General features: G+C 39.4%; 5 protein-coding genes and 1 long non-coding RNA gene across 8 annotated transcripts in view; 1 reads left to right on the forward strand and 5 right to left on the reverse strand.

Annotated features, from left to right (window-relative positions):
* The window catches only part of LOC110957914 (neuronal acetylcholine receptor subunit alpha-7-like), a 46615-nt gene extending 45690 nt beyond the window's left edge, over nucleotides 1-925 (reverse strand). Inside the window, exon 1 of the mRNA XM_022204153.2 lies at nucleotides 1-925. This exon is cut by the window's left edge and continues 40 nt beyond it. Coding sequence (XP_022059845.1) covers nucleotides 1-30 — 30 coding nt within the window. The 5' untranslated portion in view covers nucleotides 31-925.
* Nucleotides 1-11531, forward strand: part of LOC127533083 (uncharacterized) — a 50454-nt gene extending 38923 nt beyond the window's left edge. Inside the window, exon 4 of the long non-coding RNA XR_007940720.1 lies at nucleotides 9562-11531. This is a non-coding gene — a long non-coding RNA (uncharacterized LOC127533083). The remainder of the gene's footprint in view (nucleotides 1-9561) is intronic.
* A 5087-nt stretch (nucleotides 11532-16618) lies between these two features.
* Nucleotides 16619-30255, reverse strand: LOC110963393 (neuronal acetylcholine receptor subunit non-alpha-3). Of its 2 annotated transcripts, XM_022211755.2 has the most exons (8): nucleotides 29807-30254; nucleotides 24253-24404; nucleotides 22037-22081; nucleotides 21019-21128; nucleotides 20318-20831; nucleotides 18580-18770; nucleotides 17449-17665; nucleotides 16619-17198 (listed from the first exon to the last, which is right to left on the reverse strand). In XM_022211755.2, the coding sequence occupies exons 1-8, from the start codon at nucleotides 29880-29882 to the stop codon at nucleotides 17067-17069; spliced, it is 1437 nt and encodes a 478-aa protein (XP_022067447.2). In that variant the 5' UTR covers nucleotides 29883-30254; the 3' UTR covers nucleotides 16619-17066. The 2 variants fall into 2 exon arrangements, with proteins under 2 accessions (XP_022067447.2, XP_051801204.1); XM_051945244.1 differs by lacking the exon at nucleotides 24253-24404 and having other exon boundaries at nucleotides 29807-30255.
* Nucleotides 30256-54750: 24495 nt separating this feature from the next.
* Nucleotides 54751-83851, reverse strand: LOC110963391 (neuronal acetylcholine receptor subunit alpha-3-like). Its single transcript, XM_022211753.2, is given in 9 exon segments — nucleotides 54751-57165; nucleotides 59551-59814; nucleotides 61301-61395; nucleotides 61398-61914; nucleotides 63679-63886; nucleotides 64933-65042; nucleotides 69428-69472; nucleotides 70859-70998; nucleotides 82995-83851. Coding segments are annotated over 9 exon segments (1563 nt in total). The 5' UTR covers nucleotides 83053-83851; the 3' UTR covers nucleotides 54751-57039.
* Nucleotides 83852-97264: 13413 nt separating this feature from the next.
* Nucleotides 97265-111680, reverse strand: LOC110963394 (neuronal acetylcholine receptor subunit beta-2-like). The gene is made up of 8 exons (XM_022211756.2): nucleotides 110853-111680; nucleotides 105214-105359; nucleotides 103196-103240; nucleotides 102992-103101; nucleotides 101636-102162; nucleotides 99641-100131; nucleotides 98763-98908; nucleotides 97265-98482 (listed from the first exon to the last, which is right to left on the reverse strand). The coding sequence occupies exons 1-8, from the start codon at nucleotides 110896-110898 to the stop codon at nucleotides 98467-98469; spliced, it is 1527 nt and encodes a 508-aa protein (XP_022067448.2). The 5' UTR covers nucleotides 110899-111680; the 3' UTR covers nucleotides 97265-98466.
* Nucleotides 111681-123265: 11585 nt separating this feature from the next.
* The window catches only part of rnf38 (ring finger protein 38), a 24697-nt gene continuing 3783 nt past the window's right edge, over nucleotides 123266-144179 (reverse strand). For both annotated transcript variants that reach the window (XM_051945863.1, XM_022211750.2), the window contains exons 3-13: nucleotides 133658-133719; nucleotides 128844-129046; nucleotides 128384-128756; nucleotides 128129-128293; nucleotides 127656-127826; nucleotides 126929-127108; nucleotides 126711-126814; nucleotides 126522-126606; nucleotides 126258-126379; nucleotides 126052-126151; nucleotides 123266-125854 (exon numbers count right to left, since the gene is read on the reverse strand). In XM_051945863.1, the coding sequence (XP_051801823.1) occupies nucleotides 125792-125854; nucleotides 126052-126151; nucleotides 126258-126379; nucleotides 126522-126606; nucleotides 126711-126814; nucleotides 126929-127108; nucleotides 127656-127826; nucleotides 128129-128293; nucleotides 128384-128756; nucleotides 128844-129046; nucleotides 133658-133719 (1628 nt within the window). In that variant the 3' untranslated portion in view covers nucleotides 123266-125791. The remainder of the gene's footprint in view (nucleotides 125855-126051; nucleotides 126152-126257; nucleotides 126380-126521; nucleotides 126607-126710; nucleotides 126815-126928; nucleotides 127109-127655; nucleotides 127827-128128; nucleotides 128294-128383; nucleotides 128757-128843; nucleotides 129047-133657; nucleotides 133720-144179) is intronic.

A 144179-nucleotide genomic window follows, 5' to 3' on the forward strand; every position in this document is an offset into this window, starting at 1 on the left:
TACAGATCCAGTGCGCTTCCGAGGCTCCATGGCATCGGCGGAGCAGAACTCCTTCTGTATCCCGCTGGAGATGTCAAACTTGGAAGGAGCGCAGCTTTGTCAGACTACTGGTGCTGCTCTCTCTCCTCGCTGTCTCTTTCCCTCTATTTCTTCTTGTCGGGTGCTGTAAGAGACGCACGGGCACACCCGATGTCTGTCTACTTGTGTTTGGGTCTGCAGCCACCTGAGAAGTCACTTTGAATTCACCTCTCCTCCCTCTCTCTCTTTCTGCGCTCAGCTAGATTTTTTGTCAAACATCTCGATCTCGTCCTCTGCGCGTTTCCTGATGATGACAGCCACCTGTCCGACTGCTGCTGCGTAATACCGGCACTGTCGTCAGGATTTGTCCCCTCCAGTCATTAAGGACTCATCCTCATCCGCTTTATGGATAGTGACTAAAGGAACACGCATATTTTCGACGCGCAAACATCTCCAACAGAGGGCGACATGCCCCGCCCCAGAAACTTTGGAAAACTTTTTTTTTATATTTTTATAACTCATGTAAATGTTTCATTGAAAAATACTTTCAAATCGAGCCTGCTTTCATTTATTTCATCTTTATTGGAATGAGTGAGTCACCATGATCTACCAATCAGCCTAAAATTGGATCCCCCTCCTCTCATCTCCTTCTGCAGATGGGGAGGGTGAATCTGATATAAACTGCACAGAAAAAAATCCCTTCAAAACTGCAGATAAAGAGAGTGATTCCCACTGTCTGCAGTTTTCATTTCTTAAGCTTTCCACTTTTAAACTGTTCTGTTTTGTCACTCTTTACATATTCACTTCCTGCACCTCCTACTCTTGCAACTTTGACCTCTTTTGCAATAAGAGTGAAGCACTGACAGAACACACTTTAAGAAGAAACCCTCTCTCGTTTTCCTGTCAAACTGTCACAGTTGCACGGAAAGAGGTGACCTTTGTAGAGTGAGTATGGGAATTTGAAGTTGAGACTCTTGCCAATAATAACTGCATAGCACTACTTATTACACTGTTTATTCAGTGTTAGAAAGTAATGTCCCACCTAGAAAATCTCTGAAGAGAATTTGAATGTGACGATGCAGCTTTTGATGATTAATATTAGCTGATATAATTATACATAAGATATCATTTATTTTGTAAAGCCTGCATGTTTCATGGACCCTGGTTAGTTCCTTTTAACAGCTTTGAGCTTTTGCTTTGAAAATATAGTCCACTTATCAGTCAGCCAATTAGCTGTAAGTCACTGGTTGCTGGCAGTGAGCAGAGCAGAGAGAAGAGCAGACAGGCAGACTATGGATTAGATCCTCGAACAAATGGTCACAGTACTATAGAAAAATAGAGCTACAGGGTTCCAAAGATGTCTGGGTTTTGGTAGTTGTCCGACTGACTGTCCATTCATTTCAACTAGGCTTTTTAATGCAGGTTTTTACAAATTACATCAAACCATATGACTAATTGCTAACAAAAGCCATAGCACACCATTTCCAAACGAGCTGCACATTTTCATATCTAATTTATGTGGATTTTCTTTAAGCTGCAGGGTGAGTGAGGTGCCAAAAATCATGTTGGAGGAATCTCCAAGAAAAAATCAGAGGAATAGTAAAAAGTGAGTTGCAAAGCTTGCGCATTGGCACATTAATAATAACAACGTAGGTCAAAACTGTGGATAATGTTTACTTTAAAAATCTGTATTTTTATAAATGGTTCTTTTGAATTATGTAACGAAAGCACGTTTGAGGTGAAAATGGCCAAAGGATATTTAACCAAATATCAGCATTGATGTACATATAGTTTTGACCGAGCAGATTTTGGCATATTTTAGAAAACTTATATCTATGAAAGAACGTGTGTGCGTGTGTGACAAATGTGTTTTAATGATTCCATTAAAGAAAATTCAGAGTTTAAGGAATTGATGGAAACTCACGTCAAGATACATGTGATCTTTTCAAATCTATGGAAACTTTTGTTTAGAACTGTATTTAAACCATTAAATATATGTCAAACCAAATGAAAATTTACCACCAAAAACATCGTACTGTCCCATCTGTTCTTGTCTTTGGTCATGTTTTGCTGATATTACTGGAATGATCCAATGCAGTGATAGTTTACAAATGAATTACACAAAACTGCACAACAGGTTTCCTCCAACCAAGGTTTATGTCTGCAAAATGGGGTCCGAAAATGAAAAATATACCCATATTAAAATATATATTTTTTTGTAGTTATATTTAAACATTTGGAGAACCTTCAGAACTCAGTTCTACTTGGATTGGACTATCGAGCAATATTTTTGTCTTTGTGGTACGTGTCATACCTGCTGAATCAGTGAACATTTCATGCCTTTATCATTAATAATTCCCGAGATAAGATGTCATTCAAACATAGGCTCAAACTGCAATGCAAAAAAAGTGTGCTAAAAGAGGGTGGAGGGGTAATATTGAAAAGCACACGCACACATTATCTCAGAAAGTGTCATATATCATTCTATCATTCATGGTGGCCCTATTGCAAGTAAAACTTTCCTTTGAGCTGATTCTCCCCATTTTTCTTATAATTTTAAAAGATTTTAGAATCAAATCCAGCATTTTATATTATTTCCATATGTTGCTCCACTGACTTCTCCGGCTCTCTTTGCCGCAGCGGTACAGATGAAGAGTTGAGTTAGATGAATACAGTTTCATGTTAGCATGCACCACTGAATGCATCTTTAATCAGCGTGGCAGCCGTCCAGTGAGGTGAAGTGTGGTGCATGTGGCCAACTGTTAAAGCATATTGCATCACATAATTACCTCTAACAAGACATTTGCTTGAGCTTTAGTGTGGTGCTGTCAGCAGGACGAACAATGTCTTTAGGGTACGGAGGCAGCACACCTTGAGCAGCTGTGACATGAGACGGAGTGCTATTGTGGGTTTTGCGTGTATGGGGGAGCTTGTGTGTAGCCTCATTAGCCTACATGTAGACATTTCAAGTTGTTGTTTGATGTGATGTGCTCATGATGTGCTTCCTCATTCTTTAGCCGACTCATTTATGACACCCCTTACTTCTTCTTTGGATCTCATCTCTTGTCATCCTCTCCCACATCCATTTACTCACCATCACTTTTCTGCAGTTTTCTGCTTGTTTTCATCCTTTGTCCATCTGCCACACCAACTCAGTTCCTGTTGATCTTGGCTTTTCCTCTCTTCCTCCACAGCTTTCCATCTCTCCTCTGTCTTTTTCTGCCTCCCTTCATCTGTTTTCTGTACTCTTACAGCTCTGCCTTTGAGCATAAAATACAGTGATGTCCTTAGACCATTACAAGAGCGCCTGCAGTGTTTCTCTTGCACTCACTATCTATCACTCCCCCTTCTCCAGTTTTACTCCATCCTCAGTGTATAAACTCCCTCTGGCTTCTGGACACAGTGCCACACATGAATGGAGACTGCCATCAGCTCACATTAAATAAATGTCCTTTTGGCTGAGCCTGCAGGGATAGTTGGTTCTGTGTGTATATTTGTGAGAGAGCTTGTGTGTTTTTATGTGTTTTTTTTCTATGTGTGCACCTGTTTATTCACAGTGCAGTCCTATGTGTCCAACCTTCCCTTTATCACACATAAACAGCATAGCAGCTTTGAGTGTAGACCGTAGCCCAAGTATCAAAAACCAATAAACACTTCCTACAGAATCATCAACCACAAGGCAGGAGATTTTAATTTGGGCTTGTACCACAGTATGTGGCACAAGCATAGACATGTAAGACTCGAGTGCAGTGACTGTCAATGAAAAATTCTCATTAAAAAAAAAACTCAGTAGCCCCCCTGTGATCTGATTGGCCACCCTGTGTGCTCTCCCCAAAATTTTCCTTGGAAATTTACATTACTGATACTCCGATTTCCGACGCTCATGAACGCAACTTCGTTGTCCGACTGCAATGAATGCACCAGTGACGTTAGTTTGATCTTCTGATTGTATATGTTTGGATTTGAAGAAGCTTTGAAGACGTTTCCTGATGCCTCAGGAGAAGATTAGAGCTTTGTACCTTTACGGTAAGAAGACTATGGCCGTTTCTCAGTACTGTAATTGTTCGTACTTGGTTTTCACGTTCTCGTGAAACATCATCAAGACTGCGTCGGACCAGACCAGTGTGCATAGATATGAATCAGTAGATAGATATATAACTGTGGCTGCAGCTTCCAGTGTACAGAGGATTTTATTAGAGGAAGTCAGACACAGTCACACAGAGAAACATTAGAGCTCACACTGAAACGGAGCTACAGCTCTGTGTCTTGGACAGGATTTATGCTACATGTGTGACGGTAATAATCCAAGCCAGAGCAGACCTCCTTAACACTTCCGCTAGGTCAGCTAACTTCCGGTCACTCCATGGATGCTGTTGTCAGTAATGTAGTCAGAATATGGATTAATTTTTAGTTTGGGCTTGACAAAGATGAGAATAAAAATATTCACAGCAAGTGGAGCCGCTAGCTAACGCTTATTACAGTTTGATTTACATTTTCAAAGTCCCATTTTTGAAATCATGTTATTCTTCCGTAATAGAAATCATGGCTTTTATTTTATAGAGAACCCTAGAAACGTTGTTTATCCGTAATTCTGCTAACTTGACAAAACATGGGCTGCAGTTCCCATTATTTAAACATCAATATGATGTATAAATGCAGATGGACTTCATATATTTCACTATGCAGATATTTTTATTGATGTCGAGTATATTTTATAGACATAAACATATTTGATAGAAATATTAGAAATGGATATATGTTTCCTCATAATAATTGAGTTAATGCCATTAAATGTTCATCAGTGATTCATCTTTAGTGTGAAATTTTTACTTCGCAGCTATATTTTTTTTTAAAATGTTGGTCATTTTAAGGTAAGACATTCAAGGATGGTTTTCTTAAGTAAATGAATGTAAGGTTTAATTGACTGAAATCTTTCAGTCAATGTTGTGTTTCTTTCAATTTGAAATATCTGGATTTAATTAATACAGCTTCCCCTCAGAAGAAGTGCCACCAGATGAAGGAGCCTTTTGAGAGGCATCTGGCATCGTGATTGGACTGTACTTTGGTCTGATCAAATCCAGCTTCAGCTCCAGAGACGGCAGGCGGGACGAGTCAACGGAGGCCGGGTGGACGAAGGCATACAGCTGAGTACAATCCAGAAAACAACAGAGGAGGAGTGCAGTGGCCCAGGGCCGAAACAAACAGAGTGGCATAGTATGTCTCATAGAAAACATCATAGTATAGACTTTGGTCTGACAAAACGCCATCATATACATCGTATATTGTACAAATAACAAGTCAAAGGAAAGAGACATACATTGTAGAATTGCAGTAATTGTGGGCTGACTGATTTACTGATTATCAGTATTTTAGTTTTTACCGATTTACAGTAATAAATAAATTTATAAATGGCGCTTCTTTGGCTCTGAACCTTTATCTACCTGTGATCGCTCTGTCTTCTGGAGTGATTTGATTGGTTATACGTCACAAATATAACTCCTTTAACTTTACATCTGTAAACAAAACAAAAACGTATCAGCAAAGTTTTCTGTTAGAGTTTGTGTTCTTCGAAGTTTAACTCCAAGATTTTAAATACTTTCATTTACTGCAAATGAATATCTACTTCAAATGTCTCACTAATAATCACTATCAGCCTTAAAAACCCACAAAGCACCCCTCTATACTCGACCACAATTAGTACAGTCCGGTTCCCCCTTCTATAAATCTGCTTGGAATCTTCCACTTCCTGTTTGTCAAAGTGTCATTCTACCTGGACAGGTTTTGTTGGAGCTCATGCAACAAACATTGTGGGTAACTGCACTTTAATATGGATGGATGACACTGAATTAGAGTCTGTTTTAATAAGACTGAGTTCAGACGTGTAGCTCTGTCATTAAATAGTCAATTATTTCTCAAAATTCACAGAGAAAAGTCTGAAATGTTTGCTAGGTTAGCGTCAGACATGTTCTTTGGCTTAGCTAAAGCTAACTCTCTCCAACTTCGGGATCTCTTGAGTTGCTTGTTGTTAAAATATCTTGCTAGAGGTGCTGAAGCTCAGAAAGTCTGAGATGTTTGTTCAAAATAAGCTCATTCTCAAGTCTTATCTGAACTGTCCCCTTTTGTTTGAACTTTCCCTAAACTTAGGAGTTAATGACAGAGCAGCACATCCAGACTCAGTCTCATTTATGTAGAGATTAAACTTCAGTGTCATTCATTGATGTTAAAGTGCAGTTTTTCACGTTTGTTGCTCATGCTCCCGACCAAACCAGTCCAGGTGGAAGACGATGTGAAGAGTAGCTCCAGTATGAATATCACACATTTGTTGTAAATAAATGTCCTTTAATTAGACATTGTCACGCAAAAGTTGGATTTCCCTTTAATGATGTTCAAATCTTTGAGTGTTTTGTTTATGTTGGTTTCCAAATGTTTTTGACACTCGGCCCCAAAGAATAAAACCTTTTACGGCTCAAAAGCTGCGACAATTCAAATATTATCAACTACCTTTCTGACTAAACTAAGATAAAAAGTGAAAAACTGCCTGATTCCTGCATCATGAATGTAAATCTTTATGGTTTTATATGACATTAAACTAAATATATTTGGGTTTGACATTTTATAAACCAAAACAAGAAATGAATTACTGGAGAAAACAATCAACAGATTAATGGACAAAGAAAATGTGTTTTCCAACATATATGGCTGAATTGCTCCATTACAAGATACATACAATTTAAATTCAATTTTATTTATAGAACGCCAATTACAGGTCAAATTGTCTCAAGACGCTTTATTTTTATATTTTCTGTCATTATTTTAAATATGACAAAGTAAGAAATTTAAACCTCTCGACTAATCCAATTTATTATTTGGTTTTTAAGAGACTAATCGACAATTAGAATAACTTTCTCCTCTAAAACTAATGAACATGAGGTCAAAAAGAAGGAACAGTTTTAAATCCTGCAGTCCCACGATGACAAGAATAAAGTTTCTCAACAAAAACTAAATCTGCTGCTGGATTCCATTAAATTTCTAATAAATGATAATAAAGTGTGATACTAAAGGTTTGTGGTGCTAAAAATCGGAAAGCAAAGATATCAAGTTGAACATCTGGATGGAGGTTGATAAAAGCTGACAAAAGTTGACCTCCCTTAATTTCTCTAGAGCCGACTCCATGGGTTTTATGCTCTTCTAGTCGTCTTCCTTCTCATCACTGTAAAAAGTCACTCCATCCTGGCTGATTTCAACACCTCTTCATGACAAGTTCTTCTGCCTCCGACCTGGTGGAAACTCCAGAAACTCGGGTAAACCCGTCGAGACTCGGATTTTCGAAAAACTCGTCGGGCGGGGGAAGGTGTGGTAGGCGGTGGGGGAGTAGAGGGGGGAGGTGGGGGGGTAGAGGGGGGAAGCCGCCACCCACCTCCCCTCCTACTCTCCGCCCTGACTCCACCCAGACTCCGCCTTGGCCCCACCCATGTGGTCATTTGGAAACTACGATGACAAAGGGACGACGAAATTATGTTTTTTTATCTGATCTGTAGCTCAGTGAATAAAGGGTTTACCTATAGCGCTGCAGGTTGCCAGTTCAAAACCAGACCCTTCTTAAATTTTTGAAAAACTTAGACAAAGACAAAGAAAGAAAAATGCCAGTCATGAGTCTTGAACCTACTACCTTCCACTTGGTAGTCTTTCTTCTTATCCCCTGAGCTACTTGCTCAGATACTAAGTTTTCTTTTTTTTGTGCATTTATCATCTACTTTTTCCTCATTTTCGATTTCTTTTTTTTAACTTGAGTCTCGTCTCCACTGTTTTTCTCTGGATGTTGGTCTTCAGCCTTTGTGCTGGAGGGTTGAACCCTCAGTTTCAAGACTTTCCAAAGCCTCGAGACCTCCCGAGTACTCAGGACCTGAGCTTTCACACAGTCTGAGGGCTGATATTTTCTAAGTCCCACAGTAGATATCATTTAGATTTAACTTTCAGACAGTCCGAGGACTGATATCTTCCAAGTTCCTGAGTAGATCCCTGTTAGTTTGAGCCTTTCGACAGTCTGAGGACTGAAAACCTGAAAGTTCTTGAGTACTCCTCTGTTAGTTTGAACTTTCTGGTGAACAGAAGCCTTAAAACTTGTGACCATGAGTCTTGATTTCACATTTAGACCATTCATCTGAGTTCTTCTCAGACCTTCACCTGTGGTTTTTTTTTTAGAAATCCTCAACAAACTTTGATTCTCTTCACTGAGCAGTAAAGTTTGTGGAGATCAGAAGGTAACATTAGTTTGATCAATGCCTTCAACTACTAGTAGACTTTATCTGGAAAGCAGTTTTCTGAAATGAGCTCTTAGTAAATCTGTCCACAATTAAACCAAGAACATAGAAAGAGGAAATGTTTGAAGAAACATGATTTTTTTCATTTCAGACTAGAAAATGCTTTAAGACCTTTATCTGTTTTTGCTCTTTTTGATCATTTTATTTTGTCTTCTGTTTCATTTGATCTTCTAAAGTCTAACTGGTGTCTTTACAAATGTTTTGTCTTTAGTTTGATTCTTAAATGTTTAGTTTTGGTATCTTCTCACCTTTCATTCTTTTCTAATGTCTGATTTGATTTTGAAATGTTTTGTCTTTTCAATGTTTAATTGTTTTTTCAAATGTTTTATTGGCTTGTTTGAAAATTTTCCTTTTCTTTCCCCATTTTTAATTTTTAGATTAAATCTTTAAGGTTTTTCTTTTTAAATGTTTTACCACCTTTTAATGTTTAGTTTTCTTTTATTTGCTTTATTGTATTTTCTCTTTAATTCCTGTTTAAAGTTGTCTTTAAGATTTAATTTTCTAATTAAACATTTAATCTTTTAATTAAATGTTTTGTCTTTTTAAAGGTTAATTAAATGTGTATTTTTAATGTGTAATATTCTTGTTTGATTGTATTTTGTAAATGTTTAATTATCCAAGATATTTCATCATTAATGTTTAATATTTTGGTTTGAAAATGTTTAATTTCATAATTACATGTTTTGTATCTTCTGTTTAATTATCCAATTAAATATTTTGTCTATTTAGTATAATTTAATGTTTAATTTTCTTTTTAAGTTGCTTTTTTCCTTTGATTTAATTGCTTTTTTAAGTGTAGTTTTTTCTGTCAAGATTTTAACCCCAACCTTAAAAATGAAACAAACCCTTAAATCACAATAAAAATACTTCTGTTGTCACAATCATGAATTAGTCAATTACTCAGTTTATCAATTCAATTTTATTGCTTTGCACCTTTCACACAAATGACAAAACTAATCAAGCAAAGAGAAAAAAAAACTTTGCCAAAACTATGATTTCAAAAACATTTTAAAAAAAAAAAAAGATTAACATGGCAATAAAATATGGTTGTGTCCAGGGGATGGAGGGAGTTTATTAAAGTCTTTTTGGGCTCACATGATAAATCATTTAAAATATAAACTTGATTTTTAGTCTGAGGAAACTGGAAACTGCAGAGCGACAGAAGAACCAACAATATCTCCCGTTTTCTCCTTTAATGAGTCGACTCTTCTTGTGCTTTCAGACCAAAGAACTATAGACTTCACAACCTGCTTCAACTCTTGGTACAGGACCTCACCACACGGGTCAAGAAGGCTTCCTTCTCATTTCTACTCTGAAGCTGACCTTCTCCTGCTCAAACTGCTAAAAAATGTTTCTGCTGCTCTAAAGTCTGGTCTCCAGAACTTCCTAAAAACAATCAAAGTCTCTTCTGCTGCAGGTTGCTTTGTAGAACTGTTACAGAAAACCTCGCTAAACCACACGGAGGGGCCTCAAGATAGTCGTCCAAATGAAACCGTACAAAAACCAAACGAGTACAACCCAAACATTAAAGTCTCCTGCAGCCTACCAGAGAACCTCTTTAAACAGAGAATCAGGACAGGAACTCTTACCTTTTGGACAACAAACGTTGATTCACAAACAAGAACACAGAATGTGTCTGACCAAAAACCTCTAAAGACTCACTACAGCCAAGATAAAGACAACTCAGCTGCACCAAATCCACTAATCACTGCACACATTAGCACCATGTGCTAACTGTAGCTAAAGAACCACATTTACCAAGACAACTATCCAGTACAAAGCCCTAAAACACACCAAGAAGCACATTAAAGACCATTTTACTGCTGGAAGCTGCAAGCCAACATCTAAAGAACAAACTAAAGCCACAGAATCAAACCTGGTTTAGTGGTGAAGAGAAGCAGAGGAAATGTTTGACTGCAGCCGAATAAGGCAGGAAGACACTGAGCTGCTCAGGTGTTCCTGATTACACCAAGCAGCCACCTGGACAGCCAATAGGAACACAGCTTACTGGAAGTCCAGAGGGCTGGCTTAGTGAAGCAAATTTAGTTTTAAGTTGAAGCAGAAAGTTAAAAAAGAAAATTGAAAACCACCTTCTGATACCTGAAATCTCTGATTTTTCACACAAAGAACTCCTGAACATGTCAAACTGATTTCATAGTAGAACCACCACTGTAAAAATGTCATAGTAGTACAACTGGCTGTCTAGGGTCACCGAGGAGACACAAAAACAGGACAAATGCTGGTTTCCAGGGGGTTAGGAGGGTATTTATTTGAAAGAGTAAGTTTACAACAACACAACATGTGAGCGGAAAAATCACAAAGTTTTAGGTTGGTTTAAAGGACTATTCCACCTTAAATCTTTGAATGTTGACCTAAAGGGTTGGTTTCAGGAAGTATTCCACCTACAAGGTCCTCACACATCCACCTTTATGGAACATTCCACCAAAAACAAGAACATGAAGTACATCATCGGCATCGGCAGCGTAAGCAATGGAGGGAAAACCACCCTCACCAACCGCCTGATCAAGAACCTGCCCAACTGCTGCGTGGTCCATCAGGGTGACTCCTTCAAGCCCCAAGATTAGATTAAAGTTGGTGAAGATGGCTTTAAGCAGTACAATGTCATCACTCCTCTCGACATGGACGCCATGATGAGTAGGATCTATGTGTGGCTGGAGAACCGAGTGAAGTTTGAGAAGTCTCATGGTGTTAATAACACCCTGGACACAGAGATGGTCCTGAAGTCCGACCACAAGGAGGAGAAGGAGACTCACATCCTCATTGTGGAGGGCTTCCTGCTTTACACCTACAGGCCTTTGATCGACATGCTAAACCAACATTACTTTATTTCCATCCCATATGAAGAATGCAAAAAGAGGAGGTGCTCTAGGAAGTAGACGGTGCCAGACCCCCCGGCCTGTTCGATGGCCACGTCTGGACCATGGACCTGCAACACAAGAACATCTGCTCACTGTGAGAGATTATTGAGAGCAGCTTTTTGTGATTTCTATGCAGAACACTATGATGTTTGCTGAGCTGTACACTATTAAATGATTTAAGAATATTCAATATTGCTACTGTTTAATATTGTTCTCAGATTTATTGTTAAATGTATAGATCAGGGGTCGGCAACCCAAAATGTTCAAAGAACCATATTGGACCAACAAAACAAAAACAAATCTGTCTGGAGCCGAAAAAAATTAAAAGCCTTATATGAAGGCAACACGGGCTGTAAGTGTATATTACTGTAGCTATATCAGCCTACTATCAAAATGACTAAGTAGGCTACAAATACATAATGAGCATTCATGATTAAATGTTTATTTTCCCTGCAGCACAAGAGAACGACACACGACGTGACTACTCTGCTGTACGATATTTGGTGCTTTTTTCTTACAACTTCTCGGTGCCAAAATATCTGTTCTATCCCCTGTGCCCCCCCCCAAAAAAAAACACACACACACACACACACTTACACACACACACACACACACACACAGTAAAATGAATCTGGATCTGCCCCTGCCTAAATAGTGTCAATATGTCAGTGTTGTTTTCTCAACTTGTTTCTGCTGCCCCCAGAGTGGCCAAAAAATGTTTTTGTCGATTGTAAAGGGAATTTTAAATCTCATTCAGCTGGTTGATGAATGTGATAAATACTGCACAAATTGATGCTTTTTGTGACTCTAAGGCAAAATAGCAGTTATCAAATGCTGTACTGCCACTTGGCAGACTCAAAGAAGTGACTTTAGCATTCATTTGAAATTGTTTTTTTTTTTTGCCAATTAATGAGTGTTAGTCCACAAACCATTCTTCTTTAACCACTCTTTTGGTCTCCACCAACTAGGGCTGAAGATTGAAAATATTATCATAATATGCTCAAGTGCAATAACTAAATGGCAAAAACTGCATTTTTTTCATTTGGAATGAAAATAAGATATGCCACAACATATCTGATGCAAATGAAGCTGTGGCGCTACATTCTCCACATGTAAGGGAACACACTTGTTTTGTACAGATATCAGCAAAAATCAGATTACCCTTTTTGTTATATTTGCTTCAGTGAAAAAAAAGTCACAATATTGGAGGATATTTTAGCATATGGTTCAGCTTTTCAAAATTAAATTCTTGTTTCTGGGTACGTACGATAGATTATGTGTTGTTGTTTTTTTTTTTTTTCTGAGAACAGCTGTCTGCTACAGTTGGACATGTGGTTTAAGATGGTCATAAAGAACCACAATAGTCAAGATAACTTACATTCAAACTTTACTGTTCCTCGAAGGCAAACTAATGGGTTGAAATGAGCTAAAATGCTCTGCAAAATACTCTGTTGATTTATCTTCATAATATATAATAAATGTTTTGATTAATGCAACAATTCAGCGTTAACACAAACAGCGCCCTCTCCATGAATAGAGCGTTTCAATGTGACCTTCATGATGTCTACCATATTTACTCAGGAGTGGATGTCATCTTGGGTTAATAGCCATAACCATTAACAGGCGATGCAGCCTCTCGCTGTGGAACCAGAGGTAATCTTTCTTCAGAAACCTCTTCAGTTGCCTTTTTGACTTCTGTCATTTCTCTATACATTTCCTTATTTTCACTTGTCACCTGCGAGCACAAAACATTAATGCTCTTCACTCTGTCTAGTCTCATGGCAGAACACGTAGAAGGTAAAGGTCACGTTCGGTTCGGGCTATTTTTTCTTTGAAAGGCAGGATCACACCTTCAGATGCAGAGGCGGAGGTGAGTAATAGAGTATGTTTTGCGGCACCTGCAGCCTTTTCACTGTGCTGTAGTGCACCTGACAGTTTGACTCATGTGGCCACCAAGCTTATTCATACACATGCACATAAAGACCTGATCAAAATCTTAAGACCAGCTGAAAAATTGCTAGAATTTACCTTTTGCACATTTGGATCTTAATGAGGTTTTAAGTAGAGCTACAATATGCAAAAGCAAGAAGGGGGAGTGTGACAAAAAGCACTTTGAAAAAGTAATTTATTGAAAACAACAAGTAAACTAAAATACACACAGTTTGTATATGTTTTGTTGTGATGGATAACGCAGATGAGATGCAATCATTTTACAGCTTTTCTCATGCTTGCGGCTCAGTCAGTATGTGGACACATGATCAGATCGTTCCCAGAACTTGCGACTGCGTAGCCGGGACCCTGCTGTGTAATTTCCCCTGTGATGTACAACCTGGAGTGGTTTCATTAAGCATGCATGTGAGACTAACCTTGTAGAGAATTTGTGTTTCAGCCTTGCTGTTCAGATGAGCTTCGATTCACAGCAGTGATAACAGATGTGAAGCAGAAAATTGAGTCTTCCTATACATGTCCAGAAATTCCCCAAGGTGCTCCCATGATCACCTTTTCAATCTGTTCTTGTTCATTGCTGCTGGAATTGTATGTCAGTGTCACAGAAAATAATCTGGGCACAACCTATGTCAGTACTAAACAAACCAGAAACCAAGCACTGCATGGCTGTTGTTCAGCGTTAGCTTTGACAGAATAATTTTAAGCCGATCTCTCAGTGAAGTAGTGCCATGACTTCAAATTGAGTTAAAGTATCTGACACATAAAGTCAGGTTGGTCGGGATTTTGATTTATACAGTCATATCTGATTTAGCAGTGCATTCTCAGTCAGGTGGAACAAACTCAGTTCAAATCCCTATGAATAAAAAATACTGCCAGCAATCTATGCTGAGTTTTAGTGGCTTATGTCCCCAGATGTGTATCGGCAGTTTGTTTTATATCCTACAGACACTTTTATTACTATTTGTCACATTATTGGCATGACTTTCACAATAGCAATGTCTCTCTGCCTGTCGCTCTGCTGGTTAATTCATAACTTTGGTCCAGGCTGTAATATCTCAATAACTATTAGATGAATTTGATAGGAAATTTGGTTCATACATTTGTGGTCCCAAGAGGATGGATAATGACTATCATCCATGGCCATGTCACAAAATTTGAGACAGATATTCATGGTGTTTCTTGAAGTGAATTCTAATGAACTTGCAAACCAAATAGCCCCTAATCAAGCAAAACCACTGCTGCAAAATCCGACTTGAACCACATTTTTTGTTTATGACAAACAAAAATCCTCCAAACTGAAGACACCAGTTAGCAAGAAGAGCTTCAGTTTTGCTAAACAAGTACCTATATGCAAGTAGTTGTTGCACCATATTTTCACTGTCTAAATTGCAATAAATAAATTATTAGTTCCAGATGAAAACATCAGCAAGAAGACTGTCACCTTCAGCCAAAATGCATGCAACGTCTCATACATTCTTCATATTGAGTGTGTGGTAGATGCAAATGGATATGGATGTGATTACCCAAAAAAGGGGGTGTGACATACACAATGTTTGTTTCAACAAGCTGTACTAACATTTGCATAAAAGTAGTGGATAGAAAGGGGCATTAATTTACATTTTCCTTTGTACATTTTGTAAAATATGCTCTAAATTTGAATGAAAACATAATCCACATCACAGTTATGCCTACGTACTAGTTAGAACTGCAGCCAGGAGCAATGCAGTTACTTTTATTAGATAAAAAGTTAAATAATGTTATTTTTATTAAGTTTAGGGACAGGCTTTGGTTGTGGTTTTACTGGGTTTAATATAGAGAATGGCCTACAGCTTACTGTGTTTGAGATACAAATAACAGATTTTCATTTTAATGCAATTTTGTTGTTTGACATTATGAATTTCCCAGGAGCAGTAGAAAGGTAACTACATGAAATATGGTTTTGCTGGAAAGAGGAATTCCCTTCAAAACATTTTGCGTGTCTCAAATTCGGTCACAGATATTTCTCCATTCAAGGCCCTGCTTGTTTATTCATATGGAATCCTGAGGGGCTTACACCCTCCTCTGTCACAGTGTGTCTGTCACACACACACACACACACACACACACACACACACACACACACACACACACACACACACACACACACACACACACACACACACACACTGTGCACGTCCAGTCTGTCTCATACTTACTCATGCACACCTGTGCACTCAGAAACACGAACTCACACACACACCTTTCGGCCTGAGTCAGATCCGTTTCCGTGAATAATAGAAGACTTGGCTGAGGTCAGACTGCACAAGTGCAGGAGAAACTGGGGAGCGACTTTCACTTAAGCATTCCAGCCATTTCTAATAAGTCAGAGAGCACGTCTACCAAAAACTAGGCCAAAGCACACAACACTATGATATCACCAGGGACTGCCACTTGTAACAATATATGGTGGCGAAGTTAGAGCAGCTACCAACCAGAAGGCTGGTAGTAGAAAAGACCAACTGTGCCAGCTGGGAGAATAAGTGTGGGGGAAACTATGAGTCACTCTCTGCTCTTGTAATTAGTACTGATTACTACAGTTAGCAACCTGAAGGAAGCTTGAGTAGAGCTGATCACAAGGGTGCTGACGATATAATGCTATATGACGTACAACATCCCACTGCTGTTGTTACATATGAGCTCACAGGCTTTCATTTGCTCTGTTAGCTGTTAATGACTGTAACCAGCGCATGTTGTGAATGAAGCTGCATCATTTCCTGCCTTGCCAGTGTAATAGGTTATGTATAGTTACTGAGTTTCATTCTACATTCGAGCTTTTGTATCATGTCTAAAAAATAGTTTTTGGCAATATTGTTTAAATGAATCATGTCAGGAGAAGACATCATATGTTTTGTTGTGACAAAAACAAATGTTTGCTGCCATTTGGTGGTGACACTGTGTTATTACAGCCAAAAACACAACCTAACAGGTTCTAGTTCACACTATAACTTCTGTGTACAGTGACAGTGCTGGGTTACTCTCTAAGGTGTCCAATGGCAAGATTAAGGCCCCCTTATCCATCCTTTCTCAGGCTTTCTCTACAGTTTGTATTTACTACTTGGAATTAGCATTTGGCATTTTAACAAGTGTGCGGTGCTTGTTTTCTTCTAAAAGATGCACCATGTGATCACAATCTACACCAAAATGATGAAAACGTCTCATTTAAGTCAGTGCCAACCTCCACAAAATGGGAAGACAAGATTGATGCCAGTGGCTTTAGGGCTCCTATCATTTTATTTCTCAAGTTTTTGCGGTGCAGGCAGCATTACCAAACACATTTGCAGTAAGTCATATTAACACAAACTCACAACAAACTGAACCTGCAGTCGGTTGGCTGCCCTGACCATCTGGAGTTACAGCAGTAGCTGCTCGATTTGCCTGATTGTCATCATCAGATTTGTCACAAAAACAGAAGTAGAAAGTTGATTTCAGATTTATTTAAATTCTGATCATCAATACAGAACAGACAGAAGAGTACATCTGGCTGGACAACATAGTGCATGTGACACACAGAACAACTCATTACTCATGGAGGGACATTTTGCATTTTTTGCATGTATAATTAAAATGTCACAGTAACACAAACATGGATTTTCATATCATACACGCTACTTTAACCTGCTTATTGCTGTCACTCCTTAGTACCTTGTGCATGCCCCGTATCACAAGTTGCATCTACAACATCACTGTCATTACAGGCTGCAAATAAAACTGCAGGGAGGTAAAGGTCTGTCGCACAAGCTTGTCTATGCAATAGAAATATGTAGTGTGAATGTTTATTGAGCTCCATCAATAAATCATAACTGAACACAGTTTTGGAAAACAAGGATGAGCCGTTGAGTATTTGTGAGTTTGTGTGCGTTCATTAAGGTGTGCTGAGGTACATCTGCAGAGCAGGGGTGAAGATTAGAATTGTTCCCAGTATTGAGACTGTGAGAAAGGCCCAAAGGAAAATCCTGTCCAACACCTGAGCCACGAATTTCCAGTCTTGTACCACCTGATGAGACAAAGTGAGAGACAAAAACAAAAAGTAACACAAGTGTGGGTTTTTGTTAAACTCAACCATTTTTTCAAAGCAAAAAAAAAACCCATCCCTCAATCAGTACACAACTATTTTGTGATGAAAAGCTGTAGTTTTACTGAGTAAAAGGCTACAAGAATATAAATAAATCCAAAGAGAATGGAGCACAGCATTCTTGTAGATGCATTTATCACATGCTATCCTTCATGTCTGCCCACTCCCATACCTCTCGTATGAAGTGTTCCTTTTTGATGTGACGGCTTATGTAGCGAACTGAAGTTGTGGCTTTCTCCAGCATTGCCAGCCAGGCTTGGCTCTCATCCTCCTTCCCTCCGAGGGGGCCTCTCTGCTGACCGCCACCATGACCAGGGGCCGCCCTCCTCCCCACTCCTCGACGGGGCTTCAGCTCTGGGCTGCGCATCTCAAAATCTGAGTAGTGGTATCTGGCAAAAATGGCACTCGTCAAGTTCTTTGTTTAAAATGAATTCTGAATATGTAGCCTGTAATTTAACCCAGTGGAATTTAAAGGAAGAGTTTGACAATTTGGCTAATACCATTCACTGTTTTACTGCTGAATAGTTTGATTAATTGAAGATTGAGATCATTTTCATGTCTGTACAGTAAAAACAAAAAAGCTACTTGCAGGTTCCCTTAGTATAAAAGGCTAACACAGGGGGAAGGGGAACCAGATTAACTTGCATATTATATCACTTCAGTTCAGTTTAAGAAATTTGCAACCATGTCTATTAACCCTCTGAACTTGGTGTCACTCAGCTGCAACCAACATTCACGTGACAAAAAAGCATAGAGTTTTGGCTGAACTGGATTGAACTGCAGGCTGTGTTCACATGGAGCACATAAGAGCCAAGTATGGAAGCAAATTAAGCATTCAAATAGTTAAAATTCAATAATATATGGAGCCACCAGTTTTTTCAGTGTTGATAACACTTGTGGTCACTTGAGAAAAGGCTCTACATGTTAATTCCAGTTTTTTTTTTCATAAGATAAGAAATGAAAGAAATACAACTTAAAAATATATATTTAATATTATTTATGGCTTAATATCTGTCTAATATGGCATAAAAGACATTTCTGAGTTCTCTCCATTTTCTGACATGTTTGGGCTGTTTCCGTAGAGGCGAAGGACTTCATATTGTTGTGAAGAATGAGCCCACATGGAGTGAAAATGTGACATTAGCATATAAATGTCCAGAAACTAGAGTTAAAATGCCAATAGTGCATGTCCACACAGCGAAAAATATTTTCCCAGGCTGTCTGAATGTGGTATCAATCTTTTGAGGTAACTCTGGGCAAAAAAGAATAAAAATATCTTTAACCACAGCCGCTCATGTGTTACCTGTCAGTGTGCCCCCTCATACACAGCAGTCTGGGCAGTCTCTGAAGAAAAAGGCTTTTTACCCAGGGGGCCATGGGGTGATAGGTGGCAGAGGAGCGGTGGTGGACATTAATCACAAAGACGGTGACGATGATGGAGAAGGTGACAAAGATCATGATGAAGAGCAGGTACTCTCCAATCAGTGGGATCACCTGTAGATGCAAAAATGTGAAAGTTATTCAGTCATTCTGTTTACCACGTCAAAAACATTGCATACACGTATTGTCAGCTTCTTTAAAACACATTACATGTATTCAATAGATCTGTTTTTAAAAGTCAAATAGTTTTTGTCAGTTTGGTAATGTAATCTAAATGATATATTGCCTGCATAAAAACATCTTTCTTTCCTTCACTATTGCATGAGAGAAGATGATGTTCAGTTAGTAATGACTGCTTCATAGGTTGCAGTGCAGCATAATTTCATTCCCTGTGGTGGAATTTTCATTGACATATGTACTCCAGTTAGGTTTGAAAGTTTTGAGAGACTTTGAATGGGTATTTTCCTCTTTACATTGCAATCTTCCCACTATATCTACTCAAAGGCCCTGCAGACCAATGCAGCTTTTGAGGTTCAGTCAAACAAGTGAAAGCATCAGTGCAGATGTGCTAAGGGTGTGCAGCATCTTCAAGAGCCAAAGTTAGAAATTACTTTGATTTACCATGTAAAACATACAATTAACTTTTCAAATATGGTGTTATGTTACTAGTACCAAAGTTATTGTTAGACTGCTCATAATTAAATATAGATGTAAATAAATTGGGATGTGAAACCTAAAGAAAAAACATGGTGTTTTAAAAGGTTAAAAGAGCATTTGTTCTGCTTTTTAAACCAAAACGGTAGACCTCTATTATAACAGCACAAGTATACACAGCACCTGATATTCTTCAGATGTAATAGCACCGCTTGCTAGTCCCTGTCCGTCCTGTCTCGTCCTGTCCACCCTTTGTTTCCCTTCACGTCACCACTGAGGTGTAGCACTGCCCTCCCTGGCTCTTAACAGGGAATTCTAATAAAGAATGTCAGCTTAGCTTTCAGGGAGGGCTGGTGATGGTCACACGCACGCACTAAATAATAAAATATTTGGCTGCAAGACTAAAATATGCATTAATCTCATAAAATGTTGACACCCCTTCCGTGGAGTTACACAATGAGAATAAATGCAGACAAATAAAGAAAAGAAAATAACAGCACAAGTATGTACTAGTGTATCATGTGTATATTTATTTTTGTGCATATTTTACTTCAGGTGATTCATTGATGATGTTAAAGTAGTATTTTTACTTTAACTCAAGTAAAATCTTTCACCACTGTCATCTTGAATAACATAATAGCATGTAATAACCCCTAACAGAGCCCTCAGGCAAAATTATGGCAGTATATTTAGGAAAGAAGCTGAACAGTGGACTAATGATGTAAAGTCAATGATTCTGGACAGTCGTTGATGTTTTTAGCTCACTTTCCGTGGAGTTCTATATTGGCCTGAGATGTATCTGAAGTCAATAGCTCGTTAATTAGGTTGACACACAGTTGAAGCAGCAGGTAATTGAGAAGACTGTGCGTGTGATCTGTTTTAATTAGGGCATACTGCAATTAAGATTACAATCAAGATAACTGAACACATGAAAAAGCAGGGTGGCTGTGAAGAAATACAGAAGCAAGTTGAGAATGAACTACATCAAACCCTCATTGGCTACCCACCTTTGAGGACGAAGGGATGATTTCTTCTATGACCAACAGGAACACAGTGAGAGACACCAGTACTGAGGTGGAAAGCGACAGTTTCTCTCCTTCGTCTGATGGCAAATAGAATACCAGCACGGTCAGAAAGGACAGGCCGAGGCATGGGATGATGAGGAAAAGGGTGTAGAACAAGGGCAACCTCTTAAGGATGAAGGAGTACGTGATAAACGGGTACCAGTACACCCCATCCCTTCTGCTTCCCTTCACTCCCGTGGCATTGAGGATCTCCCATTCACCATTGTCAAAGAAGTCTTTACGGTCCACGAAGTGATCCACCAAGACCAGGTCTACCATGTTTCCATCGTAAGTCCAAGAGCCAAACTTCATGGAGCAGTTCTGTCGATCAAAGGGAAAGAAGGTGACATCCATGGTGCAAGAGGACTTGTAGCTGGCAGGTGGAGTCCACGTTATGGTGCCATCCCAGCGCACTATGGCCTTGGTCATCAGGGAACCCTCAAAGCGACCATCCGCACTAAGAGACAATGGAAGAGAAGAAGAAGCAAGCAGGACGTACGATGTGACAGAACACACAGGAAGAGAATCAAGTGGGAAAGTCAGCAGACAGGAAGAGCAAATTGATATTGCTTACAAATGAGCTCCCAAAGTTGCCACGCACTCAGACTGTGCTGCTAATGTGTGCAGTGTGCTGTGTAACTCACTTTTCATACAGAACGATGTCAGGCAGCCAAATCGTCTCTGAAGGCACTCTGATGGAGGTAATACCACCATAGTCATCCGGGTTCCACTTCAGCTTCACATCGACCCATTCCTTAAAATAATAATAACACATGATGAAAAACCATGCATTTAGCATACAAAGCTAAAAAAGGCAGTTTTCATTTCAGTACCATGGACCACACCAGCTGTCCCCATTGTGCTTTTTGATTTGTCCATGACCATGTTTTTATGGCTTTGGGCTAGATGGCTGCAATTTCCTGTGGAATTCACTTTTAAACATGCAATCAGATGAATGTTTTTATTGAGTGTTTTGCCCATTGAAGCCAAAAAATTTGCTGCCTCTCCAAGCTTTAGGCTGCGACTTAAAATGTTGTCTAAAGCAGAAATCAACAATCTAACATATTTGTAATATGTAGTTGAAATCCTAAAACAGGAAGTACTACTAGGACATATGCTGAAATGACAACAAAAAGAAGACAAAGTAAAGGCAAATAGCAGTCTAAAGAGATCCTTATCTATTAAACATTACATGTTGCTTCAGTTCACCATATGTTATTTACAATGGTTAGTGGCACACTGTGCACACCTCTGTCTCTGAGCTGCATTCATGTAGGATCAACTCTCAACTGCAGTGACCTCTGAAGCTTTCGCAAATACTAAACTGAAAAATCAGTTTAATCACTGTGGGCCCAATCTGAACTTCTCTTTATAATGTGCTTCTGGAAGTATGTGTTAAATGACAAATATTTACATAAGATTCTATAATGCTTTAGTAAACCCGCACTACACCGTAATATGTGACAGAGAAAATCTTTTTTTTTTTTACATTGTCTAAAGAAGACTATTGCGTTTAATTTTAGTATTTTATCAAACTGTGTTAAAATTAAGTGACATCATGTAGAACCAAAAACTTACAAACTCAGAGGATTCACAGATTTTGGACAAGAAAGTCAGTAAAATGCAGTATTTGCAAATGATAAGGAAGTTATTCATCTTTACCTGCCAGAGCCACACGTTTGTAGTCATCAGCTGGTTCTTTTCATCCTGCAAGAAAATTAAAAAATGTAGAAATCTGCTGACTGGGAATGATAAGAGAGGCTAATGAGGAGGTGAGGAGCAAACTAAAAGCTAGAGACAAAAAGTTGAGTGGCATGGAAGAAAGTATTTAAGCCTAAAGAAGAAAAGAAGATTTTCTTTTTTTTTTTTTTTTTAAAGTGGATTAATTGCTTCTGTTCCTTGCTACTTAGGAAGCACAGTGGAACAGCTTTCAGGGTTAAGTGCTTTGCTTCAGGGTATATCTATCACATTTATTGAGCAAAAAATTCAATATCATTGACCAAACTAATAAATGATAACCACATGAGTACAACTGTGTTGCTTTTCATTTAGCTCAATATGAAATATTGACATTTACGGGAACAATTGTGAGAGGTATGAAGAGAGACAGAGATGGAGGGTTACAAAGAGAAAGACACTGAACATCGCACTGTAAGGTACAAGTAAGGTGGAGTAAAAAGTAAAAAATACAGAATCTAGAAAATCTATGAAATAGATTTGTGTGCTCATGGGAGGATGTGAGACAAACCTGATAGTGTCCTCTCTGGAAAATATTGATCTGAGGTGTTAACAGGGTGCAAAAAATAGTAGTTTGGTAAGAATACCACAAGATGGCACTCTCCTAAATGTTATTTCTGCATGGCAGGAATACCAATGTAAAATGCTGATGTAGTCCGAATGTTGCCCTCTGAGAAGCTGGGGCAAGTGGCTTTGTGAATGTAAAGATGTGTCCTTGTGTAAATAATAAATGCAGTCTGGTTTCTCTTAGCCTGATGGCCTCATTATTTCGTCTGCTGCTTTGCAAGGCCATTCTCTTTTAACCTTTCCTTCTTTCTCTTTGTTTTTACTCTCCCTTCCGGTCCTTTAAATCCCTCAGCTCCTCACTCTCCCCTTTGTTCATCCTCATTCTTCTGTCCTCACCATATCATCTGTATAATACTTTCTCTTTTGACCTGCCCAAATGATTTTTTGAACACGTGCTCTTACCTACCTAAATGTATTTATTCTCTTGATATAAACAATTCCTGCCAAATTCTATTCATAGACTTCTGTGTATTACCTTGTTTACCTCTAAAAATAATCGCCAGTCCATTTTGCGCTCTATATTTTCTTCCCTTAATAACAGTGAAGTTCACTTTCCTTCCAGAGAAATGCCCCCTCGGCTCAACAAAAGAGGAAAGCAGGATTTTATTAGCCATGTTACAGCATGTAAGACAAAGTTATTTTCTGCACAGTTTCCTCAACATGCATAGTCAGCCGTGGCGCAAGGAAGCATTAGAGCCTCAATGTTTGGCTCCAGTTTGCTCGAGAATGTGATCAATGCAGAGACAGTTTAAAATGCTTTTATCTATCTGGTAATATATTATACACAACATGTTTAAAGAACAGGGTTGGAGAACACTGAGGTCATATTCTCATCAGTTTAGTTTAGTTTTTGTAGAAGTGTTGAAGCAACATTGAATTTCTCACTTACAAAAGACAGCCTGGATTTTCCACATTTCATTCTTCAGCTGTCAGCCTAGCTAAAACCACAACAAAAGCTTTTAAGCTGAATACAACGTGACACAGGAATTCAAATAAGAAACTGTTTCATACTCAGAGAAATAACAACAACTTAGATATTTCTTTTGCTGAGAATAAACCTGGTCTAGTGGCTAACCGGATATAGGATGCAGACATACTGTAAGTCATTAGCCATTAGCTGCTCATTTCTGTCAGTTCTGTCCTTCCTCTTTGCTGCTCTGCTATTTTTTCAGCACTCATCTCCCTGTGCACAAATGTGTAACCAAAACATTTCCAGCATCACTGTTCTGAGGAAACACTGAAGCCCTATTCTTCACTTAGGTACATCCTGATTGTGGTTGGTTTAAAGAAATACAAACATACCAGGGCTTTCCCCACCCCCTGTAGCATAATGGTAGTGAAGTGCAGCCAGACAATAAATCTGGGACACTAATTCAGTCCTACTTTGTATGTAATTTTATATAAACACACATGACCAACTATGATAAATTTCACAGAGGCCCCTGAAAAATCAGGACAGAGCATGCTTTTGCTTTGCATTGCATGCACTTGCAAATACAACCTAGCAGACCTGTTCCCTGTAATTTCTATGCAGTACTTCTGTGTATTTGTGAATGTGCATGTGCTTTCCTCACCACATCAACCAGCTGTGAGATCTTTAGTCCAAAGCGTACAGTGATGGTGTCATTGGCGTGCTGGACAGGGCGCACCCACTTCTGGTAACCCCTGAACAGGTTCCTCAGCAAGGAATCCTCCATCTCAGCCAGCGACACAAAGTCCTCCTGGGCTGCAAGGAGCATGACAATTAAAAAAAAAAAGGAGAACTTGGGGCAGTGTGCTTGAGATGGTCATAGATATGACTGAGCAGTGTTGAAAAAGGTAGTTACATAACAGAAACTGCTCTACAGAAAATACATATTCATTGCATGTTTATGAAAGTAAATACCTAAATAGTTGTCTACACTGCTGAGTTTTTTCAGTCATCTGTCACATGGCTTTCTGTGTTTCTCTGCCAACATGCTGCTGTCTTCCATGTGTGTGATGGAAAAGATATGCTTATGTTTTAATCAATAGAGCGATCCACACAGACGACACAATGGCTCATGTACTAATCATGCTTTACCTGAAGTGTAGTCTTGCATTTCAAGCGGTTAAATTTTTTTTTCATTTTATGCACATCTAGTGTCACAGTGATTATGTGCAGGACTCTAAGCTGTCAGAATGCAGCCAGTAATTTGCCACTGTACACTAATTGGGGACTGAAGTTGTTGCTGCTCTGGTAACATGTTGCTTTTGGCATTTGGCAATAAACCAAACAGTAAATTATTTAAAGGCAAGACGCTGGCTTTTGATACAAAGTTTAGGACCGGCATAGATGCTACTATTAATCCTAAAAAGAATCAAAAAGTTTAAACCAACCTTCTTGTCCACTGAGTAACTCCAAAACTATAAATGTCAACTTCATGGGGACAGTCACAGAAATTCAGAAGTATTGAGTACATTACCTATGAGCTATTAATGTCTTTGTAAAATTTTGTTCTAGCCCATCTTGTAGATGTAGATATATCACTGCTCAAGTGAAAGCTTGTTCTGGTACCATAAATATGTTAAGGTAATCTATCCAGTAGATTGCCATAACATTTGAGCCTAACTTCTCAAATTATAGGGTTTGCTGATTTTCCTTGTTTTTCTCCCTGTAAACTGAATTCGTTTAGGGACTGTTTAGTTTACAAAACTTGCCATTTAAGGACATTATATTGTACTCGGAGAAACTGTGATTGAAGTTTCCTGTATTCTATGCATTACCATTTATTTTAAATTTTCTAAATTACATTACTATATTCACAAAACAAATTACTCAGAAATAGAATTTGTTGCAGCTGTAATCAGATGTTGTTTAGCTCACATGTGTACCGACAGGTCTGCACATAAATGTCATCCTCTTCCACTTGGTAAATGTTTCAGAACATACAAAAAGTTATGCATGAGCAAAGTGAACTATTTCTCCTGAGTCTTAAGTGGGAGGAAAAATTAAGTGAGGGTTTCAGAGTCAGACACACACACACAGTCAACCTCGAACTGACAGCTGGTCATGGCCGAGCGAATGCATCTAAGCTCCCAAGGCTGACAAAATGATCATGCTGACATGATCACCTCAGACAGAACAATTGCCAGGGGAGACAAACTGAGCTCAGAGCGCTATGTGCAGTCAGGCACAAGACATAATAGTCAGTTAAAGAGTGACGTTCATGCTGCACTGGAAACAGTGGGATGAAGGAACAGTGCTTTCACTTCACTAGCCGCCATTCATTTGCAAACAGCTGGGAGATATGAGCTCTGTCAGACAGATAGTTACAGCAAAGACCAGGCAAAAATTATAATGTGAAATGAAGTTTGGTTCAACTTCACTGATCAGCTGAAAATAGACAATGTTTATGTGTGTGAAACAGACTGAATAGAGAAATGTTTCTGTTGGTAAAAACAAAACATATAGTCTAGTAGTCAGGGACTATGTAGTGACTCAGAGTTTGAGTCTATTGATGCCAGAGTTGTTTATCAAGAGCTGAATGTCCTGGCACATTGTCACTGAGCAAGAAACTGAAGCTCTTAACTGTTACTCCTTGCATATAACTATGTAAATGATAGCAGCTTTCACTGAATGCTCGGAGCATTGTGTGATATTTCTACTTAAGCTGCACACGAGAGCCTCAGTAACTCGGTGGCTCTATCAGCTCTAAGCTCACAGCATTTGTCCGCATAAGACGCCAATATTTGGCACAGCCTATGGTGGTGCAACAGAGACTGACAGACAGAAATGAGAAGTTCGAATCAGCAAAACCTCTTCGAAATGAGGGAAATACAGCAGTGGAGTGGAGAGAGCTGATAAGAGAAGGAGTGAGACAGGGTGACCCAGAGCAATTCCCTCTAGTGTCTGAAACAGACAGAATGAAGAGGAAGGGGAGAGGTCGGCACAGAAGGATACACTAACTAGGGCAAGGGGAGTGAGAACAGACAGCAAAACAGAATGCAAGGAGAAAACAAATTCCCATTTCAACTTGCATCTTAACACAGAGACACTGTACTATGTAAGCCAATCTTTGACATCCAACTGAACAGGCTGCATACATCAACTGATAATCCCTATTGCGCTGCTGTATTTTACTGGAGTTAGATATTAAATCACACAAAGAAGAGTGCAAAAAGTGACTTAACTGTAACGCTCTGCATAGTAGTAGTAGTATATGTCCATTAGCTAATATCAAGAAGAGACTGCAACCCATAACTGTCATATTCAGTTTGAGGTCATTCATAAACAATGTCACTATTGTACTGTTTTCTGATGAAAGTGTAAAGACAAGTTGGTTTGTTAACTGCAGAGCAACTTACTCCCTTTACTATGTGTCTTATACACAATGCAAAATGAAAATAACAACATAAAATGTGTGTGATGACAGAAAACATTGAAAACACTGGCACTCTCTTTTTTTTGGATGTTTCAGTCTTCTGTCATTTTCTCTTGGGAGTGTTGGAATCCAAGTTAAAGTACATGCCATGAGGCACATTACTTCCCATTGCATCAGATCTGCACTTAGTTTGTTAAGACTTGAAACAGGGTATCAGTGTACTCAGTCAGCCAAATCCATCCATCTATTATCTATGTAGGAAGCAGCTCCATCTCAAGATCCTCATCTACAAAAAAAAACCAGGAGCAACACTAGTCATACACAGCAGGAATGGATTCCTCCATACCTCACAGAGATGCTGATTGACCCTGGGTGTGTGTTTGTATGTGCGTGTCTGAGTGCATTTGACTGAACAGAGGTGAAGGAGAAAGTATTGATTAGAATCAGCACTGTGATGGTTGGGGGATGGGATGGATCCTCTGTGGGGAAATTATGATGCATTAGTGTGTGTGTGTGTGTGTGTGTGTGTGTGTGTGTGTGTGTGTGTGTGTGTGTGTGCGCGTGCGTGTGTGTGTGCGCGTGCGCATCTACTTATGAAGAGAAGACAATATCAGATGGAGTCCATCACAGTCATGCACTTTGAGTGTTTGTGTGAGAAACAAAGCCTTGCTGATGACTGATGGAGACACAGGGGTCACCCAGCATGCAAACATACACCCTGCCTTCTTCTCAATCTGAAACACCCCATGGGCAGCACAGTGGTGTGATCACCTAGACACTGTTACCATCTGTTCACTGTGGAACCACAGCAAGATGTACCACTGAGAAGGGTAATGGGACGGAGGGAAAACAGAAGGGAACCCATTTTTTGGTTACACATAAGTGCATATAAGTGACAATTTTACTTTGTGTTTTTGTCTTTTTATTGCACTTTTGCTCTTTAACGCCTCTAAGTGTCGCTGATTTCTAATGAGATGCTTCTAGACTGCTGACAGTTGGGTGATATGTAAGCTTGACATTCTTAGCTGTTGCCCAGCTCTTGTTTACCCATGATGCAATGAGACAGGTAGCCTCTGGAGAACAGCCCCAGACTTTTCACAATAGTTAACCCCATTAGTCATAATGGCCTTGGGTATTTGAATGCACATGCCAGAGCATGCTGGTACACACTGTCATTATGTCAGAGACACTGGACATCACAGGACCAGAGGTGTGTCCTGCAAAGTACATAGATTAGCTTCATAAACATGAGAGGGGACATCCAGGTCAAACTGAACAGGTAATGGAACTGCCTTCACTAAAAATTAAAAAGTTATCATCAAGTTATAGAATTACCCTGAGTAATTCAAGACTTTCTTTTCAAAAGAAATTTTTCTATTGAAGTCTTAAGGTAATGCTTCAATGCCGCGAGTACAACAAAGGAATTTCCCTTCATCTCAATTGTATTGAACTGGTGGAATAAATCTCAAAGATGAATATATCAAAACATAGACAGATAAAATCCAAGATATCTGCATGACAGTAGCAGTGGATAAGTTGTTTTTCTTCTTTACAGAGGGCAACCCTATCTTTTTAAATCCTTGCACATAATGTAATGCCAACTTCTTTTTTTTTTTTTCAAAAGGGATCATTAATCAGCACTCCTTAGAGGAACCTTGATGTCAGTTTAAAATGTGATTCCTCAAGAACTTACTGTAGACTGACACTGGCACAGCTACTTGGTCACTGAGTGATAGTTAATCATTTTCGAAGCTCGACCATCCTCCTCTTACTCTCTCTTCCCTCTGTGTGTGTGTGTGTGTGTGTGTATATATATATATATATATATATATATATATATATACATAGTTTTGAATAGTCATGTACTGGCCAAGAGCCATTCCATTTCATGATTGGAGTGGCTGCTGCTTTCGAGTGCATTGCAGATGATCACATACCTTTACACACACATAGACATACACGCACAGTTGTGCATGACTTCAAAGAACATTGCATTGAGTTACATTCATTTCCCAGATACTTACTCTACACTAAACTACAAGTACTACTTCTCTAACCTTAACCCTACGCTGATCTTAAAATCTACTGCTGCATGTTTTGTCCCAAGGAAGCTGCAGCCCTTTAATGTGACATTGTAAACACAAATAGGTCCCCACAACGTGAGTAACATCAGGACACAGACATGCATTCATAGGGCAGAAAGAAGACAGCAGTTGGACCAAGTGACTGCTGTTTTGTAGCACAGCCCCACAGTGACACAATATTTCCTTTTCATCATAAAACCTCTGAGACATACCCAAGTCACAGCTTTATTATGTAAGGGAATTCTTCATTCCCATTCTTTTCGATGTTTATTGTATTTTCATTGTCCCTTATTCTTCTCCTGAAGCTTGTTATAGAGCCCTTCCTCAGCCACACATCCCCAGGGGGGCGCTGCGCACTCACTCTTTAATAAATCATGAATGTGCTCCTCTCACCTGACCCTGTCATTTTGTCCTGCTCTCGTGCACGATTGAAAGTGCAATCACATATGAATTATACAATATAATCGCTTCTTTATGAAACCGCCTGCCTTATTAAGGGGTAGGACGCAACATATTATCCAATTAGTTCGTTTGAGTAATGAGGCTGCGGTGTGTTCAGCTGTGTTTTATTCGCGCAACACGATTCTCAATCGGAAATTTATTTTTAAAAATGAACAAATTCTGCAACCCGAGTCAATTTGTCCTTTGTTTCGCACAGATAAGAAGCTCCTGACAGTTGCCCAGCTTCAACAGTTTCTTACCTTGCATAGTAGCCTTCTCAAGAGCCAAGCAGAGCCACAACACCGCAACCGCAAACTTCATGCTTCCTCCTGTCATCAATAAGACCGAACGGAGCTATCCACAGAGATGATCAGATCATTTCACTGTTCACTCAGTCCTGACAGGATGCGTGTGTTCAGCAGCCGAGTGGGACCTCCGGAGTGTCGCCGCTGTGATGTCCAGCTTTAATAAGGAAGGACAGCCGGTTGTTGGTGGCTTTGTATAACACGTAACGCCGTCACACTGCGGAGAAGCAGCGTGTGTGTGTATGTTTGTTTTTTTTTTTCTCTTTCTCCGGTTCTGTTGCTTGTTCGGTTTCCCTGCAGCCTCTTCTTGTTCCGTGCGTCCCGGTGCAGATCCTGCCGGAGCTGAGCCGGACTGAGGGCGGGACAGAGGAGGGCTGGCCTGTCACCGAATGTGGAGGGAGGACAGATCTGGTCCCCATTCAGAGAGGAATAGCTATATAAATAAAGAAGTCAATTTAAAGAACAAATAAATAATAAATAAATCAAATTTTAAAATCAATACATATGGTAAATATGGTAAAGGTCCACAACTGCCCCTTGAGTAAGAACACACACACATACATATGTGGTCAGACATACAGCGTCCTCCATAATTATTGGCACCCCTGGTTAAACATGTGTTGAAAGCCTTAAAATAAATTCAATTTTTATTGCAGAAGCATACTTTCACACTGAAAATTGTACAAAAATGTACTATAGGAGAAGATTAGGTGCTGTTTCGTTGGCAAAATGGGGTTGTACAAAGTATTAACATCAAGGTTGCTAATAATAGTGACACACATGATTTGATGTAAAAATGTAAAAGAATTATTTCTTAATGTGTGACCTTTTTACCCCACTGAATAAATGCACTTGAATTAAAGGTTGGATTTTGCTCTAGAATCTAAAGAAAACATCTTAACCAGGGGTGCCAATAATTATATATATATATATATATATATATATATATATATATATATATATGGCATGCCGTTTAGGAAATTATATATATAATGAAACTTGATATATATATAATGAAACTTGATATATATATATAATGAAAGTCGATATATATATAACGAAACTTGATATATATATAATGAAACTTGATATATATATAATGAAAGTCGATATATATATAATGAAACTTGATATATATATAATGAAACTTGATATATATATATATAATGAAACTTGATATATATATAATGAAACTTGATATATATATAATGAAAGTCGATATATATATAATGAAACTTGATATATATATATAATGAAACTTGATATATATATAATGAAAGTCGATATATATATAATGAAACTTGATATATATATAATGAAACTTGATATATATATAATGAAAGTTGATATATATATAATGAAAGTCGATATATATATATATATATATATATATATATATATATATATATATATATATATCAAGTTTCATTATATATATATCAAGTTTCATTATATATATATCAAGTTTCATTATATATATATATATCAAGTTTCATTATATATATATCAAGTTTCATTATATATATATCGACTTTCATTATATATATATCAAGTTTCATTATATATATATCAAGTTTCGTTATATATATATCGACTTTCATTATATATATATATCAAGTTTCATTATATATATATCAAGTTTCATTATATATATAATTTCCTAAACGGCATGCCATATATATACATATGTATATATATATATGGTGTAGCCTCACCAAACAGTGATATAAGGTTGTACGGACTGCACATAGAAGCAAAAACATCCAACCTTTGTCAAAATGTAAGAATTAAACACGTTTCACAAATTAATCAAGACAACCTGGTGAAACTGAAAAAAAAGTTGGAATAAATACCAAGAAAATTGCTTCACAGCTGAGTTCTCTAGTGCATATGAAATTCTGTTTGTGCTCTAACAGACAGCGTTTGCTTGCTGAGCCATGTCAGGAATAGTAACACAAAGACTGAATCTATTACTAGCAAGACTTTAACTTTGGAGGATACACTTTATTTGGCTCACTCTATTTGCTGATGCGACATACTGCATCGCGTTTGCTGAATTTTGGAATACATTTTACAAAACCTCTTCCTTCCCCATTTTGAAATGACCAGCGTTGATCATAAATGCGACTTCGTGAGTCATCAAGTTACTTGTTCACAGAGGGAGCAAAGGATTGTGATGAACTGCAGAGCTTACTGCTTTAGCTGATGAGCAACACTCGTAGATGTTGTGTGTGAAGCACTTTCATTTATGATAAATGGCTTAAGATCATCTTTCAGGAGGCAGTGACCTGTAAGTTTCCTCTAAGAATCCCATCACACTGTTTTATAGGCAGTACATTACCATAAATCAGCAGAGAGCAATTTAATGCTTGATTCATTCCGCTACACTCAGACACTTACACATGCCATGCCGTGCCATGTCTTCCTATACTGTGTGTGCCATGCTAATCTCACAGGAGACTGTGGGTGAGGCTATAAGCACAAAGAGTGTTTGAAGCATAACTGAATCCATGCTAATAATATAAGGACGCTCTGTAGTGTAGTGAGAAAAGCATTCCAAATGACTGGAACAATACCGTACAGTTTGCCGTCACATCCTGAAACCAAATCTGATTAGAGTCCATAATGCATGTGGGCATCACAAACACTTATTAGAGGCTAAACCCACAGTGCAGAAGATGGGTCTCCAAGCACTTTATGTACTTTTTCATTCCAAAGCTATCACCTTTTGCTGATAAAAGGTCGCAAGAAAGAGCACTTACTGTAGCACAATTTATCTACCTACTGTACAAGCAGAGCAGATGAGGTGATCTAGGTATTGATCTCAGAGTGTTTCCATACACTGCAGGCAAATTGAGAAATATGTGTCTCCTCCAGTTCAAGTCGCTCCTGTTACTAGTTAATGGTCATGTAACAGAGAGAAAAATGGACCCACATGAATGCAACAATAGGTTGTGCAGGTTTTATTTCCCTCGCATATAATGTGAAAAGCATTGTGTTGGTGTGTAAACGACAACTAGCAGAGGACTGACTGTGACAAGACGAGTTGATTTATTGAAACGCAAAGAGGCCGACAGCCAGACCATCTGAGGAAGAGCACGGGAGCTCGGATTCATTTGCTTTGTGTCATTTATTCAGGCAATCAAATAAGCAGTTTGTTCACTCGTAAACAGCTCATGGCGAGCCGGTGAAGAAGATGGACTCCTGCTCTCCCCCTTCTCTTTCCTAATTAAGTTTGAGCTAACAGCAGCTGGAACCAGAACTGCAAGGTGAATCATTCTGCGCCCACACACAAACGCACAGAAATGCATTGGATTTGATGGTTCATTCATACTAACAACCATGAACACACAGTTCTTTGCTGCACACATGCAGGTCACATGCTTGAAAATCTGCCACTTGGCTGCTTTTGTTGGCTTTGTGTATCTCATTAAACGCTGCCTTACTCAGGCACCTGATCGCTGCTCTGCTTTTGCCAAGTCCTGCCCACGAGGGGGTAAGCCCAGCCTATCTGTCTCACGCACACACAGACATGCACACACACACACACGCACCTATCAAGTAACCACAACCTCCCTGCTTATCTAACACCCAAACAAGCTGTGCCACTTCTGTGTGCGAACAGTCTAAAAGCGAATGCTTCAAGAGTCTTGTTATCCAGCGCTGGAGGTAAACATAGACTCTGGATGGTCTTTAAATTGCAGACTACTTCAGTAATTAGTCTCATTCTGCTTTCAATCCAAGATAATTAGGAAAATGAGTTCACATTAAGGTCATCAGTGTTGAAGGGAGGTCGGTGGAGCAATTTCTGCCTTAATCATATAAGAAATGCCCCATCTTGGCAACACTGCCAAAATTCCTGAGTATTTGGGGCAGAGAAATGAGCTTGCAGTTCTTTCTTTCTTATCCTTTCTCAATAATAGCTTTTTATTTGTCTATAACTGCTTTTTTTCCTTCCATTTTGATAAGGAAATGAATAGTTTAGCGTATCCGAGACACCCACATCTTTGAGACTCATGTAAATGCTATGTTGGCTATATGATGACATAATGCAACATTTTATATTGTAGAACTACTCGGTCACTGTGGAATTGCTGCTGCCCTTTAAGCCAACCATAACAGACCAAAGCTCAATGTAAGGCACATACACCCGGTTGCCGCAAACACACTAACAAAATGTCCATGCTCTTTATCAAACTACAGTCCTTCCCTATAACATTTAATAATAACACTTCAGTGTGTGTTCAGTGACATTTTCACTCCAAACATGAAGAGAAAGGTGATCAACAGAAGAGTATTTGCCCCTAGCTGTGTACCTGTGTCAATCTTTACATTGCATTTACCAAAATATGCATTAAATAGCATTATGGGAAATGTTTGATTCTAGATTTCTTGAGCTTGATCCAGACTATAAGGATTAAAATTCACCATGTCTGAGCTTATGTTTCTTTCTTTAACAGAATATGCTATCAGGATGTATTACAGGAAATAATGGATCCCAGTTTTCTAGAGCTTGACCTAAAGTACAAAGAGTCAGATTCAACATAGCTAAGCCAATGTTTCTTCATTTTTTGTCGTTCTGTTTAGAGTTATTCCACTCGATGCATTGGCCAAATACCAGATGGAACCTGTGCATTGCAGTGTAAGCATACAAGCAGTGAAATTTCACACAAGGATGTTTAAAAAGAATGACATTACTGTGAATCCTTTCTGCAGGAGCTAATACCTGAGGCTTCAGCTGCTGTCATTTGTCATACTGATGCTATATCATGCTATTATCCTTGCCTCTTCCTCTCCTACTTGTGCCAGTACTTATTTTCTCTCTTTTTCATAAAACCCTTATTTTTTAATGTTTTTTTTCTTCTTCTTCATACTTTCATTCTACTACACCCGCAGTAATTTATGCTGCTATCTTTCTTTCTCCATTATTTGAGAGATCTGGGTTACCACAGCATCATTACCTCCAGATGTTTGGTAGTTATTTTAGGAAGAAGATTATGAAGAAAAGTTTTGCATTTGCACACGCACACACACACAGGGAGACACAAGGACAACAGGAATCCAAGTAATGACTTATTAAACAGATGTCTGGTTAAAGCCACCAGCAGTGAACTGATAAGACCTGTGTCTCTAGGAGCGCTTCTCAGGAGAATACGTACACCTAAACTCTCCTTTGAGTCTAGTTATCTTTGATTGAATTAAAGAGAGAAGGAAAGAGAGGAAGTGGACAATGGAGGAAAAGAGCCCTCTAGCCTAATTAAGGGTGAGTTTTTGGGTTATAAAATTTAATGCCATAATAAATCCACTCTTCTTTTGGCCTGTTTGATGTAGATCGTGTATTGTAATGCAGATTAATACTGAGTCCCTTGGACTTAGAAATCACCTGTTTGCCTCTGCTGCAAGTTGTCAAGACTGTAAGAATATGAAAAAATAAAGTTGTTGGTAAACTTTAGTACTGCAGTGCTAAAGGAAGGTTCAAGTTGAGGAACTCTGTATAAAAACTGGTGCACATACAGTGTGTTTGTGCATGCACACACAAATACAGCCACAAACAGTACAGCAGATGCTTAAGAGGAGCTGGAATTAAGTTTAAAACTAAAGAGGCTCTTTAATGTAAATTTGTGTCTGGAAATGATAAAAATCAAACAAAAATTAGAGTGCTGAGAAACAGGCAGATAAAGAGTAAAGCAGCCAAGAGAGACACAGAGGGTCGGGGAGATCGGAAACCACGATGCTGATTATGACAAAGCGATAAGTCTGATTTTCTGCCCCAGTTGTCGTGGCAGCCAGGAGCAGCTGCAGTGGCAGGATAGCGTTCGCTCTACCATTCCACTCCTCCATTCCCTGAGCCGGTCGATTATCAATGATACGGAAAAGCAAGTAAGATCCTGCTGGGCCCAGTGCCCAGCACATGCCAATGCCACAATAGAGGGGAAGGGAAGGGAGGGGGAGGCATACACTCAGGGAGAGAGAGAGAGAGAGAGAGAGAGAGAGAGAGAGAGAGAGAGAGAGAGAGAGAGAGAGAAGACGTGTTGTTGACTGCTTGTACACCAGCTATGTCTCTTGAAGACATTAGGAAAAGATTACAAGAGGGAAAACAATCACAAATACACAGATGTGCACGCACAAATTTGCTTTTGTCCCTTAGGAAGTAATAATATTAACTTTCATTCATGCCCTGGAGATTTAAACTAACATTTACCATATGGGAAGCTGCATCGCTTCATTTGAAATGGATTGTAAATATAGCAATTTTCATGTTAATTACTTGCAAGGGCTCACATGATTAGACAATTCAAAGCAGTTGCATGATTACAAGTTGGTCATTTGAGGGTTAGAAATACTGTGCAGTGACAATGCATTAGTGCCCATATTTGTTTGCTTTCAGACACGTTGGCATTACTTAGCCCCCAGACAGACAATTTAGAGTTTTTTAATTATGACCACTAAATCACTATATGGTGGACAGTCTCTGGTGCTTCCCGATAAAAAAAAAATTGGGTAAGCAGCTGCTTTATTGGACATGTATGTACATTTAATGAATCGGCAGCCAAGGCAGATATTTTGCTTCTGCAAAAATATACAAAAACATTATTGTGAGTTGAATTCTAAACTAGAGGAGTGAACGGAACACTGAAAAGTTGATAACGTCGTGTTATTTGCATGTCAATTCAGGTAAATAGTTGGTGTAATGGTGTGTATACCTAGGTTCTCTTTTGTGCAGTGGGGTTTACTATTTACATCTTTTAGAGTAAAGCAGCAGTGAATCATGTGACAGCCTTGTTTTGTGTCCAGGGACTTTTTTTAATCACCTGACCTTAGTCTGTAAGGCAGTCGTACCACGTGTCTGGGAAGGAAGTGCAGGGCCAACTCAAAACAAATATCAAGCTTCACAGCACACACAAATGGAGCACACTTCCAAACTTTGTCAACAAGAAAAAGAACATCTGCCGGTGCTTATGCAGATGATTACTGGAAGTTAGAGGGAAGATGAATCTCCAGAAGGAGATGATGCAATGGATATAATGTTAGATAACAACATTACACCAGCAGATATGAGTGGAAGGAAGAGGGTGGGTGGTGTTGTGTAGTGGAGAAAATATTCAGACTAAGAAAGTAGCATAATTGTAATGTAAAAATACTCCATTTTATGCACTGAAAATGTAAGAAAACTGCATTTAAACTTGTCTTAATTCAAAAATAATTGCCCTGCAAATGGCTACCTTATTTACCACTGATCAGTTGAAGTAGTGGTGCTTTATTGCTGTTCAAGGTGGACCCTGTTAGTTATTCTGTTTTTTTCCCATCAGTTTTAATTGAGAAGGATGCAAATAAAATCTACATTCTAAGAACAGTAGTGGAGAAAATGTTTTTAACCATATTTCAATATGGTTTGTTAAGTTACAGTATCACATTCTATCACTCCAATGGGTTTTAAATAAGAGTTTAAAAAAATATGTGAAAAAAGAAGTGTATCACATAATTTGTATGTAAAAATATGCTAATTTGACTATGTATGGCTCTGAGAAGAATGTTCCAACCTAAATCATGAAGCCTCCATTGTCAAAAAAATGTAAAATATTTATTTGCAAGGTTGTTGAAAACTACATTTCCAAGAAGTTTACAGAATTCTTCTGCTCTTCTTTATTTGTCACAAAAGGTGACGAATGGACTCATCGCTACCCCTGTTGAGAAATGGTGGGAAAAATGCTCATCTTCACTCACTGGACCCTGAAGGCAGCAGTATGCAGTGAGTGAGTGAGTGATCTAGTGGAAAAAAGTGAGGTGACTTGTTTGGCAGACACACCGTTTGTCTGTTTAACTCTCTGTTACGACCAGTGCACAGTTGCTTCCCTAAAACTGAGGAGCATCTGGGTCGTCTTTGACGGAGTGGATGAGACAGCTCCAGTCTAGTCTGACTCACCAGATGTAGTCTTTAGGTATAAGCTGCCATTTCTGCTCTGCTCTTCACGCTGCTTTCTCCACCCCTTCTGCTATCCGAATGTAGCCATTTTCACAATCCTCTTTTCCATGGGAAACAACAAGAGCAGCCTCTGAGCAGCAACCTACATACTGAAACTGACAAGTTTTAGAAAAGTTTGTGATTGTGCAAAAAGGCACACTTAGTTTCTTTCATTGAATGTGCCATTTACTGACAGTGCTGCCTCCCTTCATTCCAGTAAAGCAATCCTTCCATCACTGTTTTGTAAGGACTGCTAGATCCTGGGCTTAGCATTGTACAAGAGAACTGTGATTGGATTAGAAAATACAAACTAGCCAGAGTGGTATTTTTTTATTTCTCTCCATAGCAGAATGATAATGAAGTGCCATCAGACCATTCTCCATTGCTGACACAGAGCTGCTGTGATAGGTCTGTGTTACGATCCCACTCCAGCTCCTGCCCTTCTCTCTCCTTTTTTCCTTTTTCAACCATCACTCCCCATTTGTCCTGTTCCTCTGGCTCCCTCTGTCTGTTGTCTTCCCCTCCTGTCTCTCTCTCCCGGTCACCCACCCCCTGTCTGCTACACCCTGTTGTCTATTTGCTGTCAGCTGCTGTAATCAGTTCAACTTCATTCACCTGGTTCCCTCCTCTGCTACTTAAGCTCTGCCCTGTCCCTCAGTCTTTGCTGGTTCATTGTTGGATATACATGTCATCTCTGTCTCTGTGCCCCTGCTTTCATCACACCTCTGGACTGCATCAGTTTTTGGACTTCTCAGTGTTTCACCTTTATGGAATTACCTTTTGGACTCAGTCGCTTGGATAGACTTCAGTTTGTTTCACCCACAGTTATTAGTTTTCCCTATTTGTGAGTATCTTCCTTTAGCTTTGTTGTTTTTTCAGTTGCTTGGTTTTTGCATCGTCATCACAGTCCGGTTTTTAGTTTTGTTGTAGTGAGATCCTTATTTAATAAAAAACCCTTTTTCTTCAACTTCTGTTGCCTGTCTGTTGTCTGCGCTTGGGTTCTAAACGCCCCATTTCCTAACAGTCTGGCTACGTGAGACTAGTTCCAGTCTAAAACCCAGTGGCTCTCATGATCAGAAACAACAGCTATTTCTGTCGGAGACCCCTGTAAAATTTTTACAAATCATGTTTTTATGGTAGCTTATTGTTTATTACATGGAGCCAAACTCTCCCTTGCTTCTCTGTAGTTTGGATCCTTCCCAAACCTTAACCATCACTAATCCCAACTCTTACCAAAAACAACTATAGCTTTAGAATTTATTGATTTGATTTGTGAGGATCAGCCAATTTTTCCATCAAATGGTGAAGGGATGGAGGTGAGGTACATGTAGCGTAAGTTAGAGGACAAACTGTAGGCACAATATGATTATGTATGTGTGCACTGAAACACTTCAGAAATGACGTTCGTGAAAGTCATCACTTCACTGTATGTCTCTGTCATGTAACATTAGTCTTGGGGAGAAAAGCAGTCGCATCTAAAGCTGAACTGACATCTTGTTTGTCAAACATTTGGCGTGTTGTCTGAAGGACAGCAAAAAGTTAAAATATCTCAGAATCACACAAAAAACACACAGTATCTACATGCAAGCGCAGACTCTGAAAACTGAGGAACAGGAGCTGGCATTAAGTAAAATCAGGTCTGTCATTTCATCTCTACCTCTCTGCCTCTTTTCTACTGAAGCTGTCACAAAAATATTCTGATAGAGAGAAAGAGATCTGACTCAGTGCGACTCACTGTCTGCAATTGTGGATGCTGTGTACCTTGATATGTGCACGCATACGTCTTCTATACACACACATCAACGTACACACTCCTTCTGCTCCTCTTACTGCTAAAGTTGTCATAAAAATGTTCTGGACGGAGGGTTAAAGGTATGACTCAATCAGACTCCTTCACTCTTTCTTATTTTACTCTCTGCAGCACACACAAACACTTCTTTACGCATGCATGCTCAACCACACGCAAATACACGCCTGGACACGCAAAAGTCTTCAAGTTAAGCAGTTGCAAAATCACAGAGACTTTGTAATCTGACTAATTGGGACTGTGGCTTTGTCACCATATGACCTCTTACAATCTGTCACGCACAGACACATACACAAACCCTGTAATCTACTCTATAATACCACCAGTATCTGAAGCCTCTGCAGTATCCTGGGGGTATAGCTGTGGCAGCTATCAAAGCATAATGATTCACCCAAGCTGTCGTAATATGGAATGCATTTTTTTTTCTATAATATGCTTACACACATACCCACTTTAATACTTGTGCTAATACTCTGTCAGCTGAAACTGGAAGGTAGTGCGCTGATTTATTCTGATTTATAAAGATTCTTAAAAGACTCGAGTGTGGTTTGTTATGATTTTCCTTCTGTAGATTTTGAAATGCTCTCTACAGAGCTACGGCTTCATATCATTATTTTATCAACTGTATTCCATGCTGGGAATTCAAGTTAAATATCGAGCATTAACAGTCTTTGTATCAGTATGCTAACAGGCCGTTTATGATGAAAGCTTTTTGGGAAATCAGACCTTGTTCTCTTTAAGTGTGCCTGGTTATTCTCAGCGGAGGTTATGATTGAAGCAATAAAATGCGTAGCAGAGACACTAGTGAGCGCTGCTTTTCATTTCACAGCTTTAATAGCAGACACAGTGCAACACTTGTTCTGAAAGAGGAGGAAAAGAGGACTCTTTTTCAGATCAGTGTGTTATTATAACAACGTCTCTCCTGCGGCCCACCTCTTGTTCTCTGAAGAGCTCTTTAATGACATTTGTAATGAGTGGGTCATTAAAGCACCATTATGATGTCACGGCAATCTCAGAGCAGTTTGCGCCACCACGCTGAGTCATCACTGAGGACAATAGTCAGGACGGAAATGTAATTCTGATTGTCTCGCAGTAGATTGCGTGACTTCAGTGAAATGATCTTTTGATTTCACTGATGTCAACTGATCTGAGAGTTTTACACTCTGAACCCCACACCCCTCCAGCAGATTTACAAGGTATGTTATCTTTTTAAAAATCTAAAAAAAAAATCCAGTTTTATTATGCTCTAATATTTATCAGATTCTAAAACTGTGAAAACAGACAGGATTGTTAGATTTTAAGCTTTTCAATGGTCCTTGGACTACTCATCCGTGACTTGCAGTTCTGTTAGAAAACATGGCCTGTTATAAGCTTAACACTATAATATTTCAAAAAATGTCTCTTTAAATAAAGTTCAGTCAATTTTCGCCTGAAATTTCTACTGAAGATGTACGGAAAGTGAATTGAATGCTATTCTTGAACTGTTTAGAGTTCAGGCATGGTTGGGGTCTCCTTTGAAAGGTGACAAACTGAATTTTCACCCAGTGCAGTCAGAATTACTCTAGGTGCTACTGGCAAAGAGCATTTTATGTTGGAACACGTTGAATTAGGATGACTTTTATTCTCGCCTGAATTTTTTCCCTAATAAAACACCTGAAAATAAGTGTGGCAGCACTGTGACAGCTTGAAAACACAAAAAGGAAACAGCCTGGGGTCTTACATAGTTCAGGTTAAAATTTCAGAGCAATACTACAAGAAATGAGTGTTTCACACATGTATTTGTACTGCTATGACCCAGTACTGTCAATTTTGGACACCCTCTGTACATCCTCTGCACACCCTGGGCAAAAATGGTATATGTTCGTTTTATAGCTCGTTTTCACATTATTTTCACTCCAAATACTCATAAAGAACTCAAAAAATCACTTCAGATAAGCTTTAGTGTGGGATCAGACAGACACGGGCACGGGCAGGGGCAGGAAGAGAGACAGGCTGCAGATTCTGCCCGCAGCCGAGGTGTGAAACGTCACACAGCCCTGCTGGCAGAGGCTCTATTTAAATCCTGATAGTCAGCAGGCTCATTGGCTATCAGCCCTGTCAGTCAAACGTTTCCTCCGACGTGATTTGCTCAGACTGTACTGACGAAATGAGGTAGATCCAATGAGGTAGATCCAGATCGGTCAGTCTCGGCTACGGTTGGCCGTTTAGGGCTCGTAGGCAGGCCAGAGTCACTTGATTGGTTGAAACGCAGTGTAAACATAAAGGAAAGACTTCAGTCGCCATTTTGAGTCCTAGACCGCATGCATCTCTGCACGCTGAATAAAAATATGGGCATAAATACAGTGAATATGAAACGTGCAGCGCCACCACGCGCCGCGTGTGCGCACACGGAGCCGAGCTATTTGTGGATTATTTACTTATTTCAAGACATGTTTTGGACAAAATATTATACTTGCTAGTATTGTCTGGATGGCGAAGCTTGGATTCTGGCCGGTTCTTGTGGATTATCTTCATCTTTGACCAGTAAAAGAGCGTCCAAAGGTGAGTTGTGCCACTTTATATGTTTGTTGTTTGTTGGAGAAATGTGTTTATATTACCCGCTGTGGTAATCACATCTGAAAGTGGTTTATGTCGGCGGATTCATGAGAATCTAAGCTTTCCATCGGTGTATAGTGTTTGAATCATCGCGTTGGCAGTGTCATTCTATTTCGAAAAATACTTATGCAGATATCAAAACGGCCCGCCCGCGGGCCGCTGAACTTTAAAACATCATCAAAAATAAACAGTTTGGTTCAGATTCTTTCAAAAACTATAGATTCTGCTCTCCTCTGCCCAACTGTGAATGCATTAGAGACTCGTCTGTCACATGACACAAATTATGGGCCTTTTAAGCTGTACAACAGGCTGTTTGTAACAACTTAGCGAGACTGAAATGAAATTACCATACTAACAAACATAGCATACTTGATTGAAGCAATACATGTGGCATGGCTCAAACGTGGCACACAGAGGAGCAGGTTGTCAAAGTTGTTGGAAGATACATTCAGCATGGTGAAATAGCTTGTTTTATAGTTTGTAAAAAATAAAATAAAATAAAATAAATGGGTAAATGTCAGCAACATTTTTTTCCAGGATTGGTCACACCTGTCTGCACTTAAAAAAACATTGCACAAGTTGATCCCAATTTTTCTACATTTTTGTAAAACAAAATCAAAGAAGTTGAAATTTCATTTTTGATGATTATTTTGTTTGTTTGTTTGTTTAATGATTTATGGCTTTATAAAAATGTATCGTATTTCACAAAATACATTTGGAGTTATGTTTGCTTCTCCATGGTTGTGCTTTTTAGATAGATGTGCCTTTATATTGCAGTGAAAAATGAACCCACAGCGAATAAAAATATAACAAGCACAAAATGGCCAGAAACTGCTTGAGGTTCAGAGGGTCGATAAAATAAGTAGCATGGATCGCTAAGTGTATTGCTATTAAAGTGCTTTGATTGTATTATTCCCTCAGTTCCTGTAACGGCTTGCTTTGTTTTTATATATTTATTTTCAAGGCTGGCTCAACTCCTACATGTCTGCACTAAGATTGCAGCTTTTATGCTTGAGTCAAATGTTATGACTGCATGTAACATTTTAGGATGATAAGATGATGATAAGACGATAAGGCTGACGTTCGCCTGTTTTGTCCCGAAATGCCATCAGTTCTGTTGGCGCTAACTGTGGCAGGCTGTCAAATAATATGAACAGGCTGCTGTGAAACTTGGGGTAACATTTCCATTCGTTATTTGGTAGATCAAATTAGAAAGTGCTGTTTCTTTCAGCTAAATAAAATCTTCAAAGTGTAGGTCCTTTCACTCAGTCACTGATCTACTAAAGGTTGTACATGCTTTTATCTTTGGCTTGATTAGTGCAACATGTTTTAGTCTGACATCTGCCACAGCTTCAGCCACCATCTCGAGCTGAGAGAAAAAGCTGCTGCTCCACCCATTACAGTGACAAAGAGGCATCATCACATCACCCTTGTGCTCTCCTCTGTACACTGACTCCTTGTTAGATTTGATTTTTAAACTTCATTGCTCACTTTTAAGGCCTTAAGCAGCCTTGTTCCTAAATAGATTGACCTGCAATGTGCCCTCTTGGACACTGAGAAGTGCAAATGGGACTCTGCTGGTTCCTCCCGGGTCACAGACTGTGACAAAGAGCTTTTGCAATTAGACGCCACATCCCTACTGCAGTCGACAGACTCTTTCTCTTTGTGAAAGCTTTGGGAACGGTTTGATGTATGCTTCTATTTATACTTTCTTCATTCATATTTATTTCATCTTATTAATTTTCCTGTTTTAACTTCCTCGGTGTCCACGTCCCTTGGCCTTACTCTCATTTTATCTGCCTAGTACGGATTTATTCTTTATTTTTGTTCAGCTTTGTTCAGAGAAGTGTTACATAAGTAGCTCAAAAGCATTTCTGAAGCTCACTCTGAACACATTGTATCTCATTTAATGTGTGCAGACATTAAAATGACTGACTGTGGTTTTACAAGCTGTAACTATCTTTTGGCCAATACTGCCCGTGTGCATGGATTTCCTGATGTCTCCATTGGTGTCCACTGCTTGCTGTCTCTGTGCTAAGCCAATTCAGCTGGCTACCATTGCCAACTCTGTAGTTAACACATATAATTGAGAGCAGCAGCGTTATTTCCCGCAGTGTTGAGCTTTTACCCAGAAAATAATCATTCTAAATGGGTGTCGTTTTTGTGTACCATCCTTGAAAGCGAACACTAAAATGGATGCAGGCACAACTAAACAAGCAAAATTAAGCCAGCACAGGATACAGAACTAGCACAAGAATGCTGGATTTTCAAATAAAATAAAATGTACAAACTTTAAAATCAAGCGATGCAGAAGACTGTCTGCTGTACGCAACAAAGGGCTCTCTGGAGGACTCGCAAATGCACATGCAGACATCTTGCTACTAAATACTGTACATGTACTGCATGTTCTCAATCACTCAACATGTCCTTGTTGACCTGAAAAGAGGTGTTTTTGATCAGGCTGTGATGTAAAGGGACAATTTCTGTTTAGATTCTCAGTAATCCATGTCATGGTAATCCTAAGAGCTTCAGAATAAAGCAACTAGACATCTCTTTCCTGTTCATGAATACATCCCAGCTGTCTTCCAAGAGAAGACGCCTCTTAGATGGTAGAGGCAAATGGTTGCCTAATTCAAATGATATAATAAACCATCCCGTCATTTTTTGACAAGATTGAGAAAACATATGACCTGAGATGCAGGGGTAATGTTCATATTCAAGTGCAGTCACATGACAGAAGGTTTTCATCCAGGAGTTCTAATAAGTGATGACCCAAGAAAACGAAATGCTAAAATACTATGTACTTAAACTAAACATTCATACATGTAGGCCTACACATGAGAAACAAAAGATCTTGACTAACTTAATTTAAAATCCACTCTTCAAGAATCACTTCCAAACATGGAAATAGTCAGTATGCTCAAACAAGACAAAAATATTCAAGTTAATGATATTATTGGCCTTTTCCTTTGCATTCAAGAAGTCAGAAATAACTCAGCATCTGGTATCTGTTAAACTGAAATGAAAAAAGGTGTGAGGAGCTTTGTGGAGGGCTCAGGTGTCTGAATTATACATGGCCTTGTTGCCATTTGCAGTGGTCTTTTTCTGTAGCTCAGAGTTAGATGACATGTCACCTTTTCCTCCTCGCTGAAAGAAAAATTGTCTGAGAAGTTGTAAGAAAAAAACAAACAAAAAGTTTGCTTGGCTTTCCAAAGTTAAAAGTGCAACATGCTTTAAGGCTGTATTCACTGATTTGAGGGGCCAGACTTTGGCAGCAGAAGGAGCAGTAAATGCACTTTTGACATTTTACCTTGCATTGATTATCTTTTCACATCCAGCAGTTATGCAGCAACATCAACATCCATCTGAAGTCAAATGAGGTGTCATAATCACAGATAAGCACTTTTTTTGACTATGTAGCTTCAAAATGTCAGATATCTGTGCAAGTTTGTATCACTAAAATGTTACATATCTGCGTAATGCCCCATTTAGAAGCAGTACTCTGTGTAATATATCTTTGCACCAAAATCAAAATACTAATGTGAGTATGCAGTGTTGCTGTACATCTTCCTCCCACTGCTCTGTCTGAAGTGTACCTGTGAGAGTTGCTCAGTTTAACATAGAGCATTAAATCTTGTGATTTCCTGCCTCCACCAGCCATCAAAGAAACACCTCTCTGCTGCTGTGGACCGCATCTCTGCCTTTCTTCTTTTCCTCTCTACCTCCTCCTCCTCCAGTATCCCACAAGCAAACCGATTTCTCATAAAGGGAACGTTAACAACACCCTCATAAGTGCCCCTGCAAAAAGTTAAATAAGGATTTCCAAACTAAAACACCTTTAAAATAGCAGTAAGGACGTCATTGCACAATTGTGTCCTGCAACAACAATACTAGGTAAAGAAAAAGGAAAGTCAGGTTTTTGGTATATAAATGTATTTTTATCTTGTCTGCATTGGAATCTCTTATGTGTTGAAGGGCTATTAAAGACTCCATGAATCCAGAGCAGCTAATGAACTGTGTTCGATCTTCAGCCCTAAATAAAATTCTGATATTTCTGCTGCCATCATAAGTCTTCATAAGACTTTACTCGAGTGTTTACAAAATGAAACCAACCATTGAAAATGAATTTAAAACTGATGCACAGCTGTTTTACACTCAATCAACCGGCGTATCTGGTGAGCAATCCCCCACAGAGCAACAAAGCTTCAGATAACGTGATTTACGGCAGAGGATTTGTATACGGGGTTTATTACAATGTCAAAATTGGGATATTTAACATAATTTTAAACATTGTCATCATCCGTCTTATTTGGTTTATTAAATATTCTTTCTTCTTCCCTCTGCAAAGTCTTCCTCAAATACAATTCTTTGGATATATTATAAATATGAGGCAGCCTTGGCAGCATAAAAAAATAATTAGGTGTATAAATATTACACCAGCCACACTGAACCAAACAAGGTTTGTTTTGCTTCATCCATTCACACAATTTGGCTTTTCATAAAGTCATATGACTTGATTTAATGTGCCAGTGCAGCACTGAAAGGCAAATTTCTAGAGAGACTCAGATGTAAATTCGTAATACATATGATAATGTTTCCCATTGGATTGAGCTCCATTCCTTTTCACAAATCCCACAGAAAAATTCAACATGAATGTCCTCATACAATGTAATTCCAATTCTGTTTGACATCCCTATAGCTTCTGACCTCCATTACTGAAGGCCTCCTATTGTAGACGGCATTTCATAGTACCGTGTTATGTTTCACTATTACCGGTAGTGTTTTTCATTTCACCATTGCTTTTTTAATGCCTTTAAGCATGAAGCTAAAAGTGTTATGAATTAAACTGCATACTTGTATCCAAATTGGAAAATCAAGCAACAGAGCTCATAACACCACAATCAGCCAGAAATACATTCTGGCTAGATGACTCAGTATCTACAGCATAGACACCAAAAAGCACCCTGACTGTACACAAGGTTCCTTACAAGAAATCAATCATCAAAGCCCACAAATAACCTAAAAAAGTTCTTTCAAGAGGGTCACGAGGTTGGATCAATGACTGTGCTTAAAGTGTGTTTCTGTGCACTTGTATTAATCATATTGAGATGACAAATGACTGTCCAGCTTTATTTTATTTTATTTTCATCCCAGTTAAGGGTCTTTACCTGACACGACAGAGTCGAATTTAACAAAAATTGTAAAGCACCTTGGGGGAAAAATTCGAGATTTCTGATCTTGGGCCACACAAATGAAACATTTAATTTAGAAAAATACGACAAATATCTAAAAGTCTTAAAACATAAAATGTTATATAGTATGAGCAACATGGTCTCACAGGGATTCGTGAAACTGTCACGTCAGTTTTTGTTTCGGTTTCGTGCGCACCAACACGATGTCGTCATGTTTTTCGTGCCGCTCACCACGAGCGAAACCCGCTGTGGTAATCACATCTGAAAGTGGTTTATACCGGCGGATTCATGACGATCTAAGCTGTCCATTGGCGTTTGCGGCCGCCGCTGCGGTATGGTATGAGATGACCAGTTGTCAGACCTCATAGAATTTATCAGTACATCCCATCAGAGTGCATCTAATTCTTTTGTTGCAAAGACTTCATTAGATCTCTAATCCAGTGACTATTAAGAAGAGTTAGTCATCTGGCAAACATAGATTCAAAAGAAATAGCATTTGAATTATATTTTTGGAGGATAGCTTCTTCATCAACCACTCCTGACGTTAGCAGTGACTTACTGAGAGAGATCTTAAACACTTTTAAGAGAGTTTTAAATTGATCTCCTCAGTGGTTGTAAAGCCAGGCAGGGAGTTAAAAACGTGAAAATAGTCCCCGTTTGATTTTCATACTCAGCACTGACAGGGTTCACCTTAGGACACATCTTGTGATTCTCATCTCATGATTTGCACTGACATATTTGCCAGACCAACGACTGCAGTCTTGCAAACCTAAAAAAAATACAATCTGGAAATTAAACTTGAAACACACCTACATTTGTTTTATATTTTTGCCAGAATGGTATTACTCTAACCTGTAGTGAGCGAAAAAAACATCCCTTTTAACTGGGCTCCTCTCCAACCAACCATAGATTGTATGTAGAAGATGGACATTGACAACTAATGACAACTAACTTTCTAATGACCAGCAGGGGGTGACTATTTTGGTTGCAAATGGAAGTCAGACTTTACAAAAGTCTATGAGAAAACAATCCCTCTTCTCCCTCGATCTGTTACCTCAGTAAACATCCTCTTATCACTACTTTGAAGACTTGTTGAGTACAGCATTGTTCCCATTTAGTAAATTCTGAGTCAATTTAGAGGAAAATAGATGACAAAGAGGAATCTATTTTAGGGCAGTGCAACCTTGTGACTGATAATTTGCTGCTGTATTGTAGTGTGTAGTTTCTTCAGATTCATCCATCAAATGCTATATGTGGTTTCAGAAATCCAAGATAGGGATAGTCAAATTCCAAACTCAACTCCAGACACTAATTGTTGTCACAGTTGCTTTGTCTATCTTGTGTGCATACAGTCTATACTACCAACTCAGTGGGCAGAACAAAACATGAATAACGATCCTACAAAACTATATCTCCATTCAGTTTGTTTTCATACAGGCTACCTGCATGATTTCAGCACATATGGGCAGACATGTTATACACTATTTTGCCAAAAGTATTCACTCACCTGCCTTGACTCACATGAACGTAAGTGACATTCCATTCCTAATCCATAGGGTTCAATATGACGTTGGTCACTGGAACTAAGGGGCCCAGCTCCTGAAAAACAACCCCACACCATAATCCCCCCTCCACCAAACTTTACACTTGTCCGACAAGTATCGTTCTCCTGGCAACCGCCAAACCCAGACTCGTCCATCAGATTTCCAGATGGAGAAGCATGATTGCTCACTCCAGAGAACGCATCTCCACTGCTCTAGAGTCCAGCGGCGGCATGCTTTACACCACTGCATCCGACGGTTTGCATTGCCCTTGGTGATGTATGGCTTGGATGCAGCTGCTCGGCCATGGAAACCCATTCTATGAAGCTCTCTGTTCTTGAGCTAGTCTGAAGGCCACATGAAGTTTGAAGGTCTGTAGCGATTGACTGCAGAAAGGCACTATGCACCTCACCATCGGCTGACCCCGCTCCGTCAGTTTACGTGGCCAACCACTTGGTGGCTGAGTTGCTGTCGTTCCCACACACTTCCACTTCCTTATAATACAGCTGACAGTTGACTGTGGAATATTTAGGAGCGAGGAAATGTCACGACTGGATTTGTTGCACAGGTGGCATCCTATCACAGTTCCACACTGGAATTCACTGAGCTCCTGAGAGCGACCCATTCTTTCACAAATGTTTGTAAAAGCAGTCCGCATGCCTAGGTGCTTGATTTGATACACCTGTGGCCATGGAAGTGATTGGAACACCTGTTTCTGATTATTTGGATGGGTGAGCGAATACTTTTGGCAATATAGTTTATTGTGGCCACGAGGTGAAAGGAAGCATGATTAAAATCAATTCAAATGGTAGATAATGTTAAGGATGTTGCATAGCCTGAAATATGGCCAGAACTAAACATCAAATTTTCAGCTTCTGAAAAAGATAGAAGCACTGTTTGCCCTAGAATGCAAATCAAGCATACCTCAGGTGTTGCTCTGAGCCAGAAACTCACAGTTGTAATGTGCCACAAAGACACATTACACTCCTTCTATGACCTGTTATAACTTTTACATCCACTATCCACTCATATTTCTATCGTTTTCACATTCATTGCAGGATATTTATGGTGGAAAAAGAGGGAATTAGTTATTCCTATCACAGTATATGTGTATGATTAGAACATTATTCAACAGCTGTCTGAGGACTGCCGGCTGTGGGACTTCGCTACATCACCACATGTGTCTGTGATCACCCACTGAGAACTCTCAGAATGCTCAGTTATCCTTGACCTTCTTCATTATCATTTATTGTTATTTTTTCTCATTAACAACAAGTGAATTTTCCTCTGCCGCCCTTTATCCAAAAATTGGCTCTCCTTCTCTCTCTCATGCTTTCGTTCACTCTTTCTTCTCACACACAAACAACCATTTTGAAATACAATTGTGGTGCACTTTGCATGATTACTCACCACAGGGGGCAGTTCAGGCTATTGTGTTTTGCCCTGTCACCTCAAACGATGCCATTCATCTCCTATGTGATTCTGTGAGTCATTATGCATTTGCATACAGGATTTTTTTTATTATTACACTGAAAAGGGTGCTCTAGTTTGATGCAGACTGTTACATTTAATTTAAGAGCACATCTGCTTGTGTGCAACTTTTTCAATCAGTAGAATCACAAAACAAGCTTTGAATGTTAAAATATTTGTATGGAGATTGTATTGGTTTATAAAGTTGTTGTTTTTTCCTGCTTTTACTGTGATACCAATCTACATGCTGTACAATATGCAAATAGAGAAACAAATAAACCCTCTGATAAATCAGTCAGAAAACATTGGATCCTTGAGCTTTAGATCAACAACCTTATCCCTTTAAGCTTCAGTCAATTCCAGCCGTTTTCAGTACAAAAAATCGCTAATATTCTATTTTTAAATAAAAAAATGACGAAAAATACAGGGAATATTGGACGCACATCGCGAGGTGCATTTCCTTGAAAACGACCGATTCGTGGATTTTATACCGACTTCAAGACATGTTTTGGACAAAATAGTTTACTGGCTTGTGTTGTCTGGATGTAAAAGGTTGGATTATGGCCGTTTTTTGTGGAATCTTTTTTTCTGTGTGTAATAATGAACCCGGAAATGTGAGTCGCGCTGTGTGCGTTGAAGCCGTGTATAGAGAAAGGATGGATGAATATTTGTTTTTGTCGGACAAATGTGTTTTTCTCACCCGCTGTGGTAATCACATCTGAAAGTGGTTTATACCGGCGGATTCATGAGAATCTAAGCTTTCCATCGGCATATAGTGTTTGTATAATTGGGTTTGCAGCCGTGGGACATTCTTGAAATTCCTATGCAAATTAGTAGGTGTACCGCCGGCGGTACACCTATGACGCACTGAAGCGTAAAGGGTTAAACAACACAGTAGCACTATTAGAACACAAATCAAGCTAATAACAGATGATAAAGCTAACATAAACAATATCCATACAGATAAAAACAAAACACAAACAAAGAAAATGCCTTTAATGTGGATGTATTATTTGGTCTATATCCACTGGACAAATATGTAATGTGGCTTCTTGTCCCAGTCAGCATGTACAGTGTGTTCTCTTCCAGACCAGCCTTCTTGTCCCCCATGAGCTCTGTCCGTGTTCACTGTGGCCTCAGCAGCCTCTGGGCTACAGTCATGTGTTTCATGCTCTGATGGCACCATAACTTACTACACAACAGATTATCCAGTGAGTCAAACTGCTGTCTGATCTATTCCAAGCCCTCGTATGCACGTGTGTGCAGCCAAATCTGCTCATGAATTACCTTCATATACAACTACTCGGCATTACTGATTTATGTTCAGTCTTTAGACTCACTTAAGAAAGTCAATAAGACATCAGGTAAATGTTTGAAGTTCAGTTTAGGGTCATGGACATACTTCAACTGCTTTCTTGTTTAAAAATATAAACCAGCTGGCAGGAAACTTCCCATAAGATATATACTGCATAGGGAGTAGTACATGGAAAATTACACTTTTATATCCTTTTATTCCAAAACTATGTGTAATAGTTATTTGATGTAGCTGTCACACTGCACATATTAGGTCTCATCGAGCTGCAGTAGCACTGGAGACGTGAGACAATAGTGTTAAGTGGGGATAATTGGCAGATATTTCCATAAATATAACCTAATTGATCAAAACTAAATTCAAACTATGATTTTGTGATTGATAATGTCTTTAAGTATTCCAATTGTTGATGGATTGTGACTGTGTTTACATTTGTATCATAGATGGAATCACTTGGGACTTTTCAGGGTCAAAATCTACTCTAAAATGCAGTGTTTAGACTCAAAGAAACAAAATAGTTTGCATTAATCTTGTTTGACTTGTGACTACTTCTAATGAAATGATGTTCAACCAAAGAATGAAATATCTTGAATAATTAGCTTTTCCTCTGCAATCAAACGCATCAATAATCAACATTTATTTAAAGACTGGTAGCATGGGCACATGCTACCAGTCCAAAAATGAAGTTGTTCCAGATAGTATTTTCACATTATTTAAAGGTATTTATTTACACTATTTTTAGGGACAAATGTTTAAGATGGCAAATTTGGTAAAATAAGATGCTAAGGTGTTAATAAGGGAGAGGGAACTTGAAATCCTGACCTCAAGGTGAAGACAAATTTAAGCCAATTTTATTAAACTCTCGCAACATGATTTTTTTTCATTAACTGATGCAGAAATTTGAGTTTAAATTACACACAATATTGTGTTGATGTCAAGCTAAGCTGAATAATGTGTTACATTTGCAACTTAAGGGTTTATCTAAATCATTAAATTCAAAATTCTATCTTGCAGGCATGCATTTAATTAAGTCTTGGGAATAGGTCTTGTGAAATACTTTTCCAAATGTGATGTGCCATATTACTGAAGTAAGATTGCAGATCTTCAAATCAACAATTCCATCCCATCCTGTTACATTGGGGTTATAAATACAGCAGCCACATTTCATGCAAAATCCTTGCATTCAGAATCTCTCAGCAGTCAACTCTCAAGAAACAAACTACGACAGAACCAAGGTATTCAACCTTAGACTGAGGGTACAGCAAGTGAGCCGAGGAGCTACAGGACATTAATGAGGCTCTGTTCACCCAGTATGAAGTGCCGAAGGTTGATCTCCACAGAGCAACCTATTGCCTGTTAGGAAGAGAGCTCACTAAGCTCTCAACAAGGCTGGAGGCCATAACGAAAGAAAACAAGACTCTGCGGTATCAGAGTATCTACCTGATCACCTCCAGAAAGAACAATCCCGCTGAGTGGAGCCGAGCGACCAGTTGGAACAAGAGAAAGATACCCATCAGGTACAAAATTAATACGAGAAAATAACATCTCATAGTGAAAAGGTGAAACAAGATCAGGTGGCAATTCAAGGACTGAGCAGGATGTCAAGAGTTGGAAAGCTTGAAATTAAGACCCGAGGATCTGACCTTAAGCAGCAGAAGAAGAAGTCAGTCAGGCTCTTTGGAGAGAAACTCTCAGCCGAAGGAAAAGTTGAAGGAGCAGCCTGAGGAGTCCCATACTGATTTAGAGGTCTCTGAATTTGCACCAGAGCCAGAAATCTCTGAGGAAAAGCTCCCCGAGGGAAAAACAGAGGCACTTGATGTGGAAATTACTCCAACACTTCCTGAGATTGAGGAGGAGGAATAAGGAAGGAGGGAAAAAGGAAAGAGCCAACATCCAACTGAGACTCTGAGATTTCAGCATCTTCCAGTACTAATTGCTATATGAAGCACTGTGGCCTCACTGCCAGTAATCAATCAAACCTCAAGATCTGCTGCATGTCGGTCCCCCTCTCCTCTCTCCCTCCTTTCCTGTCTTTTTTGAACTGCTTGAAAAAAAAAAAACTTTTGAAAAAAGTCGATAAAAGATTTCAAAACTTTTTTGTGTGTGTTTTACCAGTATAGGTATATTTTATAGCAGTTATAAAAAATAGAACAGATTTTTTTCTTTCAGTATAAAAGGTCTCCAGTGGTAGAGGTTGGTTGTGGTCAGACATACAACACTGAACAATCAATATTTCCAGGATCTTTGAAAATTGAAGTTGTTTGGTCTACATCAGGTTTGACATGTTTTAGAACCGTCCTGTTGGCATGCCCTCTCTTTGGTCACACTAAAACCTACAGCTGTGTCCAAAATCACAAATTGCCTATAGAGCAACATATTTCCCCTTCCTATTCGAGTGTCATAACTGTTTCAAAATATGTAGTGCTCTCTAGTTTATCGCAACTCAATGAAAAAGCTTGTACAATATTTTCTGCCAACAGTCCCTATGTGGTGTTGCGTTTTACATTGTGTACAGGTGTAAAAATGACTGCTGTGTGACTCTACACTGTGATTTTCTTATGAATACTGTATGCTTTTGAGTGACAAAACACATGAAAGAAAAACAGAATTCCAAAAGGAGAGAGTAGCGCAAATACACCCCCCCTCCCCCCCCCATGAAAAACATAAAAATGTCTTCTGTTGTGAAATGTGCTAGCCAACAATTACTGTCTCACAGACTCTGCAGCTGGAGGAGATCATGTGGCAATGTCATGCATAATGATGCATTTTATCTTAATGCTAAAATTACGACCAAATAGCACTAAAATGTCCTGGTTTTAATTAGACTTTGCAACTGGAGGCTTAATTATACCTCTGGTTGCAGTTTTTGTGGGTAATGGCACACAAATATCAAAGCAGTCCTGTGTCAGTGCAGACCAACTGAGTGTGTGCGTACAAAATATTTACATGTAATTCAGTTGTTGATTTTTTTTTTCATATTAGCATGTTTTAAAACGTCTCCCAGTAAATGCTGTTCACGTTATTTGAAGAAATACGTCATTTATTTCCATTTCAAAGAAAGTCAGATAAAAGGAAGGTCAAAGATCATTTCTACAAACATGTTTTCTCTCTTCAGAATGAGCTATGCATTTCAGATACATTAAAAAACACATCATTGATAGGGTTAAATGAATTGAAACACATAAAGCAGCATTTTTATAATGCTGTCATCTGATTACAAAGTAATTGTTATCAAAATAGGGCTGGACGATCTCAGCAAATAAAAAAACAAAAAAAATACATGGGTTGTCTGGATATTCACTATTTCAGAATTTTTAATCAAATTCAAATGTAGTTTTCTTCTTTAATCTTAAAAAAATAACAGCAATAGCAAAGATGTTGCTCCATGTTTAAATCAAATAAAGCACAGCTGTGCATTAAACATAAAAAATATCCATAATGATACTATAACAAATAAACATGTTGCATATCGCTGTTTCTTTGAACATGAAGGATCTCAGATTTCTATTGTACATAACACTGTTTGACTACACTGGCTCACACATAGGATAATGTATTTTTTGAGAATTTGAGGAAAAATGTGTCTTCTCAACATCAGGGCTTTTTTTTCAGTGCCAAGATCACAGAGTTGTTTGTAGCCTCACTGGAATTGATGTAAAAACCGAGACATGAGTGGAAGATAAGCCTACTAAAGGCTTCAATAAGTTCAATCCATACAATCTTGCAAAAACATACACATGAAAAGACAACTCCAAGGAGACAGCAATAGTTTACATTACTGTTGTGACTCCAGAAACCAGTTTCTTACTTACTGCTATTGTTTGTATTGTGTTAAAGACATCACTGGAATCACACATCCTGATTTCGAAATCAAAACCTTTCTAACATCGTGAAAACAACAACAACAAAAAAACCAACAATCCAATTAATTCAATCAATTGGATACACTGTATCGCCCAGCCCGAGGTAAAAGCAATCAAAAATTCTGACATGCATTTTTCTTTCATTGCATCTCTGCTTTTAAATAGTAAGCCTAATCAAAAGTGACAAGAAAAAAATGATTAAACTAGTAGCCGTAGAATCGGATGATAGAATCCTCTCAAGAATTAATAAATGTAAATCTATTTCAGGAGCAAGTAATCAAGAACCATTTAATCCTGTATTTACCAGGCCAACCAATTACCTTGTGGAACATTAATCAGAGAGAACATTTATAAACACATGGTTTTCTAATTACAAAAAAAAAAGATCTAATTGGAAATGACACGAAAAAGCAGCAAGCAGCGATTGGCTCTGACAGTGAGAAGCTTGACGAATCAGAGTGGGGAGTGGGTTTGACAGTCATCAGTCAGCTCTGTGGAAGGCTGCTGCACAGTTGAGTTCCATGTTGTGTCATGTCTACTGGCTGTGGGGAGTTCCCAGTTCACTAACATCTGTTGGATGTTCAGGTTCCAGTCCTGAAGGACTACTGAATGTGTCCAGTTTTAATCCCAGTCGAGCTGTTATATAAATTCCTTTAAACCGTGCAAGAGGTCAAAACACATTAACTACATATTTGGACATTTTACATTTAAGACCTGAATCTGACTTTCTGACATCTTTATCATGAGAAAGCATTTCTATGAAAGCAGCATGTAAAATTTGCAACAACTATAAAAACAGAGCTAAAACCCATCAAAATGCACTCCAGTTTCTACATTTTGGCTTTGTATTGTAAGCAGTAGCTGCATTCTGTTAGATAATCCCTGGAGTCTATAACACAACCCAACACTGACTCTAATGATATTCATGCTATTTGCTGAGGTTGAGCTCCATTTCAATCACATATTTAATATATTCAATTGTAATTAGATTTATTTCATTGATTTAAATGTAAATATTTGCAGTAAATGCACAGAAGTATTGAGTAAAACTGATATTATTTAATTCTTGTGAGCAATGGAGTAGAAAAAAATTATTTATAAAACAGGAAGAAAACATTTTACAAGTAGATGCTGCCACTACTATATGATTATCCACAGAATGAGAGCAGTACCCCTCTTGTAGGCAATATGTATTATTTTGGGTGAAATTAAGCAGCTTTAAAAGACATGAAGGTTAAATGACATAAAGGTTTACCAGCCTTTTTAATCTCAACTTCTCTACTTCTTTCTGTGCAGAGGGCAGGAAGCAAAACCAGCACACCAAATAGAGCCTTAGGACTCAAAACTCTGTCTTTTCATTTTTGAGAACTGAGAGTTCATTCGTTACTTGCTCATGACTGGTCAGCACAGGGTGGCAGAGAACCCCGATTTGGTTTGGTTAGCGATTATGAGACGAAGCCAAAGAGAGGCTGGATGAACAGACCCGTGGTTCCCAGGACGCACACGGTGACAAACACCCAAAGGAAGATTCTATCAATGACCATGGCAACGTACTTCCAGTCATCCTCCACCTGTGATTAAAGGGTGGGACAAAACAAAAAACAAAGTGTGAGAAGACCACAGATAGTGTCCGTCATGACAAATAAAAGATAAATTGTGAAGAGAGGTTTTTTTAAAAGAACAGGTGAGGAGGCATGCACAGTGACAGAGAATTGAGTGATTCAAAATGTCAGTGAGTTCGAGGTTGCAGGAGTCGATTGGGTGAGGTAAGGATTACAATGCAAGAACGGGATAAAAAGGAAGGAAAGAAAAGAAGGAAGCGAAAACAGTTGAACGTTTCTTGTAAGTCAACAGAAAATTGATACATAATTTACACAGCAAAAAATTACTATGATAATCACATTCAAACCACAGCGTCAAAAGGAGCGACAGGCGTTTTGACGAAGCTGATTGAGCCACGGGTTTTGCATATCAAAGGCTTTTTCTTCCCCTTTGGGAAATTCCACCCACTGTGTTTCTAACAGACAGAGGGAGGAGGGAAAGCTCTCAGTTCAAATCTAAAATTCTTTGGTTCTAAGTTGCACTATTGTAAACTCACAGAGCAGGTTAGGCTCTGCAACCGTGCTGAGAAGAATTACAGCACAACTCTCCCATGGCCGGCACTGTTTTTGTTAGTATGAAGTGGGTTTGCAAAAAATGCATTATGCATTAGTACATCTGCTTCTTGTGTGCTGTATTTGAGAGGTTTATAGAAATACTGGAATAATAAATGTCCTTGGTGACATGATTTCAAAGTTCAGTCAGCTAATTCATTTTGTAAAATGGAAAAGTAAAACTGTGCTTACAGTAAAATGACTGCACTTTGTGTTATTTTTTCACTACAGGTAAAGTTAACACATTATGTGCAATTGTTGTGTAATGTATTTTTTTGGGATAATTTTACAGTTATTTTACAAATGAAACATACTATTTAGTAAAATTACAATGAATGATTATTGTACAGATTTTTGCCATTATTTGAAAGAAAAATGTGGAATATTGAAGCCTAAAAAATGGTTAATTGATATCTTGAATTTTATATGTATTCCCATTTGTATGGGAGTCCATTATGTATAAAACTATGCATAATGTCCAAATAAAAACAAATGTAATTAGATTTTTTGCCGTCAGTGACCATGAATGAATTATTCAGCTTTACTGTCTTTAAATCAACTAAACATGTGATTACTGAACAGATATCTATTGTTTTTTATTCCCTGAACATTACAGTATTCCCCCATTTTAAACATTCTTTTTCTTTCACAATTGGTGCCAGATTTTCACCATTTTTTATAATGGATGTTTTATTTTTTTTAAATTCATTTTTGTGTGGAAAATAAGAAGAAAACTGCAAGTGTAACAGCTCGCATTATTGGTGACTGCATCAGGTTTAGATTTATCAGTTGTATGACCTTGCCACAAGCCTGTTTTACTAACAACATTTTGATGTCATAATATGAATATAGATCATATATGATATAGAAATATATACTTTCATGACCTTGGGGCATCATTTATTACTATTGCATAATGAGTGATGCACAAAACTGGACCTCATTCATGCATACGCTGGCATTTTTATACAAATAAACTTAATGGGAGAATGTGCACAGGTGAAGGGAAACTCTGTACATTTCTGAAACCAGGAAATTTGGCAACAATGATGGCAAAGTGTGCAAATAATGCAGATGACATCCTCAAACTACATATTTAGATATGCACATTATCTGATTAAATGCAGCCTCAGCTTACCATAACCAAAATCAACAGCCCATGACGATGAGCAGTTAAAAAACATATTAGATAGAGCCACACTACTACCTGATGGATCTCTGCAAGTGCTGCCCAATGTTGTGTTTTTTGCTACAATGTCCACTTCCCCAAATTGCCACATTTAACTGGACTCATATTGCAAAAGCGAAATATTTATGAACCTCCTCACAAATGCTACACAGTCTGGCTCAAAACATGAGTTATCTTTTCTGACTTATAGCAGTGCAGTGAACAGAAGACAGCCATGTGTAGCAGCACTGAGCTCATTCAAGCCAGGTGTATCATTAATCTTAATAATTTGCAGGTGCCAGTGGCTACCCCATGCAGCCTTGGTTCCTCAAACCACTTTACACACCCACAGAGCAGAGAGGAAAGGCACTATAATGATGCTCACACTCATGCATAATGGCTTCTTTCAGTGATATTTTTTTAGTTTACTTTCAGGCTTTTACTTGATAATATAAATCTACAAGTAAACTTAGTTAAAATGAGAAAACCTTGAGCGTAGGTCGGGGAATGTCTTGAAATACATTTTATTAGAGGAATCAAGCAGGTTTCAAGTCTGCATTAGATATGATGTATTTTACTCCTCTTGCCCACTGACATTCAGATCAATCAGTTATAACAAAATAACACTGACTCACCTCTTTGGCCTTGTTTCGACTCCTCATGTTTTCAGCGATGTACTTGACGCTCTCGATGGCCTGCTTGATCTCAGGTGACACCACAGAAAAGGCCACCACTGTGTTGATGCTCTGGGGACTCAGCTGACGCGTCATCTTCCCAGCGTCTGGCGTTTCGGGGGTCTCGTGCTGGCAGGGACAAGGGCATTTCTTTCCAGTGCAGCCCTCCACTGACGAGAACTTACTGTCCCCAAACTCCAGACAGTTGAGGGATCCACCTCCAACCTGCTGGGCATTACAGCCAGAGTTCAGACTAAATTTCACATTCTTCTTCACCTCAAATTGGACGCTGTTTGATAAAGATTTCCAGTCCTGGCTTGGATGCATTTGTAGGATCTTTGCAGTAAAACATTAACAAGATGATCAAAGAGATATGGAGAGTAAAACCTTTTGTGTGCAGAGACTCTTTGGCTGAGTTGCTTTTCAAGTAAACTACATTTGAAGTTAATTCAATTTGATAGCTGCTCCAAAGAAACTCAAGAAATAGGCAAAAATCATCAGAGACACCAAAAATAAAATAATAAAAAAAATACAATGTTGTGGCTGAGGATGCTATTGATTGAAAACTATACTGTATTGTAAAAACCTTCCTATGTCTTCATTGATTTAAAAACACCATAACTGCCCAAACGTAGCGCTGGAAATATTTTTTTACTTGAATTAATTGATTTTCTGCTACTTAAAGGTGAGAGAAACTACTTGTGAATGCCACCTGCCATTGCCTTTGAAATCTTTGGACAGTTGATTGTTTACATATCCAGCAGCTACAGAGAAACTCTACCATTGATTTTTTGTTTTTTGTCTCCATTTGTCTTCTGTTTTTGGCTTCTACCTGCGAAAAGCTTCTTTTTTTTCTGCCTGTTGCAATACCTATAAAAAGAGTGAGAGTGAATCAAAGCAGTGATATTGAAGCTAACTATGAAGCTTGATAAAGCTGTCAGGAGCTAATCTTAAAGCTGGGGCACGCATTGTTTTGGCATCATTGGGCAAAAATTTCTTACTAATCTTTTAGCATATCTAAAAGGAAACTAAACTTCTGCTCCCCCTCTTGTCTCTGTTTTCAGGCTTTAGAAAATGCTTTGTCGACAGGAGATTTTGACCAATCACACGTGTTTCCACCCAGAACAAAAAAGTCTGCAGTGAGAGTACTTTGTGGTGGGTTAGACAGTGAAGTTTCACTTGTGAATTCTAGGTTAAACCACTTTTGAATGTTAACTTTCAACTTGACTATGTTTGTGCATTTTAAGTGTGTGTGTATGGAAGTGACTTAAAACCAAAAGGGATGAGGTGCTGGAGGAGGGCTGCATATTTTCAAGTGTCCATATATCTGTATAGTCCAGCTTTAAGCCCATGGTTAGTGACAACTGATTTGGTTGGTACAGTGTAATCAGTGTTCTTCTGAAAGAAACTGAACCTTACAGCAGTACTACCAAAAGCTTTGTGCGTTGAACTCAACGTTCCGCCTCGTTCATCTATGATCTTGTCCTAGCTTGTTCACGTGCAGTCACTGAGAACAGTTCTCTTTATTGTAACCCAAATGACCTATGACAAAAAGGCTCAAACAGGTTTAGCACTGAAACCTAAACCTGTACCCTAGAGAGGCTTCTGCACAATTAAGATGTCTGTGGTTTACATAGCAGGTCCATTTAGGACAACCGGGTCAGAGTTTTGCTCAGGTGGACCTCATGTTTGGATGACAGAAACAACTCACCTGCATCAAGCTATTCTTTCGCTTCTTCCCTCCTTTTCCTCCTCCGCCTCCTCCTCCCCCTCCAGCTCCTCCTCCTGCCTCCCCACTGCCGTCCAACCCCCAGCCCTGCTGTCGTCATCAATCGGTCTCCGCATCAGCATAATCCTCGGCAGCACTTTGAGAAACACCGAGCGCACCCAACACGGCATGGTGTGGGTCATTGGCGTGCGGTAGTGTACATTCAGCACGAACACAGTAATGACAATGCTGAGTGTGACGAAGATCATTGTGAAGAGCAGGTACTCTCCAATGAGCGGGATGACCAGCGATGTGGAGGGGATGGTCTCGGTGATAACGAGCAGGAACACAGTGAGGGAGAGCAGGACGGAGATACAGAGCGTGACCTTCTCTCCACAGTCAGATGGGAGATAGAAAACCAGCACTGTGAGGAAAGAGATGAGGAGGCAGGGGATGATGAGGTTGATGGTGTAGAAGAGTGGCAGGCGTCGGATGTAGAAGGAGTAGGTGATGTCTGGGTAGATCTCCTCACAGCAGTTGTACTTGATATCATGTTTGTAGCCTGGAGCGTCGATGATTTCCCACTCGCCACTCTCCCAGAAGTCTTTCAGGTTCACCTAGGAGATGGATAAAGATCTCAGAGTCTGACCACAGAATGATTTACCACTAGAGCCAGCAGTTAGAGTCAAAGTCAACTTACCATTTTTTAAATGGCCCTGTCAGTCAGTACAGCACAAATCAGTATTTATATCTTTTTTTCTGGTAAATGTAACTTTGTAAGAAAGCAAAACCGACTGACATATATTGACTAAAAAGTGTCTATAAAAAGCATCCTTTCATTGCTTTCCAGCATGTTTTTGTTGTTGTTGGGAATTACTAAAACAAGACTTTTTAGTGTCAAAGTAAAAACGGATTTCTACAAAGCATTATGAATTAAAAATGTAAAATGTAAACAGGTTTTCACTACTGTCAAGTTGTTATTTAGTAGACACACCTTTGACTGCACTTACAGCATTAAGCCTGTGTAGAAAGGTCTCAGTCAGTACTGCACATCTGGACAGTGCAATTTTAGAAACAATTGAAGCTCTGTCAGGTTGTAGGGGAATCATAAGTGAACAGCCCTTTTCAAGTCCAGCTACAAATTCTCAGTGGGCTTGAGGGTCTGGGCCCTGACTCAGCCACTTCTGAGCATTCATCTTATTGTCTTAAAACCATTTCTGTGTAGCTTTGGCTGTATGCTTTGGGTAGTTGACTTGCTGAAAAAAAAATCTTCTCCCACATCACAGTTCTCTTCCAGACTGCAACAGATCACCTTCAAAGATCCCCCCGTGCTTTCCTCCATTCCTTTTATCCTGTACTTTCACAAGCCTTCCAGGGTCTGCTGCTGGGAAGCATCCCCACATCATGATGCTGCCACTATCATGCTTCAGAATGGGGACAGTGTGTTTGATGAAGTGCAGTGTGTGGTGTCCACCAAGCATAGTCACTAGTCTGATGATGAAAAGACAAAATTCTGCTCTGTAATATGAGCTGATTTCAACAGTGGCTTTTATTTTTCCGCTTTCCCATAAAGCTTTGAGTGGTGAAAGAAAGGCAGCAGTTGGTGTATGCATAGTCTCTTTCATTTCAGGAACTGAAGCTTGTAAACTCCTTCAGAGGATTCGTAGGTGTCTTGGTGGCCTCATTCATTAATCTTTTATTTGCACGGGCACTCTTTCTTAATGATGGATTTAACTTTTCCAGGGACAGTCCTCTGAGTTTTGCTTTTCAAAAGCCTTCGCACAGAGTTGGTCTTTTGTCTTCACGGTGTAGTTATAACCAGGAGTACTGATTCACCACTGATTGGACCTTCCTGCTACAGAAGCTTATAAATCACAGTCACTTGAGACACATTTACTGTATTCAGATTATCTCCATTTCAGTCATTTCTACCAAAAACTGATCTGACCTGTGTTGAATTTGGTGAGCCACTCTATGGAGGGTGAATGCTGATTATTTCACATGGTATATGGTTTGATGAATTGATATTACTTTGTAGAAATCTGTATTCACTTTGAAATAAAATAATCTTTCTTGTAAATTAATTTCAAAAAAGGAAAACTTTTATTGGTCACAATTCTGTGTTGAAAACCAATAAAAGGGGAAAACTTCAAAGGTGTGTGAATATTTTTTATAAGCATGTCCACATGCGCCCAAACCATGTTGCCTGAAGTAGATGCTGATCAGTTTTACAGTTAGTATGGGCCTTATTTAAACATATAAAGCATTTAAATGCATGCTCTATCTAACTAAATTGTAATCAGAAGGCAGAAAAGAAAGAAAAATGATGAAATGGATAGTTAATAGTGGCGCTACACTTGAACCAAGTCACAAACACTGACCTTGGACCCAATAAGTACCAGGTCAATCTTGGCTTTGTCATAAGTCCAGGAGCCAAACTTCATGGAGCAGTTCTGATAGTCAAAGGGGAAGTAGGTGATGTCCATCGGGCAGGAGGATTTGAAAATGGCTGGAGGAACCCAGGTGATAGTACCATCAAACTTCAGCAAGGCCTTTGTCTTATCCTCCACCAGGAAATCCCCTACAGCACTGTGTATGAGGTGTGTGTATGTAGAATCAGTCACACGTGTTCCCATGGCAGACAAGGCATGAGAAAGTGGGTGAGTGGGTTTTGAAAAGGACACAAAGGTTAGAGGAAGGCAGACATGTTAAACGTTGAGAGGAGAGGAGAAAATGGAAGTGTGGCACAAAAGAAAGGAGAGAAGATAAAAGGTGATGGAACCAAGAGAGTCAGCATTAGGATTAAAAGGGAGAGGACAATGAAGCCACATTATGTATTACTATGAAATGCAAAATTGCCTTTGATTATCACTTCGAGCCACTATTGTAGCGGAAAGAATAGAGAACAGCACAAATTAACCCTGAACAATACAATCACATTAGCGTATTCATTTTAATTACAGTATCAGCTGTTGTATACTGTAGCAGCTGACATTATTAAAATGCCAATTATGGAAAATTTGAATAACGAACTCTTGTGTCAAAATGCCAAAAGAGTGTTTTGTGTTATTTTCTTTGTCAGTGATTTTCTAAATTACTTGCTCCAGTCAGAGAAGAAAAATGTTGCTACAACAAGTGTGTTAGCAACATTAGCATTTATTTGGAAAGGCTATTCTGATAACTGGTGATAAATGTGTGTTTACTGCAAACAGTTGTTTTAGCTTTGTGTTCATTTCCAGCGAAACCCCTGGGATATATTTAGCTGCCATTTGTTTCAATAATGTGACTATGATCACTAATAGTTAATCAATCTGTCTGTTGTTTTGTGCAAGGCAGTACAAAGAGTTTATTCTTTTTATGAAAACAGCTGCATGCTTTTTTCAAACAAAACCAGAACGATAAAGTTTGCAACAAATGCAAATAAGTGAGTTAAAAGTAGCTAAAATGTGTAAAACTTAGAGGACGGAACACTTTTGTGTGTTGATATTTCTCATCCCTACAAGTGACTCACTGCCTTTTTGAAGTTTTAACATGCAGCAAGTTCTACTGTTTGTCTAGTGTCTAATATTTACTGCAATAGTAGTGATGCTTGCTAAGTTCACAAAATGTGACTGCAATGAAATCAGTGGCCTCACTTGTTATAGAGCACAATGTCAGGTCTCCAAATCTTGTTTGATGGAACTCTAATGAACTCAATCCCGTCAAACTCTGCTGGCATCCATCGTAGCTTGTAGTCGTTCCAAATCTGAAGAAGATAAGAAAAACATTTTGAGCACACTGGGGAGTGAACTATCAGTTTAATGTTGTGTACTGTCCTCCGCAGACAGCACTGGAGACATCCCCCTACATGGGAATATTTTTGGAAAACATATTTATAGTGGGGCTGCACAGTGGAGTAGTAATTAGCCCTTTCGCCTTGCAGCAAGAAGATCCCTGGTTCAAATCCCGGCCTGGGCCTCGGATCTTTCTGCAGGGAGTTTGGGCTGCACAGTGAAGTAGTGGTTAGCACTTCCGCCTTGCAGCAAGAAAATCCCCGGTGTGAATCCTGGGGTGGGTCTGGGATCTTTCTGCATGGAGTTTGCATGTTCTCCCTGTGCATGTGTGGGTTTTCTCCGGGTGCTCCGGCTTCCTCCCACAGTCCAAAAATATGCTGAGGTTAATTGGTTACTCTAAATTGCCTGTAGGTGTGAATGTGTTTCTGTATATGTAGCCCTGCAACAGACTGGCGATCTGTCCAGGGTGTCCCCTGCCTTCGCCCGAGTCAGCTGGGATAGGCTCCAGCACCCCCCGTGACCCTAGTGAGAAAAAAGCGGTGTATAGAGAATGGATGGATATTTATAGGGCAGGAAGAAATTACTTTGATGTGCTGCAGTTGAGTCAAATAAGGATAATACAGAAAAAAAAATCTTATGTTTATAGATAGAAACCCAAGTTTTACTGAGCATCACAATGCTGTTATTACTTTGCCAAGGAACGCAGCAGAGTCATGTGATGATCGGTGTACATTTGTCTGTGAATCCGTCCGTCCGTCTATGTGCAAAATTACTCAAAAATGAACGCACGGATTTGGATGAAATTTTCAGGGGAAGTCAAAAATGACTTAAGGACCACCTCATTCAGTTTTCACAGTGATGCTGCTTATCGTCTGGATCCACGGATTTGTTAAAGATTTCCCATTGGGAGACATAGCTGCCGGCACAGCATCGCTGTTATTTTAATACAACCAAAACAAAGGCTTGCCAAAGTGATGAACTGATCAACAAACCTTTATAAGAATAATTTAAAGGCAATTCGGTATCCATACATATCATGCACAGGCATAACACATGCCTGTGCTGAGCACAAGTTCATTTTTTATTAAATATTTCATCCGAAGGAAATAATACGTCCACTGAGCAGCCATTGCGGAGTACTGCACTGTCTGAGTGCTTTTCTAGTAGTTTAGTATGTCGTCCAAAATGTCATTAAAACGTCATAGTTCACTATGTCGTCCAAAATGTCATTAAAACATCATAGTTTAGTATGCGTAATGAAGGCCAGCTTCATTACCTACATGGAGTTTACATGAAAGGTGAGAGACACAAGACAATGACAGTTTTTTATGGGTTTACTGAGTGTGGTTTTAAGGCTGGCATGTGCTGCCAATTGCAGACGTGCTGTTTGGTGGGTTCTCCTAGCAGCACTGGGTGAAAACCCTGGTGAGACCTGCAGTTTAGTATGTCGTCCAAAATGTGGAAAACAACGTAATCATTTAATGTAGTCAAAAATGTCATTAAAACGTCACAGTTTAGTATGTCGATCAAAATGTGGAAAAAATCGTCGATCAAGCTCATGGCCTTTTACTGCAGGTCTTCTCTGCCTAACTATTGAATAAAACCAACAAAAGGGCCCAAAAAACAACTTAAATAAATGTCGTCTATAGCATGTTGTCCAAAATGTTATTAAAACGTCATAGTTTAGAATGTCGTCCAAAATGTGGAGAAAAAAAAAGTCATAGTTTTAGTATGTCGGTTAGTATGTCGCTCTCTGAGTGCTTTTCTCGTTTGCAGTTGTACTTAGTTTAGATTAACGTTATTTTTTGGATCTTCACATTGAGTCCCAAGTTTTCCATATGAAAATTATTCTGTAACACACCCTCATGTCTGTATGAAGATCAGTTCAGAAAAAGGGGGAGGATATAAGCAAGTATCTCACTGACAGAAATAAAGGATGAGTAGAATAAACGTTCACTGGTTATTCTGTCAGCCTGCCTGCAGGTAACATTTCACGAGGTGCAGATTCATTAGTCTTGGCTATTTGCATGTCATCCAAGATGAATTCATTCATTTGCAAGGCGGATTAATAACCAGCTCTGACCTGGGAGTTGTTTAATTAACCACTGTATGCTTCACGGGCTTTTCCACTTATCTCCAGGGAGTTTACATTGTGACTGGCTGCAGATGCAATTCCTGATACGTTCAGGTGTTGAGCTTGTTGTGGACACGTGATTCCAGCAGTGAGAGAAAAATCCTACCAGTGAAACCTGCTGGAGCATTTAAGGAATGCTTCAGTTTTAATGCAGTGTGACAGAAATAAACCGAGAGCTTGGTTAAACTATTTTCATGAACGAGTGAACAGGTCCTTGAGAGAGTGTAAGTTAGGGACCGTATAAAAATTAATGCAAAGTGGTTCCAAATTTGTAAAAAAATAAAAATCCCCAATAACTTTAAATTTGATAAAGTAACCAGAAAAATAGGTAAAATAAATAAGCTGTAAATTGTGCTCTATTTGCCATAAATTTTATGAACTGATCCGATACTATTGTTGCTTTTAGCAGATACTAAATGAGGCTACGTCATCATAAATCCCTTATTTTGTATTTCTTAATATATTTTAAGACACTAGGGAATCTTACTGGATATGTCTATTAGAATCTCTGTTCAGCAAAAGAACAGCCATTATTAGATTAGACCACTTCTTCAGATAATAATTGATTTGCAAGTCTCATCCTAAAACAATAATAATAATAAAAATAATAAAAATAAGAGAAAGCTTTCTTTGGACAATAAAAAATAAATAAAAAATGATGGAATCCAATATATACTTACAGTTCTTTGACTTTATTTATTCCATTGCACGCTGATTTATTTGGTGATATATTTCATTAATTACTTCATTTTATTGCAGACTTATGTCAGTTCTTATGTCTGTACACAAAGGGTTTATCTATATATTTATATTTGGATATTTTTCATTTGATGTTTATTTGTCACTCTTATTTAGTTCAGTGTCATTTTAAAACTTGTCAATTAATTTATTCAGTTGTCTATTTCATTCCAAAAATTATGAAACATCTGGTTTTTAATAATATCCTGCTTTAAAACATGAAGTTTAATGCTCCTTCCACCCAAATGATTTTCATTCAGCCCCTTAGAGTACCTGCTGAGCACTGACTAATTCGCTGGGGATAAAAGAAGAATTAAGATCACAAAGTATGATAAAAACGAGCAGGCCACAGGTGCATGAAAATGAATATATAAAAATAAAGATTAAACCACAGACATGAAATGAGGTAGTAATAATATATATTCACAGTTAGAGTCAGAGAAATGATGCTTAAAATGTGGCTCTGCAGTGTTGTGAAGACACTCCAGCCTGTAATTGTACAACTTGCTGAAGATTGCTTATTGAATGAGTCCTCACCAAACACAACTGTGGCTGCACTGTATGTAATACTGTTTAAAAGTAAGTTTTCTTATCGTGCTCATAAAAGCAGTCAGTGGAGCTTAGTTTTTAGGAGTTTGAAATGAACAAATTTGGAAACCATGTATATAAAGGCCATTGTACAAAGAATCCCCTGCAGTCATGCTGCAGAACAGTTGGATTGAAATCACCAAGGGGGGCTTTTTTTTCAATGGCTTCCACTGTAAACCCACCGGCTGTGATCCACAGTCTTCATCAGCGACTGTGGTGTTGACGCAGCGTCTCGTTAGTGACGCCTTGTTAAAAATTAACTGCTCAGCTGTTACCATCAACAAATAAGATCAGTCCATACAGGCCGTTCAATGTATTCTAATTGGAGAGCTCAGCGATCACAGCATCTCTGAATCACATTTAATAAATAGCTGGCCATGTGGAGCGATTACATTTAAAAAGGCAGCCTCTCCAATTTCTGGAGATTTAAAAAAAAATACAAATACAGAGAGAAAGATAAGAAAAGGAAGAAGGAAACAGAGCTAGAGGATATTAGAGAGATACAAATTGTTCTTTGGAAGAACAGCTGGCAGTGTGAGGTCAGGAGTTCAGGGTCTGTAGCTATAGATCTGCTCAGTGGCAGCGCATGACTTACCATAATGCTAACATTGATCACTAGCTAATTCAAGTGTCTCCCTGAGATATCCTTGTTTTCCTGTTCATTTGTGCCCTCTCCTTTATTCTTACCATGTTCAAAATGTCAGTAATGTATGATAATCACACACACTCCAACACACACAAGGAGAAAAATCCAATATTGATGGCTGCTGGCACACATGACCTTCTTCAGTCTTCACTTACAGCTGTCACTGCCCCCCCAGTCTGCTGGAGCTGATCAGTAAAAGCAGTTTACACGTGCAGTGTTTGATTTTCATGTGTGTGCACATAAATACTCACATGCCTGAGCCATAAATTTGTCTCCATGATTTGATTCACTTCATCCTGCAGAGACCCAAAAAAGGAGGAGAGTTTGTTAGCCAGGACGATATGTGCACATGAGAGAGAGCGTGATGTTCACAGCCTGTGGAATCTGACAAGATGATAGAAAAAAAATACAGGCAGGAATAAATATTTACAACCTTTTTAAAATAAATGGAATTTCTTCTGCCATCTTTGTCCTCTAAACCTGGAGGTGATGGACTGGAAAGGTCACCCATGAGCATGTTAATAATACATACAAAGGTTACAAATGTCATTTCTTCCGCATTTTCCTTCTGAAACTCTTTTCCACTTCTAATTTTCAATCCTGCGATTCTCACAATTCGTGAACCACCTACATGCCTGCATTAGCCACATCCTGTGCACAAGCAGACACATGAACATGGGTGCATAGTAATGGGTGTTCATTCAGCACCACCCCCACCCCAATATACACATCGACATGCTCACCTTTAGATTAATCGCACCTTGTCGAGCAAGCAGATATAAAGCTACATATCAGTCCAGTCTGAGAAAGGCTCCTGCAGGCAATTTTCCCTTAATCTGAGGATTTCCATTCTCAGCCAAAAGCCTATTTTCACTGGGGAATGTGCAGCACCCCCACTTCCTCCCCACCACCACCTGCGGTAAACTTAATGTTGTCAAAGCAAAAGGAGCGTCATATAACAATACTGTGGAACATCTTTTGTTGTCCGTGAAATTGAGCAGACTAAATAATGATGGCATTCACTTCCCGCCTTCACTTCTCTCGTTCCGCGGTTTATCTTTGTAGCTTTTCTGTTTCCTGATGAAGATGCTTGTGGGAAGATGTTGCACTGCTCTCAAAGACTCTCATGCGTTGCTGAGAGGATGGTAGAACCGAAACGGCGTTTTTCATATTTGTTTAGAAAACAATACTTTAACACTCCTGTTGTAAAAATTTACAGGCACTAAAAAAATGTATCCCCCTAGGGGATAAATAAAGTTATCTGAACCCTGAATCTGAAAAGATTGTTTCCTTGTCGGAAGAAAATCCAAAAATTCTGCAGAAAAACTTCTGATATCTTCTTTAATAACATTCACCAAAAAAAATCATTCTTTGTTTTTTTGTGAATGTTCTTAAGAAACATTTTTTAAATAGTTTTTTCAAACAAAACATGTTCAAAAATTTTCCACAGTATTGGAAATGAACATTAGAAGTTTCACTGTGAAAGTCCCCCCCCCCCCCCCACACACACACACACACACACACACACACACATTTTCAAACTTTAAAACAGGTCAATTTGACCTACAGGACAACACGAGGGTTAAATGAAGAGTTTGTAAAGCTGCTTGAAACATTTCTGACATTGTGCTGAGCTGAGTGTTTCTGTATATGTGTAAGGGGAGGAGGGTTGCAAAGCTTACAACTTTGACCAGCTGCGAGATGGAGACCTCGAACTCCACAGTGACGGGGTCGGAGACGTTCTCCACGGGTCTGATGAACTGGTTGTATCGTCTGAACAGCTTCCTGAACAGCCGGTCCTCTGCCTTGGATGAGAAACAGTCTGAGAGTGCAAATATAAAGAAGACAGGGCCAGAAAGATTGATCAGTAACTGTAGAAAGAATGTGAGAAAGGAAATTGTGTGTTTAATATACAGAAAAAAAATGCACCAGTCACTAAAAATGTAACTAAAATATCATGAAATTCTTTAATAATAATCAATGTCATCATCCACATTCTTGCATGTCAATTCTAATCAACTTGAGTCATGTTACAAATAAGTCTGATGGGGAAAAATAGACACCAGCCTCTTCCAGTTTCGGTGCAGCGTCACATCAAGTCTTTTGAGTTTGTAAAACAAAATTCTGTTTAAAAATATTTGATGAAGTCTCTGCAGATTATATCTCAGATTTTCAGAGCAAAAAGTCTACTTTGAACCAGTCTGCAACATGAGTTAGCTTTTAGGGTGTTTGAGTCTTTGAGATTGGAGTAAATAGAGTTGTGGCAATAAAAATGGAAGCCAGAGTCCAGTTTAAATGGTTGTACATCATAAAAAGCATTTTTTTCTTATTTCTTACACATATTTCTTGTTCCTGATCTTATTTTTTTTTTTGTGGTTCAAAAAAGAAGCTCATCTTGTCATTCTGGACAGGAATGCCTCACACTGACCTTTCACCCTGATCTCCTGACTGAAATTAAAGCTTTCAGTCTCACTGCCTCAATTTATTTTGCCTCACTTCAGTTAACCATGAGACCTTTTTCCCCCATTTGCTCCAACGCTTTCTATCTTGACATACTTTTCTAGACTTGCTTCTGTTATGTCACTTTTTCCATTGTTGTTAATCTGCCTTGTCTGCTGTTACTGGGAGTGTGAAAATCGATCCCAAATGAGAGGCGCACCGAGCGGACACGAGGAGGCAGGCCGGTAGAAACAGGGTTTATTTACAAAAACTCTCAAAATATAACAAAAACCAACATATTGCTCAACATATATATTTCTAAATTAAGTCGGCTAAGCGCCATGATCGTGGCTAAATGCACAGTGGGGGTTCTGAGGTTTGAGGAGCATGCAGTGCAACATGAAGCAGTGAATTTAGCGTGATTTGGCACAGTTCAAATAATAACTGTCAGTTGAACTGACGTGAATTTCTTATTTTCATCATCACGTATTAGAAAACAAACTTTGGAGTGCGTTACTTAACAAACCTCGGAAATAGTTCTGTCTGCTTAGGTAGCATTGTGGACAGGCATTATCTAAGACATCCGAGAATAGAATCTAATTTTAACACAAATAAAAATGTAATAGCTAAATGAAAATAAGTCACAGTGACAAGCATGCCCTCTGCTCTTCTCTTGAATAATGGCAAATATAAATTGGAATGGGTTTTGGCAGCTGTGAAGGTTCATCCTTGTTATAATTTACCTATATATAGGTACATGTCTGGCAAGACTTTAGCTCAAGTGCTGAACCAAAATATGAAGAGTGTTATTTACTAATTATCCAGGAAGGAACCTAGAAAGCCTGAGGCACAATATCAGTATGTCTATCTCGTGGAAAATGCTCAGCAAGCTATTTTAACTGAGTGCAGAGGAGTTGCAGACTGCAGCCTGAGGGCAGGAGATGAAGTGCTTAAAGATTTTTTAGTACAGGTGAAGAATAGAGTTATGAGAGGAATGGGAAGAATCAACGATTTCTTTAAGTGTTTTCCCAGCACTGTATTACCATTTCAATATTTCTGTATACATGGGCTTTCCCAGATAATGCCACAAGGGTATATATTTCATGTGAAACAGAACTGCAGCAAAGTCAGAACACTGTTTAAGTTGCTAAATTCACCAAAACTTTACCAGCATCCCATCTAAAATGTTACATCGTCAAAATCTACCCGTATTTTCCAGCTTTAGGGGCTGATTCTCAGGGCACAAGTGATTCCCAGAAGTGAAAGTGTTTCAGTCTTACTGTTGCCTCTAATACAGCCATATCAAAACTGCTTTAAGTCTCTGCTACTTTGCTAATGCAAAAAAATAAAAAATCATTTCTCTTGCATAGATCCTTGCTTGTGTTCTATCTATTCTCAGATGTATGATGCTTTGGATAAAGGCGTCTGCTAAATAAAACTGTTGAATTGGAGAAACTGTAAATCATTCCTTCCTCCTACTGTTTCACAGTGATACACTAGAAGATTTTTATTGTGAAGTAGTCACAGGAAATGCAATGTATTTGTCACTGCGGTTGCAATTGACAGCAGTTGATCATTAAAAATGCATCGACAAAACAAGACAAAGGAGGCAACAAGCTGCACAGATACTTCTCTGCAACAGAACAACTGTGCTGAGCTGTGCTGTTGGCAGAGAGATCATTTTGCTGAACTTGCTACTGAACTTGAGTTTGTGTGGCTGCACTGAAAAAAGACACAGCGACATGTCTGTTATTTCTGACAATGTAATTGTTTGAGGAGTGTTTGTTTCCTTCAGAAAACCAGGACCTGTGTCACTAACTGGAACTAAATATGGTTCTTCACAGTGATGACATAAAAAAGCATTTAGTTTCACAAAGATCTTTTTTCATTAAAGGTATTTTTCTTCAAACGCTTCTTTAAAGAAAACCCAAAAATGCCTCAAAATGGTTGCTACAGGCTACAAAAAATAGTGCTCCAAAGAACTTTAAGGGAAAGTAGGTTCTATAACGGAGAGGTTTTTTGGTTTATTCCTACTGTCACCTACTGTCATTCAAGAACTTTGGATTGTTGGGAGCTATGAGATAAAATATGCTGTGAATAGGTGCTATAAAAATGAAATTGAATGGAATTGAAGTAAAAAATAAGGAACAACTTAAAGACTTTTTTGTGGACCCACCTGATTTTATTTTGAGACCTGATTTGTTTTTAAAGTCAAATGTCAGCATTTGCAGAATTCCCTGGTCTTCTGTGATGATACATTAGATTGGGCCACATAGAACAAAATAATGTAAGATAATATAAGAGCATTTCTGAGTGTTTTTACTATTATAATTATTTCATAGACCAAATATTTTGTTGATTTTTTTAAAGAAAATAATGTGTATCATGTATTAGTTGCAGCTTTAATTTAATGCTTTTTCCTGTTGTGAAAAAATACTTTCAAGAACAACATGAAGTAGAAGAAGAACCGTAAACCCAAATGAAGTGGTTCTTCACTTGGTGGTGGTGCTGTAAAGAACCAGTTTTCCGAAGAACTACTCAAGAATCATCCTAGAGAAAACCCCAATTCTTTACCAGCAGAAACAGAATCTACAGGATCATAACTCTGAATCCAACACTGATACTAAAAAACATTCAAACTGCATTTAATACAGCGTAAAGATAAACCAGTTACTGCAGCTTGTGTAAGCTCTGTGCAACTCTTTCAAAGTAAACTGCATCAAAGCGACAAGTTGTGAGTTCCCCACACAGTTGGCTGCCTTGAAGCCAGCTGAGTCACTTTGGCTTTCACCCCTGCAGTTTGTAAAGATGATAATCACCCACTCTTCCTCCTTCAAGACCCCCCAGTGTTCTCAGAGCTGTCACCCCCTGTAACCTTCTATAAATATTAGGATCAATACAATATTCTTCTCTGCGGGGCAGGTCTCATGGTTCTTGATTGCAAGGAGAGAGAATTGACAAAAATGCCATTTCTCATAGTTTTAAAGAAATTGGTCTGGATCTGCATCAAAATTTGGCCATGTTGCACCTCTCCACCAAGTTTCAGGAAATTTGGCTGCTTTGCTTTTATATAATCTTGCTGATAGACAGGGAAACAAAAAAAACACAGACAGATGGACAAATAAATGGCAAGAATAAAAGGCTGCAGATAAAGAGACATCCAGCCTTCAGAGGAACTTTGAAGAACCTGTGTCACCCCGCAGACATCAGGAGACTTTGCCTCGAGGTGTTTCTGTTGTTTTTTTTTTTTCCCTAAACCACTTTAAATATCATCCTCATTTGAATAAAACCAGACAAATTTGAGTGAGGGATAGATGAGAGAGAAATCCCATAATTAACCTGGACTTTTTTTTGAAGAAGGCCTTCAAATCCTAATGACGAAACACTGCTGACCCTGTTACATCAAGATCCCTCCCTCTAAAGCAGAAGATAACCCTTTTCATGGAGACAACAATGACACCAGAAACCCAGCTAGTGTTGAACTCCTGATGACACCCCTCTGGAGAGAAAAAAGAGGAGGAATAAAACCTAAAACAAGAAAAAGGAGAGGAGAGGAGAGACGAGACGAGACGGAAAGCAAAGCCTTCTTAAGATGTCACTCAGAAGATTATGTGAATCCAGACTTCATAGCCTTCTGTCTGGTAGCTGCTTAGCATGTGCTAATGCTATGCTAAATAGAGTTTAAAGGGAACATGGTACCAAACACTTTGCATCTGATCCACATTTTGGCATAAAAAAGGAGGTAAAATTCACACACACACAATGTTAACAGTTTTCTGTGGACCAGCCAGATACAGAATACAATAAAATGGAAGGAAGGAAGGAAGGAAGGAAGGAAGGAAGGAAGGAAGGAAGGAAGGAAGGAAGGAAGGAAGGAAGGAAGGAAGGAAGGAAGGAAGGAAGGAAGGAAGGAAGGAAGGAAGGAAGGAAGGAAGGAAGAAGGTAATTTTAATTAAAACATAAAAGAGGGGAAATGAGACTGACTAAAAAGGGCTGTCATGGTGCTTCATCTATTTGTTCATACAATTACAAAGGCAGAGCTGCTCTGCTTCACGTCCACTCACTAAAAGCAGCTCTTTGATCACAACAGGATCCTGGACTCGTGCACATGTGCACATTTGACATGGTCAGACGCATTTGATGTTGAGAATCTTAAATGAAGCAATTATGACAGCAATGAACTACAGGTTCTCACCACTTTCATCCAGATTCAACATATTTATGTGCTCTTTCTCTCTCTGTGTGTGTTTCTAATTATTAGTCTACCAGTCTCACCCACCAGTTTTTATTGGCTTCTTACATCATAGCAGGATTAACACATCACGTGGTATGAAGTGTAAAAATGACTTAGAGAGTATTTGAAGGGGAATAAGTCAGTAGGCTTGTGAAACGAAAATGAGATTTACCAAAGTGTATGGCAATTTGTAAGTGAATTATGGTCTCAAATGCAATTTGCCATCCACCAAAGACCAGCTAACTATATCAACAAATTTGCAATTGACAGTTCATTAAACTTCTCCCACTTACAGCTATTGTCCAGTCAGCTGTTGCCAAGCACTGTGAGTCCATCAAGCTTTACATTTTCTCTACATGTTGATATGATGTGTAGTAAGGAATGGATTAGAAAATGTGTTTATCTGCTGACAACAGAAAGCCAGCAACTATACATTCAGCTAGTTATATCAACCCTTATCAAGTCCCTTATTACACACCCTTTTGTTAGTCATTCTACCATGAATAAACTTTTTTAGTCGCAAATATTGTTTTGACGATTTTATGAATTCTGCTGACATAAAAATGTTAGTAAGTAAACTGAATAATATTGTGTGTAATATAAACCAAAATTGCTCCAATAATTGATTTAAACCAAAATTCAATTAATGGTAAATTAATTAAATCAACATGGTAACTTCATTTTTCTCCACCTTTAGCTAAGGATTTCTTTGAAAACTTGAAAACGTGTGGTTATGCTGCCAACTATTAAGTCATTTGTCATTTAAAATACCTTTGATTGTACAGGAAAGACTAATTGACCTAACTTAGGGTAATTTCTTTGTAACTTAATTGCATTAGAAGTTGTGATAACGGCAAAAGATTGGTGGAAACTGTTGTGCCCGTTTTTCTTTGTTGTGGCTGAGAGTTGATATTAATTTTTAAGGGTGTAATACACAGTTTTAGAACTGTTCCAAATGGACTATTCCATTATCTGCAGATTTAAATCCATCTGAGTTGCTGATATCCACATGTCTCTCATGGACATACTTCTGTCAGCATTTACTCTGTTCAGTGAGTGACCCAGAGGAGGAGGCTGGAGGCGGTTCGTCAGGTTTGCTGAATTACACAAAATAGCTAGTAAATCACATTTAAAAAAGTTTGATTTAAGTGACAAATAAGTCTATTCAAACTGGCAATGCATTCTTTTATATTCTTTTGACAATAAGATTACATCATTTTTATTCTAGACAGTAAAAAATAGTGTAATCTTACTGTGAAAAATTGTAAAAAAAATCATCAGAAATATTGTTTTGTTACAGCTATCTACTGTTGAATGAAAGAAAATATGTATATATTCAGCATTGGCAAATATTTGGGGAAAAATGTATCCATTATTCAACAAATCTTCTCTGTATTGTTAAATTATAGATACTATTTAGTAAAAATCAGAGAAAATTTCAAATGTCAACTGTAAAAAAAAAATATCCCCATTAAAAATCTATACTTTTACACATAGTAATTTGGTCTTTCACAGTGTGTGACCACAGAATTACACAGTTTTAGTTATCAATGGGGAAAAAAAATTAGTTTTTGAACATTACAGTTCACAGAATCTGTTTTTTAACACATTTTTTCTCACACTCTTGCAGCCAGATTTTTACAACATTTACTGGATATTTTTTTTTACAGTGTATTCTCTGGACATAGACATGTCCTAATGAATAATAACATTTTTAACATACTCTTCAATCTCATTCGTCTTTTTTACACTGCTGTACAGCTCTTTCTTTCACAAGTGATTGACATCATCTATTTGATGGGACTCCATTCTTCACACAAAATTGCAAAAAAATGAGGCCAGCTGCATCAAGTACTGGAGGACAGAGGAGGAGATGACAGTATGGTCAGTAGCATGTCTACGTAATGTACTAAATGTCAATTATTCAACTTGGTGTGCAGAATCTGTCAAAACTCATTTAGAAAGCAACTTGCATCAAATATAGAGCCCGTGAGATAAGACATGAGATTTGGAGGTCAACTTGGGAACTGCGTAAAATAAAAACATAGAATAGAGATGAGTGTCATTCAGGATGATGATGAAGCGCATTATGAGGGAAAGAAAAATGGGAGGGAAAGGGGGAAATGCAGGACAAGAGGTGTGGAGGACAGATAATGAGTGATGGAAAAGAGGAGATCATTTTATGGGCTGTTTGAGAGGCTACTGTTAGAGAGCCATTTAGCCTTCAGCCTCCCCTGGGCATGCAAATGCTTTTAAAGGAGAGAAACAGAGGAGGAGAGAGACTGAGGTGGAAGAGAAAGTGTTTGCCTTTATTATGTGCAATGCTGATATGATAAACACCGTCTAACACTGAAATCTAGATGTTTTCCTTTTCTGCTGGTAAAACTGCAGGTGAAATCCGCTGAGTTCAACTGAGATTAAATGGGAGAGGGAATGGAGCGAGAGAGAGAGGGAGAGAGAGGAGAAAAAAATAGATAAAACTGAGTTAGATGGGGTAGAAAGCTGATGACAGCAACAGAACCGAGGAGATTTGTGAGTGAGAAAGTGTGGCGGAGTCATAGGAAAGTGAGAGACAGGTGCAAAGAGCTGGAGAAGATGGGGTAGTGGAGCAGGCATTGCATTGTTTGTGTGTCCAGTAAATGGAACAGGATGAGATGTGTGTGATATCTCTGACAGCAGAATGATCTTTCTACACAGCTGCATTCTGCAAAAAATCTACAAACGGCTTTGTTTGATTTGCACCTTTCTTTCATTTCCATGTCAAAATCTCCTTTTTTCCCCGATACATACACTGATATCAGTCCAGCGTTGCTCTATGAAAGCCACATGACATTTACACGAGACTGCACACATATCTGCATGCTGACAAATTCTCAACTTCTTTCACCTTCAAAATGAGCAGATCTAATAGAAATTTCCCTCAAGGCAGGCTCACTAAAAAGTGGGTTACATGAATTTGAATACGTTTCATGTGAGAGAATCACTCAACCTTTGTAGTTTAATATCACAATGGTGGTTTTCTCATTCAAAAATGTGAGTTTTGTCCTTATTAGCTATAAATGAGACCCTAAAGTGGACATTTTTCCCTTTTCTCTGTGGTTGGGCTAATGCCATCTTCACCTTGGAGCAGATAAGGTAAGAAAGATCTGTCTATTGTGGTAACACATGGGTTACGTTCAAGACTGTATCTGCGAATGCAATCCTAAAATGAGGAAAACTGGGCATTTCAAAAGGAACCTGAATATTTTGTCATGGAAATGCTCCTTTTCTTTGTATGTTCTAACCAAACAAACAGGTTTCCGGAAAAAAAATGCAGAGGTGATGTGATGCAGCAGCTGAGGTGTTCAACACATCTCTCTGTGACTCAGTTCGTATTTAGCCACGCCCCCTCTGCTCTGTGTTCTGCTCTATAAATGCTACTGTGAGTCTTGTTAACACACAGCTGCACACACACACACACCTCATCACCACAGTTCACTGACCGGATCATCAGTCATGCATTCAAATACATTATGGGAGCAGCTTCTATTTGAATACAAGGGACAGCGATGCGAATACACCCACAGGCCGAAGTAGCACATTAACGGCACCACATTTTGAAACCACCGAGAGCAAATTATATACTGCGTGTATACATGTTTATACTGCATGTGTTTGTGTGTGTGCTCATCTGTTTCAAAGGAAGATGAATAAATTTGCAGCTAAAGGTATGTTCACATCAGCTCTTTTGTTTTTCCAGAATGCACCCACATCAGCCCCGAAATATCCTGTGGTGTCACAGTTTTGATTTGAGTAATATTGATCAGAGGGTTCACACGAGAGCACTACTGATATTTCTGGCCTTATTCTATCTGCAAACACAGTGGAAACTTTCTCAGGGATGATTGAACACAACCACTAGTCAAAAGTGAACAAAGATGCCGCAGTCAGCCGCACTGAAACAGAAGAGACGTGTTTGAATTTGCTCAATGTGCAAGCTCCTACTGTAGTGGTAGCATGGTGGAAGTGTGAATCTACTGTAAAGTGTACCTAAGTAAACTTTGCAAGTGTACATAATTCAACACTCCTGCAGCATATTTATGACCTGCAGTGTCTCCCCCTTCTGGCAGTCATTGTAATCACACAAACATTATCGATGCCTGCTGATGACTTGCGCCTTTCAGTAAAACATCTTCTTGTTTTGGATTACAACCTTTCCTCTCAACACTACCACCGTGTTTTTGTTTTATCTGGAGCATCAGAAACTTTAAGTCTTTCTGCCATTCTCCAACTTGCTGGAGCCAACTCTGTCTCCTTGTTACAGCTGTTCCCATTTTCAGCTCTGGGAAACCAATTATTGATTGTCGACATAAAAGACAGCATTGAATGCACTGGTCTTACAGCTGCACCTCATTATCATTCTGCTGTAGCTCATTGGCCTACTTGGATTTCTTTAAGCCAATCACCATCAAACTGGGCGGAGCCAAACCAAGGTGGCAGCAATGGTACCCCCTCAAAGTAGTGAAAGGGGAATTGTTTTGGTCTAACATTTACAGACAGGAAGGCGGGGTCCATCGGTGCAGAATCCAGATCCTCAGCAAAGCTAGCCTGGAGGTTGTCGTTGTTGTTTCCCATAGTGAAGTGGATGGGAGAAATGCACGGCTTGTACCTGAAGTCTGCATCAGACCACCAGTGTGCCAATACAAAATACTGAAAGATTTACTTGATGCTAGTAGACTTTATCAGCACCGTGTGAACTTTTTTATAAAAGGGGACACGATTGCTGCTCCAGTTACATTTGCTGGCTGGATTTCTCTCTAAACCCGAATTTCAGACTTCTCTACATTGCACAGCAGTCACAAGGAGTGCAAAGTAGAAGGATGGGTACACAAAACTTTACCACCACTGATTGAGGTTCACATCCTGTTACCTTTTTTAAAGTTTCAATTCCACAAACTAAACAAGTGCCCACAATCTCACTTTAACCTTAACTAAGTGTTTTGAGTTGCCCAAACGTATATTAAAAATATTTCTTGGTATGAGCCCTGATTGGATATTGCAATTTAAACAAATAAACTACATTGACAGTCATGAAAAAGACATCCCTCATTTAAATGATCAAATTTGGTGCAAAGCGTTTTTGTAGCATAGTAAAGAAATCTGTACCTGCTTAAATTTGTAATTGGTCTCAGATTTGTGAATCCACAAAACTTTCCTCAAGGTTTAATCATTTTTTAAGTGATAATTTAGAAGAATTTGGCTGGTATACTGAGATTTATGAGTTCAATCAAACATGTGGGTACTTTTAGGTTTGTGACTTTGTAAAATCCTCCATTCCATATGTAGGATTATAATTATGTAAACTTGAGTTGCAAAACAAAAAATATCACCGGGTTTGAAAATCTATCGAGTAGATTTTGGAAGACAGCAGCTTAGTGAGCTTAAAACAGCCAGCAGATCACCAGTAAGTTCAGCAGCAGTCAGAATGCTTAAACTGACTTCCCAGAAGTCTCGTTGTCTTCAGAAGTGTACTCAAATCAATTACATGGACAAACTGAGACTCAGGTTCAAAAATTTTCACAAACATGATTAGAAATGATTTGGATACAGACGCGTGAGAGAAGAAGTGGGACACACGCACCTCACAGGGTCATGCATGGAATAAAGAATGTGTGTACCAGCTGATAAACCAGAAAGAAGCCTATCTGCCACCATGCATAAATCAGATAGCTGCTGTTTATGCCCTCGGAGCAAATATTTACGTTGGCGCTTTGAAATGCCGCAGCATAATTACCGTCTCTGCATCTATTTCACAGAGTGGCTCCAGGTCAGATCCAGGCTCTCTGCTCAGCTGCGGTCAGTGATTAAGAAGCTGGGTGCATTTCAATAATCACAAATCCTCCCGCCCCTTCCTCCATTCCTGCTCACATTTCATCCTTCTTTGCTTTTCTTTCTCCCTGTCTGAGTGTTCCGTTTTTTCTTCCTTTCTCTTCAATCGTTTCTCCAACCCTTCCTCTTTTTCTTCCTTTCCATCCCTCATTTCTTCCTTTGCTCCATTCCTTCCACCTTCTGTCAACCCCTCCTTTCCCTCCTTGTGTCCTTCCTTCCTTGCTAAATTATTAAAATTTTAAATATTTTCCCCAAACAAAGCTGTTCTGTCTTTTTGTAATGTGCATATGTTCCCTAACTATCCTTTCAATCAGTATATGTTTACTTCTTCTTGATAGTAATTTAATTCTATTGAAGTTTACTCCTAATAAGGCTGCCAGTCCTAAAGTATAATGAGGTTTCATCAAAATAACTTGTAAATGACCCTAATTCACAAAACAGCCTCACTTTAAAGTTATAATAATTTACTTCTGTCTTTGCAGAACAAAGCACAAAGTTAAGCAACTTTTTATATGTACCACAATTGGGATAAAACAAGATCTGATTTATCCAAAGACACGCATTGCTGTGAGAAGGGGTTTTATCAAAAGCCTGCAGACGACCAAACAGCCTGACTAAAAACCTCCTATCTGGCCTGCCTGTGCGTGAATAAACAATGTTGGCAAAGGCCTCATATAAGCTAACTCTCTCACTTGCTTTAAACAGGGGTGGGGGGGAGATGCTGCACACAAATTTTAATCTGTTTTGGTTTTGTGAAATCACACTAACGCCTCAAAACAAAATTTGCATTCATCAAAATTCAATTGCCGTTTCCAAGATTCTGCTGCATTTGGTTGGCCTAGTTTATCAAGTCGTGAGAAAAGAAGTTTGAATACAAAAGACGAAGATCAATGAATTGGGATTAAACCCTCTGAATGTTCGAACGATCTTTGTTTTCATTTTGAAAATTACAAAGCTGAAAAAAAAGTTATGGACTAAATATCGATGATCATGTGATTCGTTGGGCTCAGGCACTTATTTGGCTTTTGTGCATTAGGCAGAAACTCCACGACCTTGTTTCATACTTATAGCAGCAAAAAAGATAAGATACACTTACTCGAAAGCTTTCCAGAACGCTTTACTCCTCAGCATTATCACCACTAAATCTCTGAGTCCGGACAATGACGCGTAAAGACGCACAGTAACCTCGTCTACTCTAGATCCAAACATACCCATGCGTCTCCGAGAGCATCAAATCCACTGAATAAACAACCCTACCAGGGATAAATCCTACTTACCTTGCGCCTTCAAACACACGAGAAGAAGCAGCAAAGTCCATCTCGCCACTGGCTGCATCTCTCCCCCACGTCGTTATTAGGGATCCGGCTCACTTTTTTCTTCTGAAGGAACTCTGCTGTTATCGGTGACAGAAAGCAATCGTGTGAAATGACATGAAGACGTGCCTCTTTCCCCTGGTGCCGTCTGTCCCGCTCTGCTGGTGCGCTCCTTCCTGATATGATCCCAACTTGACTTCGTTCGTCCCTCCCCTATGAGCGTTAAGCTCCCCTCTGGCGCATCCATACGGACTTGACACACAGGGAGGGAAAAACCCGCCCTGAAAGAGCAAGCAGATTCTGTGGTTGACAGAAAGAGAAAATCAGCCTAAAATATGGAGTGTCTCGAGAATTAAAGGCGGGTGCAACACTGAATGGTGTTTTGAGCCAAACTTGCACTGTGGATCAAGCATTTCTAGATGAAGTTGTATTTAACAGAACCAAATAGTTGCAGTAATGAACGCTTCCTGTGGTGTATGGTAATCCACTTGGTGTTGGAAAGTTTTCATGCCAAAGTGATGGGAGAAAGAGGACTGAATGAATGAATTGTCTGTAAAAGCAGCTGGTTTCAAAACCACGGACAGCGACACGGAGTTTCACTGAGCTGTCCGTGGTGCTGAAGTCAGTCAGCGTGTCCTTACTGTATGATACGCATTTGTGTTGCTTGGCACAACTTTTACGCACAAGTCTGCACATCCCGATGAATTAAAGCACAGTAATCGCATCGCTTCACACTGTCTGCTCTCGTAAATCCAGGATCGCAGCCCGTTCAAGCTGCTGTGTCTTCTCCCAGCCACTAAACCGCAGCACTGCGCTGCGATGAGGAGGAAAAGTTTATCTGCCGCTTCATTGAAAAACGCGCCGCTCCCCAGGTGTGTGTTTAGCAGCCCGCAAGTTGTTCGGATTAGGTTTCATTTTAGCCCCGTGATTTGACACGCTTGGTTTGACGTCATCAAACAGAGTAATTAGGGAGGCGTGCCGAGCCGAGCTGAACCAGACCGATACAAAATATTTCGACGCCAGAGAGGGAGATAGACACACAGCTGGGAGCAATGTGTCAGTTTCCCCCCCACCCACCCCACCTCCGCCAAAATGAGTTGATTTGATTATCATAACTAGAGACACACTACCAGTCAAAAGTTTAGACACACCTTCTCATTCAATGGTTTTTGTTTAATTGTTTTGTACATTGCAGGTGAATATTGAAGACATCAAAACTTTAAGAGAATGCGTATGGAATTATGTTGTAAACATAACAAATGTTATTCTTCAGTATTAATCTACAATGTAGAAAATAATGCAAATAAATAAAGAGCATTGAATGAGAAAGTGTGTCCAAACGTTTGACATGTGTACATTCTGTGATTATGAAAAAAAACAAAAAACATTTTGGCAGCAAATGACACCGTTATTGCTTATCAGGATAATTTCTTCCGCTTTTTACACACATGTACTTAATAACTTCTGTTTCATTTACTAGTGACTAGTAATGAATTATTATTTTTAAGGTCAAAGAGCATCACTTCAAGCTGAAGAACTGTGGCAGGTGAGTCTGAGCATAGTTGGTGTGCGTAGTATCCATGCAGGCTTACTATTTTTGGTTTATGATGTCTTGAAAATGCACTGCATATGCTCAAATCTATCATTTTTTACAGTCATGTATAAAGTATGAAGCTTATTCTTTTGATAGATTTGTGATGTTCACTAACATATCAATAAATATAAGGGGGTGGGCAGCGCACTGAAAGCCCAAACAGCTCCTGAACCACATTGATACAGATCCAAAATGAATCCATCATATTTATTTTCATTTAATTTAGTCTTTTCTTCCAATATAATATAGAACAAAAACACAGCAGTGAGTTCTGAGAACATAGTGACCAAGTCAGCGGTGATGGTACGCTTACAAAATGTTAAAATATTTAGGTGAAACAGCTGAGATTGTGGTGTTCTGCTTCAGGCAAAACTACCTGTTGTGGCACATGGGAAATAAATATAATATTCTATAAATATACAAAGCATCAGCATGTGTACGTTGATGCCTACTGACACATATGTTCACACACTTTATGTCAGGATCTTTCATCCTGAGAACATGTCCCCCAGGAAAAGCAGAACCAGCCTTCAATGCATTGTAGTTGCTGTCTAAAGAGTTGTCACCACAGTCAGTATCCCTTCGTTTCAACAGAAGCAAGACATCAAAACACAGTGCATTCCTCCTTCTTTTCCCTTTTTCAGCAATTGGAAGGAGTTTACAGAGTCTAATCCTCGCAGACAAACGCTGCAGAAAAAGGACAGATGAAGAAAAACAGAATAAGCACAATGGGGATAATGTGCTTTTGCTGTTGCTGGTGTCGCCATCTGACATGCGCTGGGCTCACAGTGTGGCGCCCTGACACGCTTGTCTTCACCAGCCTTATTAGTGCAGCCGGTTCAGAGGAGGAACTAGGTGAGAATCAGTGTTTCTGCCAGGGTTGTTTAGCCTGATGCACCATAGCTTGTCCTGCTGCTCTGCCCTGAGCAATGTTTAATTCATGTTTTTTGTAAAAGCTGGATGCACAAAGTCTAGGAGCCATTAGTGTCGTCCCCGTGTCTCTCCTCAGCGTCATCCCTCCATTTTCACTTCTTCTCCTTTCAGTCATTCTCTCGATATGCCGACTTTCCTCCTCTGTTCTTTATTTCTTTCAGTCCTTGTTTTACTTGATTCTCCTTACTTGCTCAGGACATTTCATCCACTCCATTTTTCTCTGCCACCCTTCTCCTTTCACCCCACATATCTCCAACATGCTTTTCCATCCTGCACCTACTCTCATTCATACCCTGGTGCCATCTTTCTCCTTCCAATGAAACACAACACATAAAAATATCTATCTCGCTCGCTAGAACTTTTAGACCATGCTGAATTATTCATATCTACGTATCTGCGCCACATCGCCTGACCTCGAGAAAAGTGCTTTTATTTTCAACCCCTAGTAATGAAATCTGGATGGCCCTTTTTTATTCTCCCTGGCATGACCATCTCACTGAGGTGAGCTTAATGGAGCAGTGATCAGAAGCTGGTGGAAGCTTCCAGGAGGCAAGAGCATGGATATCAAGTCTTCTTTATACGGCGAGGAAGAAATAGTAGTATGTTTTGGTAGAGTAAAGAAGTGAGGGTTGCAAGATTGACAGCAAAACGTATGATTTTCAAGGAAGTTTACTGCTGCTGTATCCAAGAAATCGCTCTCCCTGAAGAACAGCCTGTCCTGCAAATGGCTGCTGTTATAGGGTTAGGGTTACACAAAAGAAACGTGTCCTATTAGTTCACTTCATGTCCTTTAGTTTATCAAATTAGGTTCAAATGTGATAAAGATGAAATGTAATAGTTTAGGCCAGCATGAATCTGATTGTAACGTTCACACTGCTAGAAAGGCCGATAAGACCCTTTATGACTATTTGCTTGGTGTCATAAAGTGAAGTGGGCTGTTTGATTAATACAAGCAGCTGGTCGGCTCCAGCTTCAGCACATTCTGATGTTGCATATAACTTACAGAGGTGGTAATAGGCCGGTTTATATACTAAAATGTTGCGTTTGATATGCACGCTGTGTAAATGTGGGTAATGCTTTTGTTTTCACCAAGATGCTATCTGCTAATGTGGTTTATAAAAATGTGTAAAACTGGTTTGTTTCCTCATTCAAAAAAACGTAAAAATCTTGCTCAGATTTACGCTGCAGGGATGGATTATACTGAGACTTCACCCATTCAATCAGTACATCAGCTCAGCAGTTTTTCTTTTACATGCATTTTTTTCAGCAGTCTTGCCAGTGAAACAAACCAGTTAAGGTTTAAGCTCCGTTGAATTTACCTCAGGATTAATAAAGTATCTATCTATCTATCTATCTATCTATCTATCTATCTATCTATCTATCTATCTATCTATCTATCTATCTATCTATCTATCTATCTATCTATCTATCTATCTATCTATCTATCTATCTATCTATCTATCTATCTATCTATCTATCTATCTATCTATCTATCTATCTATCTATCTATCTATCTATCTATCTATCTACAAATACTGTTGCACCTTGACTGTTTTTGCTGTAACTCATCCAGATTTCCACAACAGTTTCAACGACACGATCTAAAAATCTGTTATGAGTGAACTGACAGCCATCAACGTTCAGCTTGATCAGATCTGCCGCTCCAGTCAGAGGCCATCAGTGGTCAAAGTTTTCTCCTCGGCAGGATCCATTGTCTCTATTTACAGTCCATCCTCTTTAAACTGCATTGTTGATCTTGGCCTAGGTCACGGTGGCTTGGCATGAAGGTGGGGTGGGGTGAGGACGCAGAGGAGGAAGCTTCCTCTGGGTGTCTCCAGTGCCAGCTTCCTCTTATTTAGCATTTGACCCTGCTCTTGGCTTTACTGCTCAATGCAGCAGCCTTATTTTCAGCACATAGCCAATATTAAGAGCGAAGTTCCGTCGCTGCTCTTCAACAGAAGCTTAGAAATACTGTAAACAAACACACCTAATCTACGTGAGGCCAAAGGTTTGGAGGTTCATTTTTATGTCAATCCTTTTCTCCATTTTCAACAGGTGATTTAAAAATACAGCAGTTTGAATTGAGAAAGAAGTCAGTTTGTTATAAACTGACTTCTTTCTCAATAAAACGTGTGTTTGGTTGCAATGGAAACAGATAGGTCAGCTGCCCTCTTGTATATCGGATAAGTATGTGCTTACTGTATTATTAAACCACGCTTGCTGCCACCATTGCAAACATTTTTGCTGTTAAATCAACCCAGACTTGGTTTTAAAAGGACTTGACTCACGGACTTGAACACCTGGTGCTTATATGATCGTATTTTCTGTTTCTGCAGACCCTTTGTTGAGTTGTGGTCTATGTCATGTAAAAATAACATTTTAAGAATAGACTGTAGGAAGTTCTTTCCTTCCTTCTTAATTCAAATAGTGTGGGCCAAAGTGAATGAAATGAAAAGGGACGTTACTCATAATCAGGCATTTCTTAGCTGTAAATACTTCAGTTGCAGTGTAAATAAGAAGTCCATGGAAACTGAGTTTACAATCAATTGAAATGTCAGTATTAATCATAGGTTTGGTCGCTAAATCAGGGGGGAAGGACACTGATTGTTCCTAATGACCGTGCATGGAAGAAAATTCAGCAAACTGATGTGATGAAATGCTGGTTACTGCTTTAGTGATGGCTCAGTTGCAGCCACTGATGTAAAGCCTTTACTTAAGAGTGATCTTTGCTTCTATTTCAAAGTAAAAACAAAATAATACAAGCAACAAACTTTTAAGTTAAGTGTTTGCTTAGAATGAGAGATGCTATTTTAATAAGCTATTTACTTGGAATCTATAAAAACAACTGGTTGTGTCTTCATCAAACGACAAAGGGTCTGCCAGCAGAAGCAATCTTCTTGTTGAATGAAGGATTATCAGCTTAATGCACACACCTACACACACACATCTGTTCATTTGTTTGATTAAGGAAGCAATAATTTGATTGACTCGGCCCACATGCACCTATAGTTCTATATGCAGCAAGGTTAGTGCATCGTTGTGTAGCTTTATACGCACCTGGGTGTGCAGCAGACCTACATAAGGATGATTTACCTCAGCAGCAAGGACCATATTTCACACCGGAGTCAAAAGTGAGCACAAAAACACACATACTCATGCTTTGTGCTGGTTTTGCAGAACTAATATCCGCCAGGGGAGTTAAATGTCATATGGTCATGTGGTACAGTAATGGGTTAGCTCATGCTTACCGTCGCTAGTTTTGGAGCAAAATTATATATAAAACCCAGCACAGTGGTCTAAAAGTCTCCCCTCTTGCGTGGCTCATCATATTTTTCACATGCACACACACAATCTTGCAAATCACTGAGCTCCGCAGGTCTTTGGGTGAGGCGACTGCAAGTCAGGGATTGTAAACTGATGGGTATAAATCTAAAGTAAGTGTGGCAGCTCACCAGTTTGGCAACAGTTTGACTGTTACAGCTTGTGATTGCGAGGGAAGGAGTATCTGACACTCACACGTACTCGAGCCATAGGCAAGAGGAATACTTAAACCGGCTCAAGCCTCTGTTAGTACATCCTAAGTGCTGTCTAAGAGCATCGCACTCGTTACCGTCTGTAGGGCTGGATATCTTTTATTCATCGATGTGGCGGCTAAAGAGGAAGGGGAGTATAATTAGAGCTCAAATGCACTGTCAACACTGGGGATGTTTTTACATGTGTTGGATATTCAAAGCGAACTGAAAAGCCAAAATTAAAAACCGGGGCTGCCAAGTACAGTGCATCCCGGCTGTGAAATATCTGAATGGAAGAGACTTTTAAATATTCAAATTTTGCTCTGACTTTTGTTTGTAGAACAGAAAAAAATTGGGCATCCAGCCTGCATTTGGAATGTCTTTCTCAGTGGAGTGTGTCTGAGCTAGTGTCCTTTTTGGTCATCTCCAGGCAGCATCACACACAGACACACACACAGACACACACACACACACACACACACACACACACACACACATGCTGACACACAGGCTGATCAAGTACTGTGTGCTGCTAGAAGTGGGTTATCCAGTGGGACAAGCTGACTTTAGCCATCATGCTTAGTGGGCGATATCTAGTGGAGCCACAAAGGAACAGAAAATATAATATGGCAGGGTCATCTGGGAGAGTCCTGTTGTCGCACTGGCACAACTTTAGACACACCAGCATACAGCTTTTGTCCTGTTCATAATTACAGTCTCCAGCTCTATCAACTATTTGCTTTTCTTGTACATGGTCGGCAGCTTTGTAGTTCCACAGCAGTGATTGGAAACTGTTAAATTAGTTCACAGAACAGCTCAACATACAGGTACATGCTCGCAAACCGAGAGGAATTCAACACCAAAGGATTGTATCTGGCACACAGCTTGTTCCATGTCTTAGTTATTTGGGCGTGTAGCGTGAAAAAGGACAGATAATTGGGTTTATCACCGGCGTATTTTTAGTTCCCATTTCTCCACACACAATTTACAAAAGAATGAAGAAGGGGGGGGGGGAGCACATGAGCAGAAATAGAGAGAGAGAGAGAGAGAGAGAGAGAGAGAGAGAGGATGGATGGAGGAGGGGAAGAAAAAGAAGACGAATGGAGGTTAATAAATGGAAGAGGAAGAGACGGGATGGAAAAGAAAGAAGGAACGGGCCACAAAGATGGAATCTGGCATGTGTCCAGGTCTGGTGGAGTGTGTGTAAAAGGAGCGGTGGTGTTTCCACCTTCGGGCACTAGTGCGAGGAGACAGAGCAGAACGAGCCCTCTGGATGACTCCAGGGGGTCCTGACAAACCCTTCTTATTTAAGAGAGCAACCTTAGGAAACTTCCACAAACGCAGGGAGCCAGATTTTCCCCCCATGATGCAGACCTCGCTTAATACTGGCAAACATCACAGGGCATGAGAATGCAAATCTGCTGGTTGCTGTGTGGTTTGAGGCGTCGCATTAGAAGTGAGATGAAGAAACTGTTAAGAGTCAATGCAGAATTTCTAATAAGTGTGACTTCGAGTGACGGAGAAAAAGAAAAGAGAAATATCGAATCGCAAGTAGAAATAGAGCTCTTATCTGAGTGAACAGCTTGGCTAGAGATTTGTGCTCAAGTTAAGGTGATTAAGAAACATTTGACATTTTGAGAAATGCATGTTTGCTTCCTTGCTGAGCTTTAGATAAGAAGACTGAACTTGTCCATTAAATATGAAGCCGCAGGTAGAAGCTGCGTAGCTCAGCACAATGGCTGCAAACGGGGAAACCAGGTAGCTTGACTGTGTAAGAAGCTCACTAATTATTATGTTTTATCTGTTTTGCTCAATCTCTACACCAAAAAAGTGTCACTCCATCATATGACAGGAGAATGTGTACCCTCAAATTAAACCAGGCTTGCTGTTTCGACAGTTGTTCCCAGTCTTCAGATTACAGACATGGGAATGGCATTACTTTCTCATCTCAGTTTAACAAGGAAGCTAAAACGTGCATATATTGAACCAGTCATTTAAGGAAAATTAACATTTCTGCACTAGTTCATTTACCACAGTTTGAGTCCACCACCATCTATATACCAAAAGCTGTAGTTTTCATCCAACAAACTGCTCGCATTTCCAAATTTTGAGAGCTGTGGTGAAGTTTCATGACAGTGTGCTTGACACTGGCTGACAGTTGTGGCTGTCGTGAGAAAATGTACTTACTCACCACATTTACTGTGTCCCTTAACAAATGGACAAAAGGCTCAGAGTGTGTGTGTGTGTGCTGAACAAAAGAATGCTGATCTGAAAAGCTGGGCTCACTTAAGTTAACTCTGCTGTTGGCCGGCGAAGGCCAGCTCTGCTCACAGAGATGGGATACGGTGAGGGAGAATAGTGGTTGGTGGAGAGTAGCACGGACAGAAGAGATGGAAACAGCTCAGTTAAAAACCGCTGTCCTGGAAAAGTGCTGCTCTGTTCAAACAGTGGCACCATTCCGAAGTCAGAATCAATCAACTAATGTCAGTCAAAGCAAAGGGTGGCTATTTTGAAGAATCTAAAATATAAAACATGTTTTGAATTATTTCACAATTTTTTGTTTACTACACAGTTCCATATGTGTTCATTCATAGTTTTGATGCCTTCAGTGAGAATCTACAATGTAAATGGTCATGAAAACAAAGAAAAATCATTAAATGAGAAGGTGTGTCCAAACTTTTAAACAGTAGTGTACGTGCCCAAGCGAAAGGTCTGCTTTTGGCCTAGATGGCTTCTCATATCTTCAGCCACAACCACTAAAGTTATTTCTGGAGAATAAACGCAACATTATCTGAAAAGAAGGCATTAGAGTTGGGGGTTGTGAAGCAGCCAGTGGCACAGGAAACACTGCAGGGTTAGAGGGAAGATTGGATTCCACAAAATATCACCAAAGCCTGAATTAAAATGTCATGCAAGAAAATGAAAAGAGGCTGACTTGTACGTCAAAACCCAGCATGAACTAGATGTCTGTGTGGATTCTCAGTCATCCAGGTCATGTTAGTCCTATAGGAGCTTCAGAAAAAAGCAGCTGGACTGCTCTTTTAGGTCCTTGAAGGCTCATCCAAAAGGCTTCTTCAGTTCTGAAGTTGCTTTTTACTTAAGATCCAAGGACCACCATAAATTACTTCAAGAAACACACGCTCAATCTTTGAAACGCCCACTCGAAGTCCCTTGAATTAAGGTTGTCACTGAGTGCTGTGTTTTATCTTTAACTCTTATCTTGTTTTGATAAATGTTAAATTCTAATCACACCACAGAGTTACCAAAGTACTTTAAGTGTAATGCAATAAATAGTTTGATAAATGTTTATCTATTCATGAGCAAAATGCCATCTGTAAATTCTAGTACACTGCATGTTTTGCAGTTGCAGCGTTTTGGAGTTCTCTATTATTTACTAACTGAACGTTACATTACACAGTCTGATACTGGAGTATGACAGCTGGCCTGCTTCGTTCTCATCTGTCTTTTCCCCCAGACGCGCCAACACACATCTGTCACGTTCATGCTCTAGTCAACCTCATATTGATATTACACACACACACGCACACAAACCGGAGGGGGTACAGTAAATATGTGTTTTGTCGATAACTGTCCACACCAGCGGAGGCTCATAGTATTTTTGCTGATGTGCTGACTTCAGGAATCAGCGCTTCACTTTTGCTGAGATAAAGGATTTGGGTCAGTTAAATCTTATCATAGTCTATTAGGTGTGTGTGTTCATTCATGCAACAGAACATTAAATGTAACAGTGTGCTCTGTCTTCAGAGGCCGCTGACAGCGAGATGGTGGTGTTATTTTCACCTGAAATTACCTTTTAGTTGGCAGATGGAGTTCACAAAATTGGGCACATTCACTCACAAAACACACACACACACACACACACACACACACACACACACACACACACACACACACACACACACACACACACACACACACACACACACACACACACACACACACACATGTTTGTACTTCTATCTTAGTGAGGACATCCATAGGCGTAATGCATTTCCTAGAGCCTTACCCTAACCTTAACTATCACAACTGATTGCCTAAACTTAATCCTTACCCTAACCCTAACCAAACCTCAATTCATACCTGTTCTCTAAAAACAAGTCTTCACCCTCAAACATGGCTGTTTCAAAGTGAGGACCGGCCAAAATGTCCTCACTTTGTAAAAATGTCCTCACTTTGATAGTTAAATGCAGAAAATGGTACTCACCATGTAGCAAGTACAAGAACACACACACACACACACACACACACACACACACACACACACACACACACACACACACACACACACACACACACACACATATTTAGCGGAACAAAAGTGCATTAGTGCCGTCGAGCACATTTCCTCTTTTGTCAGGCTGAAGAAGGAGATACACTGTGATGCAGAACAACCAGAATGTCCATTAACAGAATGTGACCCTGCGTGTAGATTTAACCTTTTTCCACTTGAGGTAGATCCACTGGCCAGATCTCAGGCTTAAAAACATTTTAACTCAAGTGCATTTAAGTGTGTGTGTGTCTGTACTTACACACTAAAGAAGTATGCATGAAATGTCACTGATTCATTTTATCTCACCAGTAATACAGCTGAACAATAATCACATTTTCAGCAGAATAAATGCATGTCATCTGAATATGTATTTTTCAGGCAGAGCAACACGCACAGCTGCTGTCCTCTGATGCTGTTTGATCAAAACAAGAAGAAACCAGATTTGGGAAAAGTTCATCCAGATAAAACACATCACAAGTGACACATTAGTGTCACTGAACCAACTTTTGAAAAGTATAAAAATACTTGGACCACTTTCTGCCAACCTTGTCTGCCCCCTTCTGAGTACTGAGCACCTTCTTTTATGCTACACTGTCAGCTTCAGTGTTCGCAGAATGTCAGTTATCCCATCCACAAAAGCAATAAAATGCTCTTTCTATCTTTCTATGAGAGTGGTTCTATTACATTTACCCTCAAGTGCAGAACTGCTGCTGTCAGGGTTCAGCTCAGAAAAAATCTGGATTGACAACTGAAACTTGTTCTATGAAGTACAAACTCTGATATGATATGAAAGGTTTTAAAAACACTTCTGGTTGTAAAATGACATTTGGACGTATATTCACAACTTGTGGTTGTATGTCACCTTTCTTTAGCCTGTAGGAAAATGTATGAGAGATTAAAGTGTTTTTTTTTGTAGCTGTGAGGGCATTTTGAGAAGATGTAATTTGTAATTTGCATAAATTACTTAAAGTGCTAGCTGCTTTGCACTACAAAATATATGCAATGTGTTGCCCAAGCACTTTAGGAAGGCAAAAAAGGAAAAGGTGTTTGTATGAGTTATGATGTGAAAGGTGGGGTGAAAAGTTCGCACTTACAGAAACCACATTTTTAGATAGAAGGCTTTTTTAGTGTTGCACTCTGCTGTTTGCATGAAAAGTGACCGAAATAGTTGTGCAAGGAATACAAAAGAAAGCTTTGAGAGAAATTCAAACCTCTCGTAGTTGGATACTCACAGGGCGAAGCAGGTGAGGAAGTTCCCAAAAGTTACAATTAGAATAATTGGACACGGCCTTCTGTAACTCCATGCCAGAAAGGTCTGAAGAAAGATGGTTTCTGAAGCTATTTGACTAGCATTTCTGAAGGAATACACTGGTGCCTTAGACACAGTCTCTTTACTTGAAGGCCATGAAAATTTCAGCTTCTTATTCTTACCCGTATGCAGAATACACAGACACAGGTTGACGGTGATTAAGGGTAGTTTTTTGTAAATGCTTAGAAGGCGGGGAGAAGAGGGATGACTGGTAGGGGACAGAGCTGGCAGGCGGAGAGCTGAGGATGGCAGATGGCAGAGAACGCCGCTGGCTGAGCTTGGCGTGGAGGGTTAATGGTGACACAGGCTGAGGTGGAATGTTAGCTTGAGGGGTGAATAGGGGGATGTGAGGTGAGCAGAAAGCTGGAGGGCAGGAGGAAGGTGGCTGGTTATGGCAGAGAGCGAGGCAGGAAGGAGGAATGAGGTTGCACCGAGGAGGAAAGCAGAGGAGCTGAGCAGGGCAGGTAGTGAATAGAGGCATGGGAACACAAGTACAAGACAAAAGCATGGACAAACAAACTAGCAAATGAGGCCGTAGCATCAGTACTCTGAGGCTGAGCGAATGATCTGGCAAAGGGTAGTAGGAGAGCTCAATTAAATATAGTGCAGGTAATGAGTTGATGAATCACCGGTGTGCAGACTGAATTGAGTGGAGCCAGAAGGCAGAGTGGACTCCTAAAGCTCAGACACACGGCAAGACAACTAGGGGACCACAAGGGACACAAGGGTTGCAGTCAAATAGGCTTTTCTTTTGGTTAGAAAAAGTCCAAAGTGAGTGGCCTTAGTGGCAGCCATGATAGGAGTTAATTGAATTCTGTAAATGTTCAGGAAAAGGTTCTTCAGTGCTTCCTTTCTTATCCTGTTTAGCATCAGATACTTGTCTGACCTTTACAAAAGGAACGGAGATAAGAAATGCACCATCCATGACAACACCCACAACGCCCACCAGTGCAGGATTATGTAGCCTAGTGTTAGTCAGATTCCTTCAATCCCACTGTTCACTTTTCCTACTGTAGCAGAAAGGTATTCCTAATATTCTAATTAATCTGAGTTATATTAGAAGGTTATTTTTCACCGGTCACTTTAAAAGATATTTTCACAACTAATTAGAGGGATAACCTGGATAGCTTAACTCCAAATCCACACAGGACAGACAGAAACCATAGTCATCAATTTATTTTCTTTTTTCTTTTCTTTTTTTTTGTTTGTTTGTATAAGTCAGGTTAAATACCACTCCAGTCAAAATTAAACACAAATATCTTATAGATGAAAGTCCACTAAATGAACAGAATCCCAAGTAAAAAACAGAAACTGAAAAAATAATTACATTTTTAGTGTCCAGATAAAGAAAATCGAAAAGTTCTTTCAATTAAGAAAAACTTTCAAAAATGTCAGTTCAAAAAAATATATTTTCAGTTCATTTTGATTAATTCTCCCATTTTAAATCATTCAGTTTGTTTCACAGCACTTCAGTTAAATTCTTTTAAAGTGGAGGTGAGTGTATATAAGGAATGAGAGTATCAGTGAGGGGTAGGAAGCTGAGGGAGGGAAAAGAGGTAAATAAAAAGGAAAAGGCAGCCTGAGCTGAGGCAAAAAAAACATTAAGAAACCTGGAGATTGGCAAGAAAAAAAGAAGACTTATCTCAGCCCTGGTCCAGCAAAGGTCCAGACATTCATGCAGTCATATGAGCAGCCAAAGAGGTGCTGGAATGAGGTGGATCCAGTTCTGCTCCTGGGACTAACTCACAGTCACAGCTTCTGAGGGAACCAGGGAACTTTCACTCCTTTGACAGGTTCTGGGTTTCAAAGCCACAATATTTACTCCAATAAAAATGACCAGAGGCTGGGCTGGTCCTTTTCTCAACTCCCACTTCCCTCTCTCATCATCTCCATGTTCCTTTGTTAGCAGCAGCTAAGGGATGTTCCTGCTTTAACACCTCATTTCCTGTCTAAATTTCCTGGCATGTGGATGAATGGGCTGCTCTGTCCTGTTTTTTTTTTAATCTTTTCTGGTACTTATAATTTTTTTCACATTGTTCCCTTACTTTATGGCAATTTCCATCAAGATCAAGGAAAATTTTCAGAAAAAAACATGAGTTTATTTTTTATTTATTTATTTATGGACTGTTCAACTGCAAGGAAGGATGTATTGACATTTTTTGTCTTTCTTTTCCACTGGATTGAAGTTAGAAGTGGAAATGTGATGTCAAATACCTCTGCGTACCAATCATAAATCTTTATATCAGGATCTGAAGGCATTTAAAAGTTTGTTTTCTTATTTTGCAAGGCAAATTATCTTTGTTTCTTTTTTGACTGTAATCACAGCAGTGCATGATTTAAAAACATTAAAACCACATTCATGGTTGTAGTATTAACTGAAAATCAACTTAAATGAAGCATGAATTAAGTAATAGAAAAAACATAAATGTTTAATATTGACCTGTACAATATTTAGAACCTAAACCAAAGCAACTAAATAGGAATTCTTATTTTATGATACACATCTGTGGTTTTTCTTCCATTACATGTCAAAAAATCTGCTGTGAAAAAAATAAATCCAAGACAAGATATTAGAACAAACACATGAACAAATGATTGAGGGAGCAGAACTGGCTCACAGCTTTTAATTCAACATATTGTATTAGAATACAGTCAGTGTGAAACCATCATTAATATGTAATCTCGTGCCGCTACAGTTCTGTCTGAAATAAGCTTCTGTCATGATGTTAAACAACAGTTTAAGGCAGTTGTAAAAGTGAGGGCGAGAATTGAGCTCTTGAACAGAGAAGCAGACACACAAGTGGAATTTCCTTTTAAATAGTAAAGCACAATATGAAAAATGTGTATGTGTGTGTGTGTATGTGTGTGTGTGTATGTGTGTATGCCGCAAGGATTCAGACTGTCAAAGTTATTTTAAATTTCATCTGTATTTTCCAGATTTGTGTCCATCTTGATGTCCTTCATATCTGGATTCTTCTGACAGACCTTGTGATGTGTCACAAAAAGGAAAAAACACAGACGACAACAGGAGAATAACTAAGCAAGTGAGTAGAAGACGGTGAGGAGAAGCAACAGCAGAAGACACATTCTTCAAAATAAGATAACACATTAATGATCGCAGCTCTGCTTGGGAGGTGGATTGTGGAAATGTAGCGCAAAGCTTCTGAAGCAGAACAAGAAAAAGACAAAGAACAAGGGAGAGTGTGTTAATATTTTCATAAAGGGAGGAGATGAACTGAATGTTCTCACTCTGTGGTAATAAAGCTCAATTTGAAAGGAGTGGAGAGAGAGGACAAATTATGGTCCACTGTGTAGCGCTGCAACAAATAATGGGGATAAATGTTGGTATAATTTTCATATCAACAATGCTGTAGAGTAGAAGGAACCTGCATACCTCCACTGAGTCTGGTAAAGGTTGCACCATCAGTGCAGTCAGTCCAAAAAAAGAGCATAAACTGCAGATTACTAGTGTTTTCATGAGATTTGTATATTTTAAAATATATTTCATTTCAAAAACTGCACACAGGCACTGTCTTCATCGACTCGATAGAAAGTTAGTTAAATTTTGAGCGTTAAAAAGTACATAAAGATTGTCGTGCCTTGGAGTTTCTTTGATAGGGGTTGAACAGGCCTGACAAAAAATCGAAGCCATGCATGAGGAAACTGTTGTGGTTCGGTCTTCGTTTGAAGTCCACCGCTGCGAACACAATAACTGCTGGTTACGTATCAAATCCGAGCACCAGAGATGATGTACGAGATGCATATGTGATGGTTCTGTTTCTCGTGTCACAGCAGTACTAGAAATCTCCATACCTGTGGAAGGAAAAAAGCAGAAAAACAATTCATGACATATGTGTTTTCTGCAAAAAATTACCTGGAGTATTAATGCTGTTTAATGCAGTGTTTGAAATGAATGTTAAAGTAGCTAACTTTAGCCGAAATGACAACTTTCCTTGCAGAAGAATGCCTCATTTGTCATGTAAAGAGAAAACTGCATTTCTTCTATATTTAGCAGTTCTAAACAGCAGCCTTTGCCGAGCTTAAGGTGTGTTGCTGTGTATTAATGTGCGTTTTCAGGGCGTGCATGACTCACTCTGTGTCATCGGCAGTGGGTGTGTTGTAGCTTTGGAACAGTGGCTGCATGAAGAGTCCCAGAGTTCCCACCACACACACCAAGATGAAGATCCACAGGAACAGACGGTCTATCACCATGGCTACGTACTTCCAGTCCTCTATGATCTGGAACCAAACCAACAGGTTCAGGCTGTTACAGGTTGTTAAGACGCATCAAATCATCTTTATAAAGTGTGTGTGGGTAGGAGAAGACATTCAGAGTTCCATTGTTTTACCTCTGCAGATCAGAAGAGCATAAGCCTGCTGATTTGTCACCTAACAATTCACCCATTTTACAGCTGATTGTTTGCTAAATCCCTGCCCCAAACGGTGATTTTGGAGGGAAATGGAGTAGGGCTTAGCTCAAAGTTCAAGTGCACTCTATTCAGAGACAGTGTTAGTAATCAAAATCTGAGTTTTATTAACTGCTACTGAGGCTGTAAGAGTTTTTAAGTATCCAAGCGCATATCGGGGTATATTTTTAACTGTGCTGCAGATGGATGGTAGCAAGAGGAAGAAAGGCAAGTTGATGAAAAACCTGCTACGAGCAATTACAGCTGCAAAACATGTAATATTTATGAAGCATGAGAATTTTTTGGAAGTTTTGGAGCCCAAGGGCACAAATTTGGGATGATGAGCTTAGTCAGGTTGTGTTTATATGAGATTATGTGCAGGGTTCTCTGAAGTACAGATGACAGATAATTGGAATAGTCACAGCAGAACAAAAGCAAACACTAGAGGGTTTAAGACATGGCCATCATTTTCTCATTCCTCCTTGTTGCATCTCTTCTATTCATTTCATTTTCTGATCCTATCACTTCCCGCTTATCCATTTTTTAAACGGTTTGCTCTCTTTACCCCTTCGTCGTCGTCTTCCGTCTTCATGTGTTCAGCAATGTATTTCACTCCCTCCACCGCCTCCACCAGATCCGCATCCCCCTGAACAGCCAAAGGCCTCCGGAAGTCGGAGAACCCACCACCTGCATCTGGTATTTCACCCATTTTCCAGCAAAACTTGTGAGCCAAGTCCTCGTTCACATAGAAAGAGTCGACATCTGTTCCGATCCCGCCAAGCCTGATGTTGGAGTAGTTCCTCTTGTCTGTGCTGCCCTGGGAATTGTTTGTGCAGAAGGTACTCTGGTTGGCATACTTCCGGCGCAGTTTGTCGCGAACATTGGAAGAGCCCGGACGCCTCATGAGGAGGAATCTGGGCAGGCGGACTAGGAAGAGGCGTTTGACCCAGTTGGGCATATAGTGGGTGGATGGGGAGCGGTGGTGCACGTTCAGGACGCACACAGTGCTGACGATGGAGAATGTCACCAGCACCATGGTGAACATCAAATATTTACCTTAGAGACAGACGTAGAGAGAGAAAAATAATGAAATGCCATAATGCACAAACACTGATTCTGCCTCGCGCTGCTTTCTGTTTTTAGTCAATTGTTACTCAGTGAGCAAATAATGGATGAGTCTCAAATAGTAGCAACAGCAACAAGAACAAATACAACACACAGGCTCTTTAATACAGAGCCTGTGCTGCTCAGCTGTTTGTTTAGCTTCTTATGCCTGAGTATTGATTTTTGTGCACATTTTTTAAATTTCTCTTACTAGGACCTGGAAATTACAAATACTAAGCATTGTCCTTCAACTGCTTGTGAATCACTGTTTCATTTTGTTTGTCATTTCAAACTATACATATTATAAAGCATTAAAAAGTAACCTTGGCTGTAGAATTCTTCATCTTAGTTTTTATACTGGTTGTGTTTTTACTACTAGTAGATAGTACAAAACTAATTAGGTCTACTAATGATTTCAGTGGGTCTAAGTTAAGCAGAATAAAGTGCAAGACATGACAAAACCAAAATGCAGTAAAACTGTAAAAATGTAATGGTAAAATGCAGATTTACAAATCATTAATTCCACCAGTGCAACAGAATCACCAAGTCGCTGTTCTTGAACCGAAATAGTTTCATTTTATGGAGCATCTCCAGACTCTTGTACTTTGATGTTCTTTTTTCATATGCCATCAATACTAGTCATCATATAATAGGCTTCTTATGTTTCTTAATAAAAGCCTTAAAGATGGGCTAATGCCTCAAGCTTTTTGAAGTGAAACATGTTCTTGAAGAGTTTAATCTGACTGATCACAGTTAAACACCAAGGGGAAAAAACTGACTTTAATAAATGAAACCAAATTTCTGTTAAAAGAGAAACTTAATGCCTTTCATTATTTGAGCCTGTTGCTGCACCAGTTGAATTTTTGCTGCGGATATGTGTACATGTACTTCAATTTATCCATAAAACAGCAAAACGCTGAGGCTGCAAGCAGCATCAATAGCAACTTAAATTGGAACCAATCACAAAATTGGGGGATGTCATTTTTATTTATCATAATATATTTAAAAATCATAAAACATTTCAAATGAAAACCTGTCAGCTTGACACAAATGTTTCAAATAAGGTCTATTTGCTGTTTAGACAATTAAATCAGACGGTACTTGTACATTTATTTGTTCATCATGTTTTACCCTGGATATAACAGTTATTTCCTATGTTCCCTAAATATTACTACTCTTAACAAATAAACATATATTTAACATAGATGCAGTTTAAAGAACTTATAAAACCCAATAGAATTGTGAAAAAGTTATTTGTTACTGTGTTAATTGTGTTTTTTTTATCATAACTTTGATGATATCAACATATGTTTGGTTTCAGGTTGTTTTATATCAGTTTATTTGATGAAAACCGGCTTAAATCACTTGCAGATATGCTGAACTCAAAGTGTTCCTATCCTTAACGTTTCCCAAGTCTACACACAGTTGCAAACAGAGAAGCAGAAACATGACTAACCTATGAGCGGCACAGCTAGAGAGGTGGGCGGCACAATCTTTGATATCAGCAGCAGGAACACAGTGAGCGCCAGCAGCACTGAGATGCACAGCGTCATCTTCTCCCCACAGTCCGACGGCAGGTAGAACACCAGGATGGCCAGAGAGGTGATCAGCACGCAGGGGATGATCAGATTTATGGTGTAAAACAGAGGCTTCCTCTTGATGACAAAGTCATAGGTGATATCCAGGTAGGTGATGTCATTGGGGTCCTCGTTTTTGCGCGCCGGCAGCGAGACAATGTCCCACTCTCCGCTGGGCGTGAAGTCATCTCGGCTGGCGAAGTCGCTGGTGAGGATGAGGTCCACCTCGGTGTGGTCGTAGGTCCAGGAGCGGAACTTGAGGGTGCAGTTCTGCTGGTCGAAAGGGAAGTTCTGCACCTCAATGGCGCAGGCTGACTTGTAGATCGCTGGGGGAAGCCAGAAGATGTCCCCCGTGTTGGAGACCACGGCGTTGCAATAGAAGGAAACCTCGTACACGCCGTCAGCACTGGGCAAGTTTGAAGATGATGGAGATGAAAGTCCATAAAAACGCAAAATTATTGAAATGACCCTTCATTTTTGCAATTACAATCAACATGTAAGGTTGTGGTTCAACAATATATTATATAAGACATATGGATCTTGTAATCATGGAGACAGAATTGACCTTTGGCCATTTTGTTGTCATGATAACAATGAGACTTCATTATGGTCAGCTGATGTGATAAGAAACTCAGAGTAATCACTAATGTATTTCAGGAAAAGCCATTCAACCGCCCATTACAAATAGTAATCTTCATTAGGGTCGCGGGGGGAGGGGGCTGGAGTCTATCTCAGCTGACTTAGGGCAAAAGCAAGGGACACCCTGAACATGTCACCAGTCTATCACAGGGCCACATATGCACTCTAAACAAACACACCTACATTTACACCTACAGACAACTTAGAGTTACCAGTTAACCTGAGCATCTTTTTGGACTGTGGGAGGAAGCCGAAGTACCCGGAGAAAACCCACACATGTACAGGGAGAACACACAAACTCCATGCAGAAAGAAACCAGGAAGAGGGAGACATGAACCGGAAGGTGGAAGTGCTAACCACCAAAGCCAGTGTGCAGCCTCAGTAAAAGCCAGATTTGGTTAAATTAAGAGAAAGAATGCAAGGACCGATAAACACAAAATCCCCTTCGAAAAGCACTTTTAGTACTTTTATTTTCTGATATACTGTAATCCATTAATATGAGGCTACTACATGCACGGATTGTAAGAGGTATGATGTGTTCTTTAATACACTGAGGAGCAGATTGGATTCCTCTTTGGTGGGATTTCCGTACTTACTTATTATATAGCACTATATCAGGAAGCCAGATGTGCTTAGACGGTATTCTCAGTTTCTTGATGCCTCCATATTTGTCTGGGTCCCATCTCAGCCTGTAGTCATTCCACTCCTGCAGAAAGAGCATCACAAACTCCATTACTGAAATCTCACCAACATAGTATAGTGTACATGCAGAGTATTGTATGTTTTTCACTGTACTGTACCTGAAACAGCCACAGGTTGGTCGTCATTATCTGCTCTCTCTCATTCTGCAAGAAAACACCGTGTAGCTTTTTTAAGCCAGCAATGATAATTCATTTTATGTTGTCTCCTGGCTTAGATATAGTAAAGGTTAAAGGCATTATGGAGGATGTTTTTTTGGTTTAATTTGTCTGATTCACATAAAATGAATATACTGACCTTTAGTGGACTTGTATGTATGGTCTCTAAAAGAATAAAAAATAAAATAACTGTGGACATGGCAGGACCTGAAAAACATCAGCCAATCAAAGCGCTCGGACCGAGGCGTTTGGTTTGCTCCCTTTCCTGTCAATCAAAAATCTTCCGGCACAGGCCAAGTTACGTAGATTACGTATGCCTTGGACTTACGTGTTTTCTGTATGTGTTGCTTTGGTATAGCTTCGTAGTTAGCTGGTGACTTGTTTTGCTCATCTTTTTTTTACATAATGGCAGATAAAGATCCAGGGGGAGCCAGCCGTTAAAGAAAGCTTCACGAGTGCTACGGAAGTTTCTGGAGGGGGGCGTTTCTTCGTAAATGTTAAGAGGGGGTAGGTTAGAGGGGGGTGAGGGAGAGGTTGTATGTGCGCATGCGCATGCTACGTTCAGAGTCGTAGGAAATTAAATCTCCTCTAATGCCTTTAAATCCAAATACCAAAGCACACCTTCAGGGACCGGTAATCATAAATATTTTTTTGGGGAAAATAACATACTTTCGAACAATTTTTCAGATGTCACAAAGGTAGAAATTACAGTTACTTTGACATTGTGCTGTTCAATCTGTTTGCATATATCATTCGTGCAGGCTAAAGGTACTTAGGTTATATTTATGGATCTCAGCCAGTCCATTTGCTATGACATACAAGATAAACCAGGCCTAAACTTAGCTTCTCAGTGACTTTTTCATTTGTTTCCTTTGCCAGTGGAAGATGGGGAGTTGTGGCTAGCTTTAGGGGAAATGTTTTTGCCTGTCACTCTAAAGTCGCATTATTTACAGCAGACTTGCAAACATTAGCCACTAGAATGCCTCTATTTAGCTATGTTCTATTTTTCTAACTGGACAGTGTTTGAACCCAGCTGGGCAGCTACAGCCAACCAGAGGAGCTACGTTAGATGTTAATAGTTTGTGAAAGTCTTGAATTTGAGGGCTGTTGCACCACAGTGTCTCAGATTTCTACGTACAAGTGTAAACAGAATTTTGGTGGCTCAGTGGTTAAGACTGTGGGCAATTCACTGAAGCACAGGTGTAAATAGTACAATTATCAATGGCTGATTCCTGTTATTTTTTTTACATGCTGGCTCATTGTGAGATGGTAACACCTTATGCCTTATTTAGACACTCTCTATGTCAACAACCATGATTAACCAATAGACATGATAACAGTTGTTTTGCTTCAACGGATGCAATAAAAGTAAAGAGTAATTAAGATGTCAATAAAGTGGCCTTCATGTACCCACAATGTGGTGTGAAGAGGTCAAACATAAGTGGAAACGCCTTCTTGTCATATTGCACTTATTGGTGATGTAATTTTGTATGAGAATCAGATATACTTTATATCCCTGAGGGGAAAACTGCTTAAATATGCATCATCACTCAAGACAAGTCAGGCAAACTATAAGCCTTCAATTTTTCTGTAACATTTTTGACTCTTCATGGAAACATAAAGTGCTCAAATACCAAACAAACATGGACTCTTCATGTCAGCTGTGTTCTTCAGTGTAATTGACCCCGTATTAAATGGGCAGATTAGGTACAGGAGAAAAGTGTGATAAATCATAAACAGCTGTTTTATGGCCTGTACGTGCACTAAGTGACAACTTTTATCCGGTTTAAGCATCGTGAACCTGCTGCAGAGAAATGAAAACTTGATTCAGATTCAGCTATTATATTTGTGTGTAATTCTTTTATGGCTACATCAACTACAAAGGTTTTAAAGCAGATATCTTGCTTATCAAGGCCCCAAAGATTCTGATGTGTGTATGTAACATTTGTGCATATACTCACTACGCTGATGAGCTGAGATAGAGACACCTGGATGGAGATGGTGACCTGCTGGCTCTTATTGACGGCTGGTCTGATCAGTTTGTTGTAGCGCTCAGGGCCCAACAGGTAGTTCACCAGCCGCTCCTCTGCATTCTCTGCCCTGCTGCCTACAGAAATTAGGAAAACAGTTCTCAAAAAGTGCTGCAAACCTTAGAATGCATCTCAGTGTGAAGTCTTTATAATACAGACATGCTTGCATCTAAATTCACTATTCTGCTTGAGAAGAACACTAGCAGTCAGCCAGTTATTAATGTCATAAATAAATGCCATGTGTTTGTCCTGGAGCAAACCATAACTCCAGTTGGAGGGGTAGCGTGTCTCCTTTTCGTTTTAACACTAAAAGCACACACAGAAATGTCACCGTATCCTGTGTGTGTGCGTTTGTGTATAAACAAGTTGGCCCTAAACGTAGCAACATCACCAAAGAGCATTAAGCCTGGATCGCATGTTCTCAGTAAGTGTCTGGGTGTTTGAGTCTTGCAGTTTGATGCTTTACTGCAGGGTTTTAGAGCAAAAGAACAAATACAAATCCAGTCATGCATCCATCCCTGTGAGACGATCCCTGAAGCATTGTGTCTCCTCAGCCCTAAATTATTGGTTATGTAAAAGTGATTGTATGAATAAGTCAGAAGCAAAATGCTTTTGACCCACTCTGTTGGCTCCTGCTGCCATTAAGTCCACATTGTCAAACAAACTGACGACGGTGCAGTGAATGTTTCATATCTGCACTGTTTCCTCCTCTGTGCCACATGAATTGTCTGTTTTTGTAAGATTACATGCAGCGAAGGCTCGCTGAGCGTGGATGGTCTGTTTTTTCTGCAGCACCCTGCTGGTTCATTTTTTCATGTCAGCATGAACGTCAGTGGATCCAGTTGAAAGGAGGCAAGTAAATCTATTGGAGCAAAATGAAATATCTTCAATCGTCAGTTTATTTTAACTTGTTAGGGATAAATGGTTTGCCACCAAGCACGAACCGGAAGAATCTCTGCGTGAGAGAAACATACTGGTTAAAATGAAGGTTAATCTAATTATTCACATTTGTTTTTCATCTAAAACAGCTCTGTACAACTCAGTGGACTACTGAACAAGAGCAGGAATGAAGGGAATCTGGTCCAGAGCCTCCATTCAAATTAATGTTTCATATTTCTAAACGGCAAATGAATCAAGCAACCAGAAAAAACACGAAAGAGAAGGAATAAAACTACAAAGACGGAGAAAACAGTGGCAGAATCCCAAAAGAGATGTAAACCAATTAAAAAGGATGCAACATAAGCACATACAGATCAAAACAACTGCAAAAACATTCAAAATAACTACAGATTAAAACTGAGTTAAACGACACGCAATGAACATGAACAGACAAACTATTGCAAAAAAAGACAAAAATCTGCAAGGAGACACAAAAGGATCACAAAGATTCAGTTTCATTTGTATTCGTTTTGTGTCTCCTTCAGTTTGAGTGTAAAACAAAAGACCGAGGACCTTTTACATGTCTGTGTAATTTTTTATAATCCATTAATGACTCAATGACCTGTGGTAAGTGCATGGACATATGGTAAGGCTTTAGATGACAGCACGCAAATTACAGTGTAATATTTTAATAAATACCAGGTGTCAATAATGGAGCTTATACTGGAACTCATACTGTCACATACATGAAGCAATAAGGTTTATATATTTAACATTTCTAATATTTACACAGCACACTAATGTTTTATTCTGTGTAAAGACAAAAAGAATAGATTTTAAAAATGTTGATTTTGCAATGAAAGCAATTGTGGTAAGTTGTCTCTCTACATTAATTAGCTTCAGACTGTAACTTAGCTTAGCATAAAGACCGAAAACAAAGGGGAGCGGTTAGCTTGGCTCTGTCTTACACGGGATTCATCATCATCATCATCATCATCCTTTACACCAAGTGGTGTGTAGGGCAGCAACAAAGTTCCTCCACTTCTGCCTGTCTTGGGCCAGCCTTGTCAATGAACTCCAAGAGTGCTGCATGGCCTCCATCTCACCCTCTACTGTTCTTCTCCATGTTGTTCTTGGTCTTCCTCTCTTTCTTGTGCCATCTGGGGTCCAGTGCAGTGCTGTTCTTGTGATTGACTGTGGGTCTTTACGGAGTGTGTGTCCAATCCATTTCCATCGTTGCCTTGTGATGATGGTGCCCTGTTACACGGGATTATGAAGCTATTTTTTGGCCAGGAACAGTAACTGGTTGCCTAGCAGCTGATCTCTGAAAACAAACTTTATTGGCATTTATTGGATGCTTTACTTGAATCTATGACCAATTCTTAAGGTAACATGACTGTGATAAATCCTACTTTTGTTGGCTAACACTATCATACTCAGTCTGGACACTCTGGGAAATAATCATCAACAGCAGAGCCACTCATGTGTTCTCCTTTATTACATATATTCTTCACTGTCAAAACACGGTACCCACATTACCCACAATGCAACCTGACTGCCTGTAAACTAAATGTAATCTGTTCAGAGATTCATGAGTAGAGCCTCAAGTAATGGATTGCTTTCTTGTAATTCTCACACCATCTGATTATGTTTTTTATAATTAAATCTGAAATCTTTCGATTAAGGTGGCACTGACTCAAATAGCATAACTTAAAGCTGTTTATCAGATTCCTCAAATCTCATTCTGGAGTCATAAAAGGCTTTATACAAGTTTTTTTCCACATATCCTCAAGACCTGTAAACGCATACTAATGTGGGGTGCTTCCCCATAAAGCTAGGGCAGGCGGTATTTTTGATGTCACTGGGCAAAAATAATAGTAATAACCTTTAAGGGTATTGTAATTCAAGCAGCTGAAGAAGAAACTTGATTTTTGCCCATTATCTTAACTCTGTTTTCAAGACCAAGAAGTTTAGCTTATGTTAGAAGATTTTGGCCAATCACAGGTCTTAATGGAGTGTGGGCATCATTGTTACTGGCTGTTCAAATGCACATTTACATGTATGTCCATCCAGATGGAGGAAAGCCCCACTCAGTAGAAAATCCAGCAGAAAAAGTTGCAGCTTCTGCATTGGTGACAACTGCCCACACTGCAAAGTGAGCCCAAAGAAAAGAAAGCAAATCTGACAATAAGTGCAACTGAACCATGTCAGTGTCACTAAAGCAGCTCCTGCACAGGTTAGTTTTTAACTCATTTTCCATGTAATGCAGTATATCTATGTGTTCTAGATGGTTGCATTGTGTAGGCACATGTACCATGCAGGCTGATGATTAATGGCTGCGTTCAAAGTTGCTAATAGCTTAGTTACCTCCATCTCACGGATGCAGCCACGGCGAATTAAATTTTAGGTTTATGTTCATGTTGACATTTAAGCTTGTGTTGCATGCATGTGTGAAGAGCTAACACATGTCTATGCTCATTCAGTAACGGACTCAAAACAGAAAAGCAAAAGAATGAGTAAGAGGAGGGTTGAAATTCTTAGTAGACGTTTTGACTTTTGCAAATACGTGACTACAGTTTTAAGTATAGGTACAGTCCCTATAAGAAAATGTTGGAAAAAGGTTCCTTATTAAGTCCAGAGTATGTGGACTGTAAAGTGAAGAGGCTCCTTCTCCATTTTACAATCCGAGTACAGCATAGCTTCCAGTAATTTCCATACTGTTGGTTTCGAAATGCAAAATCGAATGAGAGTTTTTTAATGTTAATGCTTTACAGCAGCTTCACTTAAAACGCTGATGTGACTGCGGACTAGTACAAAATATCATCTCGTAGTACAACGTCCAGTCAGAGCCTCAGGCCTTCGGGGAAATGCAAACACTCACAACAACATGGTGGAAAACACAGAGAAGTGCTGTGCGCCTTCTAGGTGTATTATACCCTTTAAATCATTCAGACCTCAATTCCAGGGAATCTTTGCCTTGATGGATGCTGAAAAATAATGCTAGACTATGTTGCCTGTCATAGCTGATCTTCGTCAGAGTCCCGCTGGTTTTGCAGAGATGATACAAATGCTGACAGTTCAAATTTTGGTAGGTTTTTGGCTTTATGAATTTTTGTTTTTAAAGAACTCCTGCAGTGTAAGTCTGGCTCAGAAGCTAAAGCTAAAATCTAGTTCTCAAACTAAATCATTTTTTTCAGGAGTACAGTATACAAAACTTAACACACCACAGAACAAAACCTGAATTGAGGTCAGGTTAATAAAAGGAACTTCTTCTTTTAGGACAGTGAGACACCCAGTCCAAGTGTTTTGCCTAAAAGACAGGCGATGCTGCGTTCTTGGTAGTTGGGTAGGAAATAGCCCTCTGTAAATTATTCAGAGGGCCCATCTGCTTTTACGTATGAGTATTTTAAGAGTATGAACACTGCACACTCAACCTGCAGTAGAAGTCTTTCCAAAGAGTGTGGTTGCCAAACTCAGAAATGCAAACAAACGTCACATCCACCTCTTTCCTGTAAGGATTCTCTGAACACTATGAGTCAGATTTTACAGGATTCAAACAAAGAAAAAGGAGTTTATGTAAAACAACTGCCACTATGCCTTTTTTAGGAAACTGATCCAAGCCTCTGGAAAGCTGACATGCTATTTAAAGGAAAAAATAAAGCTACAGAGAGGAACTACTGTATCTACTACTGAGGGCAACAAAGGTCATGTCCTTGATATTCCTTATTGATGTTTATGTGTGGCAGCAGCTACAGCTTGAGGAGGAGTGTAGACTACAAATACACACAAATTACACAACAGTGGGTTATTTAAGACTCTGGTTTGCCTATGAGTACAAATTAAGTGAATGCAGTTTTTTAAAGGTATTTTCTGATATATGGACAAGGGTTTAAAATGTCATTCTAACTTACACAGGGGAAGAAAATGGTCATATGAATAATTAAAAAGGGAGTAAAATACATGAAAATACAACAGAACAGATCAGACTATTTTGGTGAACAAACCATTCCTTGTTTCCTTGTGATGAGACTTTAGTAATGAATAATCCACACTAAAGTTCTGGCTATGCTACTAGACAATTTTTAAAATACAGATTGATATGAAATTATCACCAGTTTAGTTCTTCGGATTTTGCAATAATTGCCTTAAATGTTGTCTTAAAAGATCCTTGTGAATATTAAACACTGCAAAGAAATATCAAAAAATACCAAAAAGTTACTAGTAAATTTTACTCACTTATAATAATTAGCATAAACCATATCAGCGTCTGCTGTTAAAATAAAATCTAATTATCTCTTGAGAGCAAAGAAGCATCTGAGACAGCCTGTAGCCCAGCCTTTGGAGTTAATTTCAGATTGGGTTGTGCCTCCATTGATGTTAGCAAGTTACATGCACAGTTCAGAGAGACTTAATCAAATCAACTTCCTCTTCAGCTGGAGGTGGGGGGGGGGGGGGGGAGTGAGAGAGAGAGAGAGAGAGAGAGAGAGAGAGAATATGGTGTTCGTTTTAAACTTCGTTTTTTTCAAAGATGTCTCTGCGTCATGGTGAAATGATGTGTATGTCAGCACCATGGACAGCGTCTGTTGCATTAATAAGCTACACCTTTGGAAAACAGTTTCATGTTTTGTGCATCACATGCCGCATCACCTACATAAACATTACTAAATGTAGAGAATATAAAGTAAACTCACTTGTGAGAGAGAGAATGAAAAGCATAACAGCGGTGTTGGTAGTCATCTCCTTTCTGCTTCACCGTGTAAAACTTGCTAGTTTCTTATACAGTCCCCCAAAAAAAGAAAAAAAAGAGAGAAGACAAAGAGGTCCCTTGAATGTGAATGATGGAAATATACAACATGAATCTCGTAGTTTCTTTGTTGCCACATTCACTGGTCCGGTGTCTTGTCTTGGAATTTTACGCAGCGTAAAAAGAAACTTCAGTGGCTCCAGTAAAGAGGCTTTCTAATGTTAATTTCCCAGCGACAACGTGATGCCCCGTTGATTCACAGCGTCCTGCAGGAGTTGTGTTGTCCATTTTGCGGCTCGGCATCAGCAACAAACCAGCCGCTGTTCCTTTTAAACCGCTCTCGATCCAAATCCAGCGGTCCAAATGAGTGTCAGGTTGTTGTGGTCCAAAAGAAGAGAAGAGAAGTCCGCGTTAAACTTACTTCTCTGTGTATTTGAAGCACCGGGGTTCGCCTTAAGTTTGTTCTCCTCCTCTGATGAAGCGCAAAGAACTTACGAAATTGGCGCAGCTGCTGAAACCAGCGTGCACAGCCTGCCCGCTCGTTTTTTCCACGAACCCCCGTGTTGCCCGGAGGAGAAGCCAGAAGGAGAAGCAGGAGGAGAAGCCAGGAGGAGGAGGAGGAGGGATCGGAGAGGGGTGGTGTTAGCAATGTGCTCCTTGAGCTTCGGAGTGGAGAAGATTCACGTCACGCACGGATGTACAGCTGTCAGTCTGCTCCAGTTGGCCTCTATCTGCCAGAGGTGCTCTAACAACCTACTTCTCCTGCCACTATATGAACCCAAACAAACAATACATGGGGGAAAATGATAAATTACACATGACTTCAACCAGAAAATAGGATTCTGTACACCTATGTAATGGAATAAGAGGCGTTTACTGTCTGAAAAACATCACCACACTTGTTCTAATGATGGCTTAGATAGCATAAAGTGTGATGAGTTGTAACACATTGTTTAAAACCAGATGGAAAGCAGAGAGCTGACAGCACAAGCAAGGAACATTATGTTATACAGAATCAAACAATAAAATAAAATTAAAAAGTATGTAAGACTTTCTTTTCAGCAATTCAAGCACAGAGTACATAGGTGATGTGAAGTTTTCTTTAGCCCTGAATCTGGAGACCTCTTAAACTTCCCAGAAAACACACACAGTTTCATTGTTTTATCATTTGTTTGTCATCGCTATCATATTTGTAGCTAAGCATGATTCTGAACTGTAGTGTCATATTTGAGAAGCCACATCTGTGAAATACGATTCAGTACAATCACATTCCACATCCACGTTCTGTGTTTGGTGTGAACCTCTCCGAATCCAAGATGAGCCTACTTGTGCTGCTGTTATTGGAGTTTTTGAAATATTTGGTTATGAGAGGTCTCACGTAATCACTTCATATTGAAATCTTTATACTACAGGTTGTAAATACTGTTTCACATTTTCTGTATGTGTTGTTTCTGGATCTATGCAGGCTGTTTGTTTTGTGTGCCCTTGTCTTTTTGACCCTTTTGCGCCTATAATGAGGGGGTCTGGTGGCCCTGATGTGCTGTAGAGAGCAATTTGCTGACATGGTTTGGGTCCCCTCTTTCCCTCAGACTTAATGATCACTGCAAACCATTACAAAGCTGTTCTTTGTCCTATGGTGAAACAACTCTTTCTGTGATGGAGTGGTCTCTTCCAGGAGATGCTCCCATCCACAGGGCACACAGGGTCGCGGCTGCTACGGCCTTCACGGTCACCAAATGTTAATCCAAGTTGAACACAACTATGGAAGATTTCAGAACAAATGTTTTTTTTGTTTTTTTCAGAATTTAGAATCACTTTATTCATCCCCGAAGGGAAATTCAAATTTTAGACAGTTCTCTGCACCACCACCATCAAAACAGGAATTTCTTTTGGAGGCATGTGGCTCCATCCCTCCAGTGGAGCTTCACAGTCCTGTAGAATCAAAATAGAGGCACAGTAAAGTTGTTTTGGTGTCATGTGGTGGCAGCATGCATTGCACATATTACATCTAAAAATGAAGTCATTATTCTAAAGAAAAACATTTATAGGAATACTACTGGCTGATTTTGAAATTGTATTATTAATCCTTAAGCACAGGAATCATAAATAGAGAAAATAAAGCAATACAGTTATCTTTTTTGCACATTTTATGTTGTTTATATAATACATTATGTTACCTTGCTCGTTCTCAGGCAATTGATTTGTCATTACTCCACACTGGCAGCACTTCTATTACTTTCTATGACTTACAATCTCTTGATTACACCTGCTGCTAATTTGGCTTGTAACATTTACTGCCTACTGACTTGCAACATTTTTTTAATCTATATGTCGCTGTTTACTGTTATACATTTAAAAAACACCAAGTCCAATTCCTTATATGTGAAGGTCTATTTGGTAATAAAACACTTTCTGATACTGATTTTAAAGCCAATGTTAATAAAAGAGAAACATGGGGAATCAGCAGCACATCCTGCCAAATGGTCACCAAGCCAGACAGTGATCATACATTCTGCAATTTGACCTCGGTGTGAACTGCATCAGCAAAAATTGGAATCTTACTGTTCAAAATCACAAAAATGTGAGGGCTGGAAATTGCTCCAGGTCCTGATTTATGTATTTATTCATTATCAAACATGGCGAAGCTGCCTTTAGCTTCTGTGCTGCTCAAACACGAAACAAATTGCCAGAAGAGCAAGAAGACTTATAGATTGACCTGTTTATCATTGCTTTTCAATAATTTAATTAGTTTTATTTTGTGTGCTTTTGCTTGCTTGTTTTCATTGTGTTCTGAACTTTTCCTTCTGCATTCGATAAAGCACTTTGGGTTGCGTTTGGGCATGAACAGTGCTATAAATTTGCCTGGTTTTGCCTTGCCAGCAGGCCATCTACCTTGAACTTTCATGATAATTTTCTATTTCCCTTCAAAATGTGCACTATTATTCCTTTTCACTTTCCAACTGAATGTGCAGGTTTTGTTTTTTAACAGAAACATTGCTCTGTGGAGAAGCTGGTGCCTGTGGTTGATCTTGTTTTCCCATACCGTCTGCCTCAAGTCCCCTATACATAAGACGCAGTTGTGGGGCATATATGTGTGGGCTTGCTTTTTATACTTGTGTGCATGATGTGAGTTTGGCTCACACAAGAGTATTTTTAACCAGTGGACTGGGTGCATGGCTACCACAGTAAGAGGAGAGTCATGTTGCGGACCACTCTACTGCAGAAGTCACAGTGAAGAGACAGAAAAGCTTTGGTGTGAAGGCAATAATGCGGAGAAGACATGAACATACTGCACCACTTTCTAGACATTTCTGCTTGTGGCTCATGAATAAACCACTCTTGATTCAGTGGATAGCAATCAGAAGCATGGATTCGTCTTATCTAGGTGGACGAAGAGTGTTTGTTACTCCTTGTTTAGCATTTTTCCATGTTTTTTAAGCTACTTTTGATGCAAAAGAATTTGAATGCATGCATGTATATTATCCTACAGACAAAATAATCTCCTAAAACAGAAATGATTGTCAAAACAGAATTAAAATAAACAAATAAATACATAATTTTTTCAAAAAATGACAAGATATTTACCTCACAGCCCTTATTGATGTGGTTAGCATGGGCATGAATCCATCACGGTCCAGGCCATATAACACATTACTCCCTTACATGGCCCAGTGGAGATTTCAATCTGCCATAATGGAAGAGAGTGTCTGCTTCAGTCAGGTTAACTGGCACATGGGTGCCACATTTTACAGCGATTCACAACAGCCTCCCTCACTAACTCTCCTTCTCCATCACTGCCGCTGTCCCACACCGCCGGCTTTCAGGCTGATAAATAAAAAGTGCTGAATTACCTGCCATATTTATGTATTTATGGTCAGGACACAATATGATCAATAAATCAGCATATTACACAGAGGAGGAGTTACACTGTTAGAGCTCTGTATTTGTCAGTTTTTAATCTGTGTTTATTCAGATATGGTCCATTTAGTGGTGGAAGATGTTGCTGAGCCTGCAGCAAAAAACTTTCCTTGCCATTCATAAGCACACACCTGAGAGTACTAATGGTAGCAGCTCCAGTGGAGAGATCAGCTGGACTGTCAGTCATTATCACAGAATCCTTCTTTCATTTCATTTTCAAATGAAAAAGATGACATTCATAAAAAAGGGTCTTTCTATCTCAATTCACCAAATGCCCCACCCAACAAGAGTCTCCCCCACGCCTGACCATCTTCAAACTGAAGACGTTTTACAGGGTGAATGTTGAATGAGTTGATCATGTGTAGAATCCAGGGTCATGGGTAACATTAGTCTTTGAGTTCAAAATTCTCAAAGACAGGGGGGTCATGTCGATTTCTGTGCCATTTTTTTTTTCAAGCCAAATCTGGAGTTTTGCAGGTTCATTGATGTGTACATACTGGCTTCAATGGTCTGGTAAAACAATACAAAGCAGTTATATGATGATGCAAATTTGGTTAAATAATAATAATAATAATAATAATATTTTTTCCATTTTTTTACCCCAAAAATTCTGTTTTTCACCCTTTTTTCCTCTGATTAGCACTAATAGGAAATTTGCAAATGTAGAGTATAGTGCCAATCAAAGGCATACTTTATGAGAAACAAAATAGCCTGCTAAGTTTCAGGATTGTTGCTACATTATTCCTCAAGTTACGGCACTTCAAACTCTGCTCCACACACAAAAATCAGCATGACCCCACCCCCCTTTGAGAATTTCTTACTCAAAAATAATAAAAAATAAACTAATAATGCCTATAAACATAGATGTTATACATGTTTAACTTTATACATATGCACAGAAAACCAATCTGACTAACATGAAGTGGTCAGGCGTGATTTTTTTTTTTTTTATGATTTCATAAATTGAGGTGGAATGACCCAAAAGAAATATAGAAATGTTAAGCGATTTTCATGAATAAACTTGGTGTCTAGCTTGACATTTGTACCAAAAATTAGAAGACTTCACCGCCTGCAAAAAGCTTCAAATAAAATGTGGCATAGATGGAGTAGCAGAGAGTAACTATGCAGTCCAGCCAGAGTAGTGTGTGAGTCTGGATCCCAGTGCATAGACCATTAGGGTTGTGGTAGCAGGATAAGCAGACAGCAAAGAGGCTGTAACAACCATGAGATGCATCCTTGTATGAGATGTAATGATGGCCTAGCAGAAAATGTAAAGTAGGCGCTGAAGGTGTGAGTTTAAATGGAAAGTAACTACAGCAGACACAAGGCAGAATCAGTGATAGTGACTGAGTGGAAACAGTCTGACAGGTCGGCTGAGCTTTGATTGATTGTTTTCTAAAATCAGCCCGAGATCCTGAAAAGGAGTCACTGTGGGTCCACGAGTTGTAATGCAAAGGTTATGTGCAAGGCAGAATCTTCAAGGGAGTCAATGTGTCGTTCTCAGAGGGAATCTGAGGCTGATTGGCTTCCATCCAACAAGATATACAACTCAGCCTGAGGGCTGGGGGGGCTGGGAGAGAAAAGTAGATTTGAGTGTCATAGGCGTAGCTACTAATGATAGGTGTGGGATGTTGTGATAAGGCAAACTGGAGTGAGAAGCAGATGGTGTCTAGGACTGAAGCCTGAGGGAATCCTGCGCTCTCCTTCACGTACCTTACAAGTGTAGTCGTACAGATTGAGCACAAGATCACCAATTAATTACATCCCACATTTTATGTTGTTTTTCAACACTATTTTTTTTTTTTTTAAAAATCAGGGCATTATTTGTATTTATGAGGAAAACATTGCTGCACTGCCAAACCTCTGTTTTCATCCTACATCTCCAGTTTTCTGTATTTCCAGTTATTCACATTCTCTGTGTTTGAACCAACATCAAAAATAAGTAATAAATATACAAATGGGTTTTTACTGATATGTGCATCCAAATTGTGCTGTTATGCAAACAAATGTGCACATGTATAATTTCCTGTGACTTATTTTTATTGTTGTTTTGTTCGCAAGTTCAAATTAATTTTTTGTCATTGTGAAAATCTGATTACCAAGAGTCCAGGGCACCAACAAGTCATAAACAGGTCAAGAATCTCAGTGCAATCATGGATGAAGATCTACATTTCAGCAGCCATATTAAAGATGTAACAAAAATCCTCATTCTGGCAACATAATACCAAACTAAGACACTGTGGAAGATTTAGAAAAACTCAGTCATGCTTTAATAAAGAGTAGATTACTGTAAGATCATAACAAGACCATTAAATATTTGCAACTCATTCAGAATGTTGCTGCTACAATTCTAACAAACACCTAAAAGAGAGAACACATTATTTCAGTTCTTAGATCCCTGCAGACTCTGGATCCTGACAGATGTGATCTTGTAAGATGGAATGGTTTGTTCTTCAGCGAAACACCCGTTTGTCTCAAGTTTGATCTCCTGGATCTGAGTCTGCATAACTACCTGCAGCACAGACATTATGGGTCTCTGTCCGTTGGTGAAATCCTCCAAGTTCAGGTATGTTGAATATTTCTGTTTACTCAGAAGTATAAACTGTACAACTCTGCTTTTGCTGCATACTTAATTGAAGGAAAGTCAGTGTCTGTGTGCATAGAGTCTTTTAAAGCATCATTTTCAGCATGACGTTTCAGCTGACCATCACCTTGAGGCTCTGAATCAAGCGTGCTGACTTAAAACCAGAAAATACAAAAATTGTGGATCTTAGGTATAGCAGCCACTGCAGGCCAGTTCCATTGATTCTGGCCTGATTCAGCACACATCTGATGCTGTTCCAAGGCCCTGTGTACAGACTCTGTGATACAGGTGTACATGGAGATAAGATGTAGCTGCAGATTTGTGTCTTTATTCTACAGACATAAAGAAAAGCCTGACAGAGAAGAGATTTTAGTTTTAATACTTCAATTGTATGTATTATTCTTTTCCTCCTCAGTCAAGGCACCAAAGTTCAGGCTGTGTCACATCTTTGATAAGCCAAAAGATATGTGATCTTTATATCTGCAGAAAACTTACTCTGAATTGCTTGCTTTTTCCAGGTAACTTTAATGACTTAGATATATTTTTCACAGGCAGCCAGACAAACTGGGAACAGTTACTGAGACACAGATTCATTTGCGTCTCATCTCTAAATGCCTTGGAGGAGGTAGTTAGTCTGTTCTGATCGGCCAATAATGTAATGTTATTACAACAGTCTTCCATCAAAATGCATGCCTTTTGAGTCTTATTCATAGACTGCATCACTAGGATATTGGACATATTATGAATATTTGTTGTTTTAGAAACAGCGCAGGAAAGAATAAGCTACCTAACTATGCAGATATCTTTTATTTAAAAAAACACACTGTTCTTCAAGAAAAGCATTGTTCTTCTAGCTGATGGTGACAACATAATGGAATGATTAAAAAAAAATCTACTTTCAAAATTAGTCATTTAACATTTACCATTTTTCACTCACTCTATTGTATTGCTGTCATTTCTCAATAAAATTGGCTAAACTCAAACATGTTTTTGTAAAAAAAAAAAAAAAAATCAGGCAGAAATAACTGTAAAGTGACACAACATGAAGTTTTTTGAAACTAAAGAACAATTGTGAGGTTATATAATTCTACAGTTACTAAGTTTGAACACGTACAGATCATTTGCAAATCTGTGCTGATAAGGAACGTGTGATGCAGTGAGAAGCTTCTGAATAGCTCATAAGTGGACCTTGAGCTCAAACTGCTTCCTCAAATGATCACTAAATGTCGAAAGAAATCAGAAAGTTCCGTAACTTCACCAGAAGTAGATAAAAATATTTAGTGTGTAAATTAAACTGAGATTGAAATGAGTAAGACAGTTAGACATTTAAAGCATAAAATAAACAGCAGACAAACACAAATAAATTCAATTTTTTTCTGAAATTTACAGATGTAAAAAAAAAACAACCAAATGTGATGTTAAATAAATGATAAAAAGATGGGGTTTAAAATTTTGATTCACTGCCCACCTTTTAATACTGCTGATGCACAAAGTGAAATACAAAATCTGTTTGGTTTGTCTTTAAATAAATCTAATATGCAAGTCTTTGACAGAAGTGGGTTTTTAAAATTTTAAATGAAAGAAATGAATAATTAATCAGTGGAATGGCAAGAAAAAAAGGTTTCTGGCTCCAGAGAATTCTTTTAAAGTCGACCCTGTTCTTGCTGCTGAGGCGTAGATTCTGTGTAGTAAAGCTGAGGCTACATGATGTATAGTGGCTGATTCTCTGCAGTGTGCAGGGGCCTGGACTTGTCCTGACCCAAACCAAGGCCTTGGGACTCCTCAGTGTCATGCTCTTATGTTCAATCTCTGAATGGCACAGACAGTAGACATAAAAGAGAATACTGGAATTGTTCATCTTCGTGTAAATTAATGTGAGGAGCAGCAGACAGACTCAACCGCTGCTTCATCCCACTTCCATGCCCTCACAACGCCTTGTTCCTTTGATTGTCAACTTCAGTGGACTTTGCAAATAGCAAATCGGGCCCTCCAGCAAAATACTGTTCATGAGACCTTAGATGGGTTTTTTTTTCCCACAAATGTACTGTAGAAAGAAATGTAAATGCAAAACTACTGTAAATCCTAATAAACATAAGCTTGTAATATCTAACACTGCCCACTCTTGAGTCTTGTGGAGGAATGCAGAAAACACAGACAAATATGCATGTCTGTTTTTTAAATGAAGAATTACATGTTTTCCGCTTTGAGTAAACAAATTTGAAAAAAAACTGCCCTCAGATATTGTTAAGAGGCAGAGCGGCATGAAATGTGGTCACAGGTCGCCATGTGGAAGTTTCAGAGAGCTTAGGCACACTCATAAAAAGACAATAGTCAAATAAAGGAACGCACGGGAACTCAGCCACACCGTCGGCACCATTTGCTAAAGGCAGCAGTTGAAGCAGCAGCTTTAGTTCACGTTTCACCACAACATCCTGGACAACCAGAGATCTTATACCAACAGTAAAACTTTGCATGTGTCACTGTGCAAAACATCCTGTATGAGCAGACACACCCAGGGTATGACAGACACCTCAGCCTTTTGTCAAATGTGCAGCATTATTTAAAATAGCTAAAAATGAGTCTTAACTTGTGTGCCTGACGTGTTTACAATACACAGACGATAGCGTGCGTTTTTCCTGTGCTCCACATGAATAAAACAGAGGCACAGAAGGAACAAAAGTGTGTTTTTCTTCTGTTTTGACCACTCTGGCTAGAAGTAGAGAGGGAGGTTTTTGATTGACACCAACAACTAAAATGATGTTTCTATTTTATTTTTTTACAGTATCGTACAGTTTCTTAATATCACACAGTTAGTCACATTGTAATGCTTCAAATAACAGCTTATGACAGCTTTCACACTAAGAAACTGATCTCGAATCAGATGCGAGTTGTTACTTAAGTGATATAATAAGGCTAGAAAAGCCTTAGCGTTGCAGTGTTTTTGCACGCATGCTAAAGCCTTCCTCGGGTCATTTAAGTACCAGCTGACTCCTCTGATTACTGCAGCACATACACTTGACTGTTTATCCAGTCTGTCATATACATTCAGCGAATATTTGTGGCCCAAAGAAAAACAATACACGCAAGCCGGAAATAGATATCACATGCCAATCTTCGGTTTCCTAACTCAGTGTTGACCTACATATCTACAGTATAAAAACCTTATCTTATACTAAGGTCACAGGGCAGCAGTCAACCAGATAACGTATCCTTGCCTGGAGGATCTATCAGTTAGGAACCACAAACAATCCAAGACAACATACCCAGAAAACTGTATCCGCCAAAAAATTGAATTAAATTATGCTTAACAAACTAGTCCACAACAGAAGATAATTGCTGACCCCTAGTGTACAGTACTTGTCTGTGTTGCCTTAAATGCTGCAAACAAACAAAAATCCAAAAAATAAAACACAAAGACAAACTAGGATTTCACTTGTGAGAAATCCTTCCCGTTATCTTCTCAACAGACACTGAACCAATGCTGTGACAAGGATGCATCCCTTTATCCACAAGTGATCTCTGACTGACGCAAAACACGGTATACTCTGGAAGCAGAGGCTGTCATTTTTTTGATATCAGATGTAAAAGACCAGGTGTATAAATCTCTGCAAAAACAATGGTAAAACTTTGAGGCTGTCAACACAGGATTCCTAAACAAAATTAACGTTTTACTCACTGGGATTCCTGTTTCTTGTACACTGGACTCTGCCATCGTCACACTGCAGAGGAAACACTCGGTAAAAAATTCACTAAAGGATGCATTCTCGTGAGGATTTGAATTCTCCGATTACATGATTTAGTTGACTTCATGCTGAGCACAACATGCTGAACTTGAAACTAAAAATTAAGAGGCATCAGTGAGAATTAAGATGTAATGTGAAACTGCACAATTTCTTCTCACTTTATTAGATTCAAGCAGGCATTAACTGTTCAGAAGACGTCATCGGTCATGTGACTTACTCCTGGCTGTGGTACCAAAAATACCAGTAATACTTCTGCAACACAAAACATGCTACAAAGACACACATTCTATAGTAGCTCCATAAGTGCTGAATACAACTATATTACAGCTGGATAAATATAAGTAAAATTTGCAGTGATTCAAGCCTCATTTTTATTAATCCAGAGTTATTCATTCTCGTGCCACATGAATAAATAAATGAATGAAAAGGTTCTTTTTAAGCTAAAGTAAAAACAGTAGAGACTAAAACCACCAGGTGCACGGTAGATGTGTTTAGACTAATCAGAACTAACTAAACTGAGTTTTACTGTACAACATTTCTGTTGCCAAAGGTCAATGAGACAAAAGATGATGCAGTGATTCTTTCAGGGAGAGACCAGCATCCTGCAGTCGTCTTGTAAATTCCTCCTGTAAAAACCTTACAGCTTGTTGTTTACAAGCTGTAAGGGGTTTTAGTTACATTACTGTAATGTAATAGAGGTAACACAGTAACTACACATCACAAGAATGGTAAGATGTTCAAGTTTAAAACTGCAGTCTTCAACATATGGATTGCCTGTTTTGTTTTGTTTTTTTGCACTATCCAATCAGCCAGCTTTTAAATGCAAAGTGTTTAAAATGCTTAAGCTAATGTTGCAGATATCACAAGTTAGTCAGTAAAAGCAGCTTTCCGAGTGTTATTTCAGTGTGGGCTTAGTCAGGGTGACAGTGATGTCCAAAATCATCAGCAACACCTTCAAGGCATTAGCATGAAAACAATAGAACACCAACATAGATAAGGCGTTAAATTGCTGACAATATGAATGTAATAGGAAAAACAAAGGTATGAATCAATTTTATTGCTCTATAATTAGCAAAAACAAAGCCTGACATGATAAACTGAGCTTCACTGTGCAAATGTGACAATGTCAAGCAAAGGTAACAAGGAAACAAAGACAAGTCATATTCAGGCTTAGATATGATCTTTAAATATGCACATCAAACTAAACCTTTGGTTATAATGGCAGATGTCTTGTTGGCCTATTTTTTATCTCTTATGCTTAAATTACTATAGGATTTATTCACCTTAAAAGCAACAAATAAAACTGTCCACTCGGTGGTGCTGTTTAACCAGTAATATTTGACGCATTCACTAACCTGCAGAAAAATAGATCATTATCTGTCAGAAGTAGGACCCCAGTTGAGGAGGGGAAATTTTAAAATACTACTACTACAAAGAAGAATTAGATGAAAACATCTATTTGACATTTATGTTGCAATCAAAGTATGAACAGTTCAGTTTTGAAATTATGCATTAGTACTGTTATATGTAAAAGTAAAGGATATTTTACTTGTAGGTATAACAAATATACATAAAAATAAATATCCTCCACTTAAGAATTCAACAACCAAATTGTGGATATTAACAATCACAGAAAATGATACAATTTTGCAAAGAAGCAAACTGTTATTTTATTAAATATAAATTTATATATTACTATATATAAATTAATATGTAATATTAATGTATTTATATATACACACACACACACACACACACACAGTTTGAGATCAGCCTGCTCACTGGTAGTGTACGTTGTGGAAAAACATGAGGTTCCAACATTTTAAAACGTATTTGTTGAATTTTTTTTCTATAAAAACTACTGTTTGCCAACTTGAGAAAAGTATTGTTAGCTTTTGAGCAGGCTGAGGTGAGAAGTGATTTCAGCACAAAGCAAATAAATAAAACTTTAGCATTTAAAACAGGGCATTGTGGACAGCAGACCTGCACTACCACCAAGAGGTGGAACCTGTAAACGTTTCACGTTTTCGTCTGAGCTTGTCATTAGAGAAGACGATTTCTAAGGCACAGATGGGAGATCCTTGGTTGACAAAAGAATAACTGGAAAGCACAATGTTTTAGAAGAGGATGTTATACATTTATTATTGAACCAGCTTTTGAAATCCAAAAGACAGGGTAAGGGATTAAAAAAATCATTGCACTACGTAATAAAGTATTACTAGAAGTAACTCTCATACAAAATGTACAAATGTTTGTTAAAAATTTCATTATCATCACAACAGGCCTTCAAATGATTTTGGTTACAAATAAAATACATAATGAAACTACTATGACACCATTTTAATTATAGAGTTTCATAGAGTTTGAAGGGAAAATATTCAAACAACCCAGCGACTTGCATGGAAAAGTTTAGCAAAATGAATTGATAAGCACTAATCATACTGGTTTGCGCCATGTTTCTGTAAAGACATAAATAGTGGGACTGAGGTAATTGCTAGTGTACCAAGCAACAACAAAAAAAACAAAAAACTGTCCAACACAAACAATCCTAAGACATGAAATGGATGCATACAGTCAGAAATATGACCCCCAAGAAAAAGAAAAGATGACAGGAAACACCATTTCCATTGATTCCCATGGCTAATACATAATTTTATACACTGACAACACTGAAGAAGAGTTTTATAAAATGATGTTCTTCCCAGATATTGATGCACTTTGCATTTTCTGAAAAGCAAAAATCTGGTTTGAACAAATATATTGGTCTGATGTGGTGACAGTGAGGAGATACTTGGAAACAAATGAAGTTGCAAAGAAGGCATCTCAGATGTAAGACACTGCAGGTGCCTGGCTGAACTTTCCACAACACACTTCTGTTTTTGCAGTCTCTACTGGATGTGGCCTGTGTTAGGTAGTTGTCTACACTTAAAATACCAGTCGTGATAAATAGTGATAAATTACATTTGAAAGTCTTTTCTGTGCTTGAGGTGAACGTATTTGAGTTACATTATGACATGCTGATATACGGCTTAGAGTGAAGATGCATTAGGAACACACACACAGACCAAAAACCTTTAGAAATCTGAGAATATAAAAAGGGTTGACATATTGGGATACTGAAGAAAATGTAAGTTTTTAATGCATTCACGTCTGTTCTCACACACATTGATTGTGAAAAACGTATCAGTGGTTGGATCAGAATGGAAAAAAAAAATGTACAGGTCTCAAATCTACATATTAAAGTGCTGAAGTGTCAAATCCACCAGTGAAACAGTAGATTCAGCTGTGACCTTATAAGCCTCTTCAAACATATTTCCTGTCAGTGATGGAGAAAACGCGCGTTACCTGCCAACACCGACAGAAGGTATCATGACAGATACGGTCACATTTCTGAAAACCTTATTCCCAAAGGAAAAGTAGCAAACTGAGCACGGACGAAAGTTTTGTTGCTTGAATGAATCCCCATAGTTCTGTAAAATCTAACTTTACACAATACAACTTGAGAAAGCTTAGCAGACATGTAGAGATGGTGACAAATGACCCAGATCTGTTTTCTTTACTTTTGGGAATACTGTATCATAAATGTCTTTGAAAAACCCTAAACCTTTACTTTTTCAGACAAGAACGATGTTGATGGGCAAACACAGTGATGGAGACAGAAATGTAAAGCATATAAATAAAAACAAACTCGACAGAAAAAGCATTGTTAATCTTCCAAAACTTTCATTTTTAACTTTGATTCTTGCTGTAACGGTCTGAAGTTATCCAATGCGGATAAAACAACTTGGAGTGGAAAAAAAAAATATTGAAAATTTACGGGACTGTAACACATGAACTGCATAAATACCACAGAAGGAGTAACTCGCATCCACACACTGACACACACACACACACACACATTCAGAGAAAATAAAGTGTATTTTTTCACTGTTCGAAAGTAGTTCATTCTTTGACACACAGTTTACAGTAACTTTGTCTCACTCCATACTGGCTGCTCTGATGCTGAGGAATGCAAGAATACACAAAGAAGAAATTAAAGTGGCTCATTCTGTTCAAAACTAGAATGAGTCTAATGAAAAGGACAGTCTCTGCACGCCACGATGTGAATGCTTCATTATAACCAGAACAATAACAAAATTATCAGAATCTTTGGACTGCCAATTTTCTCTAAATGTCTGTTAGTACAGCTATACAGAACTTTTCAAATAAGCTTTTTCTTCTCTTATTCACCTAGAAGACTGAATGGATCAGTTTGGAAGGGCTCGCGTCATTAAAAAAAATACAAACATAAATGTCCACCTGCACATGACACTGTGTATATTTCGAAGGCCATTCATAGTGAGCAGTAACCGTCAGCAGAAGGCGGAGTAGTAGGGCATAATTAGTCCAAAACAGAAGGCCTGTGAAGTCCAGAGATAAAGTGAATGTGAGTCAGCAGAAAGTCTCCACGCTGCTAAATGCTAATTCCAGGTGAGAATTACTGTTCAGTGTCTGCGGGATGAACAGTAAAGAATTGAGGAGCACTGGTCCCCGTTATGCGGCAGACTGTGTAAGTCGAGGCCTTTGATAAAAGGTATAGAAGTTCACTGATTGGTTGGTGCATCCAAAAGGAAGTCAGGGATTGTGGGTGTTGGCATGAGGTCACTCAGAGTCCCGCTGGACCTCAGAGGCATCGGCTCGACAGATAGGACAGGTCCGGTTGGCCTGGAAGAGAGAAAAAATAAGGAGTTAAAATGATAAATTATGATAATTGCAGCAATCAGGGAATGCCAAGAGATAAAAAAAATAAGTTTGTTTTGCCATTTTCTCATAGGATCAAGCATAATACAGTAAAAAGTTAATACATTTTCAATATAAGTTAATATATTTTCTGTTGTAAATAAAATAATGTCTTTACTCACCTTAAGCCACTTGTCTACACATTTGGCATGGAACTCGTGATTACAGGGTAATACCCTCAGGAGTTGGCGAGACTCAAAGTCACACATACATACCACACACCTGTAAGACAAAGGATGGGAGCTTTTTAACACTGTCTGGCAGTAACATTTCGAATCATCCCAAACACCTGCAGCAACCCACAAGACAAATGCCTCACGCTACTCACAGTGTTTGCTCAGACTGATGGTTGTTGGGGTTGAACCTGTATGACGGAAGCTGTTCTATATCCGCCTTCGTTAGACCTCGGGGCTTGGCCTCTCCTAGACGTTCTGCGAGGTTCAACAGGGCCTGGGGGTTCCACACAGAGAGGGAAAGTTTAGAAAAAATCATCACAGAATAACCAGCAGTTTGAAAACTGGGCTGTCTTCCAAAGACCATGCATCATGTGATAGCATTATTGGCTGAATGCTGTGGCAGAAGTGAGTCCTACCTCATAGTTCTCCACCTCTCCATCATCCACATCCAGCTCTAGACTGATAGCAGGGGCCACATTTGGGGGCACAGGAAGCATTGACCTGTAGGTGGTTGACAACAAAAAGCTTAGCACATATTTATCCCCACTTTGAGGTCAAAATCACATGTATGGTTCGAACATAAACCTGAAAAAAAAAACACTTACAAGAAGTAAGGCAGGAAGCTGGGGTGGTAGGGAGATGGCGGTATAGCCTGCTGAGAACGGAAACGCCGGCTTGTGAACCGACGAGGCATAAAGTGGGGATAGGGCTGTGAAAGACAGACAGAAGAGAGCTAATTCATTACTCCCAGGGTAAAATCCCCATGTTTTAACAATCCTACATAATAATCCAAACAAATATGCCATTTGATTAATGTACCCACCACTGTAAAAAGCTCCTGTGACAGGGGGTCATGGTGTGAAAGGAATTGGAGTGGCGTAGAGGGCGGCAGGGTGGAGGGAGGCTGGGGGTGATGGTGGTGATGGTGGGCATAGCTGAAGCCTCCGCCCACTGAAAGCTGCTCTCCCAGAAGCTCAACTTCATTTTCGATCCTCTGTAACGGCTGAAATGAAATGACAACAGCATAACAAGTGTTATGGTGGGCCAAAGCTAGTTGCTGTTGGGGTTTTTTTTGGCACCAGATAATTTAATGCGCCATTGAAAACCAGAAAAAACAAACTGCTGTTATGTGTTGTAATATATAACAACAAAACAGAAAAACAGAAGCAATTTACTCTACAACTTTAATTAGACGAACAGACATGACACCTCGTCGATCGGAGAACCCGAAAGAGGTTAAAAACTCCACTTCAAGATAGTATTGTACCTTTTTTTTAAAAAAATCTCGTCAGTGTTCTTGTCTTCTGAATTTATCTAAGTGTCTCCCTTGTATCTAAAGTAAATCCACTGCAAATATCATTTATGGTCAGCAAGCACACCATCATATTAGGACTGGCACAGTTTTCTTTGGCTTCATAAAACTACAACAAGCAGCAACTTTCAAAAATTACTGGCTTTCCAGCACTTGAAATTACTTTCAAGGACAAAATAATTCAAAAATGCAAGATAATATATTATAGTTAGGGGAAAAAGCATAATCATTTACATACCGATCGCGGCTGTTGTGTCTGGAAAGGCAGGAACTGTCCGGGTGTGGGGAGGTGAGGCGGGTGGTGAGAAAGGTGAGGCGGAGGAGGAAGCAGGAACTGAGGATCACTGGACAGCAGTGAGGGGAAGGCATAGGGCACTGGCAAGTGTTGCATTGAACATGCCTGTAGCATCTGGACAAGGGCAAAAGAGTAAAAAAGAGAAAAAAGACAAGAGAGAGAAGTTTAATTGTATGTTTTCTTTCTGCGGTAACTAATGTGCATAGTCTTGCCACAAGGTGGCAGCCACAACTGGGAAAACTAACAAGCATCCTCAAGCAGGAAAAAGTGCTGCTACAATTATTCAACTTTCCTCATGTACACTTCTCTTTTTCTTTGGTGAGCTATGGTAGAGACTGTACAGCACAAAGTGTACTTTTGACTCACAAACAAACCCACCCACTCCTACAAAGTGCACACTGCTATATTCCTCTCACCGGGTGGTAGTGTTGTCCAGTGCTGAAGACCACACTGCAGGCAGGGACCTGTTGCTGTGACGAGCAGGTGGGGGGAAGATGCTGACCGCTACACAAAGGCGCTGCAAGACCGTGAGGAGGAACCGGGGTCACTGTGTAGGAAACCGGTACACTGCCCTGCTGCAACTGGTGAGAAACCATACCACAGTTATCATACATCCTCCTACACACCTTCAATGCCTCCTACACAAAAATTTTAAATATTTGAAGACTAACCTGTTCATGCAGGTCCATAACCATGGCTCCTTGCTGCTGCTGTGATGCATGATGCTGTTGCTGATGATGATGATGGTGGTGGTGGTGTGCAGCCGGGTGCAGTAGCCGTGGCGACAAAGTGGGGGGATGGAAGGCTCGGGGCTCCTCTGAACCTGCCCCTCCGCCACCAGCAGTGGGAGGCTGGCCGTAAGTACTGGGGGTGTGCGTTGGGTATGCCTGGTGTGTGGAGGGATGTGGGTTGTGGTGGTAGTTTTCATCCTGGAGCTCCGAGGGTGAAAGGCGAGGGGTGGGGCCTGGGGTGTAGGGGTGGTGATGGGAAGGCAAGTGACGGGACGGTCTGGAGAGACGGCCACGCTGACGCCTTGCTGGCGGGCTGCAAGTCAGAAGGAGGACAGTTTTAAAGTCGGCACCCTGGGGTAATTTGTCACAGTGGAAATGCAGAAATCAAGAAAAACCTTACCTGCGTCTGTGTCGAGCAGGAGTGAGGCACCGCTCCTGGTGGTAGTGTGTGTGGGGGTGAGGCTGTCTCCGACTTTGGGGTCCTGACTCCCAGGGGCGGATGGGGGGAGAAGGGGTGGATGGTGGGGGGGCAGATGAAGTTAGCTGTTCCAACACGGACTGACTGGACAGCCTTTGGCGCTTTGGACTGGGGCTTTCCTCACTCTGCAGAGGGAGGGGTGGAAAATGGAGGAGATGGATAGGGCAGATGGGTATTGCAGTCAGTGACCAATAGCATTCACGTCAAATAAAACCAGTTTCACTATACTATACAGTCCCTGGGCCTATAAGTCATGCTATTGCATAGACACTATGTTCCTTTTGTGACTCATGGCATTTCCTGTATGATCCAGTGTATGTGCTCATATGTGTTTGTGTGCATGCGCTTGTGAAAGAGAGTGCATTACACCACCAGCACTCAGAGGCCCTGAGGGTTCAAAGTCACTTCCTCTTGGCTCGAGGAAATGCAAACACAAGGCAAGCACTCACAAGCCCATGTGCGAATTACAAGTACACACCCTCAACTGGATAACTTGACAAATACTTTCTCGTAGAGGCAAAAAATAAGAAGTCAGAGATGCACAAAAAAGCAGTGACATAGCTGAACATGTAGTCAGCTCAGGTTTAGACTGACTCAGGAGTTATCATATACCGTTTCAATCCTATCGACTCATGTGTGACTCATTTCACTTACTGTCAAACAGTGACTCTCACACTTGGCTCTTGGTGAGGCAAGAACACACACACACGCCCATGTGTCAGTTCTTAGTCATTCCCCCTTACGAGGAACTTCGCTGTGCTCACAAGAACACACAGGTTCTTTAAGAGACACCACACACACACACACACACATTGCCCCATCTCAACACCCCCCCCCCCACACACACACACACACACACACACACTTCTACTTACTTGATCCCTGCTTCCATCTCCCCTCTTCGTGGGAGAGACACATTGTTAAAGTGTGATAAAAATGACTCAGCGGCTGTGACTTTTTAGCACACACACACAGACACACACATCCACAGCTCAGCAACCTTGAGAGCAGTGTGATAGCTAACAGGAAACAGCTGGAGAGCAGACTGCAGAAACACACACACACACACACACACACACACTTATAGAAACGCCTGCAGACATGCGCAAATTCACATTCACACATGGGCAGCTGCCACTGTTTGAGTTCTACAGCCTATAAAGAACAATACCTTCTGAAGCTCTTTAAAGGCAAGCTCTACTGTTTTAACAAACCAGAACAAAATGTATTTTGACTGTAGAGCCAACAGAGACAGTACACTAATGGCTTGCTCCAAGTACTGGATGTGGCCTGAGCTTGACCAGTTTATGGAAAAGATAAACAATAACAATGACTTCATTTAGTCTTGACCAGAGTGAACTGAATGATAGGAGAGAACTGGAAAGAAGGAAGAAATAGAAGTTAGAGCAAGAGTGTAAGATTAGCAAAGCTGTGGCCCAGTGAATGCTTCAAAGCCCACATGATCCTGAATGGCAGAACAAATATGGCTAGTAGTGAGGTTTAGACGCCACGATGCTGAGTACGTCTTTTCATATGCTATGTAAATCACCACACACCTGAACATGTGAATCCAAGATGAGTGTAGTGTCAACAAACTTGCCATGTCCTTTCGCTTCTAATCCACTACTTCAAATTCATTTGGTCTTTTAAGTGTTTGACAGATTGTCTTTGACTGATTTGATAGGTAGAACTGGATATCAGGAGTTAAACAATTATCAGCATAGTTGATTAGCTCAATAAATAGTCATCCTTTTTCCAATTGCAGGCATTATATTGTTTTGTCTGATACCCATTAAAAAAATCTATTTAAAAATGTGCTACTATCTGTAATCACTCTGGGACTTTGGCAATATCTCTCCCACAGCTGTAACAGCCAATCAACACTGACGAACAAATGATGATTTTTTTATATTTGAAAATATGATAAACATATATTAAACAAAGGCATTTCTACAAAGTTCTGTGTTGGAGTTTGTGTTATTCTAAATTTTGACATCAAGATTTTCATTATGACTGAAAATGTACATTGGTTACAAATAATCTGCATAGGCCTTGAAAAAGGCATATTGGCCAAAAAATACTTGATATTGATAAGGTGCATTTAAATGGCTGCATGATTTATGTTTAAAATGTTATTTTTAAGAGTCACAATCTTTACTCACTCAGTCAAAAAAAAAATCTGATATTCAAGGTTGCCGCTGATTTAATTTGGAAAAAAAACAAAACTGTATAATATGAAAACTCTTGTCAAACAATGATACTGGAACACATCTTAAAATACAAAAAGTACCCATGTCATGCTAATGAGTTTGACTTAACTGACCCTAAATATCAAACACAAAGGACAAGAAAGCCTTTAAGAGTAGACTATGAATAGGATGACTCCTCCTTAGCTTTTATATGTTTTTTTAAAAGAATATTGCCAGACAAGTATTCAAGCTGAGGCGCCAAGTAAGAGCTCTCAAAGGCTACTTAAACAAGATTAAAGACAAATGTACCTTGTTGAATTCACCTCTGTTACGTGTGTATGAAGTCATATTAAAATTTCTTTTTTTGGGAAATTAAACAAAAATACCACTTGATGAAAGTTGATTATGAAGTCACACACAGACAAGACTAAAGTGTGCAAATGTGTCAGTGTGTTTAAAAAAAATGAGAAGAGCAATCTATTTTATCAAAACCAATATACAAGAAAACACACACTGTCTACTTTATGCCTATGACAGCACTGGATGGAGGGCACCAGTGATCCACCCCCACCCGTTAAGATTTCCCCCACAACCCCTCTACCAGCCTAACCCCAACCCTAAACCCCTAGGGACATCTACTGTGCCCATTTTCATAACTAAGCCAGCCTCTTCCACCATCACCACCACTCTCCCCACCCTCTTCAACAACCTCTTCCCATCCCCCCCTTTCCTTCCATCAGATAAGCTAAACCCATCTATAGTTCCCCTTGCACCCTCTCTTTTTTCCCTCTGTCCGTTTGCCCTGTCCGAGACCCTGGCTTGAAATCTGACGGGACAGGATAGGTTCTTCAGGAGGACAAACACATACAGTTGGTCTTAACACATGCAGACTATTGCCCATTAGTATGAAAGTTTGATGGACCTGTCTACCCATGTTAGTGGGAGGGGAGCATTGTCAGACAAAGGAGTGTATGTGTCCTCAAGCAATACGCCATAACATAGCGGTATGTTCCGACCGAGTGCTTGGTGTGAACATATACATGCCTGCTCCAAACAGCTTTAGACAAACACTATAAAATATATTTTTTTAAATAGCCAACATATGCAGGCAAATAGGTACAGTGACTCCCAGCACAGCCTGGAAATATTATGCTCTATGGCTGATACTGAAGCACATTCTGCAGCGCTCGCAGCGTGGAGACCGCACACACATCCTCCCATTCCTTCTCACTATGTCCACATTCAGTGTGTGCACAGACCAGACTGGACAGATATCCTGAGGCAGAAGTACAGACACACCCTTCCACATTCTATTTCACTATGTCCACATTTGGGGTATGCATGCATCTACTCACACACACAGTAACTCTGGCCAACAGTTGTTGTTTCTTTGATGTCAGTGTTAACAACCAAAATAATAAGAGGCCCACATAGTGCATGAAAATACAGACATAAGAAATACAACCGAGACCAAGTTTCTTTTTCCAGCTCTAGATTTTGTTCATGAAGGTACACACTGAGCAAATATGGTCATTTGCTTTAACAGATTCATTAATATTTGCAGACATGCTTCCACTAACACTCAAACACTTCTCCCTCCCCCACTTATTTTCTTTCCATCAACAAGATTTCAAAGCCCATTTTGTTTCCTCTGCCACTGTTCCTCCCTTCCTTCCCCTCCCTTACCCATTCCCCTCCTTTTGCTTCTCTCACTCCAACCAAGTTCCACAGCTGGAGGTGAAATCATTAGTAATACCCCCTCCCTGTTTTTGGCCTCGCCTCCCTCCCTCCCTTCCCTCTCTCCCTCCAAGCTTTCTGCAACACCTTTCTCAGCATCCTGCCTCCCCTCTTCTCCTTTTTCACAATTTTTCACTAGATTGGCTTTTAGCACAGACCTTCGCTTGTGATAAGGTCTATCATTGACTGAAGTACACTTGTACACTCCATTACTGAAATGATTAGTAATACTATGTTAAACATAAACATACTATGTGCCATCCTTTGAAATGCAAGTGTACAATTTCTAAAGAATAATAACAACCCTAAAGGCAAAAAGGAAAACTATATCTTTAGTGAATGTACTGTAAATATGAAGGTTACATGAATGCATCATCCAGCAACTGACTTAATCAGCTGTAAATAGAAAGTTTACACAACTGGCCATCAACTGTTTATTGAAAGGAATAGTCTGCTCCCACTTTGCCCTTTCCATCACATTAAAATAAACAAAAATGAATGGAGCAATGTCAGTGCAACTGTCCATAAAGATTCTCCTTAAATAACAAACATGTATATTTCTCTATGCCTGTAAGGCAGAGTTGCCACACGCCTTCATCGCTACAGTCTCTTTAAACTTGTATAATGTATAAATAGCAACATACCATGTGTAAGTTTACTTGAAGTTTTTCAAAATATGATTAACGGCCACAGAGTGTGGCATAGTCAACAACATTAAGCAATCTCAAAACTAAAGCTTCAGGCCCACCACTGCCAAAAGGGACAGAAAAATGTTGTTATTGCTGGTATTTAGAAGTTTGTGAGGCTTACCTTATCACTCTCCTCTCCATAGGCATGGTCTGGGTGGCAGTGGTAGGATCCACCAGAGGCTCCTGTACATGGAAGGAAAGAGCAGAACAGGTCAGACACTTAGCCATAACAGGCTCTTAAAAAATCTGATTTTAGGAAAATAATTAATTGATTCATTATTGTGAGTATGTGTGATCCATAAATAGAGCAACAACTAATTTTCTTGAGATTCCAAAATACAATGTGGCATCCAGAGCTGGCTTTGAACTGCTGTGTGAGAACAATGGCCTCAAGTTCCTTCAGATTTAAAACATGCCACTGAAAATGTTGTTTTGCTTTAAGTATAACGTCAGTCAAAGTATTTTTCTTGGCTTTCCAATATTAAGAGGGGGGTCTGAATGTATTTCACAAGTATGTGCAACTCGTATTGTGTAGTATTTTACAGTACAATGAACAAAACATGCTGCCAATACCTTTGGTGGAAACTGATAGTACCATAATACCCAGTCATTGTGCCGAGACCCCTGTTTATCTGCGTACATTACATTTAATCTTTTTGTTGTCATTGTTCTAACGGAACTTGGATTTAATACTCAAAAGCAAAACAAACAATGACAACATGTTTGTGAGAAGGGACCACAAAAGTGACTGAAACACATATGCTGCCCTCTTGTCTCAGATCAGAACCGGTAGATGTTGGTGCACATGCACATACACACACACACGTATATACACACAAAAACAAACAAACACAGTAATCCTGGATTAGAGAAGCTTTCTGACGATACCGCTGCTTGCATCACAGCTAAGACTTTTACTCTTTTGTTTTTCCACAATCCTTTCATCTTTTTATTGTCTTTCTATTTATTCTGGCTTTTGTTATCCCTTTGTCGTGGGGACGTCTTTGCTTGGGGACGTCCTCACCACAGATGGTGGCAGTGGTATACACACCAAGGGTAAGCACTCCCAAGGGCACTCCAGACAAGGCTACCTTTACAATGGAGATGAAGAAAGCTAAACTGGAAGGGAATAGATGCAAAAAAGGCCTTTAAAAGGAGAATTTTTCACCTATCGGCTGTTTGTTTGTGGGATTCTTCCTGCTCACAGCCTCCTTCTTTGAAGTAAAGCTATGACTGACAACAAAGAAAAGAGAGGGGAGAGAAAGAAGAGACAGACAGAGTGAGGTTTTCACAACTGAATTCCTCAATCCTTAAAAAGCCGTTCCTCTCATACTCCAATCCCTAGAGCAAGCAACATAAATGGATAGAAAAGGTTGAGGTAAGTAAAGCTTATGTAGTGTAGCAAAAAAAACGACTAAAAGGCTATTTCCACTGAGATGATTTGGGACGAAGTACTGGTGAAGCATTCATGGGACTCGCTGGCTGCACGGCACTCTTCTGTACGACACTCATTCACTGATCACAATAGGCAAAAATCCAGCTCCCTCCCTGAATGTGGTCTCACTTGCACATTGTCAGAATCTTGTAAATTGAGTCAGAGACGAGTCATTCAGTCCGAGTCACTCTATGGAGGCCAACACAGAAGCTTCAGAACGGGTTTAAAATGTTTCAATGACATCATGCCCACTGTTGGACTAACAGACTGAACATAATTTAGATTTTGCAGTTAGGAACCTCAAGGAAAGATGGCGGTATTGCAATATAAATGACAATGTGTTTAAACAATATTGACATAGAAGATTTTATGAATAATGTGACATTTGAACTACAGTAATATGAAAGATTTTAACATGTACAAACTTCATTAGCGGCCAGGCATTCTGCGTAACAACAGCGTCTTTTAGTCATGTTTCTCCTGCTGCAACAAGATCATTGTTGACATGTACAGTATACGTAGTGTTGTTTGTGTAGCCTACAGTATACAGGAGAAAAATGACAGCTGGACCTTGAGACAACAACACAGCTCAAGAGACTTGAAGACAAGAACCAGAACAGGACTGTCAGCATGAACACATTGCAACTAATAGCTTAGCATAGATCACAATCAGGAAGGTACAGAAAACTTACACGCAAATAATACACAAACACATACACAACATGTAGTAAACACAGGTGGAAAAGTAGTGAAAAAATAAGTAAAAGAGGATGAGTGGAAGGCAGAGTCTGGAACGATTATACTGATTAAAAACGAATAATCAAATAGAAATAAACTGTATATAATAGAAGCACATTTACAATAAACCACAAATTAAACTTTGATCATCATTCTGAACAGGCTTCTTCAAATCATGTTTTATTAACTGTAACTTTTGAAATTTCTGTGACCTGAGAATGATGATATCTTATTTAGGCTATGTAGATTTTTAAAATAGATTTTCATTTTTCATGTAAAATGACCACCACTTCTAAAAACAAGTCTTAATCATGGTGGAGAAAACAAACAAGTTGTGAAGCTCTGTACATGCAAAAAAACTACTTTGACAACATCAGGGCACTAACTTGCAGCTTTCTAAACTTAAAGTTGAGATGAAACAGCATCCATAATATGGTGGGTCTCCACTGCAGGAACTCATGTGCAAGGTGGTGCGAATGTTTACAGGAACCCCATGATTGAACTTTCAGTCTTTTGGTTTCATTGCAACATTGGAACTTTTAGCTTTAACAGTGACGTAGAGTGCCAAACAATGACAATTAGTAACTACTGGGGATAACTTCAATTCTTTAAGCATGTAGAAAAGACTACAACTGAGGCTATATGGTGAATTTTATGTTGTTAATGCCGATGTTAGAGAGGAGGTTCTTACTACTTGAGGAGGATACTAGCGAGCAGAAAAATGGTTGTTGTCCTCTCCGAGTTTAATCAGTCAGCATCAAGCCCCACACAGCAGCTTTCCAGGCTAAAAGGAAGTAACGTGAATTAGGCATTTTTCCCCCTTGAAAACTGCTCAGAGGTTTGGGCTGTCCTAAAACTGTCTGAAAGTTCCTGCAGTGAACAGCTTACAGACAGGGGTGTGGTTGTGTGATCAGGATATAGTCAAAGGTAATGAGAAATCTGGTGCTTTTTGTATGACTACATAATGCCATACTGCAATTAGTGCAGGAATAATCAGGTCAACAGACTCCCTCAAGAATAGGAATTAATATTTTTTTAATTAAAACATTTCAATCTCTTTTCTGTCATAAAAAGCAAACAATACAAAATAATGTGACTTATTGTAGGACCACAGAAATAACACACTACAATCCAACTCTTGACTTTGAAAGTCACAGCACAAACTCTAAATATTTATATAACTGAACATTTCCTAAAAAGTTCATTTCAATGTGTGTTATACAAACATAAGAAAAAAATGTCTGCCATCAAAGCCAGGTTCAGTGACTATGTTCAGAGTGAACAGTGTGCAGACCACATAAAACCATCCAATTTTTACACTCAACCACACCACCTCAATGGCTGCAGATAATTGCCATTGACTTCAGTTGTTTGCGCTGGAAAACCAGCGTAATGGTGATGGGGAAGAGAGGATGAAGAGGGAGTGTGAAGGAAAGAAAGCTGGGTGACAAGGAAAGGGCAAAGTGGAGGTACAGAAGAAGAGGACAGGCCTAGAGATGCACACGAAAGGGTGAGAGCACTGAGGAGGAAAGGGAGATGGGACCAGACATGGAGTGGAGGGAAAAAACATAAGGAAACGACTGGAGGGAGAGAGCAGTGGAGGGTGAGAGAACAGCCAGAGAGAGGGAGCAGGGTGGGGGTTGTGGCTTCCCCTCTTGACTGCTATTGATTTTCTGTAAGCCTCAGAGTGCATCAGCTATTTCTATCCATTTCCTCCACCTCTCCCTCCCATTCTCATCCCTCCCCCCTGCACTCAGCTCAGACACCCTCCTTACACATCCTCCTCCTCACACTCTCCATTACTTCATCACCATGCCTCCCAGCCACCGATCTATTTCCCTATCTGCCGGCCTGTCTCTCTCCCATATATCCCTGCAGCTTTATCGCACAGCATCCACGTTTCTTTTCCTTGCCCAATCGCACCATCTCTGTCCACAATCTCCATCACCCTCTCTTTTGCAGTCTTTCTCCATTAAACTACCTCTTCCTTGCTCATGTCAAAACAGAAAAACACAGGAGAGAGTGGGTGAATATAAAGAGTGGTTGAATAGATAAGATGAATGGCAAGTGACTGAACAAATCATCAGCTTGACAAACAGGAAAATGCACTGAAGCCACATAAACTTGTGTAGAACTTGTACGTATTCACGTGGCAAAGACAGAAAGTTTTAAAAAACATTTTTAAAAATAGCAAATGTAACATATGTGTAACACAAACACACACACATATATATGCACCTCTCACATCACCCCGCCTCCTAAACACATGTCGCAGCACACTCCACACCCTTGCGCAAAGCAGTCAAGTAACAAGCTGATATCCAGGCTTAAAATAGGCGGGCATGTAGCGCTTGCCTAGCCATTACCTGCTACGCATGTGCTTGACGGCAGAAGAGTGTGACTGCGAGGTTGCGTATAGAAACGGGAATGATTCTACCTTCTCTCCCACTTGATTGTCCTCCTACCTCTCCCTTCTCATCATCTTTCTCATCATCTTCTTTTTTGCTGTTAATGACGAAGTCCTTGAGGCTACTCCTCCACCTGCAATTCCTCTCAAGTCTGAGAATTTGCAACCCACAATCTGCGAACATGTGCATGTGTTTGCAACATACTTGAAGTAAAAGTATTTTGAATATAGGCAGCAGCATTGATTTGATCAAAATGAGAGCATAAAGAAGAAAAGGAAAACTAAAGGTGTCAACAAATTCAGAAGGTTATGAGCTAACCAGAAACCCCCTAGCATATTCCTATGAACCTTTTCTACTGTTTAATATGGAGAATATACAGCTTGGCATCTTTTGCTATGTGACATTAACAGGTCATTATGGCCCAATATTTTCCCATCAAGTGAATATCATTCATTTATATCAGTTAATTTCACACACAACACTGATTTGTTTGGTTTTTACAGCAAATAAAGAGCAAGTAAGAGTGCCAACTTCAAAAAGATTTAAATCCCTCACCACTTAAATGCATGTATGCATGTGCAAATATTGATATTATATTTTTTCTTTTGAACAGGGAAGTTTTTCTGTGCTCACCTCAAATCTGAGTACAAAGAATTATGATTTAGTGACAGGTAGATCCTAAAGAAATATAAAAAATAACCTTTAAAATGACAGTTTTGACTTAGAAAAGACCTTGCAAAGTAGCTTAAAGCATGCCATCAAAGGCCCCAGCGCACAACTGCACAAGCAGCTCAAGGACAATACCTGCCTGAATGCACCGTCAGCCCTGTCCAGTTTCATCGCCAGCAACAGCTCCATAGAGGATATTTTATTAGTCAATACGTGCATTTCTATTGGTTGATTTTTCAGTGAAATGTTCAATATAAACAGCTTAATTTGTGCGCCATCTACCTTTGCGCTCTTGTTTTTGCTTCTGTCAACCTCTTCTCAGCACATGAGAATGCTTTGACAGTGACATAATTTTGTCTGTAGGCACATGTTTTCTGAAAGTCCTGTTCCTGCCCCCAGCCCACTCAGGGAGCTCGTAAACAATGTATGTGCACATACACTCAAAGTCAGCAGAAAAGTAAATGGTTGTATTTATATAGCGCTTTTATCCAAAGCGCTTTACATGATGATATGTCACATTTACCCATTCACACACTGATGGTGGGAGCTGCCATGCAAGGTGCTAACCACAACCCATCAGGAGCAATTAGGGGTTAGGTGTCTTGCTCAGGGACACCTCGACATGAGCTCAACAGGCCGAGGATCGAACCGGCAACCTTCCAGCTACAAGACGCCCACTGTACCCACCGAGCCATTTCTCAAGATTTTGAAAAAAGTAAGTTAATGAGAACATACAAAATACACACAGCTAACCACTACTTTCGCTTTCTCACTCTCCCATCTGTCTTCACAATCTCCCTCTTGCCCCTCTTCCCCAGTGAAAGACAGAAACCATCTGAGAGACAGTATTAGGTGAGAGAAAGTAATGGACAGAAAAGGAGAGACCGATGTCTTAATTCTCCTCTTTCACCATAAATCTCAACATTATTGCTACAAACTGAGCTTTAAACTCACTCAAACTACATTTAGTGGAGCTAATAAGAAAAAACATTTGAGAAATATTTTTTTTCTGTGTCTTTGAAGTAATTAACGCACAATTTATAAGTCAAGGATCAATGTCACTATATCTACACAAAATCACAAAATGTCAAATGCCTGAATTAAAATCCTGTAATTACTCATTAAGTTTTCTTTCATTTTGGCTGTGTGACTGCAGTAACTGAACCAGATGGCTACATAGTGCTAAAATTAAATTAATTAAATGCTACTTTATTTGGATAACAGAAATACCACAGTAAAGACGCACACAAGCACATATGGGTATAATACTGTTTTTGTTCAACAGGTGCCAGTGCATGCAGCCTATCTGACAAGGTCTGTCCAAGATAATACATTCGACAAAGGCTTTTGAATGATGTATGCAACGCTATGCTCTCCATGACAAAAAGGCAAAAAAAAAAAAAAAAAGAAGAGGCATATATGCTCATGGTAAAGGCAGTTTTTAAAAAAAATCCCTGCAGAAGTTTCAAAAACATCAGTTTTGCCTCATGAATATGAAAATGTTGCAGCAAGGCACAGAAAACTAATCATCTACCCCATATGAAACACCTCTGGTCTAAGTATAAAGTTTTCACAATATATTGTCCCCAAGTTATTGTGTTGACAAAAAAAAATCTATTTTGTTTAATTAATCTAATGGGTCATCAATTAAGAAAGACTTTTAGAGCAGTACATTTGTCTTTGCTTTTCTGCATACCTGGTAAGCATGCTAAAAATGGAAGTTTTACTGTGATCTGGACTCTGCAAGAAGGGCTTGTTTGGCTCTTTCTGTGAGAGGGGCACCGTCCCTGCATTCCAGGCTAAAGGACGTCCAAGAAGCTGTGATTGAGTTAAAGAAATACAAATAAGCAACTGTGTTTTCTCCCTTTTCACAGAATGATTATGAGTGTAGCCAGACCGTTCTCCAGCACTGACATATATGTGGAAAAAGGCCTGGCAACTAAGCTCTGAGTCAGTAGTTTGTATCAGACTTAAAAATCCAAAAGCACCTGATAAATTCTCGCAACCGGAGGGTTGCGGTTCGATCCCCCGGCCCATCGTGCTCATGTCAAGGTGTCCCTGAGCAAGACACCTAACCCCTAATTGCTCCTGATGGGTCATGGTTAGCGCCTTGCATGGCAGCTCCCGCCATCAGTGTGTGAATGTGTGTGTGAATGGGTGAATGTGATGTATCATGTAAAGCGCTTTGGATAAAAGCGCTATATAAATACAACCATTTACCATTTAAATTCATATGCTGAAAACTGTGGGTCACCTGGTCCAAAAAGAGAGTCAAAAAATTATAAATTAATTAACTAATGTCTTTATATTCTGTCCAATACAATGGAGGCAGGTCCAATCAAAATAAATTTTAAGAAAATCCAAAAGTATAACCTGAATTTTAAATGCCCCCAAACCCTTGTGGGCTTGCAGGGTGGCAGAAAAATGGATCAAAAACACTCACAGAATCTTGTCATTCATTTCTCCACCATCCCTGCAGCATGTTTACTGCTGCACACTATCTGTTTACACTGTTTATTTAAACAGTCCTTGTTTAGCCAAAATACAATGCTGTGAAGCCCCAAATCTTCAATGAGTGTAGAATATTTAGCCATATGTTGGCAAATTGAAACACATTTAGCATATGTGTGGACAGCAGAGGAATGGATTACGTTGCAAGGGAGATTTGGAGAAAAAAAGTGTTTTCTTACAACTATAACTCTACAAAACATCTAAAACAAACTTTGTTACTTCCTCAATCAGCACCTACGCAGACTTGCAGTAATAAACTCATTTGCCTTTTAGGTGACTTTTAGAACAGAAGCAGAAAAAGCACAAGAAGAGGTGGAAATAGGGAAGGACACAGTGAGGGGGAATGTTGAAAAGACTGAGGATGTTCAATGTTCTTGACATAGAATTACCACAGAAGCAGCTGCAGGGTAAAATACAGGAATGAGAGAAAAGCTAAAGGTGGTTACATTCATGGAATTGGTTCACTTTAAAGTTGGATTTATTCTGGACACAAGGAAGTTGAAGACAGTCCTGTCTTACCTGTAGCATTCATTTTGACATGGAAAACATCACACTTCCAGAAAATCATTGAGTCATTAAATTACAAAGAAGGCAACAAAATTTACAAATAAACCACAGCTATCTAGCTGCCTGAAGACATAATGCTTTTGAACTATATCCAGTGGAAACCGGTACTACAAATTGGCATTCACGACATAATCAAGCCACATCCGTTGGACATGCCCAGTTATATCAACAGGGACAAAAGGCTAACATGCAAAACAGCAGGAGCAAACAACACCTCCCTCCCTTCCTTCTCAACATTCATTCATGCCATTCTGACACATACCTTTACCTACACTTACAAACTCACTGCCGGTCCTGCCTTCAATCATCTCCTCTGCCTTCTCCATGCCGCCATCTGCTCTCAGCTAATAATTTTTGATCTCTCCCTTTCTAGTCACAGTATCCACACCTCCTCCCAGGTTGCACACTCAACTGCTCTCTAAAAGCCATGCTTCCTCTCTGCGCTTTGCCTACAGTAAAACTAATGACATGCTATGTCTCCTACACAGTCAGCCCTATTCCATGAAATTTGTTCACATCCTCCTTTTGCTGTTCCTCCTTGGCCTCAGCCTAATTATCTCTCCCTTTCCTTCCTCATCCCCTCACTGTGTTTGACCTTCCTAAAACTCCTGTGCTGCACTTTCTCGCTGCACTCCTATAACTGCACTTACTTCTTTTTAAACGCACTCCTCTCTTTTTCAGCTCCGTTTTTGCACTCTTCTTGGCCTCTTTTGCCTCTCCTTTTACTGACCTTTCTTAAGGCTTTTAGTGACCTCTGGAATTCCCTCTTTCACTCCCTCTTAGAAGTACTTTTTTTCAAACCAGTTCCGAGCCCTTCCCTTAGATTCTGATCTAATTTAAGGTCACCCTCCACTATTCCAAAGATCTTCTCTTGCTGACCAAAGCGACTGCTTTGTTGTTTATTTGGAATGACAGAGGAGCAGGGAACCCCTGCAACTTGGTCAATCCAAGTGAAAGAGTTTCTCTTCAAACTAGAGGGGGTTGCCTGGGCGACAAGACAAAGGAAAGTTAAAAAAAAAAAAAAAAAACAGAGTGCATGTTTCCACTTCTGTTACAGACAGAAGGATGGAGAGGATAGGAGTGGAGTGGAGGGGTAGAGGTAGAGTGGCAGTAGTGTCCGCCTCTCTGCTGCTTTGGGCAATCCATTAAAACGATCCTTCCATTAGACAAATGTGAGGGAGGAGGCCAAAGAAAATGGACCAGAGGGGTACAGAAAGGGTGGACTGATCCAGAGGGGAGGGAGGAATGAATGTGACTAACAGAGGACAGGCTGTGACAGAGGTGGGTCAGAATTGGGATAGGATATCAACTGCTACAGAGGATGTTTTTAATCCATTTGAATGCATTTGGCAGCAGCTTCAAGCATTTTTTGAGCACATTTGCTGTGCGTCTTCTTTGCTCTTTCAGTCTCAATTTTGCGGACATGAGCTTGTAACACATGGACCTCATAGCGCATGAGGATTTCCTAAGCTGGTAGGCAAACTCATTTGAACAATATATGAAATACAATTTCAAAAACAGATAACAAAAAAGTGTGCACTACAGACAGTATGTAGCAAGCATTAAAGACTAAGGCCCCAAGGAGGGAAATGGGACCAAAAGAATTACAACAGACTACAAGGAGAGGAAGGAGAAGGAAAAGGAGAGACTAAAGAGTACGGATATCATTATCTTTCATGCGCAGCGCAGGTGACAAGCATGGGAAGAATAGATTAAGTATCTCTCCTCCTCTCACACTTTCTCCCAACAAGCAAGGCCCATTCTAGGAATGGAAAGAGGGTCGAATAAAAGGTGTGTAGTGTTGGGGAAAAGTCCAGCTAGCCAGCTGCTTCATTCTTGCAAGAGAATATTCAACTATAAATCAGTCCCAATGCGTCCTCTGGCTAAGTTAACAATGCAAGTAACACTCTCAGATAAAAACAACTACTGTATTTTTATTTTTTACTAAAACCCAGCTTGCATTAGTTTTGGGCTACTACAGCTCCTCTAAAAGAAGAATATGCCTACACTTCTGCAACTGTCTTATCTTCTCTTACTTGAACAAATACAGTAGAGAGTGAAAGAAAAATACAAATTTGCACACATGTACATCTATCTGTATTCTTTCCATATGACTGTTCTTTTTGTTGCTATGGATTTGAAAATAGTCTTGATAACAAGTGAGTGAATATCTAGAATGGCTAACTGGGGCGTCCTCCTGTAGCTCAAAATCAATTTGAATGGAAATACAATAAAGCCATTCTATCTATTGATTTGAGCTATCCTATAAATGTCATAGCCCAACTACTATGACAGCGTACAGGTCGTAGATCACA

Source organism: Acanthochromis polyacanthus, chromosome 3, assembly GCF_021347895.1.
Source record: "Acanthochromis polyacanthus isolate Apoly-LR-REF ecotype Palm Island chromosome 3, KAUST_Apoly_ChrSc, whole genome shotgun sequence".
In the NCBI taxonomy this organism is placed as follows: domain Eukaryota; kingdom Metazoa; phylum Chordata; class Actinopteri; family Pomacentridae; genus Acanthochromis; species Acanthochromis polyacanthus.

What these genes read in the sequence shown, in the direction of transcription:
- LOC110963393 (XM_022211755.2), bottom strand. Translation starts at nt 29,882, where the DNA reads ATGACAGGAGGAAGCATGAAGTTTGCGGTTGCGGTGTTGTGGCTCTGC. An exon ending in TGAGAAGGCTACTATGCAAG is followed by an intron (nt 24,405 to 29,806) that starts GTAAGAAACTGT and finishes TGCTCCTTGCAG; the next exon opens with CCCAGGAGGACTTTGTGTCG. An exon ending in GACATCGTTCTGTATGAAAA is followed by an intron (nt 20,832 to 21,018) that starts GTGAGTTACACA and finishes ATTGTCTCTTAG; the next exon opens with TGCGGATGGTCGCTTTGAGG.
- LOC110963394 (XM_022211756.2), bottom strand. Translation starts at nt 110,898, where the DNA reads ATGACTACCAACACCGCTGTTATGCTTTTCATTCTCTCTCTCACAA. An exon ending in TATCTCAGCTCATCAGCGTA is followed by an intron (nt 103,241 to 105,213) that starts GTGAGTATATGC and finishes GTTTTCTTGCAG; the next exon opens with AATGAGAGAGAGCAGATAAT. An exon ending in CCAACCTGTGGCTGTTTCAG is followed by an intron (nt 103,102 to 103,195) that starts GTACAGTACAGT and finishes CTCTTTCTGCAG; the next exon opens with GAGTGGAATGACTACAGGCT.